The 128,091-nt window shown below is 30.5% G+C and overlaps 19 protein-coding genes and 1 pseudogene across 25 annotated transcripts; 10 read left to right on the forward strand and 10 right to left on the reverse strand.

Annotated features, from left to right (window-relative positions):
- Window positions 1-6,418: 6,418 nt before the first annotated feature.
- On the reverse strand, window positions 6,419-9,210 carry LOC121230864 (gibberellin 2-beta-dioxygenase). The gene is made up of 3 exons (XM_041116370.1): window positions 8,719-9,210; window positions 7,592-7,940; window positions 6,419-6,969 (listed from the first exon to the last, which is right to left on the reverse strand). Exons 1-3 carry the CDS (start codon window positions 9,120-9,122, stop codon window positions 6,703-6,705), a joined length of 1,020 nt encoding a protein of 339 aa, XP_040972304.1. The 5' UTR covers window positions 9,123-9,210; the 3' UTR covers window positions 6,419-6,702.
- Window positions 9,211-16,549: 7,339 nt separating this feature from the next.
- LOC121230580 (uncharacterized) lies at window positions 16,550-19,068 on the forward strand. The gene is made up of 4 exons (XM_041115495.1): window positions 16,550-16,693; window positions 17,664-17,816; window positions 18,703-18,772; window positions 19,007-19,068. Exons 1-4 carry the CDS (start codon window positions 16,550-16,552, stop codon window positions 19,066-19,068), a joined length of 429 nt encoding a protein of 142 aa, XP_040971429.1.
- Window positions 19,069-20,684: 1,616 nt separating this feature from the next.
- LOC121230865 (mannosyl-oligosaccharide 1,2-alpha-mannosidase MNS3) lies at window positions 20,685-26,634 on the forward strand. Its single transcript, XM_041116371.1, has 7 exons — window positions 20,685-20,890; window positions 21,436-22,394; window positions 23,368-23,629; window positions 24,863-25,060; window positions 25,182-25,330; window positions 25,432-26,273; window positions 26,355-26,634. Exons 1-6 carry the CDS (start codon window positions 20,813-20,815, stop codon window positions 25,718-25,720), a joined length of 1,935 nt encoding a protein of 644 aa, XP_040972305.1. The 5' UTR covers window positions 20,685-20,812; the 3' UTR covers window positions 25,721-26,273; window positions 26,355-26,634.
- Window positions 26,635-28,959: 2,325 nt separating this feature from the next.
- On the forward strand, window positions 28,960-33,144 carry LOC121230866 (la-related protein 6A). Its single transcript, XM_041116372.1, has 11 exons — window positions 28,960-29,361; window positions 29,474-29,555; window positions 30,518-30,612; window positions 30,801-30,872; window positions 30,952-31,031; window positions 31,134-31,218; window positions 31,909-31,956; window positions 32,051-32,116; window positions 32,191-32,328; window positions 32,621-32,714; window positions 32,802-33,144. The coding sequence occupies exons 1-11, from the start codon at window positions 29,104-29,106 to the stop codon at window positions 32,927-32,929; spliced, it is 1,146 nt and encodes a 381-aa protein (XP_040972306.1). The 5' UTR covers window positions 28,960-29,103; the 3' UTR covers window positions 32,930-33,144.
- A 1,708-nt stretch (window positions 33,145-34,852) lies between these two features.
- LOC121203651 (60S ribosomal protein L18a-like protein) lies at window positions 34,853-37,504 on the forward strand. 2 transcript variants are annotated; one of them, XM_041116374.1, is made up of 4 exons: window positions 34,853-35,210; window positions 35,354-35,429; window positions 35,935-36,049; window positions 37,200-37,504. In XM_041116374.1, the coding sequence occupies exons 1-4, from the start codon at window positions 34,997-34,999 to the stop codon at window positions 37,269-37,271; spliced, it is 477 nt and encodes a 158-aa protein (XP_040972308.1). In that variant the 5' UTR covers window positions 34,853-34,996; the 3' UTR covers window positions 37,272-37,504. The 2 variants fall into 2 exon arrangements, with proteins under 2 accessions (XP_040972308.1, XP_040972309.1); XM_041116375.1 differs by having other exon boundaries at window positions 34,886-35,210; window positions 37,209-37,504.
- Window positions 37,505-38,109: 605 nt separating this feature from the next.
- Window positions 38,110-43,456, reverse strand: LOC121230867 (uncharacterized protein ycf23). Its single transcript, XM_041116373.1, has 9 exons — window positions 42,617-43,456; window positions 42,455-42,520; window positions 41,432-41,506; window positions 40,728-40,790; window positions 40,593-40,652; window positions 39,666-39,755; window positions 39,461-39,568; window positions 38,532-38,654; window positions 38,110-38,426 (listed from the first exon to the last, which is right to left on the reverse strand). Exons 1-9 carry the CDS (start codon window positions 42,827-42,829, stop codon window positions 38,292-38,294), a joined length of 933 nt encoding a protein of 310 aa, XP_040972307.1. The 5' UTR covers window positions 42,830-43,456; the 3' UTR covers window positions 38,110-38,291.
- A 2,165-nt stretch (window positions 43,457-45,621) lies between these two features.
- Window positions 45,622-47,064, forward strand: LOC107961077 (cation/H(+) antiporter 15-like). The gene is made up of 2 exons (XM_041115497.1): window positions 45,622-45,946; window positions 46,033-47,064. The coding sequence occupies exons 1-2, from the start codon at window positions 45,737-45,739 to the stop codon at window positions 47,062-47,064; spliced, it is 1,242 nt and encodes a 413-aa protein (XP_040971431.1). The 5' UTR covers window positions 45,622-45,736.
- Window positions 47,065-47,947: 883 nt separating this feature from the next.
- Window positions 47,948-49,234, forward strand: LOC121230581 (cation/H(+) antiporter 15-like). The gene has a single exon (XM_041115498.1). The coding sequence runs from the start codon at window positions 47,948-47,950 to the stop codon at window positions 49,232-49,234; it is 1,287 nt and encodes a 428-aa protein (XP_040971432.1).
- A 1,375-nt stretch (window positions 49,235-50,609) lies between these two features.
- LOC121230868 (uncharacterized) lies at window positions 50,610-51,125 on the reverse strand. Its single transcript, XM_041116376.1, has one exon. The coding sequence runs from the start codon at window positions 51,030-51,032 to the stop codon at window positions 50,811-50,813; it is 222 nt and encodes a 73-aa protein (XP_040972310.1). The 5' UTR covers window positions 51,033-51,125; the 3' UTR covers window positions 50,610-50,810.
- Window positions 51,126-53,989: 2,864 nt separating this feature from the next.
- LOC107960254 (major pollen allergen Ole e 10) lies at window positions 53,990-60,940 on the reverse strand. Of its 3 annotated transcripts, none has more exons than XM_041116379.1 (7): window positions 60,763-60,940; window positions 59,265-59,293; window positions 57,583-57,835; window positions 57,459-57,485; window positions 56,297-56,325; window positions 54,938-55,004; window positions 53,990-54,215 (listed from the first exon to the last, which is right to left on the reverse strand). In XM_041116379.1, exons 1-7 carry the CDS (start codon window positions 60,827-60,829, stop codon window positions 54,175-54,177), a joined length of 513 nt encoding a protein of 170 aa, XP_040972313.1. In that variant the 5' UTR covers window positions 60,830-60,940; the 3' UTR covers window positions 53,990-54,174. The 3 variants fall into 3 exon arrangements, with proteins under 3 accessions (XP_040972313.1, XP_040972311.1, XP_040972312.1); XM_041116377.1 differs by having other exon boundaries at window positions 54,938-55,172; window positions 60,763-60,932; XM_041116378.1 differs by having other exon boundaries at window positions 54,938-55,172; window positions 57,583-57,817; window positions 60,763-60,927.
- A 1,752-nt stretch (window positions 60,941-62,692) lies between these two features.
- LOC107961076 (chlorophyll a-b binding protein 21, chloroplastic-like) lies at window positions 62,693-64,125 on the forward strand (annotated as a pseudogene).
- A 568-nt stretch (window positions 64,126-64,693) lies between these two features.
- Window positions 64,694-73,497, reverse strand: LOC107960253 (probable starch synthase 4, chloroplastic/amyloplastic). Its single transcript, XM_016896558.2, has 16 exons — window positions 73,017-73,497; window positions 72,179-72,488; window positions 71,570-71,651; window positions 70,354-71,446; window positions 70,223-70,274; window positions 68,690-68,812; window positions 68,542-68,617; window positions 68,281-68,465; window positions 68,006-68,200; window positions 67,866-67,937; window positions 67,043-67,252; window positions 66,433-66,558; window positions 65,622-65,771; window positions 65,431-65,492; window positions 65,278-65,353; window positions 64,694-65,169 (listed from the first exon to the last, which is right to left on the reverse strand). The coding sequence occupies exons 1-16, from the start codon at window positions 73,181-73,183 to the stop codon at window positions 64,990-64,992; spliced, it is 3,159 nt and encodes a 1,052-aa protein (XP_016752047.2). The 5' UTR covers window positions 73,184-73,497; the 3' UTR covers window positions 64,694-64,989.
- A 2,192-nt stretch (window positions 73,498-75,689) lies between these two features.
- LOC121230869 (protein REDUCED WALL ACETYLATION 3) lies at window positions 75,690-81,733 on the reverse strand. 2 transcript variants are annotated; one of them, XM_041116380.1, is made up of 17 exons: window positions 81,394-81,733; window positions 81,237-81,303; window positions 79,937-80,028; window positions 79,680-79,817; window positions 79,531-79,587; window positions 79,381-79,453; window positions 78,523-78,681; window positions 78,179-78,328; window positions 77,811-78,066; window positions 77,400-77,515; window positions 77,227-77,313; window positions 77,044-77,132; window positions 76,866-76,928; window positions 76,672-76,728; window positions 76,439-76,535; window positions 76,208-76,366; window positions 75,690-76,103 (listed from the first exon to the last, which is right to left on the reverse strand). In XM_041116380.1, the coding sequence occupies exons 2-17, from the start codon at window positions 81,267-81,269 to the stop codon at window positions 76,098-76,100; spliced, it is 1,632 nt and encodes a 543-aa protein (XP_040972314.1). In that variant the 5' UTR covers window positions 81,270-81,303; window positions 81,394-81,733; the 3' UTR covers window positions 75,690-76,097. The 2 variants fall into 2 exon arrangements, with proteins under 2 accessions (XP_040972314.1, XP_040972315.1); XM_041116381.1 differs by lacking the exon at window positions 79,937-80,028 and having other exon boundaries at window positions 81,394-81,713.
- Window positions 81,734-86,380: 4,647 nt separating this feature from the next.
- On the reverse strand, window positions 86,381-88,353 carry LOC121203652 (two-pore potassium channel 3). Its single transcript, XM_041116382.1, has 3 exons — window positions 87,158-88,353; window positions 86,661-86,890; window positions 86,381-86,540 (listed from the first exon to the last, which is right to left on the reverse strand). The coding sequence occupies exons 1-2, from the start codon at window positions 88,189-88,191 to the stop codon at window positions 86,743-86,745; spliced, it is 1,182 nt and encodes a 393-aa protein (XP_040972316.1). The 5' UTR covers window positions 88,192-88,353; the 3' UTR covers window positions 86,381-86,540; window positions 86,661-86,742.
- A 3,053-nt stretch (window positions 88,354-91,406) lies between these two features.
- On the forward strand, window positions 91,407-92,252 carry LOC107960251 (protein TIC 20-II, chloroplastic). The gene has a single exon (XM_016896555.2). The coding sequence runs from the start codon at window positions 91,514-91,516 to the stop codon at window positions 92,132-92,134; it is 621 nt and encodes a 206-aa protein (XP_016752044.2). The 5' UTR covers window positions 91,407-91,513; the 3' UTR covers window positions 92,135-92,252.
- An 834-nt stretch (window positions 92,253-93,086) lies between these two features.
- On the forward strand, window positions 93,087-93,893 carry LOC121230582 (uncharacterized). The gene has a single exon (XM_041115499.1). It carries the CDS (start codon window positions 93,087-93,089, stop codon window positions 93,891-93,893), a length of 807 nt encoding a protein of 268 aa, XP_040971433.1.
- Window positions 93,894-97,003: 3,110 nt separating this feature from the next.
- Window positions 97,004-99,816, forward strand: LOC121230873 (coatomer subunit zeta-1). The gene is made up of 6 exons (XM_041116387.1): window positions 97,004-97,154; window positions 97,860-98,018; window positions 98,665-98,812; window positions 98,905-98,982; window positions 99,404-99,488; window positions 99,573-99,816. Exons 1-6 carry the CDS (start codon window positions 97,151-97,153, stop codon window positions 99,630-99,632), a joined length of 534 nt encoding a protein of 177 aa, XP_040972321.1. The 5' UTR covers window positions 97,004-97,150; the 3' UTR covers window positions 99,633-99,816.
- Window positions 99,817-99,870: 54 nt separating this feature from the next.
- LOC121230870 (uncharacterized) lies at window positions 99,871-106,969 on the reverse strand. Of its 3 annotated transcripts, none has more exons than XM_041116384.1 (9): window positions 106,530-106,967; window positions 106,042-106,124; window positions 104,946-105,623; window positions 103,755-103,943; window positions 103,561-103,652; window positions 102,209-102,268; window positions 102,037-102,106; window positions 100,503-100,706; window positions 99,871-100,402 (listed from the first exon to the last, which is right to left on the reverse strand). In XM_041116384.1, exons 3-9 carry the CDS (start codon window positions 105,612-105,614, stop codon window positions 100,016-100,018), a joined length of 1,671 nt encoding a protein of 556 aa, XP_040972318.1. In that variant the 5' UTR covers window positions 105,615-105,623; window positions 106,042-106,124; window positions 106,530-106,967; the 3' UTR covers window positions 99,871-100,015. The 3 variants fall into 3 exon arrangements, with proteins under 3 accessions (XP_040972318.1, XP_040972317.1, XP_040972319.1); XM_041116383.1 differs by having other exon boundaries at window positions 106,042-106,190; XM_041116385.1 differs by lacking the exon at window positions 106,042-106,124 and having other exon boundaries at window positions 106,530-106,969.
- A 2,347-nt stretch (window positions 106,970-109,316) lies between these two features.
- On the reverse strand, window positions 109,317-112,072 carry LOC121230872 (eukaryotic translation initiation factor 4E-1). Its single transcript, XM_041116386.1, has 5 exons — window positions 111,690-112,072; window positions 110,474-110,639; window positions 110,250-110,375; window positions 109,726-109,791; window positions 109,317-109,633 (listed from the first exon to the last, which is right to left on the reverse strand). The coding sequence occupies exons 1-5, from the start codon at window positions 111,980-111,982 to the stop codon at window positions 109,583-109,585; spliced, it is 702 nt and encodes a 233-aa protein (XP_040972320.1). The 5' UTR covers window positions 111,983-112,072; the 3' UTR covers window positions 109,317-109,582.
- Window positions 112,073-119,900: 7,828 nt separating this feature from the next.
- On the reverse strand, window positions 119,901-120,543 carry LOC121230874 (uncharacterized). The gene has a single exon (XM_041116388.1). The coding sequence runs from the start codon at window positions 120,375-120,377 to the stop codon at window positions 120,021-120,023; it is 357 nt and encodes a 118-aa protein (XP_040972322.1). The 5' UTR covers window positions 120,378-120,543; the 3' UTR covers window positions 119,901-120,020.
- Between the last annotated feature and the right edge of the window lie 7,548 nt (window positions 120,544-128,091).

Raw genomic sequence — 128,091 nt, forward strand, 5'->3', positions numbered from 1 at the left:
GTTTTATATTTATCTATCGTACTTTAGTACGTCAAAATAAGCCTTCCATTACACTGGAGGAGCTTATTGTCAAGTAATTTAAATGTTTTTTCTTTACTTTAGTTTATTTTTAACTTCTTTTTTGTTAATAAATGGTTTTGTTAGTTTTATGCTCTTTTGAGACCCAAATTGGCCAAATGGCGCCATGGGGGCCTAACGATATGATTGAGTTGGTGTAAGAAGTTGACAATGGCCCAAACTTGAAGAAATCATCATTTAGAGGGGGGTATCATGACACTGAAGCATGGAAGTCATGATACCCCTAACAGTGCTGAAGTGAAGAAAATTGAAGCCAACTCCAATGATATCACGATATCAAGAATAAGTATCGCGACATTGAGACCCCCAAGACTCCCAATTTTAATACTGTATTGAGTATCACGATACTGCTACCTGACAATGAGAAAATTGACTATAGGGGTATTTTTTTGTCCAACACCAATCAAAATACAACGTACATGGGCATTTTGGTCCAAAATTTTGGGTTGTAATAAGATATTAAAAGCCATTTTCTGCTGAAAACTAAGGAGGCTGTTCACTTTTACTTTTCTTTCATCTTTTTAGCTTTCTAGTTGTCTTCTTTTTCATATTTTTAGGATTTAGTTTTAGACTTTTCTGGTTTTTAGTTATGTTAGTTGGTAGTTAGTTTTTACTATAGTTTTGTCCTAATTGTTGTTTAGCACTCAAACCTTCTTTTTATTTTCATTTTAATCCATAACATTTAATATAGCTCAGCTCTATTTCTTTTTCTTAGTTAAAAAATCTGATCTTTGATAGTATTTGTGACCTTTATTGTTGCCAACATTCTCCCCTCCAAATAACCATCAAGAAATCATTAAGCTTTCTTAAACCATACTTTTGTGCTTAATCTAATGTATGCTTTGATTGTTTATCTAACTGTTGTTTGTATGGGAATGATGTTAGGTAACTAAGTTTATGGTGATTGGTTGATGGAAATGTTGTTTGGTTAGTTTTTGGTATAGGGACTAAATTGTAAAAATTTGACTAAATTGAATAACTTTCAAAATTTAGAATGACGCCTCTAAGGGAACATATAGATAAGTGAGAATGATAGGAGATCCTATTGAGCATCAATTCACTTAGCTTGAGTTATTTTGGTGAGGTCGAGAGATAAATCAGACTAAATCGTCCAATTTGGTAAAATGGTAATCGAAGGGTAAAATTGAGCCAATTAGAAGTTTAAACCTTTTAGATCCCTAATCCAAAGACTAATCAACAACATGGAATTCAACCGACCACTTCTGTTTCCTGAATTGTTAATTGTGCAATTTTGCTTGTTTTACAATTTGGTCCTCATTAGTGTTAAGTAGTTACTTAGCTTAATTAACCCTAATCATGACTTGTCGTAATATAGAACTTAATGAGTAGTTAGATAGGCTTATTTGTTGCATACTTTTCAATTAGGAATCACTTTGTTCTCAAACTCTATTGGGTTTGATCCTAGAAATACTGGAGTGTTCCACTATAAAACTAAAAATATTACAACTCGACCTATCACACTTGCAGTATACTGCTCTACTATTGATTGTTATTATGTTGATTCTTAACCTCGGTGCACGCACTTCCGAGCATAGTCATATATAAAAACTTTCAGCTGTTAAATATATATTAATATATACAATATTTTAGATCGATATGATAGAGATATCGAATCGATTCAAAAATTTACATGCATGATAAGTACAAATATTTTAATAAATTCAATAGTTGGATTTGAAAGAAGTAAATTAATATTTACAAGCATAATCAAGCAATGTCAAAAGTAGTGCTAAAAGTAGCAACAACTTTTTTAGTCACTGGTGATGAACAAGGTAGAAAAATAATGAGCACACAATATGTTTACGCAGTTTGATTTCCCTACGTCTGTGGGGCCTTACCTAGAGAAGTAATCTCTTATCTAAGTAACTCGTACACCAAGTAATTACAACCTTTAACACTTACCACATTAGAAACCTCACTTATTCACTTAAGAGCTAAATCACTTTCCTTTAGGAGAAAACTTAGGACAAAAATCAGGTAACACACTTGATTTTTCACACCATGAACTCATAAGAGACGTTCCTCAATGAACAAGAATAAGTGCTCTCAAATCAGTACATCACATATACAAGTCTCCTCAATTTATAAGGAATCAAGAATTGCTAATTTAATAGATTAGTCACAATCAATCTTCCCAAATAAAAAACAGGATAATATGCAAAGAAAGTATCTTCAATGAGTCCAAGATAAGTCTGCAAAATTTCAGGATATGCTTCCAAGTTTACCCGATCAGATCCAATCTCTTCACAACAGGGAAGTCGATGTCATTGATCTGATCTAAACCAATCTTTAGGATATGTTGCTATAAACGATTTAGATACCATAGATGGGCTTGTACACATCCAAATTATTAGCAAAGATCAAAGCCAAATGATTCTATTACCAAAATTTGCCAACACAAAACATGGCAATTTTCTGAGCTGAGCAGTGCCAGACACCAGTAGACATGCTCAAAGATTACTTTAAGAAGATTGTTAAAATATTAACTGAACAAAAAATTATTAAAGTGTGTAAACTACTCTAATTTTACACCAGTGTAAGTGGATTCCTCTCCTTATATTATTCATGACACTCAAACGCATAATATGCCTAAAGACGACTTTTTAAATTTATTCTAAGCTAAATTAAATAGATTATAAAATGAATGCCTAAAAATATATTGTTTAAGATTATCTTAATGAATTTAAACTCACATTATTGTTTTAAAACAAGAATTTATTGAATTGCATTGTCATCTTTAGTACTAGAAAGAAGCATCACATGTATTAAGGCACTAAAAAGGTTACTAAAGAATGGGGTTGAAAATTGAATGCCTTTTGTTTCCAAAAGTCCAAGGAAAAAAAAATCCATGATATATACAACCATGATGGGAAAACAATGTCAAGCACTCATTTTTTTATAGTAAATTCTTATTCTTAATTATTAAAAAATAATCATACAACATGCTAGGGTTGTGTTTTGAAAATAAAAAATATTTTTAATAAAAAATAATTATCTAAATTTAACAGTAAAATTTTTAGATTCCATGAGTAAGAACAGATGATTGAAAAGTGTCCTATAGAAGTATAGTAAAATACTAAAAAAATAAATATAAAAAAACACGTGTTAATTTTTTAATTTTGCTTGTGGAATAAACAAAGTAAACTGCCAATATACCAAATAGTCACCTATTTGTTTTAAAAGATATTTGATACAGTGTCAATGGAGTTTTTAGACTCCACAAGTAAAGCTAGAGAGTTGATAAGTGTCCTATAAATATATAATAAAATATTTTTAATTTTTTTTAAAAGAGACACGTGGTAATTTTTTAGTAGGTTGGCAGATATTATTATTTTTAGAAAATAAAATATTTACCTTTAATTTTACATATATTATTATTATTATTACTTAATTAATTAATATCACTTAATTCTATTTACTAACAACAAGTGGAATAAAAGATTATGTATTAAAAATTTTCTCATAATTTAACACATAAATGTAATTTTCTTAGAAAATATTAATCTAAAAATACATTCTAAAATTTATATGAAATAATTAATAAAAAATATTTTATATGTTTATTATTATTATTTATTAAGTAACAAAATAGATTTATATTTGATACATTAATAGTGTATAAGTGCATATATTATTAATATTATTAATAACTCATAAAATAACACGTATTGAAAAATAATTAAGTATTATATTTATTTTTAATAATTTTTAAAATCATTAATTAATTTATTTATATCGTGTTTTCTACAATATATGAACTTTATAGTACCCTAATAAATATCACATTTTTCTATAAAAAAACCTATTAAAATATTTTATATTTCAAAAAAAAAATTGGGTCTATATTTTTATAAAACTATTCGTATCTAACTTTTCTTTTTGACTCTTTAAAGAAAATCTTTTTAATATTTTCTCCATTCACACTAGAATTTTGAGTTAGGTTGAATATCAGTTTTAGTTGATCAGTTCCCCTTTTCTAGATTCTAGAAGAAAAGGGTCTTTTTTTTTTTAAAGAAGGAGATGAAAAGTATAGAATTTTTTGAGAGAGACCCTTATATACATTTCTAAAGACCCTCCCGAAGGAGAGGGGCTCTCTTAAAAAACTCTGTACTTTCTATCTCCTTTTTCGAAAAACCTTTTTCCTCTAGATTCTAGAGAGAGGAAATTGACCAGCTAAAATCGATATTCATTAAATTAATTAATAAAAAAAGAGAAAAAAATGGATTTAGCATAAAATCAAAGGGCTCTCTAATTTTTCATTACCATAAATTAGAAAAATAAATATTATAAAATTAATTTTCTAGAATGGTTAGTTTAATAATTAATTTATAATATCTAAGATTCTTAAACTATTTTATTTTGCCCTAACTATTCTATGCCATAATTAATTGATTAATTAATTTCTTTTAGCAAATTAAAAGGCTTACAAGGATGGCAGTTGTTTAACTAATGTTTGAAAAGAACAATGTCCCAAAGAAAATGGTAAAATAAATTAATATTTAATAAAAACTGTCTCTATCTAGAATAATATTATAAATTGGGACCAATATTCTTACCTAAACCTTGAGAATTTGAGGATATTAAACTAATATTCCTTGGAATTTAATAAAAATGGGATTGTTCCATTAAATATGCCCATTGAAAAAACTGGTAGAATTTTTTTTTTAAAATTATTCAAAAAAAAATATTTAAGCCACTGAGTTATTAAGTTCTTTTTTTTAAAGAAAAGAGTTCGGTTAGCGAGCTCCAAGCGACGATTGATACGGTGGATTAATACCCATCGATGAGTAAAAGAACATACTTTAGATTCAAGTCGATCTGGCAGTCAGTGTCGGAGATCGGATAAGAAAGTTGTTTAGATTTTAATTCATAGATTCATAACCCGATGACTTGAATAACAACTTTCAAATGGTTCAATGATCATTTTGTAATTTTTTGAAGTTAAGTGACTAAAATGTAAAATGTACTCATAATTTAATAACCTTAGATGCAGTTTAATTCAAATTTTAATTTTAAAATTTAAACTTGATTCGAGATAAAAATCGACTGGATTTGATTGTGATTGAATAAAACTTGCTTAGATGGTCAAAACAAACTCTTGATGAAAGTGATTTTGCTTCATCTTTTTGGCTACACTATTTCCTTTTCAGAATCCTCTCTCACATATTTGTAAAATTTGTTTGAAAGAAACATTTGTATTTTGACATTTCAATGTTGGGTACAATGTGTGTGTGTATATATATAATATATATATTGATGAATGACTTTTCAAAAAGAAACAACTAGTTTTAACATTGTTTTTGGACAATCTTTGTAATAAAAGAGGTTTGAAACTACAAGTACTTTACCTAACACCATTAATATGATCCTTTATGAACTCAAAATTTATCCATGTTAATTTAGACAATTATTTTTTTAATTGAAATTTATAAGGGAAGGGGTTGTTCATCAGGTTGTGGAACGTCATAAGAGTCAGAGGAGGTTTCGGTCTCATAAAAAATTTCATTATGCTCGTCAAAAATTTTAAAATTTTAATTAGGTCCCTCAAAGTTTTTAGAGATTCTAATTAGGCTCTTTAAAAGTTTTAAAATTTTAATTAAACCCTTTAAAATTTTTAGAAATTCTCATTAATTAAGCTCTTTTTTTTTTTAAGATTTTAGTTCGACCTCCCAAATCTTATCGCATGTTTTGTCATAGGGTTTGAACTTGGGATTTGATATCAACAAATATTTAAACAACACAAGTCATTTGTCACTACGTTGGTAGCTAGTTGACTACCATACAATTTTTTTAAAATATTAGTACAAATAAATCTAAATTTCGCATTTCAACATATGTTAAAAATATAATCTTGAAATATGCGATAAATCTCTGTATTTTTTTGTAAATTTAGAATTTAGTTTCTTTTCTTTTTAGATTTTAAAATTCAGGTCCGATTGTTAACACTGTAAAATTCTTTTGTTAAATTTAAGTTCAATACAACGCCAATTTTTTAGTTACATTGCTAGATACCAAGTGATTTTTTTAAAAATTTCAAAATTTCAAATCAATCAATTTAACAAAAAAAACATTGTTAACAATTGGATTTGAAGTTTGAAATCTGAAAAATGAAGAGATTAAATTCCTGGAAATAAAGGTATAATGATAAAATTCCAAATTTGTGTTAAATTTGGATTACAACGTTCTGTTAGTTATTTTGCTACTAATTGAGTACTTTTTTTTATTTCAAAATGTCACACTAATTAATTCAACAAAAAAAACACTAATTATGTTAACAATTGGATTTAGGGTTTGAAATCCGAAAAGTGGAGAGACTGAATTCCTAAAAATAAAAGTACAATGACTAAATTTTAAATTTATAAAGATTACAAGGACTTACATTATATTTGAACCAAAATATAATTAATAAAGTTTGCATTGATAGTAGAGAAGGGTAGAGATTTGTCACATTTAATATAGAAAAAGAAAACCAAAAGACCTATTTGCTTATCACCTAAGGCAAGTAGAGTCAAACCTTTTGACGACTTTTTTTTCTTTTAAACTTTGACAAAATTTAAAAAAAAAACCCTAAGTTTTTAAAGCTAAGAAAAAGGGGGGGGGGGTTCATTCAATGGCTTGCACTTGGTGTGTTTTTTTCTCAAACAACCCAAGCCTATAGTCAGCCAACCTTGACTTATATGCTGAAGTCTTGTATTCCCACCATGTGAACTCTTTGTATAAGCTTTCTTCTTGTTTTCCCATTAGTGAAGTTAAAGGTACTATCTTTTCACTTAAAGGTGGTCCTCCAAAATATATCATTGAAACCCTTGATTTGTGTGAATTTGCCAATACTCTATGCCTCACACTTTTGAACCTCCCATTTGTCATCACCTGGAAAAAAAAATCCATAAATTATTAATCAAGTGGATTACAATTGATAAGGTTTGAAACCCCAAAATTTATATGTACAAGATTAGGGTATTATTTAAAAGTCTAAAAAAAGATTAATCATTAGTAAGATTTGAACCTTGACTCTATTCCAAGTCGAGTCCGATTATATCTTAAACAGGATGAAACAAATACTTAGCTTAAAAGGTACCAAGTTCCTTACCATTCTATCCAACAAGTATTGGTATAGTAAAAAAAAAAGATTAACAATAGTACTTAAATATCACCTACTAAATGGATTATTAGTAAGACTCGAACTTTAGTTCTATTTCATATATTAAACAGGATGAAATCTCTCTCAATATTTTTTTCTTCGTTTACAAAACTCAAAACAAGACTTTACTTGGTCCAATGGTGTCAATAAAATTTCCATGTCAAACTTTGATTCTATTCTAAGATAAGTCATAGGATGAGATCTCTCTCAACACTTATTTTCTCCATTCGCATGACTCAAAACCAATACTTCATTTAAAAGGTATCGAGTTTCACACCGCTCTCGGCCCAACAAGCACCGATAAAAAAAATGAAATTTCAAAAAGAATGACATCATTAATATTATGTGTACCTGCAAAGCATCACCAACGTTGATGAAAAAGGAAGTTTCATCAGGTGGGACAGAAACCCAAACCCCATCTTTCAGACAAATTTGCAAACCAGATGTGCTGTTGGATCTTAAGACAGAGATTATTTGAGGGTCAGTGTGTTCCCCAAACCCAACCAAATCTCTGCCACTCAATGCCTGTAATTCAGGGCATGGTGGATAATGGTTTAGCCTAAAGCATGAATCACTATTCTCATCCTTTAACAGCTTGCTCAATGTATCCCTTGGTTCAATTTTCAGACCATCTGCTATTAGTTCCAATACTTCACATGCCATTAGCTTCACTGCTTCAATATACTCCTTTACAGCTGACCTGAGTCATCAATCAAAATAGTAAAAAGAATTACTCATATTTTAAAAAAGGTAAAATTTCAGTTTTGATCCCTCTACTATGCTCAAATTAAAAAAATAGTCTTTTAATTTAATAGCCTATTGTTATGATATTACTGGTCATCGAAATAGTTGACAGTGTCAACTCTTTGGACTAATAAAAAAGCTAAATTATATCAAGTATAAAGATAAATCTCAAACTTAAGTATAGTAGAGGGACCAAAATCAAAATTTGACCAAAACTTTTGCTTTTTATATTTATTTTATAATATTAGAAGAGAAAAGAAATCTACATTAGCAATTTAATAGTAGCAACTATTTGGACTAAATAATGGTATTATAGAAATAGAAAGACTAGGTTATACCAAGTATAAAGATAAAACTCAAATTTAAGTATGGTCTAGGGACCAGAATCAAAATTTTACCAAAACATTTGCATTTGTAGAAGTATTTTATAATATTATAAGGGGGAAAATCTATGTTAGCAATTTAATTGAAATTGAAATAGTTAACCGTATGAATTATTTCGATGGATATTATAAAAATAGAAAAAATAAATTAAATTTAAATATAATAAAGGGACTAAATTTAAATTTTGACTAAAACTTTTCCTTATAAAGGGAAAATTCTAAAAAATAGTTAAATGTGTAGACTATTTCAACTAATTAATGACATTATAAGAAAAGTTAAATTATACCAATAGACGGACCGAAATTGAAATTTGACCAAAAACTTTTGCTTCTATAAAAAAAATATTTTACCAGAAAATTTCTGGGGTTTCCCGGAAAACAGTGAGGGTTTTAAGAGAAGTGACTTGAGGATTGGTATTGAGAAGAAGATATTCAATCCAACCAACATCACCATTGCTTCCAATCCTTTTGCTACCATAACCAAAAGGATCTGGTGGACCAGCTTTATCTTTTTCGGATTGAGGAAGATTAAAAAACTCCAAAGCTTGAGCTTCCAATTTAGCTATAAACTCCATTGGAACACTGTGATTCACCACCTTGAAGAACCCATATTCTTCACAAGCTTTCATTATGTGAGTTTTCGATTCGAGGTCTTTCAAGTTTATCGACGGTATGGAGTCGAGAACGGTGGCGGGTTTACGTGTTTCGATCGATGAACAATGGTTCAACGTCGAAAGATTGGATTGAACCACCATGGTGGTGTTTGAAAAGAAAGCACAAGAAATAACACAAGAAAAAGTTGTGGATGGAGTGTGTTTTGGGAGGGCATTTGGAAGGGGTATTTAAAATGGAAAAAGAGATGGTGGTGACGGTTTTGGTAATGCACAAACAGGGAAAAAGAGAGGGCTAAAGGCGTTACTAACTATAGTGTGTAGCAATTTGGCGTTATGTGGGGTTTTTTATTATTAAATATTTTTCAATGTATTTGTCGGAACGAGTTCAACAATTAATTTTTCGTATTCTGTAGACCCATTAAAGAGGTAGATGCTAGTCACGAGTTTTAAAGCTACTCCATACCCAGGATTAAGATCAAACCCTCGACCACTGATTAATGTAAGAGTGACTCTTGTTATCTTATTTAACTCCTGTGATTCTTTGTGAAAATTTTTGGTAACTATGATAATTGAAATTGTGAATTTTGAATATTTAATTGAAATTAAATAAAAAAGTTAAATTTTGTTATCAGTCCTTATACTATGCATTAATTATAGATTTAATCTTTGTATATTTCGAATTGATCAACTTAAGTCTAAATTTTAAAATATCAATCATGACCCAAATGGTAGCTTTTAAATTCGTTTGATTAAAATCTAATATTAGTAATGTACTATGTGTAAAGTTGTAGATTTAGTCTATGCTCTCTAATTCGATCATATTCTTATATTTTATGCTTTTCAAATTTCATTTTTTATGCAAATGACAATCGTTATTCCATTATCTGGCTTTTTGTAAGTAATATGTGAAAATAACAAACTATCATGACATTACAAGTGTGATAATATATTTTTTGCATAAGATCTTGGTAATAACATAACTTAATGAATTAATAGCTACTATTTGGTTAGAACTGTAATTTCAAATTTTTAAAAGTACAAGGATAGAAAGTGACCAAATCAAAGTATAATGATTAAATCCATAACGTAAGTATAATATATATACTATTAGAACAATTTAGCCAAAAAGAAACTGTCGTTATAAGGAAAAAGTAACATTTTAGTCCCTGAATTTGTTAACATTTTTTTCATTTTTGTCCCAAACCTTTTTTCGTCTACATTAATCCCAAAACTTAGCAGCTTTTCTCAACTTGATCTCTAAACATAGATTTCGTTAAATATGATGACGTGACATCTGAATATTTCTTTAGATTATATTTTTTAATTTTTAGGTGATGACGTAGCACAATCTAAGAATGTCATATCATCACAACTTAATGAAATCCTAACTCAGGGACCAAATTAGGAAAAGTTATCAAGTTTTAGGACTAATGTAGATAAAAAATTATAGGACCAAATTGAAAAAGTCACAAATTCCAGAGACTAAATATTGTTTTATCCCAAATAGCAATGACAATATATATTTATACAAATGAAAAATATATATTAAACATTGTTAAGTGATTATGATTAACTACTAAGTATTGGGAATACCAGTAAGGCACGCTGCACTCTGAATGAGAGAATGCAAGTTTGAACCCAGAAGATGGCATTGTTGGAAGAATAGTCATAAACCCCAAACATATATCGACACCAATTGTATCTATGCCTAAGCTTGCAAAAGTCGACATCAATTGTTTATTTCGTCGATATTAAAAAGGGTTGCTTTTTCCTAAAACTGCACCCAACAATTGGTGGAATAACTAAAGCATATCAATTACATTATCTCTTGTTACTAGTTTTTCATCGATTGGAAAGTCCCTTACTAGTTATCTCTGGTCTCCATCTTTCAACTAAGGTGGCAAGCAAGTCCAAACACGATTTTGAAGCGGGCATTCTAGATATTGTTATGAAATCAATCCTCCGTAAGTGGTTTTCAATATATGAATATGATTTTTCAAATTTAAGATCCTGTTGGGATTGAACTGTTCAATTTTTTTTCCCATTAAAAATAATAAAAGAATAATATTTATTTACTATAGTCTACATAGAATTTCATAGCTAATAACAACAAAATTAAATAGCAGAGGTGGTAATTTTTCTTTGTTCATGGCTCGAGGAGCTATGTGTTCAAGCTGAAACTAAATGCGACCATTTTACCTACAAGTTGAAGTTGGAATGGAATAGTAGATAATTTAGAGTTTTTATAGGGAATGGTGTCGACTGTCAACGCATCAAAGGCTTGATCATAGATTGGGCTGTTGAAGGCTTGCTTAAAAAGTGAAAGGGTTTGGATAAAAAATGAGGCTCATTTATGGGCCGTGCTCGAGTAAGCTTTTTTAGCTCAGGTCCAGCTCGAATTTGCAAAAAAAAAATGTTGCTTTTTGTTGTTGTTTTATCATTGTTCGGTATCGTTTCGCTATTATATTGCTACTATTTTGTTGTTGTTGTTTAGATATTGTATAATTCTTGTTTTATTGTTAATTTTACTACTATTTTAGATGCATTTGCTTGTTAAATTGCATTTATCTTAGTGTTATTTAAGTATAAATAATTTTTAAATTTATTTTAAATTTATTGGGAAATTTTTATTTTAATGTTTTTATTGTATTTGATATGTTATATTTTTTAAATTTGTTTTACATTTTTATTCGGACTGGATTTGGACAAAGTTTTAGACTCATTTTTAGGCTTGGGTCAAACCCAAATCTTGAAAACTAGCATAAAATTCTATTGAGGCTTGACCCAAACTCGACCTAGCCATGACGACCTCTAAATTGGGGGGACTAGCATGGACAATAAATTCTCAAATCAATGTCATTGTTGATCTTTGAAACCTAAGTTGAATACAATGAGACCTCGACACGATATATTTACTTTTCAGTGTTTCAAAGATCAAGAAGCATGAATCTATGAAGAATTAGAACCAATCAGATCTTGACACTCATGAATATCGAAACGTTCCTTAAAAAATATATATTTTAAAAAATAATCTCAAAACACACTTATTTTAAGAATTAATTTTAAAAAACATAATGTTCTAATAAATAAAACCCTAATATGTTCAATAAAGAAATAAAACCATAATAATTCAAAGGTTAAAATATGTCATAAGTTCTTGTATTCTTTATTAATTTAAAATTTAGTCCTTATATTTTTATTTCTGGGAATTTAGTCTTTTTACTTTTCATTTTTCCAGTTACATTATTACCAAGTGAGATTTTTTTTTATTTCAAAATGTTACACCTACAAATTTAATAAAAAAAATTAACATTGTTATTAATTGGGCTTGAACTTTGAAATTTGAAAAGTAAATGGACAAAATTCCTGAAAATAAAAGTATAAGGATTAAATTTCAAATTTATAAAGAGTACACGAAGATATATGAAATATTTTAACTTAATTCCGAATTATATAACTTTTGATTATTCAAACTGAATTTATTATCATTTAGCAAATGAAATGAAATCAATAATATTTTTAAAATTGCTAATTTAGTCCTCCAACTTTTTTTTAATCACTTGATTATGAAGAATCACAATTTAACCAATAATATTTTTTAAAAAATTTCTCACTTAATTATTGAAGGATAACGATGGATGACTTAGTAATTGATGTATCATATTTCATAATCATATGATTTTGATAGATCATTCAATATGCACGTGTAAAATTGATAATCGAAATATATTTGGACCAAAATCAAAATAAATCTAAATTAGGCCCACACATTACGGAATTCAAATTAGAATGAAATTTGGATTTGGAATCCCCACATTTTATTTATCATGGTGTGACTCGAATATGAACACTTAAGATTTCAACACCTCAACTATTGTCAACATTGTTAATACATCGTTGACCTTAAAAGAAAGGCATAATGATATATTTAGCCATCAACGCTTCTATCTTCTGTCAGTTTGGCCCTTATTTTTATTAAATTTGACCACTAACCTTTTGAAAACTGTCAAATCATTTTTTTTATGAAAATGATGACTAAAACATTAATTATTTTAATGATATTGGCGTGACGGTCCACATGTACTTTATGCTAACATAATCCTATTTGTCATATATGCCACGTCGAAAAATAATTTTAAAAATATTAATATATATATAATATTCATAAAAATTTTAAAAATTAGTATGAAGTACATGCGGATTGCCTGGGGGACTGCTATGTTTAAAAAATTTAACGTTTTAATTATTATTTCCATTTAAAAAACAACAATTCGATATTTTTTAAAAGTTGATCAAATTTGACTCTTTTTAAAAAATTGAGGGCCAAATTTAACTCAAATAAAGAATAAAAACCAGATTAACAAAATTGTAAACATTTAGTCCTAAACTGAAATTTGCGCCATCATTTACATAAACAATGTGAAAATTATTTTTCTAATAAAATAAAAAATAGAAATTAAATATTTAAAAATGATTTTTTTTATTTGGAAAATTATGGGACATAGTGACATATTCCAAACAACTTAGAAATAAACATATTTGTGGTCAAACAAAGGTAAAGACAGGTATTTCTTGGAATATCGTTACTAATTATTGAAAGAGGTGAGATTAATGATCATTAGCGACGAAATAATAAGGCCGACGTTTCTAAGAAATTATAACTTTGAAAGATATGGTTCATTATTTGTCACATTAATAAAGACAAAGTGGTGGCATTGGGGATTAAAAAAGGATTTAAGCCTTAAAAAGTATGAAAATGGAGGAATGTTGAAGGGGTCCACTTTTTTCGGAGAAGTTTTCGAAGTGTTGTTCGTCGGGTACATGATTGGTCCATTAATAATTGAAAGTATTGTCCATATGTTGGGGTTTTGTCTATTGTAGCCCAAGTGATATCATGGTTGTAGGTAAGGGCCTTATAAGGTTCTGGTTGGTGGTTTGAGTCCCTCTTAACTCAGGTAGCTCTATTATTATTCACACGTCATATACTGATAAATCTCGTGTTTTACAGGTACTACCAACCGAGGCACGCCAGGCTATGTGAACCAGGCATGAGAATAATACCATTGGTTGTTAAGGGATCAATCGATTGCCCAACGGACAACATTTTGAGTCTAATTTTGAATTCCATCCCCTCTATCTATTTTTAAACTGCTAGAACTTGATCCTTATACTTTAGAAAAACTGGAAAAGTAGTCCAATTAGGTAACATGGTTGAACATTGTCATTAAATTGATGACATAGGAATCAATAGTTCAATAATTTAAGCTCAACAATTTAATGCAATGAATTAGCAATTGGATTAAATTCTTATTTTGTAAATTAGTAAGGGGATCAGGTTATAAAAAGTTAAAGTACATGGACTAACTTCTTAGTTTTCTTATATTAGAAGGATGAAATTCAAAGTTAAACCAAAAATAAAAGGTATAATGATAAATTGATTATGATGATCCATTTTTATTTTGATTATTATTATCCCATTACTATTCTTAGCCTTGTATTAGATGACCCTTTTAATTTCTTTTTATAATTAAAATATCATTTATATTTATTTTACGATTCATGAAAACTCGAGATTCGTGCTCACTCCTCCTAATAATATCATATCCTAAGTTATAAACCCTATTTTAATTTGATGCACTAATAATAAATTTTCCTTTTTGTCATAAAAAAAAGGGAAAAAAAAGACAAATGCAAGAACTATAAACTTAGGGGTGCAATTGATAAACTCGAAAAAAAGGCTATATTTTTGTATTTTTAACTTCTAATAGGGGTCAAAAATATAATTTTTTATTTAATAAAGAAATTAAAAAGGATTAAAAGGCTGGGATTTGAGCTCAATTCAAAATTTAAGACTTAGTTCGAGCTTAATCTAAGTTTCATTTTTTACGTATGAGATCACTTTATATAAAAATTGAACTAATTGAGCTTGCTGAATTAAACTCGTTTATTTAATAAATAATAATAATTTAAAATTGGCATGAATGGAACATGTTACTCGATCCACAAGTGATGATGACACGTTGCTAATCCAAATGTTACGGAGCTAGACCTTTCGTCTCGCTAATCGAAAGGCGTTAGGCGATTTTTTTGCTCCGAATTTGCCTAAGTTAGCCTAACTCTCGCAAAAGTGTGAATTTTCGTAGAAATTCTATAAGGCGCCAAAAATATAGCGGGATCACATGAAGTTAAATTATTAAAATATTTTTATTTATATTTACTATTTTAAATGTATTTAAAATTTTTGAATTAATTAAATTTAAAAATTTAGAAATTCTCATTAAACTTTATAATCTTTTTCATGTACTAGAAATTACAAGAATATTAAAAATAAATAAATAAATTATAAATATAGTTATTTGGTAAGAAATCTTGTATCATAAAGTTTCAAAAAAGGGCTAATCTCATGAGAAGGGTAAGGAATATTTTAGGTTTTCCCTTGAGCTTAAGTTGATTCCAAGAATGTATATTAGTTTTTCATTGCTTGGGATTCTCTAAATCAATAATTTGTTTATTTTAAAAATATATACGTCTATGATAAAGTCTTCATCCGAGTCTAATCTTGTTCGAGTTGGAGATGTATTCAGATGGTATTCAATTAAAACCCTCTAACAAGAATGACTCATATTTGAACTCAGTCCAAACGCCTTGGAAAAATGTCCACTATTGTTTCTCCAACCATTTATTGATATACACAGTCGATATTTAATACACTACTAGTGAAAATAAATTAATAAAAATTTATTTCATACACCAGAAATGAAATTTAAAAACACCACAAACAAGGTTAAATGGGTGACACTTACCACTTTGGTGCGGTAAAATAATAAAATATATATTTTTTAAAAAGACATATAACAATATTTAAACCTTGTTTATCTATATAAGAAGTCAAATATATTGTAAGTAAAAGTACTATAGATGCCCTTGTATTAGGAGTCGAATTGCATTTTGTCTTGTCTATTAAAAAAATAGGCCAATTAATCCCTATATATTAGATCAAAGAGTAAAGTGATCATTCTATTAAAACTTTCAGCCATTTTTACTGTAAAAAACTGGTTTCTTTATGTCAGCATGAGATACACGTGGCACGCCATGTATCACTATTTGGTTATTCTGTTAGTCATGTCTTTAGTTTTTGATATAATGTACAATAACTAATTTGTCCATCTTTTAAGTAGAGAAGACAAAATACAATACCATAGTACACAATACATCTCTCTAGATATGTATGCATATTGTGTTTCCCCTTCATGCAAGCTAGAAATCAAGATAATTTGACCACCTTATATGGCCACTTAATTTTCATAATCCTCTTCAACATTTCATTAAGCTTTGACATTAGAGGGAAAAAAAAAACCCATTATTTTCCCTAGTTAAGGTCTGGTATGGCGAACTCGGTTAAGAACATGAACATGGAAGAGAGCAACTATAGAACAATAGCTATTGTAGCAACGACACCTTTCATCGTCATCGGAGGAATTTGCATTGGGTGGAAATATGTGAGCCGTGCATGGAACAATTAAAAAACCGATCATCGGCGGCAGCAAAAGATACCGAGATCCATTTCCATGGCGGCCATCCATGGCGGAAAGCTAGCTTTGGACAGATTGGTTAATTATGGCAAGCAGCAACCAACAACACAAAGTGGTGATGATGTAGAACAGCTAAAGACTCTTCTTGAAAATGAACAACCCAATTACAACGAACTTCAGGTTCTTCTTCTTCTTTTTTCTGTTTTTTTTAAATGATACAATTAAAAATATTATATATTTGAGATTGCCATATGATTTAGGATGGTTGATTTTGATATCAACTTGAAAGCTAACTCGATTTGATCATAAAAAATTCAGGGGAAAGTTAAAATATTGTTTAGAAGGGTAAGAATGAATAATAAATTGGGGGTAAACTATAAATTTATAATTATATTAATTTGTAATTGTATGAATTTTATAAGGACTAAAAAGATAATTTTACTATGTTGGGGGCAATGATTAGAATCCAGGAGCACCTGAATCTAGAATGACTTATAGTCAAAATGAATCAAACTAGTAACCCCAAGTAGGGATGAAGTTGTAAAAATTTTTTTAGAGGGCGAAATTGGTATAATAAAGTTTAATGCAATTTTATAGCTGTGTTACTGTAAATTTTACAATTTTTCTAGGGTTTAGTCTACAAGATTTTCATTTTCAAAGGGTTAGAATCGAATTTTAAATATTTATGGGAGCCAAAATATGATTTTATCAATGGATTAACTTAAAATTTTGTTATTTTAAAAGGACTAAAGAAAAAAAATTTCATTTTACTAGGCCAAACCCTTTACTTGCTCCTATTGATACCGCCCCTAACCCAAATAACTTACACTCGAGTGTCAAACTTAAAATGACTTGATTCGAAAAACTAAAAATGAACCAAACAAATAACCTCAAATAACTCAAACTCAAATGTCAACCTTGCTCTTTTTTTCTTTTTCTTTTTTTTTTTTACATAATGTCTAAAACTATCTATAGCCCTTTCCAACCTACAAATAGAAGGATAATGCGCTTCAGTGCACTCGAACTCACGTATTCCTGTATTGAGAATAATACTCGTGTCAATCAAATTAAGACTCGATCCACATTTAAATGTAAAGTTTTATGAAAGATATGAGTTTAAATATATTTTTTCTTGTTTGAGTTTCAAAAGCAAGTTATTGGAAGACTAGAGATGAACAGAAGAGAAGATGAAGCAATAAAAATATTGAAAAAAGCAATGAAGAAGAAAAAGGCACAAATGAAGCCCAATTCAAATGAAGCTAATGAGATTGGATTATTGCTTGCTGAAATGTACATCTACAAGGTTTGTTCCTTATAATTCTTTAGCTTTAATTAGACTTATTTATGAGCCGAGCCAGATGATATCTTGAACAAAAATTTTTAGTTTAAGCTCGATTTTAACTCAATTCATCTATAAAATTTATTTTACTGTTTAAAAATCAATAAAATATTTAAAATATATTTTAGATTAATATTATATATTTATAATTAAATTTATTTTTAAAATTTTTTATTATTTAAATTAAATTTGAGTCGGGCTAAGATAGAAACCCTTGTCCAAGCTGGGCCCAAATAGGGTTGGACCTGTAGGGCATCAATCTGTTTTACTCATGGACAAGTCTAGTTTTAATTCTAATTTATAATTATTGCAAGTTTAGATAGATACGAATATTCAATTTATTTATTTTTTACAAATTCAAATGTTACTTATTTGAATATTTTAATTATTGTCCTTAGTAGTGTTATTGGAATCGGACAGGACTGATTAGTCAAACCGATTGGACTTAGAATCGATGACATATTGGTTCAGACAAAAGGGTTGAATCGATTTCTAAACGAATAGTTTGGAAATAGAAAAAAAAAATCGAGACAAAAAACCGATGGTTGAACCGGTTTCATATGTTTGTATTTTATTATTTTAAAATTATTTATTTATTATTGTTGGATAAAAAGTCAAACTAATTGAATTGAAAATCAACTAGTTTAACCATCAATTCGATTTTTAAAACATTAATCCGTAGTAGATTTAAAGCATACACAAATTTTAATCATTGGATATCCATTATCTAAATCTACTTTATATTTGTCGATAATAAGTTCGGATATTCATTATCTAAATTTATTTTTTGTGTGTGTGAATATATTCGGATTCGGATATTTAAATCCATTTTTTGGTTTATCTTTTGCAGGGAGATGTTAAAAAGGCTTCGAAATGCTTAGCAAAAGTAGGGGCTTCTGATGCAAAACTTTCTCTTATAGGTAACATTGCAAATCAATTTATTTATTATTTTTTTCGAGTGTTAGTATTATATGGAAATATTTATATTTTGGTCCCTTTATTATACTTAATTTTAAAATTTAGTCTTTATACTTTGATATGTTATAATTCAATCATCTACTTTTATAATGTCATAACTCATAAGTTAATCTAAATAGACGGACCAAAACTGAAATTTGACCAAAAAACTTAGTTGCAAAACATATTATTTTCAGGCTATTATTTCCATGATGGATCAAAAGGAACAAGATGCCATTCAACATTGGGAAACCTTTAAAGAAATTCAAAACCAAACAATCCCACCAAGTTTCAATGAAGAAGAATTCACTGAGTTTAAGAATGCAGTCTATCTACTCAAACAAGACATTGATGCTGCTGCAACACAACTCAAAAAACAATAAATCTACCAAAGCTTCATTGATGTATGTATGTATGTATGCATGTAGTTTGTTTATTCTTATAAAGAAAATATTGCTTTGTATTCCTTAATTATTTCTTTGAATGCATAAGAAAATAATGTTTTGATGCTTCGTAACGAGGGGTCAGCTACTTCAAGAGAAGTTTTTGAAGTGTTTTTCGTCAGAATGTCAATCGGTCTCACAATAATCAAAAGTATTATTCTTTTGTTGGAGTTTTGTCCCTGGCATTTGTGGAGAGCCATGTATGATTCACGTGAACTCTTACAGGTCGTATCTCTACCAACTGAAGTACCATTGTGAATCGTACACGACTCTTCGTGGAGGTCGAGGACAAAACACCAACAAAGAGATAATACTTTCTATTGTTGAGGAACTAATTAACTACACATCAAATGACTCTTCAAAGACTTCTGCCAAAGGAGCCAACCCCCTTCAACTATACAAACATGTTCTTTTTATCGATATTGTAAGAACTGGTGGTTAAACCGATCAAACCATTAAATTTTTGTTCAACTAATAGAATGGTCACTTTAATTTGTACAAAGTAAAAAATAAGGAAAAATATTTAACAAACCCCCCAAAAAAACCATAAATATCCATTTTATAAATTATAATAAACAAATTTAATAGTATTGATTGAATCAGTAGGACCACCAATTCCATATTTAACCGATTCAACCTATTCGATTATTCTAACAACAATGCCTTTTATTTTTAATTTGAAGAACTTATCCCTATGTTTATTTTATTTAAAAATTAAAATTCAATTAATAATGTATTAACTCACTTCTATTAAATTTAAATGTATTGTCAATATTTAAAATACCAAAAATTTCATTATAGAAATTAAATTGGCATAATGTTAAATTAGCCCTCAATATTTATATCTTTTATCAATTTGATATTTATTATTATTTTTTTAGTTAAATTTAGTCTTGAACTTTTTAAAAAGAGTCAAATTAGACCATCAATATTTAAAAGGAACCAAATTGTTGTGTTTTTTAACAAAATAATTGACTAAAACGTTAAAAATTTAAACATTGCAGCCCGTATGGCAATCCAAAAGGACTTCATGCTATTTTTAAAATTTTTATGAATTATATATATTTTTATTTTTTATAAATTTTAAATTATTTGTTAACATGACATATAAGAAAAATAATGTCATATTAGCATGAGGTATAGATGGACTCTCATGCGGGTTGCTAGGCAAACATCATTAAAAAATTAATATTTTAATCATCATTTTCATTTTGACTTTTTATGGAAAGTTGATGGTCAAATTTAGCAAAAAAAAAAAACCAAATTGACAAAAGATATAAACATTGAGGGTTAAATTGGCATTATGCCAATTAAATTTATAGAAACAAAATCAGAAAGATTAAATTTAAAGAATACAAGGAGTTAACTAAAATTAAACCAAATATAAACGTTTTAACACTTTCTAGCGCGAACCTAGTCCCCCGCCAAAAATAAAATTTTCCATTGCTTTCTCACAATTTCCGTTTATTTCTTTATTTTAAATTTTGCCCGTTAAAATTCCTGATTTAAAACTGATAAATTTAGAAAAAAAGGACAAAATTAGATCAGAGTTTTTCGATCATGTCGAAATCGCTTCCTTATTCTGTGAAAGATGTTCACTATGATAATGCCAAGTTCCGTCACCGATCTTTCTTTAAGGTATTATGATCTCTCTTTCCCTCCATTTTTTTTTATTTGGATTTGTTTCTTAATTTCTCGTTTTCCTTATTGCTTTTCATTTTCCTGAATTGTATTTTTTTTTTCATTTGATGAACTGGAAATTTGTTTCGTTTTAAGTTAGAAATTGCTTTAAGAGGAAGTTAATGACTAAATTATTAGGTTATTGTCGACGATCTGCATATTGATGTGATTTTCATGTGACGTGATTATATTTATGGAAGCGATCAGTGTGAAAGAGATGAAATTAAAAAAAAAAAAGGGATTAGTAAGGACTTTAGCTCGCTGAAAATGAAGAGATGACAATGGATAGTAAAAAGAATTTGAATATCTGATACTATCAATCAAATTTTTTATCGAGATATCTGAATCTGTTTTGGTTTTGGTTCGAACGGTGTCGGATATTTGAATTTGCTTATTATTATTATTATATGGATAATGGATTTGGATATTTGAATCCTACATGAATTTACATACTTACGTGTTTAATTTGAATTTATTATCTATTCTTCTATGTTGTATTCCAGGTGATCACTCAAACATTGTTTACTAGTGATATGAAGCGTGAATGTGTAAGTTATAGTACAGGGAAGTTTTTAGGATTATTTATGATATTTGGCTTAGCATGTCTAATATTGACTCATGCAAGTAAAACACCTTCTGCTACTGATGGACTATCAAAAGGTCTTGAGACAAATGAAGAACACAAGGTAGTTACTGATGTTGGTGTAAGGTTTAAAAAGCTTTTGAGAAGAGCTCCAAGGCTTCCTCCTCGGTTATCAGGGAATGAAAAAGTTAGTTCCGGTATATTTACTGGTAAACCGAATGAGCATGATGAAGAAAAATGGAAAGCTAGACAACGAAATGTAAAGGAGGCTTTTATCCATGCATGGTCTGGCTATAAAAAGTCTGCGATGGGTTACGATGAGCTTTTGCCACTGAGCATGCAGGGATTTGATGGGCTAGGAGGTCTAGGTGCTACTGTTGTAGATTCTCTTGATACTGCCATGATAATGGGTCTTGAGGAAGTTGTTTCTGAAGCGGGATCATGGATTGAGTCAAATCTTTTAGAGAGGATTAGCCAGAAAGGGGATGTTAATTTATTTGAAACCACAATACGGGTCTTAGGTGGTCTGTTGAGTGCTTATCATTTGAGTGGGGGAGATCAAGATATGAACTTAGCAAATACGGGACCAAAACCTACCATTTATCTAGAGATTGCAAAAAATTTGGCTGATCGTCTGCTATCTGCTTTTACTTCTAGTCCAACTCCCATTCCTTACAGTGATGTTCTGCTAAAAAATTCCTCAGCTCATCCAGCCCATAATCTACTGAGTAGTACATCAGAAGTTTCCACTTTACAGCTTGAGTTCAATTACCTCAGTGCAATTTCTGGTGATCCGAAGTATAAAACAGAAGGGATGAAGGTTTTTGCGCATTTCAAAACTCTTCCAAAGGTGGAAGGACTAGTTCCTATCTACATCAGGTATGTTTCTTTTGCATCAAATATTTCGTAATTCCCAAGTCATTGTTACTTAAAACAGCAATGTCATTCTTTATGTCTTACTAGATTTGTAGCCTGCCAAGTTTAGGTTGACAGAAATTTTCTTTTGCTAAGATAACTATTTTTGTCATTTAAACACAGAGGAAAAGAATGTGATAACCTGGTTTTTCATTATGTCATTGCTGTTACCTTTTTTGGATGCTCTAAACATGCAGGATTGCTCTGACATCTGGCTGTCACATCTTTTTGTTTTTAATTAATGTACTTAACTATGCGAAAACAAATTGGCTTAAGTGATGAAATGAGATGTGATTAAATGGACAAAGGAAAACAATGAAGACAGCGAATTACTTAGAGACATTCCATACCATCAACCCCCCCCCCCAAATTGTTATTATTATTTTTGAGTTTGTGCTAAAATTGATTGTCTTATGTAGTCGTCAATTCGATGAAAATTTTATTACGGTCTCTTTCTAGAAGTTCTTGTGAATTGACCTTATGTATTCACAATCAACTTCATGATAAAGGTGAAACAGTTTTTCAGGCTAAATGTGTTCAATTTATCATTTCACATGTAGAATAATTCTTTCTTAGTTGTGAATGATTTACGAGAATGTGTAGGAAAAGGCTGGCTTGATATTTTCCCTTGTTATAGTTGCCTTATCCCTTTATGACTTCCACAAATGTGAACAACGAAAATCTTTAATGGTTGTTCAAATATAAATCTGACTTATTCTTGTATGTAAAGGTGTACCATTCTCTTCGGACTAAATGATTCGAGGTTAATTCCATTTATCATCCATTTATATCATTTTTATACTTATCATCATTGTCTTCTGTCATCATAATATTTATTTAAAGTTATCTAGGCCTGATATTGTCTTAATATGGAATGCAGATCATTCTAGTGAGCATTTATTTATATTCTCTTTGATAATCTTGTTATGAAATGCAGTCCTCATTCTGGTGAATTTATTGGACAAGAAATTAGACTCGGATCTCGAGGTGATAGCTATTATGAGTACCTAATCAAAGTGTGGCTTCAGCTAAGATCTATTCAAGACGGTAATTTCACATATCTGTATGATATGTATGAGGAGGCAATGAGGGGTGTTAGGCACTTGCTTGTTCAAAAAACGGTACCAAATGAATTAGTTTTTGTGGGGGAATTGCCTGGGGGATCCAAAGGTTCTTTCAGTCCAAAAATGGATCACCTGGTATGTAGTGCTTTCTCCACCCTTGAGTTTCTAGGAATACCTTGATAATTGGAAATATTTGGCGTCTGTTTTTTTTTTTTTTTAAAAAGGTGAAAGATATCAAATTTAGTCTCATACTGCCATCCTACTGAAGCATTAGAACATTTTCAAGAATAAGCTTCTGCATTATGTGCTTCTAGGACATATGTCTATTGGCTTGTACAGTTGAGAATGTGAGTACACTTTCCTTTTTTTTAATTTGAAGAATCGTTATAGTTGTGTTCGGAAAATTAGGACTTTGGTCTCTACATATCCAATATTGTGAAATTCGTATTTGATGTTCTTTTTATTTCTTTTCTCTATTCCTCTTATCTGTTCCCAGAACAGCCCAATGTCCTCTAATATTTATTTCTGAGAATTTTTCTTTCAGATACTTTAATGTGCCTTCTAAGTTCTGCTTCAACGAAGTTTCCTTTTGATAACATTTTCATATACCACTCGATAATATTCAGCAGAATCGAGTAGAAATTTAATTGCTGTGGGCTCCCTGATACCCTCTTTCAATTTTCTTTTGGGCAATTTAAATGAGCTAGAGGAAACAGAAATGCAGGCTGAAAAAACCGATGTTCTTTATCCGAACTTTATTAGGTGGTTATAATCCTTGTGACAATTTTTTTCTCTTCCTCGAAAATAAATTTGCCAGTTGCTTACTTAAACAAGCTTAGCTGGTATCTTAGATGCATAAAAGTGAAGCCCGTTCTTTGATCTATCCTATGGGATCAACAAGAGGTCTCCTTGGTCCATTCCATAACCTTTATTTACCAGTGAGGTCAAACTTTGATCCTGTTTCCTTGGCACAAAAACGTGTTGGCTTTACCATCAAAACTAGGCTATTAGCTCACTCTGCCAAAGCAGTAGTTTTCTGTATATCAGAGTTTATTTCTTTTCAAAAAAAAAATAATGCTGAATAATGACAGGAAGTAGGCTATTGGCCCATACCTTCGAAGGAGTATTCTGTAGAATAACAGTTTGGTTCCATTTAGACCAAACATGCTGAATAGTGCAAAGGAGTTAGTGATTGGAAGAGTTCCTCCCACCACGGTGTTTCTAATCATTATAGCTCTAGTTATTCACTTGCGTGAATTTATAAGTTATATTTTCGTGTTAATCATTGACTCCAATGAAAGCCTCTCTGTTGTCGGATCCTGAAGAACACCCCTCATTGATGTGAAGTATTTTTACTGCACTTGCCAGGTGTGTTTTTTGCCTGGTACCCTCGCACTTGGTGCCACTAAAGGCATCACAAAGGAGAAAGCCATGAAGGACAACCTTCTTACGATTGAAGACTTTGAAAACTTGAAACTCGCAGAAGATTTAGCCAAGACATGTTTCGAGATGTATTCAGTAACTTCCACTGGTCTGGCTCCTGAAATTGCATACTTTCATACTAAGGTTAGATGATTTTGGTTAACCTGTTTGTGAAAATCAGTATAGGATCAAATTAATTTGCATGTGCACCGAAATGGTTCATATTTGCTTATTCATCTACCTATGGCTGCTCCGGTTTCAACAGGACTTTTATGAAGATGGTCTTGGTGGCGGAAATCAGAGTTCAGAATATGTAAATGACATAATAATTAAGTTCAATGATCGTCACAATTTGTTGCGTCCTGAAACTGTTGAATCCTTGTTTGTACTGTATCGTATCACTCAAGATCCAAAGTATGCTCTTTTAGTTCTTTCGTTTCTAGTCTCTCTTTCCCAGTCCAAGAGCGTGTAAACTCTTCTTTTCTTTTTTTTTTACTTAATATCATGCACTGCAGATATCGGGAATGGGGTTGGCAGATCTTTCAGTCATTCGAGAAATACACAAAGGTGGATTCCGGTGGATACACTTCTTTAAACGATGTCACCACACTTCCTCCTCAAAGAAGAGATAAGATGGAGACCTTTTTCCTCGGTGAAACTCTGAAGTATTTGTACTTACTCTTTGGGGATAGCTCTGTTATACCACTCGATAAATTTGTTTTTAACACGGAAGCTCACCCTTTCCCGATTAAAGATGCTATCTATTTAGAGGGAGGCAGTTTCATGATGAAGGGAACCATGTAAGAGCTTTAATGTCTCTTGACATGGCCACTGAATACACTGGCCTTTGACATGGTTTAGTATAGTTTTTTCTTGTTCCAAAAGCAGTCCATGCCTACTTGACCAGGTTCCCGGTTTATCTAGGCTGTGGTTTAACTTACATGTTGTTGATCTACACTTAGACCGGCATTTACGAGACCCACCTAATCATGACCTGATTTTAACGCTTATATCTTCTGATTGACATTTTTTGAGGTTATATGTGGCTGGGGCCACCAATATATCGAGTGAACTATGATCATAGGTAATTGACTTAGTGTAATTGTAATTTCGAGCCCCAAATCAATTGATTCTTTTATTTGTTCATTATCATTGGCATTGCCTGCATCTTTTCACGACTGTCCTTTTTATTATAAGAAAGGTCACGTTGAAACAGATTACGACCATCTCAAACGACATGTACATCATCTATTTCTGTATTCTCAGCTTTAACAACTTCTGTAAATGCGTAGACTCCCAACTTTTCCCCTGCAGTTTCATGTGGTCGTGGATTAAGGAATGGATAAAGCAAAAGCAGGTAATTGTAGTAAAAGTGGTTTTCTGGTATTTTTTTCGGGTATTCGAAGTCCTTTTATAATTGTTTTTCCCATATGTTCAGGTATATTTTCAAGTGCACATTTCTGGTCGGATGTACTAGCCACTCTGAGCCAGCTCTTGTATTCAATCAGTCCGAAGCAACTCTAACCGTCTCCCTCTTTTGCACCAAAAAAGGAGTTGATTGTGACCGGGTAAGTCTTTTGACCTCTGTAGGACTTATCATATATCGAAAAAGACTGGTATGAAATTAGGATGTCACGTCATTTGTATTATTTTTTAATAGTTTAATATCACATCAATTTCTTTTCTACTGAACTCCGGCATTTTCAGTTGGATCATATTGAAATTGAAGAAAAAGAAACTAATGTGACATTAAATTATTAAAATAGAATAAAAGTGACATGACATCCTAATTTCATACGATCCCTCCTCATCATATATTACATATATATATGTTTAATATAACAAGGTATATAGGTTATATTTGCACCAAGTAGCGCTCTCCTAAATTCTTGTTTTATTTAATATTTTTGAATGCACTAGAGAATTTATAAAAATATAAATAATAATATTTTAAACATTGTTGATTAAATATTTATTAAATTATTATGATTACTATCTGAACATGTTTAATTTGAAATCGATATGATTTAAACTCGGAACAATTTTATCTTAAAATGAATAGAACTAGAAGTGACCAAAACTTGAAAAATTTGAACATTAATTTTGAATGATTTGAACTTAAAATCAAGGCTTTTAGAACCGCATTGATAGTCGAATTGGTTAGGCCACCAATTTGTCGGTTTAAATGGTTCAAACTAGTCTAGTTGGTCCAACTGGTTCAGTTGATCTTTTTATTTGATTCGATTAAATAAATCATTAAAAATTCATAAAAGAAAATAAAAAATTTGGGTCAACCGGTTTTTAGCCTAGTCTAGTTGGTCCATATCAGTTCACGATTCAATTGGTTTAACACCTTTCTTTGGATCAATACCTTGGCCAATTCGATCCAATTCAAAAAACTATGCCTAAAATGGTCTGAACTTAAAACAATCTAATTTTAACATAATGTGAATCTAAAAATAATTTAAACCCAAAATTAATTCAATAAAAAACCCCTAAAATTTTAAAATTTAAATTAATTCAATACAAAACCAATTCAATATACCTAATTAATACTAAACTCCAGAGATAAGTAACCAATTTCTCAAATGATTTGGCAATAATTTTTATGGAGATGAGACAAGAAGGTTCGTTTCTTTTGATATAATTTTATTTAATTTTTATGAATGTCACGATTGGATGAAACTGTCAGATTCACTGAATTTAGGGATTCGATTCATTAAATAAGTGATAGATAAGAATGAAATGAAAGTTGTCATTTTATATTTGATTGGATAAGTCTTTACTTTTGGGTACACATTTAAAATATTTTGTAATATTAGGAGACAACAATTATTTACATTAAAATTTAAATCGATTTCTTTAAAAATTATTGATGTTATATCATTTAGACCCTTTCGTTATTAAAACGGTTAAACAATACCATAAATTTAAAATGAATAGAATGATGCATATAACATTTAAAGTAAAAATTAAAAATAAAATAAAATTGAATAAGAGTAAATGATAAATTTTTTGTAAAAAGTTTAAAAACCTTGAAATAAATATCTTTAAGATATTTATTTTTATAATATTCGTTGTAAATTATGTCACGTGAGACCTAATGTTTTGCTTAACAAGGAAATTAATGATTTTAGTATGAAAATCTTGATAGTTTAAGAATGTAATTAAAACCAATTCGAAATGAAAATAATAATTTGAAGATATTTAGTGCAATTAACTGTTAGTATATATTAAATATGTAAATGAGTTGCTATTACATGTTAACTTGATATTTATTCAATTGGATAATGACTAAAATATCATTACTTTAAAAAATTATTTTAATTTGAGAATACTTTTATTATTTATTTATTTGATATAGAAAATAGATAATTATATATATATATAATAGCTTCTGAAATCAACGCTATAATTTTTAACATCTTTAATTTATTTTAATTTTAATTTTTCATTTCGGATAGCAAGTTTGGCATAATTTTATTATAATTTAAAATATTATTTTACTGAAAATTATAAAATCCAAAGGAATAGGGTAAATTTCATGTAAGGTCACTAAACTATTAAAAACTTTACGTTTTGGTTACTCAACTTTAAAAAGTTACAAAATGGTCTTTAGACTATTCAAAAGTTTTCATTTAAATTATTGTGTTGTTAAAATTGTTGTTGTATAGCCTCTTCTTCTTTTCTATAATTTAGTTTTTTTTTTCATAAAATAGCTTTAGATATCGCCAATCTGTGAAATTAAAATCCAAATAGCTTTCTTCTCAAACTTTGATCGTCAGATCGATTTGAATTTAAAATATGTTTTTTTACTCATTGATGGGTATTGATCCATTATACCAATCTTACTTGGAGCTCACTAGGCTTTAAATAAAAAACTTAATAGTCCAATGACTTAAAATAAAAACTTTTGAATAGTTCACGACTAAAATGAAAATTTTTGAATAATTATGTGATCATTTTGTAACATTTTGAAGTTAAGTGACAAAAATGTAAAGTTACAAATAGTTTAGTAACTTTAGATGTAATTTACCAAAAAATTTGACGGAAAATACACTTTCGTTTATAAAAGGGTCACTGAACAGAAGAAACCAGAGAGGTAGAAGGGCGGGAGGGTTTTGATTTTTCCTTTCGTTTAATCAAAACTTTTTTTTTTACCTCTTCCCCCCCTTTCTCTCTCCAAGATGGACTGCCACGTGGAACCTACGTCCGCCACCGCCGACTCCATCCCGCCTTCTCCGCCGCACGATCCTCTCGATTCCGTTCCCATCGGGTCACCTGACGACGAGATTCTGTATCCGCTGTCTGATGATGATATTGACCACGATCACGGTCACGAAAATGAAGATGATCACGGCCAGGAGGATCAGGTTCAGAATTATGAGATCTCGTCGGCGGTTGATGTACTTACTGATAATCTCAAAAAGAAGATCATTAAGCAGGCAAGCGCGCCTAAAAAAAATATTTTTTCTCTATCTCTCGTGTTGTCTGACATTTTAAGCCCTAGAAACTGTTCTGATTGATCTTTATTTATGTTTATGTTGGATTTCGTAGGCGGAATATTATTTTAGCGATGAAAATCTGCCTACTGATAAGTACATGATGGGACTAATTAAGAAGAACAAAGAAGGGTTTGGTAAGTGATTAGAACTCTGCTTGGTATTTGGTTTTTTTTTTTTTAATGTAGCTTGCTTGTACTTTTTAAGTATTATGTTTTAACTTATCACTTTGATTAGTTTAGTTTTGTGGAAACAAGTAGTTACCTATTGAATCATCAGGCAAATGGAATTTTTTGGCCAAAATGATAAAAAGAGTTTAAATCAGATTCAGCAATTGGGTAGAAGATTTCAGAAAACGTATTTGGACTTGGATTGGGAGGATGAATTTGAGAAATAAAAACTACGCATAGGTATATTGAATCCACTGATTACTTAATATTGGTCATGTTTATTGTTGTGTTTGAAACATGAGAACCTTATCTTTTGAGTTTTTTTTCCTCAAACAATGAAACGGGTAGTTGGTAATAGAATTGCTGTACATGCGACATGGAAGGGGCTGGCTTGCTAGCTGTGTCCACTTTTCCCTTCCTTTTATTAATCTTAGCATTATTTGAACCAGAAGAAGCCGTGTCTTTTCATTGGCTTATATCTTTCTCTCTTGTTTTCCCTTCCATTTTTTTTTTGAATTCTAGTATATATTTATATTTATATATATGCACTTTGAAATTTCATTGAAGAAAGCAAAACTGAGCAGAAGAGTATTTCATTGGGTGGAATAAGTTGCATGGCATGATGGCAACCAGTGAATTAGTTAGATTGGTGTCTATTGCATAGATGGATCTATGACACTCTTTTCCTTATCATGTGATATATGCAAAAGGGAGTGTTTATATTCTTGCTGTCTTTTTCATAAAGATAAGAATAAAGATTTTAAGCTTTCATTGTGTTCTTGTTTTGTTATACTTGTCTAAATCGAGACCTTCTTAATTGATTAATTATTATTAGAAGGTACCCATCACTTTTTCAGATAAAAATATCTATTCTTATTATCTTGATATCTTGTTATTGACTTGCGTATGGCTTTTTGTCTTCCTTGCAGTTCCTATGTCAGTTATTTCTTCATTTAGGAAAATGAAAAGACTCACCAGAAATTATCCATCAATAGTTGCCGCTCTCAAAGAGTCATCTTTACTTGTATGTTTCTAGATGCTCGGTCCTTAGAAATATTGCCCTTTGTTGTACAGATCAACTGCTATATTGCCCTAAATTGTATATGTTATAAGGATTTGATACGCTACAATAAAATAATTTAGAATTTTTTGTTTCGGCCTTCTCTCTGGTATGCCATTTCTAGTTTCATGGAAAGTTTGAAACCCTCTCAGGTTGTGAGTTCTGATGGGAAGAAGGTGAAGCGTCGGAATCCTCTTCCGTTCATTGAAGTTAGGGATCCAAAGGTATTTCTCTTATGGAACATAATGGCTTCGGTCGCATATTTTACTCTTAATTTCGTGGCATCTAATTTGTGGACTGTAGTTATTTACCGTTTTGGTAGAAAATCTTCCAGAGGATCATTCGGTAGAGAATATTAAGAGGATATTTGGTGAAGTGGGAAGGTATATTTTCTCTTTTAAATAAAGAAAATATTCTCATTCTTTCTTCTTTCCGTTGTTTGAGGATTATCCTTGTCTAAATTAGTGTTTCTTCTGAATTTTCAGCATAAAGAAAATATCAGTTCGCGATCCACATGCTGTTGAAGAGACAAAGAAAACTGGTAGGGCCGATATATTGATCAGTAGTAAGGTATGGAACTGGTTTCTAATTTGGCTGATACTATTTAGTTAGTTAGGAATTTTGTGTCCTTTCTCCATCATTCTCTTCTCTCTTTCTCGTTTTAATAACCTAACCACTTATATATGATCAATGAACATTTTAAGTTTTTTTTTTTTGAGTTGCTTCTTATAAATCAGTTGGCATTTTACAATGCATTGTTATCGTGGGTATTGATTAGGTTTTATCTTTAAATTTTATCTATATTAATAATAAAATGCTGACTAGAGTTCGGTATCATGAGTCAAGCGACACTAACTCAGTAATATAGGAAGGCTATTTATGCGCATTAATTTTATAATTCTTTTATTTGAAATTTACTTATTTTTATTAAAATTCTACCCAGTTTTGTCAATGACTCCTTTTTTTCAAGATAACTACTATTTATATTACTTTTTGAAAAAAAAAATCACCCACATGGTGGGTGTATATATGTATCTAGTGGCATTTAAGACTTAAATTTTGATAAATAATTACCATAAAATAACCATTTACTTTAAAACTACTACTTTTTTTTAATTATAATTAAGTTTAAAAAGTATTATGATTTAAAAAACTTGTCTTTTTTATGGCAAGATATGGTTTTATTAGTAAGAGCTATTTACATTTATACGTGTATAACCTTGTTTATGGTCCGTTTAATTTGCCGGTTTCTGGATCTAGTTACACGCACTGGTGGAGTATGAGACTATTGAGGCTGCTGAAAAAGCTGTAAGTGTCAAAGAAGTCTTCAGTCTTTGTAACTGATGTCTTGCTTGATTATTCGATTAATTGATTTGGAGCACTTCTCCGGTGGTTTCATAAGGTGGCTACTTTGAACGATGAACATGACTGGAGAAATGGCATGCATGTTAAGCTTCTTGAGCGAAAGGTAATGGTCCATATTTCTTGAACAGCTTCTCTACCAAGGAATAAGCTGGAATTGATATTATTTCTGTGTTTTAGGGTAAGCATGGACAGCGAAAGCAAGCTTGGAGGGGACCTGCTCATGAAAAAAACATCAATGCTCAGGTATCTGATCAAACAGGAACCGAGGAGAAAAATGCTTCAAGTGAGTATCATGAAGATATACCTGATGATGAGGTACGCACGCTACATGTTCTTTCTTTTTCATGCTCAGTACTATTTAATCTACTTGATTGCAAGAAATAGTCTCGTGTAAAACATGCGCTCATGCGAATTCCGATATACTTGCACTAAACATAACTCTTTATCCTACTATTCCTTACAAGGAAAAAAAAATTCGAATTAAATGAAGGTAGATTTCGTTTTTTTTTCCTTCCTTGTTCTTGGATGTGCCATAATCGAATATTCATACAACTCTTCAAGAAGAGAGTGTAGTAATCAAAGGTGCAACTTTGCTTTTACATTTTAGGATGGGGAGCATTTGTCCAAAGAGAAAAACGGGTTTCAACCTAGAAACAGACGACGAGGGAGGAGACAGAAAAATCGTGGTACCAACGGACACGGTATTACAAAACCGGCACTATCTTTTTCGTATTTCCTTTCTTCTTTCCCTATTCGATTCTGTTTTGTAATATGCTTACGTCATACAGGCCATGGAACTACATCCTCATGCCATGCCGTAGAACCATCGAAGCCACCACCAGGACCTAGAATGCCTGATGGAACACGGGGATTTACAATGGGACGTGGACGGCCTCTCGTTTCTAAACCAAGTTAATGATGTATTTTGCTTATCATGCATATGGTTTCAAAGGCCAAGTATGAAAAACAAAAACCTAAATGGATTTATCTGTGTTTTATAAATGGTGATGGTGTTAGCTTTTCTTCTGAACACAGTATTTAGAACAATGATGAAAATACGATCCTAAAAATTGGTCTGTTGGTATATTTACATGTTTATAACAAAGAATGATTTAGATTTGGTGGTGAAAATATGATTTGTGAGGGAAATTGGATGACAAAGTTTCAGTTCCCACCCCCCATTTTGTTTGCTTGTTTCATTATTAATTCTAAGTTGCACAAACATTTAATCATTTTGGTAATTTTTTTGTAATTCTTTTAACGTCAATTTTAGTATTTTCTTTAAGATAATACTATTAATTAATAAGAACCATGAACAATATTATGTCAAAACAAGTCACCTAATAATATAAATAATAAATAAATTATAACAAATTAATATGCAAATGTCATGTTTCAATAATAATTTCAAGAAAAAAATAAATTAATAGTAACTGCAGCATTGGAATAGAGATGTATCAATTTTATTAAATTGTTGAAATTTATATCTTAGTCCTGTCATGTCTAAACTAATCTAGATCAATCAATAAAAAATTATCAAAAATTTTAAGAGATTCGCCGTATCAATGATGCACGAAAAGTTAAGTCTAAGATAGTTTATTTTCTTTCTCAACATAGTTTATTTTCCTTCTCAATAACTCAGATTTATCACTCTTACTATAATTTATTATGATAACATTTTTTGAGAACGGTTCCTAATAAATTTAATGGTATTCTTATATTGATAAATGTAAGAGATGACTAAAAACTAAAAATAAAATCATAATATATAGTTAATATAACAAAAACTATAAAAGATACAGATAAAAAGAAGTAACAAAATTGTGGATAAAATTATGATAATATAGGTTGAAATAAAAAAAAATTCACAAACATAATGTTGAACAAGGACATTACTATCAACAAAACAAAATTTTAATTTGAAAAGTAGAGTGATTAAAGTTTTCTACAGAGTCCGATTGCTAATTGGGCCCTCGAATTTAGTAATTTCGATCCCAAAACTTAAATAAAAATTTAATTATTTTATTATTAAATTAAAATAAGAAAATCTATTAATTAAAGAAATTCTTTTTCGCCAAAATCCCATTATATCCAACACGTTGTTCAAGTCAAAAAGGAAATTGGGTTAATATAGTACTTGGTATATGAATTTCGCTTCAATATTAATTTGGTATTTGAGATTTTTTTTAACTTAATTTGATACTTGAGTTTCGCTTTAATTTTCAATGTGGTGCTTGAGGTTTTCTGATTTGATACTTCAGTGTTTTTTTTTTGTCTCAATTAAGTAGATTAATTTGACATTAATATTCAATTTGGTATTTAAAATTTTTTCCAATTAAGTATATATGTTTTTTGGGTTAATATAATATTTGGTACTTGAGTTTAATGCTAAATTTAGTACTTGAGTTTTTTGTCCCAAACCAGTACCTAAGTTTATCTTCGAGGTTTAGCTTGGTACATGAGTTCTTTCAAATTGGTATCTAAGTTTTTTTTTTGTCTCAAGTTGGTATAAGAGTGTGGCTTCGATGTTCAATTTAGTACCTAAGTTTTTTTCCAAGTAACTATCGTTGTTTTTTACTATAGTATACATGTTAAATATTCATAATATCGTTTGGTCTAGGTAACAAATTAAATATTAAAGCCAAATACGAGTACCAAGTGCTATATTAATCCTTTTTTACTAAAGCACGTATGTGAAATATTTATTGGGTACTATTGAAGCCAAACTCAGGTACCAAATTGAATATTAAAGACAAACACAGGTATCAAATTGAACACTAAAACTAAATTCAGTTACCAAATGTTATATTAACCCTAAACAAATTCTAACTACCAGTTTTGATAACAACGATCTATAATATTTATTTTCATTTTCAAATATATATTTGACCAGCGCTTTGCCAGCCGCTTCGGATTATCACCGCCGGCGGTAACAACTCAAAACCCTTGCCGCCGAAAAGAAGCAAAAAAAAAAAAAGAAAAAATGAGCGAAGATGGGAAAAATAGAGGAGGCGTCACCTCCAGTTTCAACCCTCAAAGCCAATATCAATACGGCACGTTTCAAGGCGTAGCCAATTACTACCACCCTCATTTCCCTCAACAACCGCCTCCACAGCCCTTTGTCGGCTTACCTCATGCCATCCCTCCGCCGGGCTGCCCCGCCAACCCCTATGTCCATGGCTACCAGACCGTTACAGGTATATTTATTTTGGTATTGCTTGCTTTTTTTTTCCTTATTTATAATCTGTCTTTGAACCCTAACCGTCTGAAATTGAGTTTATTGATTGTTAAAATTGAATTGGGTTTTTGAATCTTTGTTTGAATTTGATGTTATTTGAAGGTTTTCCAGTTGAAGAACCCGTGCCCTTGAGGCAACCTCGCCTACCTGTTTGTGGACTTGGAATGGGATGGTTATTGTAAGTTATTGGATTGATTTGTTTTTTTCTTGGTGTTTTTTTGAATCTGTTAGTGTTTTAACAATAATGTTCAACTAGGTTTTGAGCATAAATTCTTTTGGACATTTAAATTTATCTTTTCCTTGTGCATAATTCGTACGGCATCTGGTAGATGAACAGGTTGATGCAGCTATGTCTGTTGATACAAATTTTAGGTTGAGAGTTTAGATATGGGGGGAGAGTAGTAAAGCCGAGCAGTCTTAGAAGTATGGTGAAAAAAAGGGGAGAAGCTTCTAGTAATAGAAATGATTAGTTTGCTCTTTGATCTAACGTCCAGAGACTAATTTGTCCATTTTTTTAGTAGAGAGGGAAAAATGCAATCTAACACCTAATACAAGGGCCTCTATGGTATTTTTATTGAAAGAAGAGCAAAAATTCAGCATTTTCTTTTTTCGTATGCCTAAATTTATTCCGTCTTTCTGTGTCTAACATCAAAGGTTTTCTTGCCATAACTATTTTTGGATAGGTTTTTTCTTGGCTTCTTCTTTGGCGGTATTCCCTGGTATGTTGGAACTTTTATTCTACTGTGTGTCAAAGTGGATTATAGAGAAAAAGCAGGATACCTTGCATGTGCTATTGCTGTAAGTTTTTCATTTTCTTTCTTATTTGCATATGGTTTCTTTGAATGCCTTTCTTGTCTTGCTCTGTTATCTATTGTACTGGATATTGATACCAATCCATCTGCATTTTGCAAAAAAAAAAGAAGAAAAAAACATTCAGAAACTCGTAAGGAAGTAAATGACCTCTTATTATTCAGTTCGAGTAAACCACCTACGTAATACTTATTACTTTGAAGTTACACATTTTAGTGTTCTATTGAATTTATCCTGAAACAACCAATTGTTATGTTGCTTTAGACTCGGGGCTGAGTGACTGATACAATACCAGTATCTGTATGAGCCAAATTATTAGTAAGTTTATGTTTTGGTCACTCAACTTCAAAAAGTTACATAATGGTTATTAAATTATTCGAAAATTTTCATTTAAATAACGGGCTGTTAAAATCATTGTTGTATGGGTTTTTTTGTTTGTACCACTTGCATCAACCGATTGCTTTCCTTCTCTTTTTCTTCTATAGTTTAGTTTTTTTTTTTTTAAATAACTTTGAATATCATGAATCTGCAAATCAAAATCCAAACAAATTTATTCTCCGATCTCTAACATTGACGGTCAAATTGGCTTGGATCTAAGGTATGTTTTTTTACTCGTCGATGGGTACTGAGCTATCGTACTTATTGTCGAATCGTTATTTGGAACTCACTGGCTGAACTTTAAAAAAAAAAAACTTAAGAGCCCAGTGATTTAGATAAAAACTTTTGAATAAGTCAGTAAATTAAATGAAAACTTTTGAAAAGTTCAATAATCATATTATAACTTTTTGAAGTTGAATTATCAAAATGTAGATTTACTAATAGTTTAGTGATCTTAGGGGTAGTTTAGTATTAAATTTTTTACATACATTTGGATGATCATACCCCGTGCATATGTATGAAATGTGTCGAACACATATTTCAAAGAAAATGAAGAGGGAATAACATAGACCAAATGCATGGTTGATATGCTTACTACCCTTTGAAACTGATTACCATTTTGTGCCTGCATCACAAATCTGGATTGCGCATTCTTGCTTTGCACCTCAATATGTTTCTTTAATCTTTGTTAAGAAACAAGGATCGATGTCTCAATTTTTTTTTGCTAAATTCTTTTCCTTTTTGGTGCTGTCCCTTTCAGATTCTACAGTCCGTTGTCGCTATGATCGCCATTACCTTTGGTTTGACAAAGGGAGGAACTCGTGCCTGGTGAGGTATGGGCTATGAAATTAAGAAGTTGGCTGTACATTATTTTTTTCAGAATCACAGAAGCATTGGTGCTTGTAATTTGGTAAAAAAAGAATTGTTCAGACCTCTTGTTCTTACATTAAAGAGAACCCCCCATAATCATTTATTGGGTATATATGTATGTATATGCATATAGTTGTATTTTCTTCTGAATTGCTGAAAGTATAATGAATGGCTGTAGTTTCTTCTGCCTAATAACTTAAAGTCCCGGATTCTATCATTGCTTGAATTAAATTCTTTTTTTTGAATATATATTTTATGTCAGATTCATGATTCATGAAGATTAAACCTTTCGGGCTTCATGATTATCCCTTTTAATAATTTTTTTAAAATTATCCCTTTTAATAATTTTTTTTAAAAAATGCAATCCAAGTATATGATAAATTTACCAAGTATATGATAAATTTACGATTTAACATTTTTTTTCTACCAATGAGACATCTGTTGGCAGTTTTAGTAAATATTGAGACCTTGAAACCATAAGTGTTCAAGTTTGAGTTCTGGTATATGAAAATTATATTTCAAACTACGCCCTTTATTCTATATTATATCAATAAAGTGTTGTTACTAAAATCATTAATTTAACCTATAAATACAAATTTTGAAGGAAAATGAATATTGTAAAAATGGATATAAATATTTTAGTTTTGAGGTTTTCAAAGCTTTTATAAAAATTATCATTTTTTTTTCTTTTGGTTTCACATGTCAATAATTGAAGGACTTGATTGATATAGTATCAATAGTTTGAGGATCTAAGTACAATATTTAAAAGTCTGGGGATCAAATTAGAATATGGGTCATGGTTTAGGGAAGTTTGGTGCAATTAACTCTTTGAGTGTAGTGCCTGCATAGAAAATCTGCAGATATGGTTATCTGGTACCACAGTTTCAACAGCTTGATCCCTAGAATCATTTCATTTTTACCCAAAATCCAGGTACAACTCATTTTTTATTTATGGCTAAAATGAAGATAAAAAAGCTGAAACCTACATCATGAAGCTCCTGTCAGTGTGTGTAATCTGTTGATCAGCAGCTGCCATTTTCAATGATTCCGCAATGCTTCTCACTTCTGCAACCATTGCTATGACATCATTAAGCTTGTTCACTGCTGATCCCACACCCTGCATTCCCCCCAAAACAAATTTTTACCCATTATTTCTCTACTTTTTATTTTATTTTATCAGATTAATAATGTCTCACTACAAATCTTAAAAAGAATTACATACCACACCAGCTGCCCCTGCTGTAATTGCCATTGGAGCAGTAACTGCACTAAGTCCAGATGAACACATTACTGGTATCTTCACTGCCCTAGATATTGAATATGCTGCTGCTAATGTTGGTGTTGCCTAATTGTTCCAAAACAATGAAATCAATATGACCTCCTACAAATCTTTTTATTATTATCCCAGTTCGAATCAATTAAGGGGTTAGTATTCACAGTTTCACACGCTTGCACAACATTACGTCCAAAGAAAGCTAGATCAAATAAAGGTCTACCTATTGCTTTCTCGAAAGCTTGAACTCGAATGAACAGTCTTTAACCCCTATACTAATCATGGGAGTCCATAGTTCACATTTGTCGAAAGTGCTTATACTCTAGTTAAGTGTGTGCTCCTATCTGGATTTAGTACAATGTTATCTAACCCGGGCCGGCTAGACCAGAAACCAATTGGTGTATTGGTCTAAACAAAGGGATTAGATCAGTTTTAGAACAAGGGTTGAACCACAAACCATGAATCAGTTGAACAGGGTTCTTCTAGGTTTTTATCTCAATTTTGTTTCCTTCCCCATTTTTATTCATTCTTTTCGAATTTTTCTTTTTAAGATTTTTGGACCGGTTGAACCGATTGGACCAAGAGCCACTGATCTGAACAGCTCAACCACAAGTCCAGTTCCAAAAACGTTAACAAAAAATAGATTTGGATACCTAAATCCGTTATTTGCTTTGTAAAACAGATTCGGATATTTGCAATATCCAAATCCTGTATTATCCATTACCATCCTTTCAATAGGATTGCATCCAATATCCACGTCGGACATACTCTCATATATAAATACGAGAATATAATCCTCTAAAGAGCCCATGTCGAACACATACCTAAATCCGGATCCTTACACCTAAACCCGAGTAACACACTTAAAAACCATTTACCTTCTCAATCAAACCAAGGACACCAGATTTTGAGGGAGCGGAACATTTTCCTCCTTCAGTTTGGATAACATCAACACCTTCTTTTTCCAGCATCTCTGCAAGCTTGACCTGTTTGGGGAGATGGAAAATGTTAAAAGCTCAAAGATCCATTCAAAAATGTCTCGTAACAGCTAAAGCTTTTTATGGATGCTTTAGGGTTTAAAACCTGGTCAGGGAGGCTAAGTGTGTGAGGCACTGTAACTGATAGTGTTATAGAAGGAAGATTGCTCCTTGTTTCCTTTGTTAGCTTTAGTATCTGCAGAAACATGATCAAACACAAATTGGAATCTGATATTGCTCCACTAGTAAAAACATTTCCAAGTATGTATTTAATAGGGATATACTTTTTTCTTAATGTTCTTTATATATATATATATTAACAGGGGCAAAGCCAGAAAAAATTATTTTTGGGGTCAAAATTAAGTTATAAATTTTGATAAGAGCTTAAATGCAATTTCATCATTGTATTAGCTAATACATTTATAATTGTTTTAAAAAAACTAAATTTAAATCTTATCATTTTTTGGAGAGCCAAATTGCAAATTTACCATTATTAATTTATAATTTTATAAAGTTTAAAGGGTAAAAATGACACTCTGAACACGATGGAATTTGAACTTAAGATGAACCCCTCAACGGAATGGAATTGTCCCTGGTCAAGGTTGTCTCCCAACTATGTGGAGAGCCTGAATGCCTAAGGCTGCTTAAAGAGGCAGTAGGTCCAATAGAGTGCAAGCTTGATGCCTTTTCAGGCAGCCTTTGGCACTCGAGCACTCCATAGAGTTGAGAAGACAAAACCTTGATCATAAACAATGCCGCGGATGTGTTGAGAGATCAACCGACCCTAAATGAACGACACTTCAAAGATTTTTCTCAAAAGAGGCGGAAATCCTTCAACAAAGACCTTAAAATTCCAAAGCTTTTTTCTCACCAACCACCCAAGGCTATGTTCACATAAGTTTGCTTAAATTATTCATTTTGATTCGTATTTTATTCGATGTTCATGTCCGACATATTTAAACATAAATATACACTCAAACCCGAGTTCAATTAACATACAGTAACTTCGAGTTACTAACATATTTTGATATACCTGCTCTGGGGAGAAAATAACACCAGCCTCGTAGAAGGAATCATAATTTCCAATCTCCACCTGCAATATTCATAAACTTAATTAACATAATTACAAGACTGGACCTTATTATTAGTTATTGTTTTCAGATCAAACCATCAAAGCTCCAGCTTCAACTGCTGCAGAAAATGCTGCTGGATCAACTGATGAAACACAAACCTGTAATAGCAATAGTTTAGTATTAGTTTAGAAAAGTGTTAAGAAGTTTGGTTAAAGATTGCATGTGCTTAGTATTGCTGTAAAAAAAAATAATGTGAAAAATAAAAATTAATTTAAAAATATTCAAACTCATTAATTTTATGATATATGAAATATTAATTTTTAATCTCAATTTCGAAATTGAGCAAATCGATCCCTCAAAAAAAAAAAAACAGACCAATTTAATCTCTGTCAAATTTTAAAAGGAGCAACTAAGGATAATTAATCACGACAATACCTTCTACCGTACATGATTTTGATTGGTATAATAATAAATTTAGCCCTCAATGTTTACATATTTTATCAATTTAATCTTAATTCTAAAAAAATTCAACAAATTTAACCTCAATACTTACACATTTACACATAATAATAATAAATACATGAGAAGATAAAGATATCAATTCGGTCCTTGGATTTATAATTTATGATTATTTTATTTAAAAATAATATGAAAATATGAAAAGACGAAAGTGTAATCATAATAATATTAATTATAATTTAAAATAAATGATATTTTTGTAATTTCATAACTAAATTGATAACCTGTGCTTAAAATGTGTGTGTGTGAGAGAGAGAAAGAAAGGTTAAGAAAATCATACAGGAAGAGAAGTTAAGCCAATGGCAAGCCTCACTAAATCTGGGTCACAAGCTATGTCCACATGAGTTGCTCCACCCTGAATTAAAAATCACACTTTTACATTATTAATTTCAAATAATAATAAATGAAATAAATAAAGGGTAAAGTAATATTTTAGTCTTTAAATTTAATAACTTTTTTTCGTCTTGATCCATTATTTTTTGTCCACATTAATTCCGAAACTTCACAGCTTTCTCATCTCTAAATTTGGATTTTATTATCACTTACAACATTTTTCTAAAAATAATTAAACTAAAAAATTATATAAAATTTTGGTTAAGTAACAGTCTTGACCCCAAAATGGTAAATACCCATTTAATCTCTTCAAAATTTGTAAAGTTATAAGTTAATATAATGATAAAATTGTACTTTGATCCCTTAAAATTTATAATTCATTGTTGACTCCTTAAAAACAACTTTTTAACTTCGAATCGGCTTTTTTTAAACTTTACGAATTTTTTTTATGAATATATTTAAGTAATTTAAATAAAAATTTTATATATTTTATAAATTTATTATTTTTAAAAAAATAAAAAAAATCATTTTTGTTATTTTATATTTTTAAGTACTATTTACGGAACAATTTTAACATACAAATAAACCAAAAGTTCAAAAGCATTTAATTAAGTGCCGCTGTTTTTTTCATCCAAATAGAAAAGGTAATTACTTCTTCATCAGTTATTTAAACATTTTATATTTCGGTGTTACCCATTATAACTGTGACACCCAAATTTCCTTTTTTAAAATCAGGCATGAAGGGTGGTGCTCACATGACAATGGGGGCACAAAAGTTCAAAACATGTGATTTTCGTACATAATTTTATTAGTAATCATTTTTATAAATAATTAATTTATTTAGGTTATTTCTAAAAAACCGACATAATCCTTAAGAATCCAAATTCAGAGATAAAATTTAGAAAATTTACCAAATTCCGAGAGTAATGTGATTAAGAAAAAAGAGTCAAAAACCAAGTTAAAAACTAACCTTATCTGCAGCAGTAACAACAGAAGCCACATTCTCTCTATCAAAATTCTGCAAACCTGAGATAATCTACACGCACAAAACGTTAAAAATCAAAACAACAAAGCAGAATCGAAAATCCACAAAGAAAAATGGGTTTTTCTTTTTTTTGAAATAAAAAAAAACCTTGAGAGCTCTTCTTTCATTGAAATCATTCAACACAGCTTGTTTTGAAGATGATAAAAGAGCTTTGGTATTAGCTCTTACACAAGCTGTTCTTCTGAGATTTTGATTGGGTTTTGAAGGGAAAAGTTTACCCAAAAATGGGTTTAAGCATTGATTCAAAGAAGTGTTGGAAGATGAAGCTGAAATCGCCATGCAAATTGAAGAAGAATTCATGTTTTTTCTTTTTCAAAGCTTTGGGTTTAAAGTTTTTCGAAAAGGTGAACGAGAATGGGATAAGAAATGGTGGCAGAGATACTTTTAGTTCCTTGCTCTAGAGATTTTTTGGGTTTTACTCCCCTTGGCCCTCAATTATATAATTGGGGGATTGGATTAATTTGAGTAAATTTATATATTGATACTTAAATTATATTCGATCTTATTTTAGGATAAATTATATTAGTACTTATTCAACTGTTAGTTTTTTTATTTAATTATAAAAAATTATAAAATAATTATTAAATTATTTAAATTTTTCTTTTTTAGTCGTCAATAGTTAAATTATTAACAAAAAAATAATTTAATAACATTTAAAATTGACATAATAATAATTTTATCTCTTAATATTTATATATTTTAACATTTATATATATTACGTAATTTGATTATTTTTTCTTTTTGCAGATTTACTATTGAAAATTAATTTTAAAATATGACTGTGAGATATCCTTGACAAGGTAGAAAAAAATGTCGGCGGGGGAGAGGGAGAGAATCAGATTAGATTTTAGGGATGATAGGGAAGAGAGAGAATGATAGAAAAGTGATGGTAGGAAGAGAAATGTGAGATAAAGTTGAGTAATTGATAGTGTACTTTACCTTTAAAAAATAAATATAATTTAAAGTAAATTATATCAAAAATTACCCTAAAATAATGTCGTTTTTATTTTAATCATTTTAACTTTTTTGTTAATATTTTAATCACTTTACCTTGCGTATCAATATTTTTATATTCTATTATAAAAATTATAAAATGAAAATTTGTTCTTTTACTCCCTTTAAAAATTACAAAATTTTTAACTTAGCACCCTCCTGTTATCAAACAACTGACCGTCCATTTCTCATCGGCATCAACATCACCGGCCGGCGTCTAGGTCATCGTCTAATTGGCTAACTTAGGAAAACTAAGACCGACTGTAATTAATTTGCATGAATCTCGCAAACAAATTACTACAGTTGATGCAACTGTTGAAGTTAAAATTCGATAAAGAAACATAAAAAAACTGACCGTTGATTGAGAACTTGGGGCTGATCCTGGTCACAAATGTTTGAATTTGGATCATCAATTTCCATCGCCGCTGCTTCGTTAACTTCGCCATAACACCTTCAACAACAAAAAAAAAACACAATAAGATTGCACGTGACAACGAAAATGACAAAGGTTTTTGGCAGATTTGTGACAGAAAAAATTCAACCAAAAACTATGATGGCATTTTACCGGCGAGCAAACAAAGTGTAGAGATCTAAAAATTTTGATAGTACCTAACGGTGTTACCTTTGGAATAATCTAATGGTAATGAAGAATGGCGTGCTACCGTAGACAGCCATCTGAGCCTTGAAGCACCACCAGTTTCGATTTCGTAGGCCTAGGCTATTTATTGCTGGGCCTTTAATTTGTTGCCGGAAGATTCCGTCAACGGAGTATTTGAATCTCGTCGATGTTGCGGTTCGTGAAGATGGTGGTGGTATGGGGGAGGTGAGGTTGGGGAATGGAGTCAAAGTTGTTTAGATGAAACGGAGGCGGGGAAGACCGTTGAAGAATCCGGCCAGAATCATGCCTTCGTCGGCGCCGGTGCTGGTACCTCGGAGGAAGAAGGATGAAGAATATGTTTGCTTTATATGCTTCGATGGCGGGAATTTTGTGCTTTGTGACCAGTGAGTTTTGTATTTTTTTTTTCATTTTTTTCTTTTATAGGAAAATGTAGTAAAATGAAAGGAAAATTTTAGTTAATAGGCCAGTTCAGATTAGACTAGATAATGGCCGGGCCGGGTTGGTGATAAATTTTTAATTCGTTTTTTTCGAGTTAACTCGAAAAAGAAAATTCGGTTAAAATTTTAGTTAAGTTTAACTTAGATAAAAAATGTTAAATCCGAGTCAAATCCAGTTCACTCGTATTAAATTTTTTTATAATATTATTTTTATATAAAAATAAATTTAAAAAATATAATACATAAAATACATTAAAGTTATTAAAATAAATATTTTTTAATAAATTAAAAAAGGTTTTATAAATAATATTAAGATAGTTGCAACTTAACAAATAAATTTCTCTAAAATAGTATCAAAATTAAAAATAAAATAAGAATTATACAATATCCAAATAATAACAATAGTAAAAAAATAATTAGGCAGATTCAAATCGAACCCTAGCCAAAAAGTTTTATTCAAAGCTTGACCTGTTTAGAAAACGAGTTTTTTTTTATCCAAGTCTATTTGTCATGCCTATATTTTAATTACTGTCACTTTTAGGTATATTTTCAGACGTGGGTGAGTGGCCAAATTTTGCTAATATTTTAGAGATTTTTTTTGTTAAGTTACATTTATCTTAATATTATTTAAATATAAATATTTTTTTAATTTATTAAAAAATATTTATTTTAATATTTTTAGTATATTTGATATATTATATTTTAAAATTTATTTTTATATGAAAATAATAATAATATAAAAAATATAATACGAGCGGACTAAATCATGCTTGAGTTTTAATATTTTTAATCGGATTATGCTTAAATAAAATTTTAAACTTATTTTTTAGTCCAGACCTAAAAACAGATCTAAAATTCTATTGAGGCTCAATCGGATCAATGATTAGGTATATATAAGATTTATGAATAATTTAAGTGGAGTATAAAAAAATAAAATAAAGTAAAAAACCCAGACCAAACGTACCATCAAAATAAAACCACAGAAAGTGGAACCAAATTGAACGGATAACCTTATATTTTTACACTTTACCCCGTTAGCCGTACCGTCTCACAAAAGAAGAAAAAGTTCATTTCTTCACTTTGACCCATTTCCTCGTTCCCCACAAAAAGCCACCACTTGACACCCCCACACCGGCGGAGAGGATCGATGGTAGCGCGATGGAGCAACCACAAAAGTTGGGCGGCAATGAGAATCGGTGTTTCATTTTGAACATCACCAATTACAATGGAATTTGGCAAGGACAAAACCCTTTCGTCGAAGCTCTCCCTATCTTCATCACTCAACTCGCCGCCATCTTAATCGTCACTCGCTTCTTTCACCACCTTTTCAAACCCTTGCATCAACCTCGTATCGTTTCTGATATTCTTGTAAGCCCCCTTGTTTCCATATATTTCAAAATTCATGTATATATATATTTCTCAAAATTTCAAACCATATTTCGATGTTTTTGCAGGGTGGAATATTGTTAGGTCCATCTGCATTGGGGAAGATAGTGTACTTCTCAGATTTGTTTCCGAAAAGAAATGTTATTACAGTGGAAACCTTGGCATACATGGCCCTTTTTCTTCACATGTTCTTAGTAGGCTTAGAGCTCGATTTAACTGCTGTCAGTCGGATAAGCAAAAAGGCCATAATCCTCACTATATCTGGTCTTCTCTTTCCCTTCATCGTTGGGGTTGCCTTTTTTTATTCATTGCTTGAATCCTTCGATCAATATCGGATTCAAGTTCACAATATTGGATGTGGCTTTCTATGGGCTGCCTCGTTAACCGTCACGAGTTTCCCGGCGATTGGTCGGATTCTATGTGACCTCAAGCTACTCAACTCCGAAATCGGTCGACTGACGATGCCAATCGCCCTCATCAGCGACTTGGGTTCGTGGATTCTTGTCGTTATTTTGATTCCATTTTGTGACAACCCCGCTAATGCACTATATGTTATCCTTGTGACAATAGTCTACGTAGTGGCCTCTTTTTACCTCATTCGTCCATTCCTTGGATGGATGGTTCATTTCACATCCGATGGCAACAACAACTATACTGATTGCTACTTGTGTTTCGCCCTCGTCGGAGTTGTCTTAAGCGCGTTCACGACCGACGTTACCGGCACTCACCCCATCGTCGGATCGTTCGTCTTTGGGCTCATCATGCCCAGTGATATCGCGCTCGTCTTGTTGGACCGGTTTAGTTACTTCATCTCGGGGCTTCTAATGCCCGTTTTTTTCACCGTCGCCGGGCTCCGAGTCGACATCTTCAAGATAACAAAGTGGAACCTCGTGTTTGTAGTTGTACCATTGCTTTTTGCCGTTAAGATCCTTAGTTTCCTACCGATTTCACTTTTCACCAACATTCACTCTAAAGATAGCTTTGCTCTTGGCTTACTTATGACCACCAAAGGGATATGGGCCATTCTTGTTTGTATCACTGCTTTGGACAAAGGGGTAATTTCATTTCTCTCTTTTTCTCTTTTTCTCTTTTTACCCTAATCAAATTTCGGGTCTTATCAAAATTATTAATAAATTTACATTTTTTTGTCAAAAACTTATAATACGGTTATTAAACTTATAATCGATTCATTATACCGATCATTAAATCGTTATTGGAAGATTACTAGTCAAGCTTTTAAAGAAAAAAAAAACTTAACAGCCTAGTAATTTAAATAAAAACTTTTGAATAGGATTAGTGATTTAAATGAAAATTTTTAAATAATTTAGTAATCATTTTTTAACTTTTTGAATTTAAGTAACCAAAACATAAATTACTAACAGTTTATTGATTTTGGATGTAATTTACCATATTTTACTTTATAATGTCATTAGATAGTCCAAATTGGTAACATTCTAGTTTAATCATAAATTATTAACCGTTACTGTTAAAATGTAAATTGAGTTTTAGCTCGATTGGCATTGCATTATTGCTAATTCAGGAGGATGTGGGTTTGAGTGTACTAAAACTTATTATCTTTCTATTTATGTGTTATACGAAATGTTGTAAAATTCTCAGTAAGCCCTTCATTTTTTTTAAATGTCAATTAAACATCCAAAAGTTTTAAAATTTTAATTAAATCCTTCAAAAATTTTGGAAATTCTTGTTGATCCTCTCAATTTTTTGAAATTTAAATTAGAACCCTAAAAAATTTGGAAATTCTAATTAGGCCTACCAAAATTTTAAAAAATTATTTAGGTCCCTCCAAAACTTGATGCCACGTTCCATTACCTGATCAAATTATGACAAATTAAACTATATGATTAAATCCCAAATTTGAAGATGGATAACCTTAAAAATATGCATATAATTTGTTTTTTTTTCTTATTTATTTAGGTTTTGCATGCTGGTGACTATGCTGTGACTGTTATTTCAATTTTGTTAATGAACAGCATTATTGCTCCCACCATTGCTACCCTTTACAAGAGGACCAATCTGTTCATAAAATACAATAGCAGGACCATTCAAGAAGCTAGGAACAAAACCGAACTTCGAATCCTCGTATGCATCCATTCATATTGCAACGTACCAGGTATCTTAAAGCTCCTCGAAATATCGCACGGTTCCGGTCACAATCAAATGACAGTGTTCGCGCTTCACTTCGTCGATCTCCCCGACCAGCCATCATCCGTGCTCATAGTGCACGACTCGCACAGCCCCCGGTTTGAAGAAACGAAAGCAAATGGTGGCCACCATGACTACGACAGCTCTGAGACGGACCAAATCGTCACCGCATTCAATGAATTCGAGAAAACGAACGACAATGTACGTGTCCAATCGTTAACCACGCTGTCGCCTATCACGGCAATGCATGGGGATATTTGTAGCTTAGCTGAAGACAAGTTCGTGGCACTCTTGATATTGCCGTTTCATAAGCATGCTACGAAAGAACAGTGCCTCGAAGAGATTATCTCTTCATTTCCTAACATAAACCAAGATGTGCTTGACAATGCCCCATGTTCGGTCGGAATCTTCATTGACCGTGGGTTCGAAGTGACCAACGGTTCGGATCCTGACTACGGGGTACATGAAATAGCAATGGTGTTCATCGGCGGAGCCGACGATTGTGAAGCTTTATCTTATGCATGGAGGATGGCGAGGAAGCCCGGTGTTCTCTTAACTGTTATACGATTATTAGAAACCGATTCCCGGGATCAAAGGAAATCAAATGAACTCGACGACGATTGCATAAATGATTTCCGAATACAAACATCGAACGACGAATTCATTGTGTACGAAGAAAAGATTTTAAATGATGGGGAAGAACTTATTGAGGCACTAAAAGAAATGGAGAATAAATTTGAGCTATTCATTGTAGGGAGACGAGACGGGGTAGACTCGCCGATAACATCCGAGTTACTTGACAGGATCGACTATCTGGAGCTCGGTATCATCGGCGACTTGTTGGCGGCATCGGATTCCGCTACGAGCTCCATCCTAGTGGTGAAACAGTTCGTTAATTTGATCGATAACAAAGTGATTGAAGATTTGATCGGGACACAATGGTTGTCAATGGACCGGTCTGCAATGAACTTCGGGAGCCGGCGATTGTTGATGGCGACTAGCAATACGTTATGGATGTACTCGGAACAGAAACTGAAAGAGATGCATGGTGTTGATGAAGGTGATGTTGACGACGGCGACGGCGACGGCAACGGCGTCAATCCCTAGTATAGTAGAAAATTAGCATAGTTTTAGCTATTCAAAACAGTGAGATTATGTCTTTAGTTCTTTTTTTTTTCTTCTTCCATTTTTTTTTGTTTACATTTTATTTAATATAATTCAAAAGCATTTTTTTATATGAAATATTATTTTTAAAATGCAAAATTTATATATAAAATATCATTTTACACCTAGAAGTGTATGAAAAATTACCCAATTCGAGTCCCACTATATACAAGTTATGTGTGGAATTATATAAAAAAATATAGTTGAAATTATATCGAAATAAAATATTCAATTAATAAAATATAAGAGGAAACTAAATTTTTATATAATCTTTGTATTATATTTATATATTATTATTATTATTATTATCTGAATTAAATAATTATTATATTTTCTTAAATATCAGTAAGAATTTCTAAATTATAAATTAAAGAGATCTTATGGAATTAACCATAAATTAAGGAGATCTTATGCAATTAATCAGTAACCTCGATCAAGAATTTCTAAATTATAAAATGAAGCAACATCAGTCCCTCAAAATATTTTTAAATTATTATTAAGCTTTTTTTTTTGTAAATGCTCATAAGCTTCCAATTTTTATTTAAAAAAATTAAACTTACCAAAATTAAAAAAAAATTCTAATTAAATTCTTCAAAAACTTTTAAAAATTTTATTTAAACCCCAGAACTTAATATCAAAATTCGTTGCAATATGTACTCTCTTTTTTTTAAGACGAAGTGGAAAATTTAAATTATATATTTTTATAAGAATTAAAATGTAATTTTACCATTATATTTATTGATATTTTTGTAATATTTTATTAAAATTAAATTACAATTTTACTATATATTATCTTATAAATTTATATATCTTAGAGAATGCAATTTTCCCTTTTTGTCGGCAAGGCACATGCCAACTCTTTTTTTTGGGGGGGTGGGGGGAGGGAAATTAATAAGGAAAGAATACGTCAAGAAACTCATGTATTAACTTTAAATAAAAGGTAGAATATGCTCCAGCCTCTGGATTTTTTATATATTTAAAATATAGTCCTTTTACATTTATTTTTTAAATCTTACTCCTTTATTTATGCATGTAAAATGTAAGTTGAATTGATTTTTTTTAAAAGAACAAATTCTAATTGTTGTTATCAATGAAATTATTGTACTAAATTCATAAATTCAGCTTTTAAAAAAATATATTTTTAAAATTCTTCCATTAAATCCGGGTTTATTACAATATTTTTTTATTTTAAAATATTTTTAACATCCAACTTCTCAACAACAAAAAGAAAAGGATTAAATTACAAAACTACAAAGAGTAAAAGAACTTAAAACAAAATTCAACCTAAATAAAACTTCCCCAAATAAAGACTGAAAAATTACCAAATAAGTTATCTTTCTTCCCTATATTTCCAGTTTCCCACCACCTTTCAAACAAGTTCTAAAACAAGCTTTAACAATGGCTACAAAACCCTAATTTCGTCTCCATGAAATCACTTTTCTCTCAAAACCCAGATCTGAACCCAAAAGAAAATGCCAAAAAAGAACCCAGATATAGATACATGTACATACAGAATCTATCAAATTTGACATCCACAACAAAGATAGAAGAAACAGAGAGTAGAAACCAAGAAAATCGCTTCGAAGATGGAAGCAATTTTGAAAAGCAAATCGTCAAGGAAAGAAAAGTGATGAATGTTTAGTCTCTTCCACTTGAAAGCTGACCCTAAAACGTACTTCCACCTCCATGATTCTTTCTTGAGTAGCCTTTTGAATATTGCCCATATCTTTGTTCTTCCCATTATGGTTTTTCTTTTTTTTCAAAATATTTTGTGGGATTTTTAGAAAAAAAAAAAACTTTGGTTGAAGAAGAAGAGGGATTAAGAGGCGGTTTATATATATATATATATGCAGATGGCGTTGTAGCTTTATAAATTCTAGACGAACAACTAAACCGCGTTTAGATGAATAAGAATTTAATAAAAAAAAGTATAATTTTAAATTTAGCCCCTAATATTTACCTTTTTATTATTTTAGCTTTAATTCTACCTTCAAAGTTTAATCAAATTACTTTTGACTGAAATATTAAAATTTTAATGGCTTTGATACTCTAGCCTACGTGGCAATTAGTGTATATATTCATAAAAATTTAAAAATAATTATACACTTCAGTATTAAAATACATATAAATTGTCATACAAGCTAACACGTCAATGCAACTAAAATTTTTACAGTTTGGTAATTTTTCTGTCCAAAAAATGTAAACATTAAAGACAAAATTAATCAGATTATTTCATACTCACGACGTGAGTGAAAAAAAATATTTATAATAATCAATTAAAGTATAGATGGAATGGTAAAGGTTTAATATAACCTATTAGATATTTTATTTAATTTTTATTTTTTTAAATATTTTATATAAAAAACTATAATATTATTCATTGTTGTGTACTAAATTTTAACTTTTATAAAAATAGAAATTTTAATGGCATATTTTTAACCTAAAATGAATGGACACCATTTTTCCACCTTAAACAAAGGGATCACTTTTATTAAAAGTGGAGATTAACTATTTAAATTAGGTTTATGTCAATTAACTTTGATGGTAATTGATGTTAATCAATTAATAAACAAATCAATCACTTGTTTTGTGAATTGTGATTGGGGCTAAATTGTAAAAGCTTAGGGACTTATTAATTATTATCCCATGGGAATAAAGCCCTTTTTTTTTAAACCTAATTTTCTAGATTCCCCATTACTTGGTGGGTTTAAATATATATATAATTTGCAAAGATTTGGGAATAATCTTTTTCTTTCTTTCTTTCTTTTTTTACCTTTTTTCCTCTCTTTTTTTACCATAAATATTCTCCAATTTATTTATTTTTTATATAGAAGAAATTCACATTGGCCTAAAATATATATAAAAAAATAGGTATCAAAATATTTATGTAAAAAAAATTAATGTGAACACGATATAAATATATGAATTTTTTATTTGAATATAACAAAAAAATCATCGAAATATGTATATGGAGAAATGAGTTTTAATAATAAGTTTTTTTTAGGGTACTTCAATACCCATGAATATCAAATTCTCTAACGGATATTACATATTAACATGTACAGTCTGTTGTTTAATCATTTTTTGATAAAATGACATCACCTTGACACCAATAGATATCGAGGTTATTTTAAATACTTTTCAAGATTCCCTTAAAGAAACCTTTACTTTATTGTTATCATACAGATAGATTTGACTTAATATAGTAAGATCACGATTTTGTGGGTGTCAAGTTCAGGCCTTTTTGTTATACAAAGAACTCGATATTTATAGATGTCAAGGTCATGCTATCTTTATAGGCCATTTTAGCATGTGTGTGTGTGTGTGTTTTACCATAAGTAGTGTTATGAAATTTGTCATTAGTTTTTTTTTTTACCGATATTATGTTATTAATGTATTTACCAATTACTGATACTAAATTTGTATATGTTTCTATAGCGATGTTATTATTGTTGTTACAATTGTTGAATATATTAGATGTGTATTATAAGAAAGTTGTGTTGTTCTTTTTGCTTGCCGTTGTAATAAATTAATATTAATTTTGTTGAATTCTTTGTTATTAAGATCTGTTGAAATCGTTAACATTTTTGTAATGTTCGAAATTTAATAGCTCCAATTGAGAAGATGAGGATTACATTGAATATGTTACCATTAAACATTTATTAAAGAACTCGACGAATATGGATATCGAGGTATCTCTAAAAAAAATTTCTCATATACAACTTTTTTTCTATATTCAAAATGAAAAAAAATTTAAATATACGAATGTATTAAAATATATATAATGCGAATTATTAATAATTTCTGGTTGACTCATGATACTAGTATATATATATTATTTAAGCCCTTATCTATGTTGGAGTTCTGAGTCAACCAAGCGTCGACTCGGTTAGGAAAAATATGAAAATGTCTTTCCGTAATTAAAATATATTATATTATTCAATGGTATTTTAGTCATTTAAAAAACCAACAAGAATGCATTTGATTGGATTTGAACATGTGTTATTCACATCAATAAAGTGTCAACTTCATCACTGAATCAAAGTTTAATTTCAATACAATATGTACATTTTAATTATATTTTGCATATTTTATTATCTACATCAATTGTATATATCGATAATGTTGTTGGTTGAGTCGGTGCCACAAGTCAACTCGATACTAACTCAAAATTAATGACAACATCACGATAAATAATTGTAGTGCATTTAATATTTTTAATATGATGTGTTTACGTGTTTAAATTTCATTTTACTCACAATTTAATCATTTTTTTATTTTAATATCGTACATATTTTATGTATTATTATTAATTAATTAGTTCCAAATCACACATTTTATTATTTACTGTATGTTATTTTTAAATTAACTTCTGTGTTCTAAATACATAACTTCCACACAAATACGTGCATAATGAAATTTATAATATATATGATATGTCATCGTCTAGTCTATTATTTTTGTGAGCCTATCCTTCATGGAGATCAATTTTTTCATTTATGAGACATTGTCCCTGGATGTGACGTATTTTATTCTAAGGTCAACAAGCCCTTTTAAGTATAAGTTCACTTGCATGATGATGCGAACTCATTAGAGCAAATTGTACCATTTGGGTACTAAAGTAAAGAGGATCGAGTCGACCCTGATTGGGTAACGGATCGTTAATAACAAACACCATAACAATATCAAAATGGAAAATAGAAAGAAAATTTGTAAGTCCATTAAACCATTAGATAAGTTATAGAAACTGGAGAGTGAAAAGGAAACAACACCAGATTATGAAATTAAAACCCAAATTTGCTTTGGGAAATTCAGACAGATAACCGAAAGAACATGAAATCTTGCGACAAACATTAAGAAACTCCATTGTAGTGTTTTTTTTTTCACTGCACTGTGAAACAAGGGTAGGAACAGTTCCCATAACCTGCAAAAAAAAAAACCCTCAAAAATCCAATCTCAAAACGAGGTTATATATGGATCAACTTCTTTTGAAAAAGTCTTTGAAATATCGTCCGTTTGGAATTGACATACCCGTTAACAGGTTGATATTACTAAATCAAGTGGTACCGTTTTTCCTTAAAGATTACTTATACATTTTATGTTTGGGGTTCAAACCCTACCAAATAGTCACCATTTTCTGGATAGATGTCTATGTGTTATATATAGTTCATTTTGATTAGGTGTTCTCGTTTTGTGAACACGTGCTTTAAGTGGCCTCTTCAGGCACTCAAGCTATTCATAAAGTCGGGAGAGAAAATCCAAACTCGACTTAGGACAATACGAACCTGTTGAGCAGAGGGGAGCAAGAAATGACCTTGGTCTCCCTCTGTCAAATGGTAGAATTGCTATATAAGATCCTCCAATAAGTAAAATAATAATTTTAAGCATTTTAAGCCTTTAGTTAAAGGGAAAAATTCAAAATTTGCCCCCTCCAATATAAGTATTTATAGCTTTGACCCTTAAAATTTTATAATTTTATTTTAACTCTCCTAAACAAAAATTCCTAACTTCTCCCCTATGGTTCATTGACTCCAAACAGACAACATGAAGACTTCTCCGAAAAAATCTACCTTCTCTAAAAAAGTAAGTATATATATGTATATATATATTCAAATAAAGCAGCTAAAACAGGGTAATATAATTTACTTGGATCACTTGAGACAATCAGGCTGGTTTCCCTGAAATTACAGTTCGATTTCTTCCGCCCGGTGATCTGGTAATAAAGATTCATGGCGTACGATGCATGGTTAATGAGTGTTGCGGGATAATAGCAAACGCCGCCGGAATGAGTGGCGTTGCAATCGACCAGGTTACAGGCAAAGTTTATGTTCAGCTGTAGTAGCTCATCACTTGTTCCTGGCTTTGCCACACACCAAGTTTCCTACACCCCCTCCCCCATTAGCACACCATTAGATCCCGAGTTTATATGACCCATCCACCTACCGAGTACTCTCATTTTCCCCGCACAAATCACGTAAAATTGCGCTAATGATTTTGTATTGTCTTTTTTGGATACCCAATTATTGATTCTTCTCGAGCCTCAATGTATTGGAGATATCCAAAAAAAATAATACCGGATTGTGAACTCGACATGGTTCGAGAAATGAGAGTACTTTGTGGGATGGGGACATAATTGTAAATTTAACCTTTAATGTTTACATATTTTTTGTTAATTTGGACTTTATTTATTTTTTTAATTAAATTTAACCCTTAACCTTTTTAAAAAGAGTCAAATGTGAAAATTAACCTTTCAAAAAGGGTTGAATTATTTTTTTAATGAAAATATTGGCTAAGACATTATATTTTTAAACATGGTAATTCGCATAACAATTCATGTGTATTTTATGCTATTTTTAAAAATTTTATATATTACTTATATTTTTATGAAATTTGTATTTTTTATTTTTTTGAATATTTTATAATTTTTAAATTATTTATTGACGTGACATATAAAACAAATAGTGTTATGTCAACATGAAATACATGTAGATACCACATGGGTTGCCACGCCTTAAAAAATTAATGTTTTAGTCAGTAATTTTTAATAAAAAAATATGATTTGACTTTTTTTAAAAGATTAAGGGGCAAATTTAACTCTAAATTGACAAAAGATGTAAATATTAAGGGCTAAATTTATTATTATGCCTATAACTTTTAGTCCACTTTGGTACTTGTATTTTTTTTTTCTCTTTGATACTTGAACTTAGTAATTAAGTTTATTTTGTTCTTCGAACTTGATAAATATAAAAGTCTAATAACGTGATACTCTAATATTATGCCACGTCACTATCTAAAACTTTTAAAAATATATATTTAAAAATTTCAGGCAATGATGTGATAATTTGAGATTATACCATGTCATTAAATAGGGACAGAATTCAAGTTCACGATCTAAATAAACTAAATTACCAAATTTAGATATTATATTTATTAAAATGGACCTAATTATTATATTCAAAAACTAAAAGTTATATTAACCCTTGAAACTTTCTTTTATAACATTACCGATGGTTCTTCGTCTGCTAGACCTCCACCTGTAAAAGGGTTTACCAACACAATCTTAGATTAAGCAGATTAATTGTAGTAAATAAAATTGGGGATTAGTGTCGTGTATGAGTATGTTTGATTCGAAAAAAATTTCATGTATTAAAAAGATGGGTAAATTACACTTTTCGTTAGTAAATTATTGGTAAGTTTTCATTTTGGTAACTTAATTTCATTTAAGTTATTGGACTATTAAAATCGATGTTATATGGTTTTCCCTGTTTCCATTGCATGCACCAATCGAAAACTCTCTTTTCCCTTCTTAGTTCAATTTTGTTTTCATGAAATAACTTTAGATGTTATAGATATGCAAACCAAAATTCAAACAGTTTTTTTCTCTAATCTCCTACACTGGCCATCAAATTGACTTGAATTTAAAGTATGTTTTTCTACTCAAACATGGATACTAATCCACAGTACTAATCGTCGCTTGGAGCTCACTAGCAGAACTTTTTTTCCAAAAAACTTAATGGCCCAATGACTTAAATAAAAACTTTTAAATGGTTTAGTGACTTAAATGAAATCTTTTAAATAGTTCAATGATCAAAATGAAAATTTACCTATAGTTTAGTGACTAATGATGTAATTAACCCTAAAAAGATTATACTCTTGTACCCTTATTCAAATTTACATTGGACTAGATTTGTCAAATGGGTGGGAGGATTAGTTTTGGATCGGGTTTGCCCTTCAACCCACCTTTGGTCTAAGTCATGCCGAGTTTGAATCATTTTTGGATTTAGGTTAGGTGGGTTCAATTATTGACCTTTTACGGGTAATCAAATTAGTAGGGGTTCAAATTTGAATTAGTCAGATTAGATTTTTGAAATTGAGATAGAACTAACATGTCAATGTTTAGCAAAGGTAAATTGTGATGGGAGTCAAGGAGGGCCTTGATCCCAAAATTTTTAAAAGTTCTCATTAAGCCCCTAATTTTAAAAAATAATAATAATTAACCTCCTAATTTTTTGAAAACTCTCATTAAATCTCTAAATTTTTTTAAAATTTTAATTAGATCCCTAATTTGTCACCAAGATTCGCCACTAATCAGATATAAGTGTTAAACGCAATACCAAATAGGATCACAAAAATTAGTAAAAATGGAAGCTAATAATAAGTAACATACCACTATGAAAACTGCAGTTACCGTAACCTGCAAAAACATAAAACAAAGAACCATAAATTCACTTAGGCATTTAAACAAACAGGTAACAGACACTCTAATTAAGTACTGGGAATGGCACACTTACTTGGATCAATCAACGAAACCAAACCCGAGTTTATAAAATTACAATCAGCAAGGTGCCTGCCATTGGCTTGATAATACAAATTCATAGCAAACGAAGCATGGTGCATTCGAGAATTTGGTTCAAAGCAAGGACCCTTAGGGTTTATAGAGCCACAATCTAATTGACTGCAAATGTATTCAATGTTGGCAGCCAGTGCCGAATTGCTAGCTAATGGATTTGCAATGCACCAAGTTTTCTGCAAATAATCATGGGACTGTGATAAATAAAAAAAAAAAGAAGTTTTTAAGTAGGTTAATATAGGGGTGAAAGTATTTGATAGGTCCCTTTATTATAGGGATCAGATCAAATTAGTCCCTTTATTATAGAACTGTTCATGAGTTGAGCTATCTGTCCCAAATTTGAGAGGTTTAGGTGAAAATATTAAGCCTGAAAAATTGAGTTTGAGCGAAAAAATTAGGCCCGTTTAAAGTATGGGTCGGGCTTAGACTCAAACATTTAAAGCCTAAGCTCGACCCTACCCGTTTTCTAATTTTATAATATATTATATTATGTTTTATATATTATATAATTTATAACACATAAAAACTAAATCTATGATAATATAAAATACTATAATGTAAACTTTAAAAAATATTAAAATACCTATATATAAAATTTTAATAAATGAAAAGAATTATATAAAACTATTAAATATTAAATTTAAAATAATATAGATATTTAAAAAAAATCTAAAATTAATATGGGCGGGGCTAAAATTGGCTTGGGTTAGCCGTCTTTGTTCTGTTAAAAATAATCAAATAAGCCTTAATGTCAACAGAGTTAATCTTTATTGTTTAAAAAGAATTTTATTTCGTGATTTATAGAGTTAATATTTTGAAAGCTTTTATGATTTTACAAAATGAAATATTTTGTTTAGAGTCAAAAACAAATTGAAAAAAAAAACCGATTGTCATGTAGTTTTTTAAATAAATAGTAAAGGCTAACTCTGTTGAATTTTGACATTGTTGGATTCTTTTTAACAGTACATTGACTAAATTGATCTATTTAATTGTATGAGGACTAATTTGATTCAGTCCTAATAATAGAGAGACTTAGCGAATATTTTCACCTTAAAATATGTAATCAGTTCTTGTACTTTGGTAATTTTTTGACATTTGGGGTCCCTTTAGATGGGCACTTACATATAGTGTAGTGCGTTTAGCTCTTTTTTTATCTTACACTATAATATCTAATCTAACCACCACCGCTATTTTTATCCTAACCGGAGGTAAACGCACTGCCCATCTAAACTAAGTCTTAGACTCGTACTTAAAAAGTTAAACATTAAGTCTTTTGACTTTTTCGATTTAAAAAATCATAATCCAACCATTAGTATTGTTATTATTTTTTGTGTCAAAATTTATCAACTTGATAAGTTGATTTGACTATTCTCATATGACTTGAAGCATGATTGATAAAGAATATACATGCGAAATTGGTAAATTTTGACGGTAAATTTTAATAATATAATAACTAGATTTGAATTTTTAAATAAAAAAAAAGTAAGAGGATTTTAACCTTTTTTTTAAGTGTAAAAATACAGTGATTAAATCTCGCATTTTATTAAAATACAAGAACTAATGATGTTTTAAGTAAAATCTAACTAAAATGTTGAAGTAAATGTATTAGGTTGAATTAGTTACCCGTTCATTAGGTATCGTTTGAGAACTTCCTGCATAAATAAAAGTGTACATGGATCAGATCGAACTGAAGTTTAATTTAAAAAAAATTTGGGTCACAAGTGAAATATATAAAAACTATACCGAACTTGCAATGTATATACACGTGTCACGTATCATGTCAGTCGTATAAATATAAGCACAACATAAATTATTAAATGTGTTAACATTTTAAATATAAATATTGTTATATCATATAGGGTTAACATTTTAAATGTGTTAATCCTAAAAAAACCCTACCTCTTGAACATGGTGGTCATACCTTCAAGGACAGAACTAGAATATTTTTTGAAAGGTACAAAATATAATTTTATCATTATATTAGCTTATAACTCTACGATTTTGGGAGAGATTAAATTACAATTTTATCATTTCTTTTAGCTACAAGGTACGAGGTAAGCCTAAAATCGTTAAATTTTCTTATATCTTCTTTCTTACTATATTATTATAGTTATAATTGTTTATTTGGCCTTCCAATTTTACAAAAAAAATATTGTAGTCCTTCAATTAAATTTTCACCTTTTTAGTTCTTAAACTTGTTTTTTTTTGTTAAATCACTCAAAAATGGATAGAAAAACTAATGTTTTTTCACTTTGTTGATGTGACATACACGTGAATTGCCACGTAGATGACACGTAAGCATTTAATTAATTTTTAAAAAATTTAAAATTTAAAATATATAAAAATTGTTTTTAAAAATTAAAAATTATTAAAATTATAAAAAAATATTTTAAAATTTTTAAAAATTAATTAAATGTTAACATGTCATCCACATGTAAGCCACGTTAGCAAAGTTACTAGACGTTAAATTTTCCATCAATTTTGGGATGATTTGACAAAAAAAATGCAAGTTTAAGGGCTAAATGAAACAAAAAATTAAACGAAGGATTAAAATAACTTTTTTTATAAAGTTGGAGGGCAAAAAAGTTCGCTTTTCCATTATTATATGCTTAACATTCTTTATTGGTTTAAGCATCGAAACACAAGTTATGACACCCTTTGTTATGTATCAGGTTCGTGTTTTTTGTTTAATTGTGTTCGAAATTATCGAGAATAATAAAAGCATATAAACAAAAATAGAAATACTAAATGTTCAAATATGTCATAAATCCTTATACTCTTTGTAAATTTAAAATTTAGTCCATGTACTTTTATTTTTAGGAATTTAGTCCCTCCACTTTTCAAATTTTAAAATTTAGGTCCAATTGCTAAGATTATTTTATTAAATTCAGGTTTATTACAAAGTCATTTTTTTAGTTACATTGCTATCAAGTAAGTATTTTTTTTATTTCAAATTTAACAGTGTTAATAATTGGATATAAATTATGAAATCTAAAAAATAGAGAGACTAAATTTTTGAAAATAAAAGTACTAAAACTAAATTTAAAATTTATGAAGAATACAGGGACTTACGGCATATTTTAACCAATATTAAAATGTAAAAAGAATCAGCAAAACTTACCTGAGTACAACAAAGAAAACATAACAAAGAGGGAGAAAATGGGAGTGGAACCAACTGGTTTAGCCATTTTGGTGCAAAGTGGAATAATATTTGTAAGAGAAAACAAAGTTTTGATTTTTATAACAGAGCTTTTGAATGTTTATAGTTTTTTTTAGTCCCCAAAGTTGGTTTTTAAAGCATTTTAATCCTCTTAATAGCATTAAATAAATAAATAAATAAATAAAATTGTGTAACTATACAAAATCATTTGCCAACAAATTGAATGGGTTAGGTAATATGTTCAATGTTCGTGTTTATGTACCCACTTAAAATGCATGCATTATTTTTTGTCTTAAAAAAATCGAATTTCAAGGTGAGGTGATTCAATTTTTTAATTAAAAGTTTCGAGGTCAAGTCGGGTCGAGATTAAGAAAATCTATTTGATCCCATTTTGCAAAAATACCCCTTTTTTTTAATTTTATAATGGATCCATTTTACAAAAAAAAAACTTATAACTATGTTTTATGTTTTTTAAATTATAATTTCATTATTTTATAAGAGTTTGTACCATATATTTAAATTATAATTTTATATATTTTGTTGTAATTTCGTAATTTTATAATATATATTTGGTTTAATTTTTTAAAAAAATTAATATTTTGTAAAATATTATCTAAAATTTTGAGGTAGAATGGGGTGGGATCGAGAAAGTTATTGTTGGGTTGGGTCAAGGTCGAGGATGATTTTTAAAAATCAAATCAAATCGAGTTTAGAGCAAGATTAAGGCAAACAAAAAACTACCCCTCCTCGTTGCCATATGTAATCGAAATAAGTTAAAGGCTTATTTAGATTCAATCATTGTTATATATATTAGAATTTGTCACGGGCAATGTGATAATATGTTCATTATATATGGTTTTAAAAAAAATAGTGTAATTAAATTTAATTAATATAATAATTACCTTTTGTGGATTATAATTGAAATTTTAAATCCAAGAAGTACGATGACCAAAATTAACTAAATTAGATTAGAAAATTAAATCCGTAACTTTCATAGAGTGAAAAAATTAATAGCAAAATTTGACTAAATTCTCTTTCAAAATATATTTTTTAAAAGGGATAATAATAAATTTTTCCTTAACATTTATATTTGTTGTCAATTTGGTCATATTCAATTTTTTTCAGTTAAATATGACCTTTCAAAAAGAGTCAAATCGCTTTCTTTAACGAAAATGTTGGTTAAAATATTAATTCTTTCAACGATGTTCGGGTTGCAATCTGTGTGGTAGTCCACGTGCACTTTATGATGATATATCATCTTTGTCTTATCTATCATGTTAATAAATAATTTAAAATTTTCAAAAATATTAAAAAAAATACAATCCATATGAATTGCTATGCAGATAATCATGTTTTGAAATTTTAACATTTTAATTAGTATTTCCATTAAAAAATTATCAATTAGAATTTTTTTTAAAGATTAATAGTTAAATTCGACTCCTTTTTATAGGTTTAGAGATAAATTTAGATAAAATAAGAATAATGGTGAAATTGAAACAAATGTAAGCATGAATGGCTAAATTTGGCATTATGCCAAAGAGAAAGAAAAGGTTATCTGTTATAAGTGGATATTGATTGGGCTACCAAATACTCACACGTGGCATAATTTCATTGGTATAATAAACAACATTTAAAATAAGCTTGAGATTTTTCATTTTTTAATTATCAAGAAATTTCCCCCAGAAAAATACCAAAAGTATAATGCATAAATGGTCTCTAAGGATGCCACGTGGGCATTGAAAATAGAATTTCTAAAATGATAACCAACCAATAAGATTTCACCTATCGATATTTGTAAGATAAAAAGTACCATTTTCACAAAAATCTATATAAACACCACAATCGAACATTCAATTTTATATAAATATATATAACAATAACAACAACAACCATGGCCACCATGGCACTTTCTTCCCTGTCCTTAGCCAGAAAAGCCATGAAGTTCTCTCCGTCCACTCTCGGGATCAATGTCAGTGGTTGTGTCTCCATGAGAAAAACCACTAAGCCAGTTGCCTCTTGCAACTCGTGGTATGAATTGGACAGGGTTTAGTACTTAGATTCACTCTAGATTTAATCTAATCATAGGTTAGGTTGATCCGAATTGATATTAAATTTTAGGTCTGTTTTTTAAGTTTGGGCTTGGTCTAAATAAAAAATTATTAAACTCGAGCTCGATTTGACTTGTTTGTATTAAATTTTTTATATTTTTTATAAAAAATAAATTTAAAAAATATAGTGCATCAAACACATTAAAAATATTAAAATAAATGTTTGTTAACAAATTGAAAATACATTAAACAAAAATCTTTATACTTAAATAACACTAAGATAGTTGTAACTTATCGAGCAAATATCTCTAAAATTGTAGCAAAATTAACAATAAAATAAAAATCATACAATATCCAAACAATAACAATAAAATAGTAACAATATGCTAATAAAATGACAACAAAACAATAAAAAAAATTTCAAACAGAATTAGGCTAGGTCCGAGCCAAAAAAATCGTATTCAGTGCCAACCCATTTAAAAAACAAGCTTTATTTTTTATCCAAATCTCTTTTTCGAGTAAATTTTAAAATATAAACGAATAACTTGACCCATGATCAGATCTAGTCCACTCTCTAGTAAACTACTGTTTTACTTGACAGGAGCGTTCCCTGGAGATTACGGTTGGGACACAATTGGGCGGATGACCCAGAGACCTTTGCTAGAAACCGTGAGCTGGAAATCATCCATTCACAATGGGCGATGTTACGAGCTTTGGGGTGCATTTTCCCCGAGCTCCTAGCACGAAACGGAAGCCGTGTGGCTCAAAATTGGTTCCCAAATCTTAAGCGAAGGTGGCTTTGACTATTTGGGTAACCCAAACTTGATCCACGCTCAAAGCATCTTAGCCATTGGGGCTTGCCAAGTTATCTAAATGGGTACTGTCAAGGGTTACCGCATTGTTGGTGGACCGCTCGATGAAGTAACTGACCCGTTGTACCCTGGTAGTAATTTTGACCCATTAGTTCTTGCAAATGACTCGGAGGCATTCGCTGAACTTAAGGTGAAAGAGATTAAGAACGGGAGATTGGCTATGTTTGCGATGTTCAGATTCTTCGTTTAAGCAATCCTGACCGGAAGGAACCGATTGTTAGGGAACTTGGCTGACCCTGCAGACAACAATGCTTGGGCCTATGTCACCAACTTTTTTCCCGGAAAGTGAGGTTAAAGAAAACAAAGAGGTGGTTTTATATCTTCTTATGTATTCTTTGTTGGTTAGTGATGTAAAATATGATACAAATCAATGGAAAATTTAAAATATGAAATTGAAGGATCAATTACTTTTTAAGTCTTAATTGACATAAATTTTACAATCCAAAATATAACAATCCCTTCCATCACTTGATCAGTTTACACGATCTATTCAGTTAAAATCGGATTGATTAATCAAGCCTATATTTTAACTAATTAGCCAACTTATGTCTTAACAACCTAACCAAATAGACTTAATAAGTTGATATTGATTGATTAAATTAACTTTCGAATTTTTTTTCCTTCCAACTTTGATTCAACAAATATTAAAAATTTATAAAAAATATTAAAAATTAGTTTAACAAGCTTTACTTCCAAGTATAATAAATAAAACACAAATAGGAGATAGTTTGAGTTTTGATTAAAATTCTATATATCATAGACATAATCTATTTTAACCAAATTAATAATTGATAACCAATAAACATAATCTATTTTAACCACCTATAAAACCAAATTAATCATTATAATCAACTTGACTAAAAATTATCAATCAAATCGAACTAAACGATTTTTGCTATATACGAATTAAATCCCAAATTTAAACATAAAAATTACAACAAAAAATTGACCAAAATAAACTGATAAAAAGAATAATTAACTGAAAATTTTAATTAAAGGGGTTAGATTCCCCTAATATATTTTCTCAACCATCTATAATGTATATAGTATTAGAGAATTAACACAAAATGTTACACTGATTATATTATATAAATTACCTAAAGGCTTTTTTTTCTTATCAACAACATGAATGGTGTGAATTGATATTACAATGTAAAAAAAATCAACTGTTAGCAGTAAAAGTATATATATGGATGAACTCACTTGTTATCGGGATCTATGGATATTTGGCTTTGCTCGAACAAAAAGAAAGAGTTTGGGACTGAACCTTACGTGCGACTTGTGGCTGCCCTTGCTCTGGCGACGGATTTCGCATAAAGCTCCTCGTATTGTGATGCTGAAGAATGCCAGCTGAAATCTATGTTCATGTCCTTTCGGACAAGTTGTTGCCAAGTCTCGCTGTCATTGTTGTAGAGATTAAATGCACGATCTAATGCACCGTTTAGTCCCTGTCAGGTTTGTGCCGGAGTATGAGAGAAAAATTAGTGATATTGGAAAATGAAACAAACTTGGAATTGTGGTTAATTATATTTCAACAATTCTGTAACTAAAATTACCTGTTCATCAGGAGTTGTAAACGTAAAACCGTTTCGATATTGGTAAGGTATTGTGTCGTCGTCAACATCGAAAACGCTACAGAAGAAAATTATAAAAGAATAAGGGCACAACTTTTTAGACAAGTACCATACGTGTTAAGAAATGCAGTTCACCTGTCATTTAGACCACCAGTTTTTCTTACAATTGGAACGGAACCATATCTCATTGCTATCATCTGGTATGAGAACAAAAAAATGGGAAACTTTAAACAGAGGCTCTGATGTTTTATATGAATTTCCATTTAACGGTTCGGTTTAGTTTCTCATTCAAACAAAGATTACTAAAGCTGAAGGTTGGATCATACCTGTGTAAGGCCACAAGGCTCGAAAATAGATGGAATTATGAACATGTCAGATGCTGCATAAATGTAACGAGAAAGAGACTCGTCATATTTTAATATTAACCGGATGTGTTCATGATCTTGAAATTGGTTTGCGATACCTTCGAACTCCCTCTGCAAAAGAATCAAATATAAAATACATAAAGGATCTCACTCTACTAACGGTTTCAAACATAGAAATATGGAACGGGAAAAGAAATGAACTTAAAATGAAAGAACTGCTTCGGAGGTCAACCATTGTTGTTCGATGCATAAAATGAAGCCTAAATGGAGGTTTTACTGCTCTTAGTGCTTTCTCTATGCAGTATTCATATGATTAACAGATTTCGTTCCAGTTTCGATATAACGGTAATGGAGTTGCATGAATTGTTTGCTGGTTTTTCTTTTCAAGGACTCATTTAGCTTCTAAAAAAATTTAAAAGATGGAAAGAAAGTATTTTCCTTCCCTGTTGGTCAATGATAACAAAAGTACAACCTATATTGCTCGGACTCTTCATTTTTCATGAAGTACCCATGTCTGACACACGGATATGGAGATATGACTTCTGAGGATCACACCCGAGTCCCAAATAACAAAGAGTACAACCAACAAATGCACTAAGAAACTCTTTTTCGAAAACTGTTTAAAGGAAATTTAATAGAGCAGAAGGATAAGATGGCAGCCTTAACCTTCAGAAGGGTAAAAAAAAACGAAACTAATTTGTTCGATTTGAAATCGAAAACCTTATTTACTTTCCAGTCATTACATTTACATAGAACAGCAGTAGAGATTTACCTGAATGTGGGGAACTGGACTTGAACCAAGAAGCACAAACTGACCACCCATCTCCAACGTTCGATAAATGGCATGTCTAATTAGATGCACACCCTTTTGTGGCACCAATCTTGTTATGCAGCCCACCTATTCAATAATAAATAAAAGACCATAGTTAGAATTCACACAGTACATTGTCTAATAAAGTCGAATTGGTTGAGAGGGAAAAAAAGAACTTGATGATGCCATGTTATCAAAACCAAAGGTGACAACCGGTTCGTAGAATACTCTCAAAAGCTCGTGTAGAGAAGATATAAAAAACATATCAGTATGTTAATAAAACTCAATAAACTCCTAATAGGCAGTCGGAGTACAGTGTTCTTATTGGATGAGGATATAAAGGCCATTTCATACTACAGTTTCATTCTCAAAATTGATTAATCTATTTTTCAGTCGTTCTCGAAATTAATTAAATTCTTAAAAAGTTGTCAGCGGAAAGCCTGACCATATAATCTTATTCGAGTTACTGCAAAAAAATGGTATTCCACAAATCAACTTAACATAACTATAGAAGGTTCTAATTAGGATATCATTGAAATCTTACAAAAAAGGATTTTAGAAATAAAATTACCAGAGGCTGAGAATCATCAGCAGAAGAAAGTCTTAGATGCCTTCTCATGGCAGCTTTATTTTCTGCTTTTCCTTGCAGATCGTTAGCAGTATACTGCACTTTGAGAAAAATATCGGTGGCAGGATCCCAAGCATCAGTATCGATCCCGTTTAAGATCCCCATGAACTTTTTTGAGTGAAAATTAAGTGTAGAATGGAGGCCTTTTCCTCCCTTTAAAAAAATAGAAAGAAAAAGAGCATAATTTTTAGTTAAACCTCGCAACTAAGAAAACAAACCAACTTGTTGAAAGAAGGGTAAACTACACTCAAGATCATTAAACTATTCAAAAGTTTTCATTTAAGTCACTGAATTATCCGAAAGTTTTTATTTAAATCAACTTGGTATTAAGGTTTTTTTTTTTAAAGTCAGATAGCGAGCTCCAAACAGTGATTCAATGATCGGTATGGTGGATCAATACCCATTGACGAATAGCAAAACATACCTTAGATTCAATTCAATATGATGATTAATTTTGGAGATTGAAGAAGAAAGCTATTTGGATCTTAGTTCACAGATTCGTAACATTCCAGGTTGTTTCATGAAAAAAATTGAACTATATAAAAGAGAAGGGGAAAGAGAGCTATCGATTGGTGCAGGTGGTGCAAACAAAGAAGGCCATACAGCAGCGATTTTATAAGCCAGTGACTTAAATGAAAACTTTCAAATAGTTTAGTGACCAATTTGTAACTTTTTGAAGTATAGTAGCCAAAACGTAAAGTTACTAACAGTTAAATAACCTTGAATGTCGTTTACCCTTGAAAGAAAGCTACAAAAATATCCATACCTCAGCAGTTCGGACCTCTTGTGCATAAGTCGGTGACACTGTTGTTACCATGTTAGAGAACACAATTGCACCCTGAAAAGAAGGGAAATTAGAAAAAGAATAGAAAGAAACTTTACATTAAAAAAAAAAATTTGCAGCACCTTAATAGGATTGACCCTATCATATGCCGAGTTATCCTGCATTCTATCAGGTCTGTTTAGCTGCTGGACATCCAAACCGCATGATGCCAATTCTGAAGCAGGTGCTGCCCCTTGGTACTCGAAATTGTGGCAAGTAAAACATATTCGAGCTGAATTCAAACCTTTTGGAAAATACAAGTCCCAGTAAAGTGGTGCCTGAGATAGTAAGAAAAAAGCTTCAGTGATATGGAAAAATGAATCAGGTGACAAAAGAAACAAGAGTTTAAATGTCATACAACAAAAGCTGTCTGCCAATCATGGCAATGAATTATGTCAGGTTTCTTGCCAGCTTGAAGAAGCAACTCAAGTGCTGCACGACTGAAAAATGAAAAACGTTTGAAATCATCTTGCTCTCCATAATATTGTCCCCTCCAAAAGAACTTGCTGGGATGATGTGGCTCGATAAAATAAACAGGAAGACCTGTGAATTAAATTCCACGTTCAGAACGCAAAGATAATAACATGCAAGTGGAAGGGAAAGGAAAAAAAATTCTCACCTTCAACAGTACCAGTCCAAACTTTATTTTGAAATAGTTTGCCATCGAAATACGAGTATACTGTCGCATCTAAGACCTGTTCAAAAAATTAAAATCATCATAAACACAGATATTTAGTGCTTCTCAAATCTCCAATATGCTAACATACCCTTAAGTCACGAACACGATCATATTGCATACAATCATATTTTGGAAGAACAATCTCCACAAGGTGTCCTTTCTTCTGTAATGCTTTACCAAGACCAGTCACAACATCTCCCAAGCCACCAACCTGATAAAAAATAATTGAATTAAATATACATACATATATATATAAAAACAAAAAAGAAAAGAACAATTAATCCTCCAAACAAACATGTAAAAATACACAAGAAGAATAATACTAGAAAATTTAAAAACAAAAATAACAAACCAATTATTGCATATCCATTTTTCAATATAAGAATTTTGGTGATTACTGTGAAAAATAGATTTTAATATTCACTAATCAAAAGGGTGGATTGGAAAAAAAATGGAAAAGATAATGCAGAGATAAAATAAAATCACCATCGAGACATTCCTGATTACATAAAACAGCAAGCTATCCAGCCATGCAGGTCCAAACACGACCACAAAAATATATTCCCAAGCACCAAAGTATCAACATTCCTTACAGCGGAAGGTACATGGACATTGATGGTTAACACTATCAGCTACTTTCAAGCAAATTGAAGCCATATATAGTATATATGCAAAATTCCAGCATACTTCCCAATAAGCTTGTTTGCTTGGTAATAAGGGCAAAAGGTGGAAGCTACAAAATTACTGTGCTTGAAATCCTTGTGGTTGAACTTCTCAGCTAGCTATGGCACATTAAATTGAAACTTTAAGCTTGTTTAATCTAGGTAAACAATAGGCCAAGGAGATCAAATAGAACTGCTAAAGAGGACTGATCTGTAGTAGGGAAAGTCGTAAACTTGTTTCATATGAAATAAGCAGATTAACCTGTAAATGAAAGATGTCAGCTTCTTTGAATTTTAAAAGGTCTCACTTGTTTTCATTCTTTCCACAAGAACCCAAGCCATAAAGAACAGCTTTAAATGAACCTAGACATTAATTTAGTGCTTTCTACTTGGGCTCCAAAAGGAAAGAACAATAGTACTCTTTGTGAGCTTTATAAAGTGCAATCTTTAGTGAAGATAGTGCAATTCTGTCTGTTATGATTAAATAAGAAACCACTAGAATAATAACTAGGAATGCACACCAATCATTACAGCAGCAAGTATAACCATAGGAAAAAGCACTGGTGAACATGGAAAAACCACACAGGACAGGATAAGAACATTAGCCAGCAAACCTAACAAGACAAAGATTACAGAGAACATGAAATGAAAAATGTTAAGATGTTCCTCTAACTTATATGTTCTTATACTAAAAGAGAAAAAATGCAAGGCATCAGAACCGCAAAAATATCAAATGGTTGCACAACACCTTGAAAGAAATTAACAATCTAATAAACTACATCTGTGGTTTTCCTTTCTACATGGTCAATCAAAGAAGAAGAACACAATTTTCAAAGGGAATATGACATCAGGGATAGAGCACCAACTTGAAAAAAAGACTAAAAAGGATAGACCTCTTATAATGTTCATTCATTAAAAATTAGCCAAGAGAGCAGCAAATATAAAGGGCTAACACATACCTTAGCAACTGGTGCCATCTCAGCAGCAATATGAATGACATGCAACCCTGGACTAAAGATCAACAAAATGGAAAAGTTTAAAAGGGGAAAAATGGCAGTAATGTAGTAAAATTGACTGGTTAAATAAGCACCTAGCTTGTGATGATATCAGCTGGAGAAATGTAGATATAACTTCATCCTCTGTCTTTTCTTTGCACATCACATATGCATCACAAATGCGTCGATCCCTCTTCCACACCATTTCTCTCAACGGCACTGCCTCACTGTTCAATATTTTATTCTCAAGCACCCAACCATCAATAGTAAGCAATAAACAGCTCCAAAATTCCCAAGGCATATCATCAACTGGTTCGTCCAATGCCCTTTTCTTGCTTTCTTCTTTCAAACTATTAAGGGTGTCCCGAAATTCCTTTATAGATTCTTGATATAATTGAACATACGAATATATCTCTTGATCAGACTTTTGAAGACGCTCCTCTAGTAGTTTTATCTTTTGCTGCATAAGTTCATTATATTGTTGGGTTTTCTCAGATGAGGCTTTAAAGACGGTAGCCGCTTCAAGAGATTCTTCCAATTTATCAACCTTCTTCCGAAGATCCTGGTTTTGCTGTAACACTAAAATGGCTTTGTCGGCCTGTTTAGTTGCCTTATCCAGCAAGAGTTGTAAATTTTCTACCTTTGCCCATAGGTCCTTGCATTCAGTTTTTAGGGTAGAAATATTTGAAGACTCTTGCTGAGAAACTGACAGTTTAGATTCCAACTCCTTCATGGAGGACTCTAGAAAAGAGCTTTCATTTTCCAGTGTTACTATGCGTTTATCAGTGTTCTTCAAATTGCTAAGCATTGACTTAAGCGCTTGGATATCATATTTTAGGGCAAGATTTTCTGTCCTCAATGAATCAACTTCCTTGCTAAGAGACTGAACATGACCATCATGTGCCAAAAGTGCCCCTTCATTGGAAATTTTGCTTCGATTCTCATACAATTCAAGCTCACTTTTTCCAGAACCACCCCTATTAATCAATTCATTTTGCAAATTCTCTAACTGATCTTCTAATAGTTCTGCATGCACCTTTTCTTGAGAAGCAAATTTAATCTGTGCATCAGCTTCAGCCAATCTTTTTTCCAAATTGTTAATTTCACCTTTCAATGTCTCCTTCTCACTGAGAATTTTATGAAGATCTTCTAGTGCATGAACCCGAGCTTGATTGAGAAGAAGGATATCTACATATTTAGAAACATTAGTATACAAACATTTGATATACCTCTCTTAACAGAAACTAGCATTCCAATAAGAGTACTATATAAAAATATCTACAAGAATTCTCTAATAGCAATGTATCCTACTTCTCTCCGCATTTTTTATCATGCCTATCAGGTTGTCTGGTTGAACACTTGAGAGCAGCTCTGTACCAACTCCATTTATGGCCTGCAAAAAGCAAAGAAGGATTATCAGTATTTAAAATTTAAGCCTTCAGTAAAAGTGCATGAGCATGTTTATCTAATAGTTCAATAAATAATTGTTTCTCCCAAGCCTTGATATGTCCATAAATCTAGCCTAAAAGAAAATTATTATTTATCAAAACAACATGATAATCAAACAAAGAATTCAAACCACTTCTTGAACAGTAAGATTAAACGATGCATCTTAAAAGCCAAAAGAAACATCCATAATGCCAATTTTCTATTCAAAAAGCTTACAAAAATACTAATTAACAAACTTCAACAAAGATATAATTATTCCATATAGTAACTTGATTCTACCGTTTACAACTGAGGACTCATAATTACGAGAATATCAGACACACAAAAAGTAAGCAGTGAAAACGTATTTCTACTCTTCCCACTTCACCATCATCCGGTAAATATTCACAAAGATATACAAATCAAATTGAAATATCTATATGGCATATAGGGAAGAAAGGGGGAAAACCAGAACTTGGTAAATGAATGTACCGAAGCTTTTGCTACAGCAGACTGTGCGGAGCTGTCCGTTATCTGCTCATCGGCATGCTTTACATCTCTGTTAGTCTCAATGGCAGAGGCAGATTGAGTACCCGAATTCTTTTCATCAGTATGCTCTGCATCTCCCCTAGTGTCAACATCGTCTTCAAAAGTTTTTTCACAATTAACACTAGGCTCCATATCTCCATTATTTGGGACAGAATGTTCAGGATCAAATTCATCATCGCTATTTGGCTGCAACTTTGCACTTGGTCGAATCCGTTCAAAAGGAGGCTTCTTCTCTTGTCTTCTATTATATGAACTGCACATATATCAATAGAAGCATCAAAACAACTAGATCATATATCAGTAGGAACACAAAATATAAAAATTCTTCTTTCAAGTTATTGATAATATATTTATATGATGTAAAATCGACATTGAGTTATTCATGAAATATCAAATTATCACAGTCAATTATTACAAGCTCATTTACTAACATAATTACAAAAAAACTTTTCTTTCTTTCCTTCTTTCGACATTCTCATAAATATTAAGCACTGATCCGCCATTAATATGCATTGCAAAATCAAAATTTTAGCTAAGAATGTCTAGGTTTGAGTGAATTAAGGCCAAAAAAGCTTCTTCTAAGACAAAAAAATATTGCGACATTCACATAAATATTAAAAGAGTACTAATCCGCCATTAATATGCATTGCGAAATCAAATTCTAACAAAGAAATATCTAAATTTAACTAAATTAAAGCCAAAAAAAAAAAGCGTCTCCCCAATAAAAAAAACAAATAAAATCGATCATTTTCGAAAGCTATGAAGAAAAAGAAAAGAGCACCTGAGATTCCGTCGCTGTATTTTACAACAAACAGGAAGTAAACGACGACGAGAAGGCAAAAACAATGATACGTTCTTCTTCCAACTATCAACATCATTTCCATAATTACCTTCACTCAAACCGTTAAATCCATAGCTGAAAAAACAAATCGAACACTTCGCAGCCATTGTTTTTTCATCAATTTTTTTTTTGGCTCGTTTGAAACGCAAGAAAAACCGCCAGAAAACGCGAGAAAATGCTAAGAAAAAAAAAACGCTTTCGAAGGAATTCAAAAAGAACTTTTAAAGCATGGATTCAAAAAAAGAGAGTAAAATATAGTAAAAGAATCACCGTTTACTTTGGATCAACGTCAAGTTAGATTTCTCGAACTGTAAGCTTAGCATAATTCATAATTATAAAAAAAAATTGAAAATAAAAAAGAAGAAGAAGAAATGAATAAATATTTATAGATTACGAGTGGACTGTGGAGTCTTCTCGTTGAAATCTGAGATTTAATGATAAAATTAAATTAAATGAACTAAGAATTTTTTTTTTTGGTGTGTGTTTGTTTTAGACACTAATCCGAATCCGACGGACGAGGATTGAGGATATCCACAATTAGTTTTCCGATTTTTGATGAGATGAAGTGGATGTATTAGGACGGTAAATTTTAGCGTGAGCAAATTAAAATTAATTATTGGGTAAATTCAGAACAAGTCACTTATATATATGAAAAGTTATAAAATAATCGTTTAATTATTTAATTTTATCCTTTTTAGTCACCATTTCGTAGTAGACCTATTCATGAGCCGGGCTATTCGCCTGAATTTTGAGAGGATTTTGGTAAAAATATTAGGTTCAAAAAATGGACTTGGACAAAAAAATTAAGCTTGTTTAAAATATGGGGTGAGCTCGAACTTGAACGTTCAAGGCCCGAGTCCGACCCGTTTTTAAATTTATAATATTTTAGATTATGTTAATTTTATATATTATATAATTTAGAACACATTAAGAAATAAATATATACTAATATATAATATTACTCTAATATAAACATTAAAATAATGTAAAGATGACTATATAAAAATGTATAAAATTATTAAATATTAAAATAATACGATATAAATATATATTTTTAGATTTAAAAAAATAATATGGGTGTGCCTAAAATGGGCTTGGGTTAATCTTTTGCAAATATGCGTAAGTTTGGGCAAAATTTTAAACCCGTATTTTGAGTCGGGCTTGGACAATCATAAAGTAGGTTAATATCTTGCGTAAGCGCAATCTGTCTCGGCCTATGAACACCTCTACTAGTTGGCTAACATAAAAATGAAAACACCCTATTGAAGTTTTATTTTGCCTCCGCTAAGAGCGATCATTCCTTATTTATAAGACATGGTTCTCTTTATGTGATATCCTAAGAAGCTAGGTAGATGTCATGCATATAACTCAGGACGACACATTCCCCCTTCTGGTTCGATGCATATCCTATACGTGTCTTTCTGACAGGGCTCACATCTAAGTATTATCAGAAGTGGTCACCTGTCCCACCTTGCAAGGCGTGCTCTCAAGTTCTCCTATAACATGTAAGTAGTCGCATATCACACCTCATAAGACCAAGAGCACGCCTTGCACAAGTTGCGAGGGATCCCCTATCGATAACACCGCGCAAGATTGTGGAGCATTCCATATTAATCTCGTGAGATAGTAAGGGTGTTTGTTACGGGTCGAGTTCTGGATTGCAATGTTGGATTGTGATTGGACTATGAGGTGTTCTATAATACAACCAAAAAATCTAAGATTATTAAGTAATACAAAAGATAAAATTGAATATTTGAGAGATTATTTTGTAATTTTTTAAAATAACTAAAAAATAAAAAATATAACAAGGGACTATTAATGTAATTTACCCTTAATTATTTAAAAAAACTTGCGTGGCATATAAGAAGCTTAAGAACTTTTAGGAGAAAATGTCGGGATTTAAATAATTACTTAAACATTAATTTAATATTGGGTTTTGAGGAAACCAAGGAATAGATGTTTAAAAATAAATTTGACAAAGATTGAAGTGTTGAGACTTTCACTTCCCTTAATCTTGATTGTTTTGACGTAGACACGTGGATAAGTTCAAGTTTTTTTATTCGTTTAAATTTTTTTAATGAATTTTAAGTTTTTAGATATTTCGTGTTTAAATCATTTTTTAGATCGAGTTTTTTTAAAGTTTGGATTCTAGTCACTCGAATTTAAGTTTGAGTTTTCAAGTCAAGTTATTATATGTTCATATTAATTTTAGATTATTTGTTTAAATCATTTTGATTTTAGATTATTTTTAGTTTAGATCTCATAAAACTCAAATCAGTTTAGACTCAAGACAGTTAAATATAATTTATATTTAAGTCAATTCAAATTCATATTGAATGGATTTAAATCATTGACTTTTATATTCAAACCAAGTTGGATCAAAGTCAAGTTTTTAAATCGAACATTTTTATATTTTAATAATTAAATATGAATTAATATAAAATAAATATTAAATATAATTTATAAACAATAATTTTTTTTTTGTTTAAGCTTGAATTATACCATTTTGGTCGGGTTTTTATTTTCTCATTTTTATAATTAAACTATTATTTTTAATCAATTATTAACCCTAATTCCTAATTTCTCACTTGATTTATTTTTCTTGTTTCTAAGTTTCAGAAAAAAAGAACAATTGCATTTAGTATTGGATTTCAAATTATGTCACATAGAATCTACATTTTCTTCAATGAATGGCTCGAAAAAAATACAAAAAGAAAACACAATATATGCAAAATTTTGCAATGTTACAGCAGAAATGTAAAAAAGAAAAAGAAAGATTTACTCCCTGTACGCCTGTTCCGATCATCGGTGACCCAAGCCGGAGCCAAGACTTCTAGTTTTGGCTCGACAGATGAAAAAAAACGACATATTTTACTCGCAATCGTCGGAAACATCTAGTTCAAAAGGGAGATTCTATAGATACATTCCAAGTTCCTTTTTCTTTATTTTTGCACCAAGTATACGTTTTGTTTTTCGTATGTCCCGTGTTAAAGCTCGTTCTAATTCATGAATCGTGTTTTCTCAGGCCTGTAATGGTGGAACCGTTATTTACGGGATGGAAAAGAAATGGAGCTGATGCATCGTTTAGAATTCGGAAAATTAGTTAATGTTTCATGGGATTAGGAGCTTACCGTTGAACGAGGAATCTGAAGAAGAATAAGTGAGGTGCAGTACAAACAGAGGGAAATGGCTACTCCGGCTACAACATTATATAGTAGTCGCCGGTTTTCTTTTGTGGGAATGAAAGCGGATTTGAGCGTATTTGTTAATTCGAAAAGCCGATGAGATACCTGTAGAAGGGCGAAGACAGCAAGCAAATGAACAAAACGAACTGTTGGAAAAGGTACGGAAAATTTTCTTACCAAGACATAAATGGCAGTTGTAAGCATGAAGTTGAGTAGTGGATATTCCGGGATAAATGAAAGTAGCCATTTTGGTTGTCCATTAGGTATGTCTGATCTGCACGTATGAAATGCAATTATGAGAATCTTATAGACCCGTAAACTTGTTATTCTTTCGCCGCTTCAGTGCTATTTCGTAGATATCGATTTTGAGGGACAAATTAAAAAGAGAAAACTTTGATCTGTTAACAAACCTTAACCAGATATGAAATTGAGAAATATAAGTCTCCAGAGTTATCTTGCCAAGCCACCTGAGAAGCACAAAAACGTAGCATAATTAGGTTAAGAGCAACATAACAACTGACGCTCCTCAAAACGCAAATAAATAATCGACAATGTTGTAACGAGGCACGGATTGAATGAAATTAGTTATAGTCTGGAAACATACGCGAACAGAGTCAAAGAGTAATTCCTAAGCTGCTGGGTGGAATTCCGCAAGCAAATGTAGACACTAGAATCATAAGAAAGCCGAGAAGAAGAGAGTCAGATCCCGGAATTCATCTAAAGTAATATAAACTTCCTCAAATAATCCGAGTAAATTATGAAAAGAAGTCAATAATACGCACGTGATGGGAATCCAAGATGTGTAGGGATGGAATTTGTTGTACGTAACTTTGTCCAGCTTATAGATATATTCATACCACAGATACCCGACCTGAAGAATTTAAGAAAATACACAAACAAAGCTTACATAAGAAAACCGATAGGCATAATCGAAACTATAGTAATCAAAAGATCAGGAAACTTACGAATAGAGAAACCGAAATAACGCTTGCTTTGATTGAGAATTTTCTCTTGGGTTCACATTCCTCCAACTTTTCCATCCATTTCTCGACCTACGATTTAAAACAATATAAAGAGATTGTACTTGTGCACCAAGAAAACATGACTTTCATGTAACCAAAAGATTTTAAAAGCTTACATTGGGATGATAATAAGCATATATCATTCCGATTATCCATATATAGCGGTCAAGACCGGATCTAAATTGCCATTCATGCAACCGAGGCAGATCAGGTTTTGCAGGATCCGTGTACCCTGCCATTTGAAGGGAGAAAAAGAAATGATATTACCAAACAGCTATAACATATGGAAGCCAAGAACAATGAACGAACTTTGAAATAAAATTGAAAACTAATTCAATGGGGCTCATTTGCATGTACACACGTGAGGTTCATATCGGAAAGCACAACATTCCGATTGAAAATGCAATAAAAAATATATATTATTTAGAAGCATATCAAAAGGACATGAACTATCTAAACTGTAAACTACTCAGCTAAGTCGATAAATCAAATGAAAAGTAGAAGAAAGAAGTAGGTAGGTCGCTGACCTAAAAGGAAAGCCAATGGACTCCAGAATATTTCAAAAACTCCAGGAATTTCCCAAATAAATATAACTACGAGAAAGCATGCAAGAAATTTCACAGCCATCACCGATGGCTTTTCATTATACTTGTTGAAAATCCCAAGAGCTCCATACACCATCAGGGTGAAAAGCGTGTGCATCGGGCAGATGTAGTAAAGCATATAATCATTGTTGAGAACAATGCAGCAAAATGCCACGAAAAAGTTTAGTCGCCACATCATCTGCATCAAATCAAAGTTATACAAGGATCTTTGATTCACCGATAAGCATAAATATATAAACTACACAGCTGGAGTGCTGATATGGCATAATAACCCAAAGAGAGAATATTACCTGGGTAAAACGTGCTAAACTAAAATCCTTTCTAATATAATAGTACGAGAAGTTTCCAAATCCAGTCATCCAAACATACGCGGCAATAAAGACACGTATTGCATTATATATCTCCGTTGCAGCAAAATAATGGTACATTAGAAATAGGACCTGTAAAGGCAAAAAAGACACGTAAGTGCAGCTGACAGAGCTCTGAAAAATTATTAGAAGAAGAAAAGGTCAGTGGATATCATGGATTCCCATGGAACTGCATACACAAGCAATCTCATAACGTGATAGAGATAGAAAATGTCTCGTGTGAGCATCAGTGCAGATCTAGAGATCGTCTAGCAATAAACACTTACCTGCATCCATCCTTTCCACTCTTCAGTCTGATGCCTACTGAGGTATTGCATGGTCTTTCCAGAGAATGCCGATTTATCATTATGTTTCGTCAAGGAAGTCATTGCTGAAACTATGATGAGAATAGCGTAGAGGAAGAGGAAAAGGTCACGGTTGTATTTCTGTCCAAGGAAACACACATAAGAAATAATTTAAAATAGATAAATAATTCTCTATAGTGTTCTTCAATGAGTTAAAACAAAGCACTAAACCTCAATATATCATCAATTGCTAATATATATAGCCACTTTAACCAATAACAAGGGAAAATCTTAGCCATCAAACATTTCCAACCATAAGAGAAGAAAATAATTTCAGCCTTTCAGGCAATTTAAGGAATTTATGTATATTGAACTATTAGTGAAAGGACATGGTGTTCACAAACTGCTTATTACAGATTAGTATTTTCCCAAATTTGAGGACAAAAGGAAGGATGCAAGTACAAAGGGAAAAAATAAAAGGTTGTTTACACAAATAACATTCACCTAGAAGGGAAAATAAGAAAAACAATGAGTTCAAAGGGTTCGGGACCACAAAAATTACTTGAAGAGCTTTTACAGAACTAGAGAACCAGATTAAGTCTTCTTTTTTTTCATAGTGAAGGGGAAAGGAATTTGGACTGACAAGAAAGCAAGATGAAATCATGACCAGAAAGCACTAAAAAAAATCTGAAACATATAAAAATGAAAACCAAGACCCTATCAGTATGAAGATGCAACAATATACTTGAGAAGCATTTCAAAAAATTGAAAAAAAAAGAAGAAGAGGAAATCATGAAAACAAATTATAATTAATATCACAAACAAGAAGTATTAAAACACCTTGGTAGATTCTCCTAGTAAATTTGTGCGGTCACATATATAAAAGTACACTAGGATAGCACCAAATTCAGCCCTGCATTAGATTACATTGTTAAACATAAGATGGAAAAGAAAGCTGACAAAAAAAGTGTATTTCTGCAAATGACCAACATTGCTCTCAAAATTGCTCGATTTTCCAACAGAAAAGAGTCTTCCATAGTCAAAAACCTGGAAAATCAAAAGAAGCAAATGGTAAGATGGGTGTAAAGAGTAAAATCATGGAGAACTCAATAACAACACTGAAACTCAAAGGAAGTAACCTAATCAAGTTTGTTTTGATGGTTAAACTATGGACTTTAGCAGATGTTGATCTAGTGAGACCTCCTTCAAGCAAAAGAGCCCGGTCATCTTCTTTAATTTTCTCATCTCCTGATTCAACCAGATTATTGTCTGCATGGCTGTAAATTGAAACTCGGACATTAGGATCAGCAAATATTGAAGTCAATAAATCCAATGAATATAAACCCCTATCAAATTTGTACAGCCATTTTAACTCCTAAGAGAGGCATTTTCTTACACTTTAGAATGAGATGCAGATCTTTTGTATTCTAGAAACTCTGAATATATCCATGCAATGAAAACAGGAAGAATTCCTAAAAGAAAAGACACCTGAAACATAATAGAAAAGGTTTCATCAAGTATTTCATGCAAAGCTAGTGTCTGCGAGAGAATGAAATAAGTGAAAAAGGGCAAAGAAAGATAAAACAATACTTACATAAGAACAGGCAACATAGTTAAATTTAGTATAGGGGAGTGAAATATACACATACAAGCATGGTCGAAAACAATTAAAAGAAGAAAAATGAAACATCAATTGCAGTAGATGAATGAAAATGTGATTCCCGCATTATAACAAATACAAATAAGTTATTTTCATCAAATATCAAGTAAATTTGCATCCCAAACAATTCACATAGACTCAATACATTATGAAGACTAGTATTATCATAATTAAACAATAGTCAATTAGAACATTCCCTAGACTGTCACTAAGCTACAAGTCAAATATCTTCACACATTCAAACCAAGCACACAGTTGCGTGATACAATTATTATAAAAATTCTTAAGTTCTTCTAAGAAAAAAATGCTGTAATTTAAAAAAGCGAAAACGAAGACTAACATTAGAAGTACTACCATCATATTAATTAGCATGATAATTAAAAATATATATTCTGCAAATATTTACTAGAATTGATAATCCTTCAAATAATATAGTAAAAAAGAAGTACAAAATCACAATAACCAAATACCAGAATCCAAAATTAGTACATAGAAATCACAAAGTCAATTCCAGCATTAAAAAAAAAACTACAAAAAAGAAAGAAAGAAAGAAAGCTCAAAAATCACATTGTTCAACTCAAAAACCTAAATCTAAACTTAACCAGCAACACTGAATCAATAAAAATTCAAATTAGTACATAGAAATCTCAAAGTCAATGCTAGCAAAAACGACAAAAAAAGCTCAAAAATCACATTGTTCATCTCGAAAAAAATAAATCTAAACTTAACCAGCAACACAGAATCAATAAAAATTCAAATTAGTGCATAGAAATCTCAAAGTCAATGCTAACAAAAACGACAAAAGAAGGCTCAAAAATCACATTGTTCGACTCAAAAAAACTAAATCTAAACTTAAACCAACAACACTGAATAAATAAAAATTCAAAAATAGTACATAGAAATCACAGACTCAATACTAGCAAAAACTAAAAAAAAAAAAAAGCTCAAAAATCATATTGTTCGTCTCAAAAACTAAATCTAAACTAAACCTGCAACCCTGAATCAATAAAAATTCAAATCAATTCAAAAACCGTACCTTTCCAGGCGTAATTGGCCCAGAAACCACCATTTCTTCTCTAGATCAAACAGTAACCTCCTCAAAACTGTAAAAATAAAAATAAAAAAAATAAATCCAACAAAATCCTAAAATTAACAGCAAAAACGACGACGACGACGACGAAGGAAACGGTTACCGAGTTAAACAGAAGAACAATGGCGTGGAATAGAGAGCTACGACGTGATCATAAATACGATCACCTTAAAACCAATAATTTGAAATTCTTTTTTTGGTGTGTTTAATAATGAAACCAAAAAAAGAGAGAAAGGGATGAATGAGCAGCAGCTTGGTTGAAGAGTAAAGAAAAGGTTTCAGATGCAGCGTCGTTCTCACTCCTCTGAAAAAAAAAACGGTTGGTGGTAATCGTGGTGGTAGTTGGGTTTTTTTTTTCTGGTTAGTATTTTGCTTTCAGCTTCGGGCTTTGAGCGTTGTGGATGTGAAGTTGGAGACAGTGAGATCTCAAAGGAAAAATGAGAAAGTTATAATTTTTTTTTAATTCAAGAAAAAATAAATAAATAAGAAAGGGATAATATAATTTCCCCCCTAAACTTAGTTTTTTTCACTTTAGTACCTTAATTTGACAACCATATTTATTTTGGTCCACTTACTGATCGCGATGAACTCAAATTTGAAATGTCAAGTACCATTGACCAAAAGCCTATTTGACTTTGTCGGGTCATAATTTTTTTTAGAGTTTACAAATACAAATACAATGCAATAGTAAAACAATCATAAATTTATGTTCGAGCAATTACATGTTAGAATTAAATCAAATATAAAGTATACTTGAACTAAGAATCAAAATAACTCAGGATTAAAACCGGCCCACCAGACTAAAAATGCTCACATGACATCAACATGTAACGAGATTAAAGACTTATAGATGACAATTGCGTATGATAAAACTTGATACCGAACAATAATGCCTTATAAAAATATATTATTTTATTAACTTGTCACATCATATTTTTATTTTGTTTGATTATTGTTTATATTTAATATTAACTTTGGTGTTTAAGTATAAAAATTATAGAGTATATAGAATCGAACCGATTTAATTAAATATCAAAGATTTAATTAATTTAATCAAATATCGAACCAGTTCATTGATTTTTATGTTGTTGGTTAAAGTGGAGGCTTTCAATCTTTATTATCTAAATTCGAGTCTTTTCATTTACAATTGTAGTGTACGAATCTTTAGTTCCCGCATGTGTATGATAAGGATTTCATTGAATTCTTTTCGATTCTTCATCCATTATACTTTATACTGATTTGATTAAATCATACTATAATTGCTTTGGCTATGTATTTATATTTGTAAGAGTCAAAAAATATATATAAAAAAAAGGTAAATTACGCTAGTAGTCACTGAATCATTGGTAAATTTTATTTTTGTCATTGAATTATGAAAAGTTACAAAATAATCACCCAATTATTTGATTTTTTTCTTTTTTAATCACTATTCGTTAAATGACTAGCAGAGAGATGTGATAGCTTTTAAAATTGGCATAATAACAAATTTAACCCTCAACATTTACACATTGTATCAATTTAGTCTTGATTTTAAGAAATTTAACTATCAACATTTACGTATTGTGTAATTTGATATTGCTTTTCTTTGTGACCCTTTTACTTAAAAACTAAAAGAAAAAATTAACAGATTTGTCAACTAAATATGATAAATATATATATAGATATATATAATGGAAACAGCCAAATATCTAATATAATAATTTTTATCTTTTCTCCTTTTTTTTAAATATTAACCCTCGATATCACAAAGAAAATCAAAACACCAATAAAAGACCAAATTTTATAATGAGTAAATGTTGAGGGTTAAAGTTATCATCATGTCTATTTTAAAAGCTGTTAAGTTATCTTTTCGTTAGTAATTTAACAGCTAGGAATAAAAAAAAAATTGGAGAGTTAGATGACCATTTTGTAATTTTTTATAATTAAATAATCAAAAATAGTTCGATGACTACCAATATAATTTTTTTTAACAATCTCATTATAAGTTCTAATTATATCTGCTCTTCTTAACACAATACCGAAATCTACCCATAGTCCCGCCCTAACCCATAATTAGGAGAATAATACGTTTTAACGCACTCGAACTCACGTACTCTTGTATTAACAATAATATCCATTTTAATCGAGCTAAAACTCAATCCACAACTACCAATATAATTTACTTAAAAAGATCTTATTGTAAAGAATATTAAAAGAATCTAACCACTATTTTTTTTATAATTTACATTTTTTTTAAGTATTGGAACTATGCAAAAGTACAAACTAAGGAACCTTACCTAATTATTAATGTTATTATTTTGGGTTGGTTTAAACTAAATGATAAAAAAAATAAGTTTTTTCTTTTTTCTATTCTAAACAACTTTATATTGTTTTATTAATGGTTTAGGCAAATTAATAAAGGTATGATTTTCTAACCTTATAATTGACAACCTAACAAAAAACAAGCTCTTGTAAATGAAGGTTTTCATAGCCGGATCAAATGTTGAATCAGTCGGATTATTAGTTTTTTATCTGATTAATTTAATCAATTAAATTAAATAAATTGTTTTTGAAAAATAGAGAAAATTAGTTCAATTGGCTTGAGTGTCGATTCAACCGGTTCAATCGGTTAGTGGGTTAACTTTTCCAACCCTTTATTCCATACCAGTACCTCGGTTGATTCTCAATCCAGTCCGGTTCTGAAAACAGTGCTTGCAATATGTATTTTGAAGGGAGACTAACTCTTTTAAGAGAAGTTTTCAAAGTGTTATCTGTCGAAAACCAACAAACCCTTCAACAAATCAGTATTGTCCTTGACTAGAGCTTTGTCTCTCAATTGCCTAAGATTGTCGAAAGAAAGTGAAAGCGTGTCATTATGTTGGACCATACGTGATAATCGATCTTGCGTCACACACAACCTGATCCAATGAGATACTTTCACTCAATTGAACTCTGCACTCAAAACTTTTTTCATAATCAAAAGACAAAATTCCGATCAAAGACAATATCAACCCGAGAATATCGAAATTTTTCCTCATTTAAATACCATTAATTAACATAAATCGTGTATTTGCACACAGTTTTATTTAACTTAAATTTTTAATACATTTAATGTTTATATATAATATAACAGAAATTATAAGATCAGGTCAAGTGGATAATAATTATATTCTTTGAATTTCTATTTTGTCTTTTTTTCAATCATGCTATTCTATTTATTGAAATGTTTTTCTTTTTTAAAAGGGATAATTTAATTTTGATCCAATTAAGTCCGATTTTCTGTTTTGGTCATTCAACTTTAAAAATTTTTAATTTTAGGCACTAACGTTTTAATTCGTTTCTGTTTTGATTATCCACGGTGAAATTGATAACGGTAAACCTTTTTTTAACTGATGTAATAATACATTTAGCCCTCAATACTTACATATTCTATCAATTTATCTAAACCCTCTCGTTTTTTAAGAAAACTTTCAAACTTACCATGTCCATTATGTTGTAGAGCACAAATTCAAAGTATAAAATTTGTGTTGTCTCGCAGCATACCGACAATTATGCTTTTCAAAATAAAAAACATAACTGAAAAAAAATATTAAGAGTGCGTAAAACACGATTCAATTTAAAAAAAAAATTTGAATTTTAAGTTAATCGAATTGAGTTATTCGAGTCAACTGAAAAAATAATTCGAGTTCGAGTCGGGTTGAATTAAATTGAATTTTACTATTCGAATAATTTGAAAATAGATTGGTGTCAATACTCTTTTAATCCCTGTCAATTTTAAAAACAAGTAAATTGGTCTCTCTCTCAATAAAAATTACAAAAAAAAATAAAATATTTATAAAAATTCCAAAATTTATATTTTTTAACAATTTTAAAAAATTCTGAAGAATATATAAAGTAAGTTAAAAATTTTAAAATTTACTAAAATAATAATTTTGGAGCTGAATAAGTTAATTAATTATTTAATTTTATCGTACTAAAATATCTTCTTCTTTTTTTCTTTGAAAATTTTTTAAAATATATATATAGTTTCAAATTTATATGTTCTAATATGAAATTAATTATACTGTAACAGATATTTTGACATGTTTAATTTTTTTAATTTAACTTAAACAATTTCACTAGATTCGACTTGATTCAATTAAAAAAAATTTAAATTAAATTAAGATGAAAAAATAGGGCTCGTTAATTCGTCTCGATTCAAATCGAGTGGCCCGATCCATGGACAAGTCTAGTTGAAACACATTATCCTTCATTTATGGGTTGGGGAGGGATTACGGGTAGTTCTAGGAATTGTGTCAAAAAGAACAGATATAATTAGAACTTATAATGAAATTGTTTCAAATTTCTTTAAAATATTTTTTATTAAAGTAATTAATATCGTATTGGTGAATATACCGTTTTCTTATTGATATTGATACGTACTAGTATCATTATGTTTCGATATGTCATTTCGTACTTATTATTATTTTTATATATTATTAATTTAATTTTATATGTATTAACATTTTTAAGTATTAGCAATATATATATTTTTGAAAAATATAAAATAATTCTTTTTTAAATTAGATTTTAGATTAAATTAATATTATTTTATTGTTTTTAATAATTTAATAATTCAACTGTTATATCTCATGTCCTACATCTTTCATGTAGAATTTGACATAAATTATAGATATAATGTCAAATTTAGTCCTTAATATTTATATTTTTTCAATTTAATTTTTTAAGTTAAATTTGACCTTCAACATTTTAAAAATAGTCAAATTTGACCATCAATCTTTAAAAAAGAATTGACTTGTTATTTTTAACGAAAATATTGACTAAATGTTAAGGGGCAGATTTGACATTATGCCTAAATTAAAAAAAAAATTTACATAATGCTTAGAACTACTCATAGCCCCTCCCTAACTCAGGAGGATAATAAGCTTTAGCACACTTGAACCCACGTCATTCTACATTGACAATAATGCCAATGCCAATCGAGATAAGACTCAATCGGCAATTTAAAAAATTTCTAACTATTCATTTTATATAAAAAATTAAAGCATTAAATATATATAAATATAAATAATATTTTAGATCGATAAGATAGATATAATTTAATGATTGAATTGTTAAAATATTAATATTATAAAAAGTTTTAGATCGATGGTAATATGTCTCTCACATTTATATATATACACATACATATACTACCAATTAGTAGACTTGTCGCCTTCAAAGCATCTTGAATTAAGTTGTTGAATGATGCATTGGCCAAACTTTTTCAACCTAAAATAAAAAGAAACAAACCATTAAATTAGAATAACATATAGTTTCTATCAGCACGGATCATACGGAAACTCGAACTGAACATGAACAAAAGCTCGTATAAACACCGATAATGCTTACGTTTGAATACAAAAACATGAACCCACTATTTTTCTCTACTTGTTGGTATTCCTATTGCACCTTCAAAAATCATAGTTGTATACTAATGATGACCATCCTTAAGATCGGCGAGGCATATCCTTCCGCAGTTACCGGAATCGAGCCTGTCAAATTTTTGGGAGATTTGCATTATGTCTTTTTCCGATACCTTTCCCAGTTCCTTGAGTTTGTATATCACGAACTCAGATTTGCTGCATATGTAAACCGACATCAAACTTAATCATACATCACAAACACCTAAATGAACATAAAGATGGGTGAAGCTAAAAAGTTACTTTAAAGGGGTCATAGATAAATCATAAAGGTCGTAATAACGAAGAGCAAATGTCGGAACCGTGTTGTGCAGGGGCAAAGAGAGGAAGCTAATACAAGGATAAGATTACATTTTAACTTTCATAAAAATATATAACTTAATCTTAAAGCTTGGCACTTAATATTGTGCTCATGGAGATCCATACCTTACGTAACCGTTGTTGTCTATATCGGCAGCGAGAAATTGCGAGACAGTCATGTCTTGACCAAGCACCCATTTAGCCATCCTCCGATGCCTCTTATCAACTCTAGCCTCAGCCAGATACAAAAAAGCTCGAGCAACGGCAACCGTCGATACAAGCAACCAAATCGCAGCGAAAAGCCGACCAGGCATCGTTTTAAATGCCCGATCACCGTATCCGACTGTCGTAACCGACATAACCGAAAGATAAAAGGAATCCAACCATTCAAGATGTTCAACATAATGCATAACACCAACACCAATACCAATACAAAGTACCACAACACCTAATGCTAAACCAACTTTCAATCTAATCCTCATCCTCCCTTTCTTAACATCAATGATATAACTAGTTGCTAAATCTCTTTTGTCACCATCATGTTGAACCGTTTTCAACAAATAATTCTCTTGTAAATCGAGTACATAACTAACCATACCGCTAAGCAAAATATCGATAAATCCGAAACCGACCAACACGAATAAGATCGAAAATAACTTAGTAGCGTTACTATTAGGGGTAATATCACCAAACCCAATAGTGCACATTGTGACGATACAAAAATACAATGCATCGACAACAGGATTCGTTTTTGGACCGACGAAATGATGACGATTAAACCAATATATGGCAACACCCAATGATAAATACAATATTAAAAGTATACAAGCTTGTCTTACAATTGATTCGGATCCGAATTTAGGTTTAGGGATTGATGGGTTGATTGCATCCATTAAAACCGCCATTGCTGGAGCCGTTTTGCATCGGTGGAGATTGATTTTTCCCCATGCGAGATTTGGGTCTGATCGTGCTGCTGGTGAATTTTGTTGATTTTGAAGTAAAAGCGATTCTTGAAGGTTTAAAATGGTATCTGAAGATGATGATGGTGGTAGCGGCGGCTTTGGTGAATTTAGTGATTCGAATATTGATGGGAGAAAAACTGGGGGTGGCCTTAAATTTTTCCTAGGGCTTAAATATGATAGTAATTGCTCATTTTCCATTTTGAAAAAGAAAATTAGGGGAAAATTTTTAAAAGAAAATGCAGATTCAATGAAGAACAATAGAAGAAATGGGAATTTTGAGAAATGGAAAATAAAAATAAAAATTTGAATGAAAAAAAAAGTGAAATTATTAGCACCAGAGGATATCGTAGATGGATGTATTGTTTTGGAACAGTTTTAATTTAGTCCATTCATGCGAATGCCATGAAGATGGAGTACGTAAAGAGATGTATGAAAAAAGGATAAAATTTATTTAATTCCTTGTACTTTTCATATATTTTCAATTTAGTCTTTATACTTTTATTTACACCAATTGAATCCCTTTGCTTTACTGTTATAAATAATTAAAGTATAGAAATTATTTATATTTTATAATTAAATTTAAATGAAAATAATTTTATATTGTTTTTTATTATATATTTTATAATCAAATTAAATCGCTTATATTTTATTATTAATAAATTAAATCACTTACTGTTTTCGCACCTGCGGCTGTTCCAGCTTGTGGCCCTTGGGGCTACCGACGCTGGACCCGCTGTCGTAGGAGGGAAAACGAAATCCGATATGGTGATCGAGGAGGTTCCTAGCAATGCCCAGATTGCGGTAATTAAAGCAGTTAAGGCTCTAATAAGTTTGGCTTTGAAAGAAGCGAAAGTTTCGAGGAAACAAATGATGCCAAGAAACAACTTGAAGAAGCTAGAGCTAAAGTTTCATTGCTTAGAACCTTGTAGAAACAACCCAGGGAGAGGAGATTAGCTCTCCAGCCTTGGAGTTTATTACTAATTTTGTCAAGAATATGAAACTATCATCAGCAAATAACAGGTGGGAGAGAGCAATACCTCTTCTGCTTGGCTTAATGTCATAAATGAGGCCCTCATCTTGTTCTTTGATCAAGGTTGAGGAAAGGACATTATGGCAGAGAATGAAAATATAAGGAGATAAGGGATTTCCTTGTCGAATTCCTCCGTTTATCGAAGATATGCACGAAAGGTTTCGGTGCATCCACCATTGAGGAAATCCCATAACAGACAGACCAGTTTATCACAAAGTCCCAATGCATTTGAAAGAAGATAGCAGGCTTACACCATCAGGTCCAAGAGAAAAAGCTGTGTTGGTGATATCGTCATTAGTAATTGGAGAACAGAGATGATTTAGACTTTCTTGAGATAGCTTATCTGCCATTGTTGTTACTAATTGACCAAATTCTAAAGTTAACTCTTCTCCTTTTTACTAATGCTCAAAAGTATCTTGTGTTTCATTCTCCTGCAACAAACCAATCCACCCTAGACTTTTGGAACCAGTGAATTTGCTCCAGATTAAAAGCTACTATATTATAGTGTGCAAAAAAATTACTGGAGAATAAATCTTGAAGATACAATGAAACCTAATAACTATCTACGTTTTACACTAATGGAAACAGTCTATCGAATACCGAGCGGAGCATAGCATAGACATTAATTTCTATAAAGAATTGCTGTAATATATAGAAAGAAAATTTGTTTCTATATTTTTTTTGGGGTGTAATGCAAATGAAATTTCACACCTATTTATAGGAGATCTCATGTCTTTTTTATAAGAATATTACTACTCAAATGGATAGACATATCTTTAGAAATAAACATAATTATTCAATATACGTCTACTCAGGGGCGAAGCTAGAAAAATTTTTTAGGGGGAGTAGGATGGAATTTTAATTTTTTATAGTTTATATATTTATAATTTGTAAAGGATTAAATCAAATTTTAATAATTTTAGGGGGCCAAAGTATAATTTTACCTTTACTAATTAAAAATTTTTAAAAAAATTAAGGGCATAAAATATAATTTTACATTTTAGGGGGGCCGAGGCCCATGCCAGCCCCCTAGCTTCGCCTCTGTGTCTACTTGAATAACATGACTATTTTTTAATAATCAAGTGACAGAATTTTTGGTTAATTATAGCTTTTCATTTGCAACTATTGAAACACTATATATATATTGAAAATGTTCCAACACTTTATTTTATCCTGTAGCTGCCTATAGTTCACTCAGACCATGGTGCACTCATCTTTGATTCAAATGTCAAATGTTTCGAGGGAAAACGTCCGTATAGATTTGAAGCAACATCTGTATAGGTTTAATTCACTGGCATGATATTTTGAAAAAAATAATATTCAATTAGTAGTCATATAATAATAAAAATGATGTTTTTTTAATTGACCTGAATTTAACAAAAATATTTAATAGTGTTAACAGTTAGACTTAAACATTTAAGGATCGAACTCAGCTCAGTTTGTTTTCTAAATTCGTAATAAATTTTATTATGCTATAAATTGTTTATAATTCATAAGGATTATATTTATAATAATATATAATATTATAATATAAATATTAAAAAGTGTTAAAGTTGTTTATACATAAAATTTTAATAAATAAAAAAATAAAATTATTAAATTTAAAATTTAAAAAGGGATTAAAAAATGTGGCCATGAATCACGTGTTTGAGAGTTTGATTTAGGACCTTTTCTCCTTAAAGGTAGGAAAAGCACTATCGAGATAGTGAGCCCAAAGTCATAAAACTTGGGCATTGATATTTTGGCAAAATGGAGTGGACTTTTATTTATTATTATTTTTTTATATTCTTTATACAATATTCATGACCAAACCAAAATAAAATAAGTATTTTTTTTACGCCTTTTAAGGCCGTAACTCTTCCTTAGCTCGGTTTGGAATAGAATAATCATTTACAAATATAAGTGAGTTTGGGTAAAATTTTAAATATATTCTTCAAGTCGAGTCGGGCTCGAATAAGTATGAAATATGTTATTTAAACTCGACCCAAATTTGATTTAGGCCCATGATCTAAACAATGTGTTTTCCTTAGTAAAGAAACCATGGAGACCCATGTACTAAGAGTCGGATTGCATTTTGCCTCTTTTACTCAACAAATGAGTAAATTAGTCATTATACATTAAATCAAAGAGCAAAATAGTCCTATTGTTAAAAATTCTATTTATTTTTACTGTTAAAAATTGGTCACTGCAAGTTTGCATAAGGTTACACGTGGAAGTGTAAATACTTAGTTATTTTGTCAGCCACTTTAATTTTTATCAGTAGAAATAAATAAAAATTTTAATATAAAGGACCAATTTGATATTTTATCTAATATAAAAGGACTGAGAAACAAAATATAATCTAAACCTCTCCACGGTGGATTTACTGTTTATTCTCTAACGAAACCCTAAAATTCACCGGTCCGGCACAAGGCATAAAAGTCGAATTTCCAAAGGCAAAAATTAGAACCAATCCCATAAGCCTTTCAATTCACACAAAGAAAACCAAAAATGGCTGCTCTCTGTTACTCTCTACCCTCTTTAACCCTAAAACCTTCCCCTTTAAACCCCAAACCCTACCCCAATATCCCCTTCCTCAGCCACCCAAAACCCAGTCTCCGCCTTCCAAAGAAACCCACCACCACCATCACCCGCATGTCACGTAACCCTACTCCAGCCACAGATCGGTTAATCTCCGTCGCAGCTTACAGTCTCCCCTTCTTCAACTCCCTTCAATACGGTCGCTACCTATTCATCCAATACCCTCAATTGGGTATCCTATTTGACCCCATTTTACCCTTCTTATCCCTCTACAAATCCCTCCCTTACGCCAGCTTCGTCGCTTTCTTTGCTTTGTACCTTGGTGTGGTTCGTAACCCGAGTTTCAGTCATTACGTTAGGTTCAATTCGATGCAGGCTGTGACATTGGATGTGTTGCTGGTGGTGCCTTTGTTGCTAACGAGGATATTGAATCCGGGTCGGGTCGGGTTAGGGTTTAAGGTCATGGTATGGGGACATACGGGGGTTTTTGTGTTTAGTTGTTTGTGTTTTGTTTATGGGGTGGTTTCTAGTATTTTGGGTCGGACTCCATATTTACCTTTCGTTGCTGATGCTGCTGGTAGGCAAATTTAAGCAGCCTTTGTATAATTTAGTAATAGTATTGTTCTTCTATTTCTTTAATTGTTTTGTATTTTAATCTGCAATACCCAGAAACTGTTGTTATAACTTCATAATTATTAAGTTTGATTTAGATGGTGGGTAGCTTTGATTTTTCTTGTATGAAATGAATTATATTTAGCTTAATCAATGGATGATAGAATATTTTTGTATATTGTTTTTGTTCATAGATTGTATGGGGCAGCTTGATTTGATTGTTAAAAACAAGCTGTTGGTATCTAAATCTAATTCAACAGTTTGTATTATCAGCTTTGACCATATTTCAGATTACTTTAAAGCACTCATTGTAGTTTGTTTGTGGGTACTTCATGAGTAGTAACGAGGATGGACCGGTGTCTCAAAAAGAAAATGCTCGAGAGACATGAGCATGTCCCGAGTAGAGATGTTATGCCTGCGACTGATCTTTGGACGGATGGGCAAGAAAGCGATGAACTCCAGATATGGTTATAGGGTCCAAGGCAAACGATTTGTGCTTTCTAGTTTATTCGAGGTCATAAGAAACCGAGCCTTCTTCTCCGGGACTGGATGGACAGAAATTAACAGAGTCCTCTTTCGGTTTGGAGCCAAGGGATGGTGTGGTTGCTTCATTCGATGAATACAATAATGGTCATAACCTTGAACCAGGCCAATTACATGCTGGTTCCATGCCTGAGAGACTTATTTCTCCTATTCTTTAACCCAATTTAAATTAACTTACAATTGATTAATTTCAGTGAAATAACAACACGAAAATAAAAAAAGTATGTAATTTAAGGAATATTTTAATAAGGAATAGCAAATAACTATTATAGAAACTTAATTTAAATAAACTTACAATTGATTTCTACTTCCAACTTCTAAAAGTGGAAGACTATTAACATCCTAATTTAAGGGATCAAGTTGCTATTGGTTTTCTGAAGGAACAAGTATGGGGAATTCTGTGTCAGATTGGGAATATCTACCAGAACTCTGTCTTCTTACTGTTCTTGAGAAAATAGATGAACCCATCAGTCAGGTTCAATTTGGTGCTGTTAGCAAATATTGGCATTCACTGTTCAATACTTTTCTCGACATCAAGAGGCAGTTGTCCACAAATCTAGTTCCAATGCTGATGATTCCATCCAAAAAGAGAACCACAAAGCGAAAACTATACAGCCTACAAGCCAAATCAAAAATCGCTGAGATTGAATTTCTCAAGCCTTATACATGGAGATACTGTGGTTCTTGTTATGGTTGGTTAGTCACAGTGGATGAGAGCTTCAATATAACTCTTTCAAATCGTTTTAAAAATCTTAGCATTCATCTTCCTCAGTTTGACAGCAAGGCATATGATAGTGGGCACTACACATATAAAATTTTAAAGGTTGTGTTATCAGACGATCCCTTGTTGCATCCGAATAATTTTGTAGTTGTCGTAATTTATAGTGTTTATGGCAGATTAGCCTTCTACAGACCTTGCCAAGAAAATTGGATATACATAGATGTCAATGAAGATCAATCTCTTTTCCTTGATATTCTTTTCCATAAAGGTTTAGTTTATGCTATAGGGCACTACAACAATCTTGTATGGTTCGATGTTAATGGTGTAAAAGATGATGAAAGTTCAAAGCCACCAAAATTGAACACACTCGTGCCAAAAATTCGAAGGCTTGAGAATTATTCATTTAGAGTATATCTTGTTAAGTCATCTATGGGAAATTTATACTCCATCCATAAACATTTAGGTTTTGAATAGGTTGGTGAAAGAAATGTTCATTAGACAAAAAAAATTCACAGTTTTCAAGTTGATTTTAGATAATGAAAATGGTAAATTGTTAGAAAAGAAAGAGGTAGAGAGTATAGATGGAGATAAAGTTTTTGTGGGTGATAATAAGACCTTAGTAGTTTCAGCTTTGAATTTTCCCGAAGGTCAGCCTAATTCTATATATTTCACGGATGATTTTATTGATAGGGATGCATATGAGATATTGGGTCCTCGAGATATTGGTATTTTTCATTTGAAAGATGGAAGCTTGGAAAAATATTATCAATTCAAAAACTCGCATAAAGATCTTTCTCCTTACATTTGGATCTCGCCCTCGAAAGAGTATAATTAAAGTTTAGGATTGATGTTTTACTTAATTATTATCACCGTAATTATTATCACCGTCTTTGGAGATACCAAAATGTCTATGTTATGTTTTGACATTCTTAAATTTTATTCAATACAATTGTCTTATTTATTTGCTAATATTAAGTTTACTCAATTATTATTAAATTTATTTTATTTATAGAAATATTTAACAACTATTAAAACGAGAATTAACCGTTACAAATCAAAATTTTCCTCTTGGAAAAAAATTGAAATCCAACTAAGAAAGTTGAAACTTTTTATTTATCATTCCCCTATTAGAAAGGGATAAGGATGACATGGAATTACAGTTTCATACAGTCTTTTTTCAATTTTTCAAAATTTAAGTTTTCGATATTTAAATAGCAACTGTTGACTAATATCAATCTAATAATAACTTTCTATAAGATTTTTCAATTAATATATTGAAAAGCTATTAAAATAATTGGTCTAAATATATATATAATTCTTTCCTTGTGACGTATTTAAATTTGCTATGCAATGAAAATAACCTTCCCATCTAAATTTAAAATCTAACAATTTAATACAAAAAATTTCAAGTAATTAACAATGACAACTTTTAAAAATTTTAATGGTTTTGAAAAATAACACATAAATCAACTAGATTAAACTGTTGAGTTTTCAAAAACATAAAAGTTAGAAGAAAATAATCATGTAGTTATTTGAATTTTAAGGTTAAAGCTTCCAAAATCCCTAAATAGAGTTAAGCTTCTTTTCTTTCTATTTGCTTTGGGTGAGTGGGGAAGAAGATGATATCATTCTTCCCCCACTAACTTCATAATAATAATATAAATTTTCATGGTTTTTTTTTCCTTTTACTTAATTTAAATTATATTTTATATTAATCAATTTAATGACATAATAATTTGGTTCATTTCTTAATTAAAAGTAGATGGCAACTGAACTTTTACTATTTTTATAATTTAATCTTTGTATCTTAGTTAATCATTAATTCGATAGAATTGTCAATTCAAAATTCAATTCAATTAGAACATAATTTCATAAATATCTAATAAAAATATTTATGATCTTGGTTTAAGGAATCGGAGTCCTGAAACTGAATTTTTTCAACACCACCGATTTTCAGGTTATTATACAAATTAGATTTGTCCATGGGTAAAATCACTCTGGAAAGTGGAATGGTTTGAGTAAAATTATAGACTCAAAAAATGAACTTGAACAAAAAAAATAAGGCTCATTTTCTAAATGGGTTAGGCCTCAGGTAAGCTTTTCTGGCCCGGGCCTAACTTGGATAGCCTTAACAAAGTATAGATATCCTCCCCTAAGTATTGATACCTCATAGCAAGTAATGATACATTACCTATTGTATCGATACTATAGACTTTAATATAGGTCGGTCAGGTCTAATCCGGTCCCAGGTTTAGCATCTTCTATATAAGATAATAGTCCTCGGCATTCTGTAGGTAAAATTTATTGCATCGGTTAAGAAGCTGAGGCTAGCCCTCGTAAACATCACCATCACCAATAGCACCCAGATCCACCACAACTCTAGCGAAAGTGGTAACCTCTCATTAGCGGAGAAAAGAAAACCCACATTGAGCCCAAAGAGGCCCCCATTGTGAGAGGCGGGACAACAAACTGGAATAAAAAATGAAGAGAAGAACTAGAGCTGAAGTAAGATGAGTAGCCGACTTAGCGGTAGATCTTAGGGTTGAAGCAGAAAAGTTTTTGGGACTCTATTTACATATTTTTATAAGGGTTAAAAAGTAAATTTATCATTTTATCAGTTTATAATTTTATAATTTTTAAAAGATTAGATTAAAAATTTATCAGTTTTGGGTGAGCTAAAATGCGATTTAACCATATATTAACTTAAAATAGAAAATTGCATGTTTGCTCCTTTAGATTCTATAAAAAAATTAAGTTAATACATGGTTGATTTAGCTCACAACGTCGTCGTGATCCCCTTCAAATAGAAAATTGCATTTTTGCTCCTTTAAATTCTATAAAAATTTAAGGGGATCAAGACGACGTTGTCACTAGATAGATCACATGTGTTCTCAACTATTTTATAATATGAGTCTAATCGTTTTTGGGTGACACGTATTCAAAGTCAGCTCAAATGCTCGAAGAAATCCACCCTTCTTACAACTACATACTATTTCTATCATTATTTTTAATGTTCGTATTTGGTACATTAATAATGAAATAAAAATAAAGAGAAAAAATGCAATTAAGTAAATAATTTTAATTGGGTGGTAATAATAATAAGAGTTAATTGTACTAAACATCAAAGTACATCCCTCGTTCTAAATCTGTTCCTAACTTTAAATCATTCTAATACATCTTAAAACTATCAATGTTATATCAATCAAGTCATTTCATTATTAAAATCGTTAATTTAACCCTTAAATGACATATAGAATCTTATCTAACATAGTTTTAATTGAAAATTTCGAAGAATAGTTTTTGAAATTAAAAACTAAAAGTAAAATAAAATCGAAAAAAAAGGTGATATTTCTGCAAAAACTCCAAAAACCCTTAAAACCAAGATTTTTATAAATTTTTCTTTGAGTTTTTCATTTTAAATAATGTCATATAAAATTCGATATTTTACTTGATTTTAGTAACAAAAAGATTTTATTTATATAACATTGATAATTTAAGAATGCAATAAAAATATTTTACGATTTAAGGACTAATTTAGAATAAAAGTCATAATTTGGGGATGTTGTTATAATTAACTCTAATAATAAAATTACATGTATTAATGCCAGTTCCAATCTTCCATCGTCCCGTTATTTCTCGTCGCAGTCACACAGTTCATAAAGAGCATTTGTCAAAAGAAAATCCCGATATTTTCCCGAGAAATCTTGCCAAACAAAGAAAAAAAAGGAAAAATGGTTAGCTTTCTTTCTCTCATTCAGTTATGCAGTCTTTCAATTTCGCATCATACGAACTTTCAATAATTCTTTTGTTTCTTTCCAATTTTTGTGTATTAAAGATCTGCTTTGGCTATGTTCAGTTATCTCTAGGTCAGATCTGAATTTATTAACCTCGCATTTGAATTTAATTTCCTTCATATGCGAAATTGTTAATTTTTTCCGAAGAGTTAGACTCAGATCCAAGCTTTTTTTAATTTTGAAGGATTAAAAATTTTAAATTGGAATTAAATTGGATTTAGAATTTTAGGGTTTAACTTGAACTAGAGTGCTAGAAAAGTATTTTAAATCGAAACTATATTTGAAGGTTTTTTTTTTCTATTTGAAGATTTGGATTACCTTGGTTAGTTGAATCTTTATTTTTATGAAAAATTCTTTGATTTTCTTGTTTGTAGGATTTGAATTTATTTTCCTTCAAATGTATTTTAGTTTTTTCTAACTGTTAGACTCAGATCCGAGCTTTTTAGTTTTGAAGGATTAAATTTTAAAATTGAAATTAAATTGGATTTAGAATTTTAGGATTTAACTTGAACTGGAGTGCTAGAAAAGCATTTTAAAATTGAAACTATATTTGAAGGATTTTTTTTATCCTTTTTAAGATTTGAATTAGCTTGGTTAGTTGAATCTTTATTTATGTGGAAGTTTCATTGATTTTCTTGTTTGTAGGAGTTATGCCCTACAATTAAGAACATCCTTCTTTTGGATTCCGAAGGGAAACGTATAGCTGTTAAGTATTACTCAGATGACTGGCCAACGAATGCTGCTAAGGAAGCTTTTGAGAAAGCTGTGTTTACCAAAACCCAGAAGACTAATGCTCGAACTGAAGGTAGATCAGTTTTTGCACCATTTTTTCCTTCGTTAATGCTTCCTTACATTTCATTTGATTTGATTTTTGTATGTATAGATCCTATAGATATGTTAGGAAGGTTGATCAATGGTTCTCACAATTTATTGGAATTGAGAAATAAAAAAAAAAAGGCTCTTTTCTTGTGCATATAGGGTTTACCTTGGATATATTGTTTTGGACATTGTTTGCCTTTTACCATTTTCTTGTGTTACTCGGACTCGGCTGTGAGTGTTGGATACAGATATGTATCTCACACGGGTATGGTTAGTCTTTTCTAAGTTTTTCTATGTATTGGGAGATCCTTGGATGTCATATTCTCATATCCGTGTGTCAGGCAGAGTGTCATACAAGAGTGCTTAAGCAACATAGCCATTTTCTTGGGTCAATTAGAACCATTTCACTCTGGCTCTTCACTTTTCTTGAATAATCCATGTTCGAATCACCCATATTCGAGACATAATCAGATACGAGTATATAGGTGCAATCCTCCAAATATGTGAATTTTTGTTGTTTATAAAATTGACATATTTGCATCTCACATTTACTCCCGAATCCGTGTAACATGGAACAAGAAACATTATGGGTTGGCTCATATTGCTATTTTAACATGGTGCGTTTTTTGCAGCTGAGATAACAATGTTTGACAACTATATTGTTGTATACAAGTTCGTTCAAGACCTTCACTTTTTCGTTACTGGAGGTGAAAATGAAAACGAGATCATCTTGGCCACAGTGCTCCAGGGATTTTTTGATGCTGTTGGACTCCTCCTTAGGTTTTTTCATCGTACTTTGTACTATAACTGTCTTCTGATACGTTTATGTTCGATATCATTATCCTAACTTTAGAATATTCCCCTTGTTCCAGAGGCACTGAGGACAAAAAGGAAGCATTGGAGAACTTGGATCTTATTTTGTTATGCCTCGATGAGATTGTTGATGGCGGGTATGAATTATCATTCATTGTACTATCGTAGTTTACGTAATTTTGTTTCATGAATCTCCGAGTAGATAAATTTTCTTTGCTTGTTCGATTATTTAAAGTGTCTCTGGTAAAATTCTTCGCCAGAAACGTCTCTTAATTCTTCTCCTCAAAATACTCTAGGTTAAACATCTGGCTGGTTCTGTTCTAACCACACATTTTATCCTCTAATGATTATGCCAGAATACAGGCCGAAAAAGAAAGGAAGCGATTAGTTTTTACGGTTTCCATTCATGTATTTGGATTTATTGGATAGGGAATGAAAAAGGATAGAAATTAGGATATAGAACCAAGGGGAGTCACTAGAAGCAACTGTCCCCATAGGAGGCTTCTCCAATCATTGTATTTAACTTTATTTTTTTCCCTTTCTTTAATCTATGGACAGTATCATTCTTGAAACTGATGCAAATGTCATTGCCGGAAAAGTTGATAGTCATAGTATGGATGCCGGAGCTCCTTTGTCCGAGCAGGTAAGCTTACCTCTTTTTCATTCTTCTGATTATCCCTTAGCCAAATCCATTGCCACCATATTAACATATTTGGTGTTCCAACAGACAATAACTCAAGCATTGGCTACCGCTCGTGAACATCTTACAAGATCTCTCCTCAAGTAAAATGTGTTTACATTGAACCAAACGAGATAAGCTCGACGGTATTATCTTTCCGTAATGATACTGTACTTGATATGTTTTAGGATAATTTTTGTGCCTTGTTTTGAATGCGATAGAACTGAATATATACTTGCGGCAGATGTTGTTTACATTGATGTTATTGCAATGTTGTGCTTTCTTGATACTACTTGTCGTGCCATCTCATTGCATCCAATAAAAGCATTCGGTTTTGAATCCGGGATAGAAATGGTCGTAATTGTATTCATCAGTGTTATGATTGTTATGATTACGAGTACAAAATTTATCAGTCTTTCAACCGAACTTCTTTTAGCCATCAATAGCTAGCAAATGGTACATATTATAGTACTTGAACAGTTGTATATCTGTTATTGGATGAGAACATAATCAGCATCGTCAAGGAATCCATCTCCGCTAGTTGGGGTCAAGTTATTCCGATAAGTACTTTTACGAACCTGGGCATGAGCTTCCGCTTCGTGTTGGAACATTTTAACCAGCTCTTGTAACTCTAGCTTCCTAACTTGCACTAGCTCTTCATTTATAGGCTCTCTTAACCCGAGATAAAGCATGCCGATAACGATTAGCACAATTCCGATGACAATGAGGATGGCCGTAAACAAACCAAACGCATATGGTGTACCCTCTGCCCCGGGGATCCCATCAACATTGATTCCAAACAGCCCAGTAATAATGGTTAGAACAAGGCCACAACCACCAAAAACACCTAAGTTATGAGTTACCCTAAGGCTTCGGTCCTGCAATAATGTAATCGGTAATAGGCAAATGAAGTCACCGGATCACTCAGAACGAGGTAAAAGAATGAAACGGGCTTCAAATCGATGAAATTATACGAACCTGTAACCACGCACGAACGGTGCTTTGCATAACATCTTGAATCGTAAACAAACGGCCACGAACTGCTTCTTGCTCTTCAATCATCTCTCTCGTGTTCTTTCGTATTCCTTCCAGCAACATTCTAGCCGCATTCCCCCGCAAATGTTGCAGAAGCTCGAAAACAATCTCTTCTCTCGCATGGAGTGACCATTTCACTCTGATAACCTAACACGGAAAAACACAAAATTCATGAACGTGCGACGCATAAACTACACAAGACTTCTAGTTGCTCGTGTTTACCGTATGGTTTCTGAGTTGCAGAAAAGGACACAGATTTACGAGGTTTGCATTTTCGAGCAGATATAATTTTTTACAAACAATATAGTAGCGAGTTAATTACACTTGACATCCCCAAACTATGACCCTCTTATTCTAAATTGGTCCCCAAAGTTCAAAATTTTATAATTGCATCCTTAAACTATCGATATTATATTGATCAGGTCCTTTCTAAAACCGTTAATTTAACCATTAAATGACATGTAAAATCTTATGTGACATAATTTAAAATGAAAATTTAAGAAACAATGTTGCCACATAACTTTTAAAATTAAAAAACAAAATAAAAAGAAATAAAAAATAAAGAGGGTGAATGATAGTTTCTATAAAAGTTTGAAAACCTCAAACCAAAATCCTTATAATATTCATTTCTCTTTAAATATTTCATTTTAAATTATGTCACATAAGATATGACGTTTCATTTAATGGTTAAATTAACAATTTTAGTAACAAAATGACCTTATAGATATAACATAAATAGTGTAATTAGAATGTTTTGAAGCTTGAATACCAATTTAAAATGAGGGTCATAATTTAGGGATTTTTGGTGCAATTAACTATATAGTTTACCAGAGCAAGGGAGATGAAAACTCAGATAATATTTAGAAAGTGCAACTTCCATATCAGAACAAGTTCGAGCAACTAAGCTTTATCCTGAGAGTAGTTGCGAGCTCTCGTATTAGTGCTCCATATTGCTCAAACTCCTCATTCATATTGCTCAAACTCCTCATTTTTCTTGAAGTACCCGTGTCCAATACATAATCAGACATATTTACACAGCCATATCAAACGCATACTCTAATGCGAACACAACCAATTAGAAATACCTCTAATAGCAATGCAATTTGAGGTAAAAGTACCATAAAGGTCTCAAATTGTATTTTACCCCCTCTACTTAAAAAATGAACAAATTGATCATTTCTATTAAAAATTTCTTTCATTTGTAATGTTAAAAACTGAGGTGGATGATGAAATGACTAGATAGTCATACAAAGACTAATTTTTTACAGGGGAAATGGATAAAAAATTTTACATAATGACCAATTTGCTCTTTGACCTAAGGTATAAAGACTAATTTGCATTTTTTTTAGTAGGGGACAAAATGCATTCTGACTCTTAACTACAATTTGGAATATTAATAAGTCATCAAAGTTCCCCACATATAACTGTTTTCCAATTCCAATGACAGATTTTGATCGAGTGAAGGAACGTAATGTACCTGCGTTGACAATCTTCGGATTTCTTGGTTCATAATAACGGCGAAAAGATTCATGTCCTCGTGGTTTCTCCTACACAATAAAACTAATTTTCACTCGCATTTCCTATGCGTGAAAATATCAAAAACTCCATGCTAAAGAGAAAATTTTATATGATCTTTTTAAGTAAAGAACCTGTTCATAAACTTCAATTCGATCTCATCTGCTGCCCCGAAAATGGATTTACGAAACAACCTTACAAATTGAAATTGTTAAAGAGAAACTATGAATTAGTTTAAGAACCACAAAATGATGCATATATATATATACACCAAATATAAATAAACTACTTTCACACAGAAATGGGTAAAAGTACCATGAAGTCCATTAAACTAAGAGTTAGATTGTATTTTGCCATTTCTACTAAAAAAATAGACATATTAATCCCTGTACGTTAGCTCAAAGAGCAAATTGATCTTTTCTATTAAAAATTTCACCCAATTGTACTGTTAAAAACTGGCATGGCTGGCAGAATAATCAGACAATAACACATCGCGCGCCATGTGTACCTCATGTTAACGTACAAGAACCAACTTTTAATAGTAAAAATTGATAGAATTTTTAGCGAAAGGATTAATTGGCTCTTTGGTCTAACATTCAGGGATCAATTTGCCCATTTCTTAAATAGATGGGGCAAAATGCAATCCGACTTCTAATACAAGGGTCTCCATGATACTTTTACCTATAGAATTGCAACCATTACAGTTTTCTTCCAATGACGTTCAAGTTGATGAAACTGCAGTGTTTCTTCAGGTAATATTCAATTTACTGAAATTTTCAATAAATATAATAATATGTATTGATAAACATTGTTTCAAACATCAATGCACATATATGACTATGATATACAAATACAAAAAGGGTATGGCTTCAATGGAGAAAAACATTTAGGAATGGTCATCTGATACTTTGCAATGCTAAGAACTCGACACTGAGGTGAAAAAGGGCATCGGTATGTGCCTGATCCATGTTTTCGAACAAACAATAGGTAGGTCACAAAAACAAAAACTTCACTTAAAATAAAATAAAAAAGAGTAAATTGCACCAAACATCTCCAAACTATGACCCTCATACTAAATTGATCTTCAAACTTTAAAACGTTAGTTACATCCTCAAACTATCGATGTTATATAAATCAAATCCTTATATTATTGAAACCATTAATTTAACAATTAAATGACACGTAAGATCCTATATCACATAAAATCTCACATCTCATTTAACGGTTAAATTAACGATTTAGTAACGAAAGGGCCTTATTGATATAATATCGATAGTTTGAGGATGTAACTAGAATGCTTTGAAGTTTAATGACCAATTTAGAATGAAGGTCATAGTTTGGGGATCTCTGATGCAATTAATTCAATAAAAAAAGTGACAGACAAGTGATTGATATGTCTGCCTTGGATAACTGATGAGATCACAAACACATAAAGGAGGAAAGACTTGATAGCAGAGTTAACATGAATATTAATATGTTAAACTACCTGTCATCCCACCGTGTAAGGCGGCAAGCTAGATGTGCTATGACTTCATGAACTGTTCTAGGCACGTTGTGACCTCCAGCAGCAAGAAGCTCCTGAAAAAAATGGTATGCAACGATAATCACATGGAACTGTAAGCTTGTATGGGATAATATATGAAAGCAACTTTGTGACAGAGGTTGTAAAAAATGAACAACCTGAACTTCCGTTATTCCAAGAACATTTACACCAGATACGGTCCCTTTTACGTGCAGAACAGTTAAGAGGAAGTTTTGCGCTTGCCAAGAACGGAGCACGATAGGGATGTCATCTTCCTCGACAAGTGGATCTCCAACTGATTGTCCCAATAGCTCAAATAACAGCCCTCCTGCCACTCTAACCGGGACCTTTTATAAATGATAAAATTCGCAATCAATTATCTAACAAAACCAAATACCACTAAGGAGGTTTCATATGATATCCTGTATACGAATTATTACATCGAATAGATATCAAGTGGGATACTGGTAAGAAACAGCCCGTAAACTACACTGGTAGTCACCTAATTATTGGGAAGCTACTTTTTTGGTAACCCAACTATTTGATTTTGTCTTTTTTGGTCACCAGCCGTTAAATGGCCAAGGGGAAGATGACTAGAGCTTTTAAATTTGGCATAATGGTAGCTTTGACCCTCAACATTTATACATGGTGTCAATTTAGTTTTGATTCTAAAAAAATTTAACCCTCAATATTTGAGCATTGTGTGATTTGGTCTTTTTTGTAGTTTTGCTTTTCTTTGTGATCTTTTCACTAAAAAACGAAAAAAACATCTTTTCTCATTCTTTTAAAATTAGTGTCACAAAGAAAAGCAAAACTACAAAAAAAGACCAAATCATATAATGTGTAAGTGTTGAGGGTAAAAATTATTTAGAATTAAGACTAAATGGATAAAATGTATAAATGTTGAGGGTTAAAGTTGCTATTAAACCAATTTTAAAAGCTACCAATTTATTTTTCCATTAGTAATGTAACGGCTGGTGGCCAAAAAAGAAAAAATAAATAGTTGGGTGACAATTTTGTAATTTCTAATAGTTGGGTGACCAAAGAAGAAATTTAGTAATAGTTGAGTGACTACCAGTGTAGTTTACCCTAAAAGAAATTAGCAAAGATGCAGGCTACTATAAATTCTCTTCATACTTTTCTTGAAATGCGTATAATACTATATCACCATTTAGTTGAGACGTTAGACAGAATCAAACAGCACATAACTCAAGTTGATATTCTACAACCACTTAGTTGAGACTCGAGAGATTCGAATAGTACATAACTTGATTTAACTCGAAACTCGTTAAAATGATATTTAACTGATGCAAAATAAACTTTACCTACAGAATGTCGGGGACTATTACCTCGTATAGAAGGTGCTTCATCCGCTCACTTATCAGTTTGCTTTCATCTCTCAAAGCTAAGCTAACAGCAGGATGTAACCATTGAGCATTGTTGAGCCAAGACACAACGGTGGGGTTACCGGCAGCTAAATGGCACCACCATATGGGCCCTGCCGGTCGTTCCCAATACGGAGCTGCTAAATCTGCAACAGTTAAATCATCTTCATTATCTATCCATTCAAACTGTTGTGAATCCCAGCTTCCATTGACTTGCACATTTTTGACAAGGTCCGAAATTCTTTCCCACCCGATAGGTGCCCAATAACTTCCATCAAATCTTTCGGTAGTATGAAACCGGCTTGGTTGAAGGCTATGTCCATTATTGTATTCATCTAAAGAAACAGCCACACGATCCCTTGACTCTAAACCGAAAGAGGATTCCATTACTTTCTGTTCATCAAGTCCTCGAGAAGATGCCTCGGTTAGTTTATTGGCAGGCACTTGCACCCTATAACCATATCTTGTGTTCATTGGTTTCTTATGGCCTCGAATAAACTCAAAAGCACAAATCAATCCATCTGTCCAAAGATCGGTCCCGGGCAAAACATCTCTACTCGGAACATGTTTATGTTTCTCAGGCAGTTTTGTTTTATTCTTTTGAGAAACCGATCGATCCTCGTTATCACTCATGATCCTTTTCTATATACAAAACATTCCCAAACAAAGAAGCAACATCAGCTAACACATTCATACCCTTAAGGATAAGCACGGTAAAGGTATCATGGAGGCCGTTGTTCTAGGAGTCAAATAGCATTTTTTACTCAAAAAATGGGCAAATTAGCCCTCATAGTTAGACTAAAGAGCAAACCGATCCTTTTTATTAATAGTTTCATCCATTTCTACTGTTAAAAACTGACTTAGCTGACAGAATAACCAAAACACGGGTAGCTCAATTTAACATTCAATGACCAGTTTTTATGTAAGGTACAAATACTAATTTGCCCATTTTTCGAGTAGAGAGGGGAAAAATACAATCTAACTCCTAGTACAATGGCCACCATGGTACTTTTACCTCATAAGCACTCGTTGAATTGACACTAACCCGAAACATACTAACCTGTAAGCTATCTCCTTTAACACCATCAAATACCCAAAAAACAAACTACAATGTGTGCTTTAAGTAACCTGAAAAATTCAAAGCTGATAATACAAACTGTTGAATTAGATACCAACAGCTAACAATCAAATCAAGCTGCCCCATACAATCTGTGAACAAAAACAATATACAAAAGTATTCAATCATCCATCGATTAAGCTAAATATAATTCATTTTAACAATCACAAAACAAGCACAAAAAAAAATCAAAGCTACCCATCATTTAAATCAACCATATCTCACTTGATATATATATGGCTTATATAAATTTTCCCGAAATTATCATTAACTTTTAGTAACAATTTCATGCTCAACTTTTTACATTAATTTATGTCTTTTTTTTTCAATCAACCATTCAAAAATTCCAACCTTCGAAAAGAAATTCTGGGTATTGCAGATTAAATTACTAAATAATAAAATAATTAAAGGCAAATAAAAAAGAATATTACCTCAAGATCAGAAGCTGCTTCAGCTTTAATTTTTAAAAGAAAAAGAAAAAAAAATTGTAAGGAAAATGCTAGGAAAGAAAGAGTTGATTTTGAGAGGTAATTATTAACTGAGTGACAAGTGAAATGGAAAAAGCTTGAAGATTGAAGATAAAAAGGAATATGGAAAGGAAAGAATATTAATTATTACAAATTAAATATCTATACGAAAATAAATAATTGAGTTGAGCTAAATTCTCAATTGGAAAATAAAAGCCCACTCAACTGCAATTTTTGTAAACTAAATGGACATTTAACCCAAATATAAGCTGATGGAGTCTTAACTCGATTAGCATGTGCTTTGTTATCAATACAGGAATATGTAGATTCGAGTGCGTTGAAGCGTATTATCCTCCTATTTATGGGTTGGGGATAAATCTGTTCATGGGTCAAGTTACCCGCTCAGGCCTGAAAGCTTGCTCGAAATTTGGGAAGGTCTGAGAAAAAAAATTAGGTCTGCTTAAAATATGGTTTGGCTTGAATATTCAGGCTCGAAGCCGGCCTGATCCATTTTAAGTTTATAATATTTTATATTATATTATTTTTATATATTATGTGATTTAGAACACAATAAAAAAATAAACCTATACTAAATATATAATATTACTTTAATGTAAATATTAAAATAATGTTAAGACGACTATATAAAAAATTTCAATAAATAAAAAATTATATAAAATTATTAAATATTAAAATAAAATAAAATAAATATTTAAAAATTTTAAAAATAATATGGACGGGTCAAAAATAGGCTTAAGTTAGTCTTTGCAAATACAGGCGGTTTTGAATAAAATTTTAGACCTATATGACAAGCTAGGCCAGGTTTGGACAAACATAAAGTATGTTAAATCTTGCTTAAACTCAACTCGAACTCAGATAAATCATTTCAATCTGAAGCTTCAACATTTTTTAAATCATGTAATTTCATGTTTGAATAAATTCAAATTCAGAGGCTTCCAAATTCAAAATATTTACTTTTAAAATCACATTTGACTAAAACAAGATTTTCTTTATATATATATATATATATATTCATGCTTAAGACTTGTTTTGGGAAAGATTGTTTGTACTTAGATATCTTTTCCAGTTTCTTCATTTTACAATTAAAATGTTTTATTTTATATAATGTCTAATTTAGCATTTATTTTCTGTCAATTTAACATTTTTTTTTAATTTAGCACTTATCAAACTTTTAAAAAAATTAATTCGACTACTAAAATGTTAAAATTTTAAACATTTCAACCTCCGTAACACTTCATGTTTCTTTATGCTAATTTTTTATGAACCTTTTTGTAAGTTTTTATTTTTTTTATAATTTTAAAATTATTTGTTAACATAACACATAAGACACAGTACCATATTAACAATAAGTGTATATTGACTGCCACACAAATTGCCTCGCCAACAATGTTTAAAAATTAATATTTTAATCAATATTCAAAAAATTAATGACTAAATTTAACTAAAAAAAATAAGAACCAAATTAACAAAGAAAAAAACACATAAATTTTAAGGACTAAATTTATCATTATATATTTTTACCACATTAAAATAGTTATCTTAACCTCTCAATTTCTCCGTATCCGTTTAATTCAAACCCAAAACTAATCCGAAACATTCCAAATTCCAAATGTCAAATATTTGAATAACCCAAGCTAGGGGTGAGTATTCGATCGAGTCAAGTCGAATCGAGTCAAAAATTTTCTAGTTAATCGAATTGACAACTCCTATTTTAGCAACAGAACTCAATTTAAAATTTTTCGAATCGAGTCAAAAAATTTCGAGTCAAATCGAGTTGAGTTAACGAATCCTATTATTTATACTTAATGTTGCATTTAGATGGACCGATTATTTAACTAGTTGACAAAGTACAAGATTATTTAACTACATAAATAATATAATGATTTAGTCTTTTAATTTAATGAATAAATATTTATCAAAACGACGTAAGTTTACCTTTTAACTTAATTATTTTGAATTTTAACTTTTAATAAAGTAAACATTTATCAAAACTACGTAGTTTTGTCTTTTCTTACTCGGATTTTCGAATAACTTGAATTATGTAATTCATATTCAAGTTAAACCGAAAAACTTAATTTTTTATTCGAGTTGACCCGAATAATTTGATTATCTCAAATAACTCAAACTATTTAATTCAAAATTTAAATTTTTTATCTAATTTTTCGAATCGAATCGAATTTTGCTCACCCCTAACTCAAGTAAGTAACTTGAAATGTCCATAACTCAAAATCATCCTATTCGGAAAACCTCGAAACTCAAAACAACACAAACTCAAAATAATTTGAACCAAATACAATTCAAACCCAAAATTAGCCCAAACCTAAACATACCCAATCTTGAAATTGACCCAAAGCAAAAAAAAAAATCCAATTTTTTTCAAAAACAACCCAAAGCCAACTAGACTGACCTGCCCGATTAACGGACGGAACCATTTTTAACAAAATTCCACAGGCTCGCTTACAATTGCTTGGCATCAGCCCAAATAATCCAAAATCGACTTTTTAAGATGAAATCAGATTGGGTCAAGTTCATATTCAAGTTACCCGGATTGAGCTTTCGTGTTCTTAGTAGAATTGACAGGTCTAATCTCTCGTGTCTAAAACCAGTGATTACTCATTATGATACAACCTTGCAAACAATACTTGCCTAGCTTAACGTCAAAAAAAAACCCAGGACACGAAAAGCCGAAACAAATTAAACCAAATCAACCCAGATCGATATGGTTCGAGCTTAAAAAAAGGCAACCCTGTAATTCCTTTAAGCAAGAACCTTATAACAAAATGTAGTGATTGAAAAAGCATTTCATAAATGGTCATAAAATTGAAACTTAAGCTAGTACTAATATTCGCTTTATATAGCTAAAAATCTTTGTAAAAAACAGCAATAGCTTGAAACTAGAATCCGAAAGGAGGCAACAAAGATAAGCCGTAGGAAGCATACAGAGAGTCCTGATTGTGCCACGCATGCTGTCCAGTAGAGAAGAACTCTACAGAAAGTCATACTGTGTAGCGATTCTTGGCAGATCTCTCGTGCGTCTTTGCATCATCCTGAAAAGGGCAAATAGGAAGTGTTTGTTTATAAAGCAAGAAACTCAAGACATAAACCCGAAAGATCACTGCAAACTAAAAGAAGCCATTACATGAAATATGAAGCCGATAGTGTCGTTGTAATCAAGTAACTCTTTCCACTGTTTCCCGATGCTCATCTGCATCCAAGCCAAGAAAAACCCATGAGAACGGTTAAGGAAATTGCGGTAAAAGTACCATAGAGGCCCCTGTACTAGGAGTTTGATAGCATTTTGCCACATTTACTCAAAAAATAGGTAAATTAGTCCATATACTTTAGATTAAAGAGTAAATTGGTCTTTATGTTAAAAATCTCATCCATTTGTATAGTTAAAAATTAGCGTTGCTGACAAATTAATTAGACAGAGACACTTGACATGCCACATGTACCTTGTACTGAGGTACAAAGACCGGTTTTTAAAAGCAAAAATGGATGAACTTTTTAACAAAATGATCAGTTTGCTCTTTGATCTAATGTATAAAGACAGATTTGCCCATTTTCCGAGTAGAGGAGGCAAAATTCAATCCAACTCTTAGCACACGAGCCTCTATGATACTTTTACTGTCATTTTTTGTAATGAAGTAACTCTTAAGTCACCTGCGCAGTTTCATTGGCAGCATTCTTGGTCCACAATGCTATTCTGTCCTGCTTGCCTCTCACATTGACAACTGCTCCGCATATTTCATCACCGTACTCAAACTGTTCCCCTATCAAAGCCAGCAACTAGTACAGAAAAAATATACAACAGATCAGGCCTCGTTTTTCACTTAAGCATCGAATTTTCAGGAAAAAGTACACCATTATATCATCTGAAACAATACCGTGTACAACCAAGACGTATCTGATTTCCCCTTCTGGAAAACTACAGTCCACTTGCCTCCGTTAGCACAGACAGGGTCTTCCCACTTGGGCTCGATTTTATCTTTGAAACAATGGAAGTCCGCTCCCACAGCCAATTTGCTTGGATGATGTATGTTATTGTATAGACTGTAATCAGAAAAGTTCGAAAGTTAAATCCATAGCTGACATTCACTTGAGAAACAAATAAAAACTACCAAAATAAATGACACATAAAATCCGCAATCAATGGCAGCGACATATATGAAGATGGTCCAAATAGCTGTTTTCTGATTATCACGTAACTTATTCGACTGGAGGCACCAAGCAACAATCCCAAATTTTAATAAACAAAGATTAAATTACTTTATGTCAGATAAAACCACTTTCCACAAGGTTGATTACAATGAAATTTAAAGAACAGACCAACTTAACATCATCCATTAAGATCCAAGATCCTTACAGTAAACATTCTTTGATGATAACAGTTAAAGCAATCCCATTTACACTCATCATATATATAAACAAACAGGTGCAAGCTCACACACACATATATATGAAAAATTTTCCACAATAACAGTTAAAGCGATCCCATTTACACTCATCATATATATAAACAAACATGCGTGCACACACACACACACATGTGAAAAATAATCCACAATAACAGTTAATGCAACCCCGTAATTCCCATTTACACTCATTACATATATCAACACACGTATATATATGTATGTCTACATATATTTATGAACACTCTTCCACAATAACAGTCAAAGCAAATCCCATTTACACTCATCATATATATATGCATATTGGTATATGTATATATAATCACAAGATTATAAACAGCAATAGTTAACTTCATTGTAATGAGTCGACTAAATTACAAAAAAAAAAAAAATTGGAGTACCAAACAGAAAAATAACTATAGATTATTCAAGGATTTGGTACTACAAATTCATTATGAAGCCCTATTTTGAATAAACCCTATACATTCATTAAATGATCAATAGCAGAAGTAAAACAAAAGCCCTAAATCAAATTTCCAAATTTCAAGAAACCCAAACATCTCCAAAACCCCCAAAAAGTAACCCAAAAACTAATCCAACATCTAACATATCATCAAAAACCCAAAATAAATCATAAAATTCACACCCTTATAATAAAAAAATCAAAAAAGAAGAGAAAAATAATAACCTCCAGAATTGTTCGATGGTGGAGAAAGTGTAAATAGCGCGCATAGAACTACCCCAAGGAGCTTGTTTTGATTTAGCAGAAGCGTTATCAAACCAAAAGGTCCATGAATGCTCCAACTGGTGAGGCTGTTCGACGACACCTTTCTTTAACGAAGACGACGTCGTATCATCTTCTTCACCTGCGATCTCCCCTTCTTCAAGTTCACCATCTTCTTCATCTTTAGTGTTAGGGTTAGGGTTCTTGTTCTCTTCTTCGTTGATGTTCATTGATTTGAGATTTTCTTCAAGCCCCATTTTTTTTCTCTCGATTTTCTTTCACTTTCCTCTGTTTCTTTGATTTTTATTTGTTCTTTAAATTTCCCAAAGGTTAAAAGAAGCCCCATGGATCCTTATAAATTGACCCACAAACCGACTTTATTTCATTGGTCAATAAATAAAGGGATATTATAAATTTTGGCCCCTAAAGTTGGCAACTAGGTTCAGTTTGGTACCTACACTTTTTTTTGTTCTTGAACTTGGTAACTAGATATATTTTGGCCCTTGAACTTCGATTCTGTTAAGTTTTGATGATGCAATCAATGTTATTGGAACAAGACAGAATTGGATAGATCGAGGACTGACTGATCTAATAATCCTAATAAAAATCGACAGTTAAACTAGATTAACAATTTTTTTATATTTTTATGAATTTTTAATTATTTATTTAATTATTATTGGTTTGGTGATCGAATCAGTCGAAGTGGCTGAATCTGAAATCGGTGGTCAGACCTATTCAACCAATGGTTCGGTTATTAAAACATTGACTGTGGCACTCTGATATGGTACAACGTCATCACCTAAGAATTTATATAATTTTTAAAATTTTCAAGTGATGACATGGCATAATTTCAAAGTGCAACATAATCAAATTTTTATTTTTTTCAATTTAAGGGACCAAAATGAACTATAAATCTAGTTGCCAAGTTTAGGGGTAAAATTTTATATTATCCCCTAAATAAATATATGTATATTGAAATATAAGTTATAAAATAGGAAATAAATTAGTTATTTTGCATATTTGGTCCATGTTTAGAGTTTGTGATTATCTTTCTTAACAATGTTGTCTCCAATGTTTGAATATGTGTTCTCTCATATATTTATAAATATCCTTATTCAACGGTTGAGTTACCTATATGAACAAAGTCAGAGCTAGGGGCCCCAAAATGAGAAATTATCCCTTTAGTCCTTGTAAAATTTAAAAAGTTTTAAGTTAGTTCAATAGTAAAATTGTATTTTGACTGATTCTAAAATTTAAAAATCATTTGCGGCCTCTCTAAGAACTAAAATTTTATAGTTCATTCCCCTGAAAAATTGTAAGATTTTATGTTAATACAAAGACGAAATTACATTTTTAACCCTCTAAAATATTTATACTTCAAATTCGAACCCTTAAGAAAAATCATTACTTCAATTTCATACGAGAGATGTTTTTAAATTTAAGCAATTAATTTATAAAAAAATTGAACTATTCGTTCAAATTTAAATGTTTTATCCGATATATATAAGTGTTTGTTAAAAATAAATAAATAAAATAGGCTTGAGTAAAAATTAGACCTCTTATTTAATCTAATTAGGCTAAATGATCAGATTACAGCAAATACTTGGTTACTCACATGAGGACCAGATATTTCAAAATGGTCAAATAAATACTAAACCTTTTTGAAAGTATTCAAGTAAGGGTTTTTCAAATATCGTATTTTAAGTTATAAATTATGGTTATTTTTTCAAGTAATATCTGTCTCAACTATTAACAGATCGTCATTCACCTAATTTCATACTACAAATAGGAGAGAAATGTGTGAAAACCGCTTTATTTAAGTATATTCAAACATGTTTAGCCATTATTTGATTATTTTGAAAAGTTTGGTTCTTGCGTGAGTAACCTTTAAAAGGTTTGATCTAAATCTAGGCATTTAGCCAAATTTTTAGGTCTAGCACTAAATCAACTAAATTATATATATATTATATGAAATTTTAAATAGAATTGATGTAATTTTTGACCCATGAACTTGATAATCAGGTCTATTTTGATATCTAATTTTTTTATTCTTCACATTAGACCCAAATTTTGACAGCTTTTCTCAGTTTGATCCCCTAACATAGATTTCATTAAAGCGTGATAACGTGACATTTAGACATTACGCCACCTCATCACCCATTTTTTAAAAAGATATACATATAGTATAAAAATTAAGAATTATATATATTTAAAAATTTTTAAATAATGACATGGCACACATATTAACAAAAATCAAGTTTAGGGATTAAACTAAAAGAAATTAAAAAAATTGAGACTAAAATGAACTAAAAAAATTAATTGACCCTTTTTAATATAATTAACTACATTTACATATTATAAATAGAAAACCCAATTCTCTTATATTAAAATCCAGCCCAAATATTCAAAAAAAATATAACCCAATAGCCCAAACCCAAATGATAATTCTTAAAAACTTAAACCCACTCCTTCTTTTACTACAACTAAAATATCAAACATAGGTCCTTGTACTCTTCACAAATTTAAAATTTAGTCTTTTTACTTTTATTTTTATGAATTTAGTCCATTTACTTTTCATATTTCAAAATTCAAGTCCAATCGTTAACACTTTTAAATTTTTTTTATTAAATTAATTAGTGTGACGTTTTAAATTAAAAAAAAAACCTCAGCAGCAATATAACTAAAAAGTAACATTGTAATAAACTTAAATTTAATAAAATAATTTTAATAATAATAATTGAACCTGAATTTTCAAATTTTAAAAATAAAAGGACTAAATTTCAATTTTATGAAAATTTACAAAAAATTATACCATATTTTAACCTAAAACAAGATTGCTTCATATCCCCCTTTAATGCTTGCAATTCTGTTAAGAAACACCAAAAGATATAAACCCTTCTAATCAATGATGTTCCTTCTTAAATGGGGCAAGTGCAATGATAGTGGGTATGGATGAAAAAAAGTTGTTAGAGTTTCTATCTTAATTTGATAATTTTTGTTATTAAATCGGATTTTGGAACTGGTCTAATTTTATAATTGATTAGGCGAGTCGGGTTGAGTTTAGGAAAGATTTGTTCTATCTTATTTTGGGATAATTATCAATAAACTAATATATATATATAGGGTCGGTTTGGATAGAACCTAATAATTGTATGAGAGTGTAATTGTAATTTTAAAAAAATATATAATTCCATAGATGTGTGTGGCTAACAGAATGTAATTACATTATAATTCCCTATGTCATGTTCGGTAGTATAAATTATAATTAAACAGTTACATAATTTGTATTTTTAAAAATATTAATTACTATAAAAAATTATTAGCATGATAAAAAAAATTCTAAACAAGTAACAAAAATTAAAATCAAATCAATTTATCATATGTATTATGTTAGTTCAAAAAAGTAATCGATAATACGATTACTAATAAAAATAACAAGAAAAATAAACGTCATATGCAATTTTACCTAGTTGTTCCGTATTTGTTGGGTTATTTCCTCTTTCGTATTTAACATGAGCTCATTTTCATTGAATGTTGATCATTGATCGAGTTCATTATTGTCGTCTGAATCTATATCATTAATATTATCAAGATTAAGTTTGGAGAAAAACCATCTTGCCCTGTTGCCATCTCTAGTAGTGGGGAAAGCTCCAATTGGCAACCCTCAATTGTAGCAAGCCAAGCTCAAATTAATTCGACCTGATTGAACATCAAATATTTGAATATGACTTGGTTTCGATCTAGATAAAATGATATGCCCAGGTTTTGAATCAGGATCAGGCCAAAACCTAAGTTGAAATAATAAGTAATATCATCATATTTAGACTCACCTTATCCGTGAACAAGTCTAATAAAAAAAACAAGCTAGAGTGAAACTCTCCATGTTATCCATAAAAAAGATACGTTTCTAACCATTATATTAGTTTCATGTCGAATGACAAATACATGTATCCAATGTGGTAAACTACATCCAAAGTCATTAAACTATTAGTAAATTTATGTTTCGATCATTTAACTTCAAAAAGTTACAAAATGGTCATTGAACTATTCGAAAGTTTTCATTTAAGTCATTAGGCTATTAAAATCATTGTTATATGGCCTTCTCTGTTCGCACTGCCTACACCAATCGAAAGTTCTCATTCTCTTTCTTTTTTACAATTTAGTTTCTTTTGTGAAACAAATTTGAACGCCAAAAATCTGTGAATCAAAATCTAAACAACTTTTTTCTTTAATCTCTGACACTAACCGTCAAATCGACTTGGATCTAAGGTATGTTATTTACTCATCAATGGGTACTGATCCACTGTACTTATCATCAAATCGTCGATTGAAGCTCACTAGTTCGACTTTTTAAAAAAAAAACTTAACAACCCAATGTCTTAAATAAAAACTTTCAAATAGTCTAATAACTTAAATGAAAACTTTCGAATAATTCAATGGCCATCTTGTAACTTTTTAGAATTAAATAACTAAAACATAAACTTACTAATAATTTACTGACCTTGAGTGCAATTTACCCATTTAATATTTTCAATTAACATAACTCGTTTACACTAACGAGACCTTAAAAAAAGGGGAAATTGCAAAGCCTTCACGTAAAAGTATATAATAAAAGCTTCCTAGAGTGTACTCCAATCATATTGAGTAGCCCAAGCAACAAGACAGTATTTGCAACACGTTTCTCTTTCTCTTTGTTTTCTTTTTCCTATAGAAAATTGTCTTTACCTTAATTTAGTTATACATAACCATATAAATCATTTGGGTATTTGTTTTCTTTTCCATTTTAAGTAATCATAATTTCCGACACGTTTGAACTCGTATTTTTCAAGACAATTGAGCTAAGACTCGATTCATAAAATATATAAACTTTTAAATAGTGAGATAATGAATAAGGTAAATTACATTAGTAGTTATCTAACTATTTTTTTTTTCTTTTTTAGTCACTCAATTATGAAAAATTATAAAATGGTCATTTAACTATCCAAATTTGTCCTTTTTTGTCACCCAACTATCTTGGATTTTTGGGTGTTTCCATTTTTACGTTAGCCAGCTGGTGATAAAAAAAATTTGAATAGTTTGATGACCATTTTGTAACTTTTCATAGTTGGGTGACCAAAAAGAAAAAAAACCACAGTTGGGTGACCATTTTGTAAATTTTCATCGTTAGTTGACCAAAAAAGAAAAAAATCATAGTTGGGTGACCTTTACTAAAAAAATATAAGTGAGGTGTCATGCGTACCTCATGATGACATACAAATATAAGCTTTTAACAATAGAAATAAATGAAAATTTAACAAAAAACTCAATTTGCTCTTTGGTCTAACATATAATGACTAATTTGTCCTTTTTTTGAGTAAAAAGGACAAAATGCAATTCAACTTCAAATATAGAAACCTCTATGATACTTTTACTCTTTTTTCTCACTTTTTATTTTCTCACTTTGACTCTCAACCTTCAAATTTTAGTCAATTTTTTAGGGAGGAAAAACTAACCAAATTGTTCAAATTTTAACAACAATGATATGATAGCCATGTGACAGTTTATGTATACTTTATAAGAAAAAATCAACATAAGCAATGAAATACATGTAAACCATTACATGAGCTGTCACATCTAAGAGTGCAGTCAAGAAATTGCTTTAAATGGGCTAAAGATGAATAATAATTTTTTACGGTCAAAGTACAGCTTCACCGTTATACTATAATAAAATTTCATAAAATTTGTAATTATAAAATTATAAAAATAAAACATCTTAACCATTTTTATTAAATAAAATAAAATAAATAATCATAAAATATAAATATAAAACTAATAAAATATAAAATTTTTTCTAAAAAATATTAAAATGAAAAGTAAAAGGTGAAAGCGGTACCGCCCCTTTGTTGGGACACCCTTTTACAATAAAATATTATTTTTTATTTTTTAAATAATATTTTTTGTAGATAATATCATCTAACATATTGAGGATATAGTATTATTCGAAATTATTTATTCTTGTAAATAATTTACTTTTAGCGCACTTAAACTCATATATTTTTATTGCTGTAATGTGTTTTATGTATTTGAATCTACATCTTTTTGCATTGATAATGCGCTTCAGTATGCTCGAACCCACATCCTTTTTCATTAGTAACAATATATGTACCAATCGAGTTAAGACTTAATCAATATAATATAAAAAGAATAAAAAATAATTTAAAATTAACGTAGGGTTGTAAAGTGATACACGTCGTTGATTGGAAAATCTCACAATACATTATTTGGCAATTTCCTTCCCGACAACTCATCTATTCATTGTCTGCCACGTTTGCAAGTTTGCAATGATTTATTATAAAAGCCCATGCACTGCACGTGGCTTCGTTGTCAATCCTCTCCATATCTTACTCTCTCTTTTTTTAAATATGTGAATATCAAATAAAATATTATTCAATTCATATTTCTATTAAAAATTGTATATTATTATGTTTTATGCATATTTCATATTTCCATTTCATAATTATAGTTATTTTATATAAATAATATATTAATATTTAATATTTTTATTATTTTTATTATTTATTCAATTCATTTCTATCACATCATTCATGGTTCTGTCTAATTAAAAGATGACACATTATCTTTGATCTGAAAGTTTAGTTTAAATGTACATATGATATGAAAAAAAGAAGATAATATGTCTTTTTTTAATTGGATCAGACCATAAATAATGCAATAAAAATGATTCATAAAATAATTTCTCTAAACCGAGGGAAATATATATATATAAGAATGGATAATGCATATTTGCATCCAAAATTCTGATTAATATTTAAAATTATAAATAAAATAACTTTGATTGAAGATCTTTTATGTCCAACGAAACAGAAAATAATATCTAATTATTTTTTTTCATTTTAAAGGATAGTTACATTTTTTTTTGGTAGAAAATAACACTATAAACTGAAACATCATCAACTAGTTAAATTTTAATTCAATATCGATTGAACTAGATTAGTTAATAGTAAATTTTTCACCAAATCTGAGGATCATCGTATACTTGCAAACTTAAAACTAAAAGAAATATAACATCTAACCATATGATCAAAATACTTATAGTTACTTTTCTCTTAATTTGTGTATTTTTTTTAAATTTCTTATAGTTATATTCATTTCCTTAAAATATTCATATTCTAAAATACTTATATCGATCAAAATTAAAAGTTCTATATAAATTATAGAAAAATCTCAAAATTGCACGTGAACATTGATCAGATGTGCAAATTAGTACATGAACTTTGATTTAGAACAAATATACATTATTTAAATTTTTTTGAACATTAATCTCATTATAGGTTCTTATCATAACTACTATTTTTAATATAATGCCTAGAACAACCTATAAAACCTCCCCAAAATAGGAGGATAATACGCTTCAGCGCACTCGAACCCATATCATCATGCACTGGTAACAATGTCGATGGCAATTGAGTTAAGACTCAATCGATACATATTTAAATATATATAATTTAATTTTGAGACAAATCTCAAAACTATGCATAGCAAACTTTGGTTTAATATGCAATTCAATACATGAATTTTTATTTTGTGCAATTTTATATACAAAATTTTGATTTGATTTAATTTTCACGAATTATTAACACTAATGATATAGCACAATTTTATGATTATATATTGCGTACACAAATAATTACATTTATCCAATATAAAAACAAACGATATATATATTTAAATCTGTATGATTGAATCAAAATTAAAATTATTCATGTATATATTTGATCCGCGATCAAATTTCATGTATAATTTTGAGATTTATCTTTATAAATTACGATCAATTAAATATATGCAAAATTTAGAATTCATAAATTGACCCTTAATATTATACTTTAATTTTCAAATTAATCCTTAATTATTTTAAAAAAAAATCATATCTAAATTATTAATTTTGTCTAAAAAAATTAAGGACCAAACTAAAATTTAGAGTATAATTTTAAGTCTAATTTACTAAAAATAAAATACACTCATAATAAGAATATTCCACTGAATTATAAGTGAAAAATATAATCAAATTCTTAAAAACAAAATCAAATTAAGAAATTAAATCATTACAAGAAAACTAGAAATTAAACCAAAAAGAAAAGAAAATCATAAGCAAATAGAAAGATATAGAAATTACAATTGAAACTCATCAATAATTTATATATATAACATATAAAATCAAATTCTTTTCTCCCAATCCATTTCTGAATTTTGAAATGATGAAAAAAAAAGAAATGAAAAAAATTAAACATATATATATTATACTTCCAAAAATCCAGTCAACCTCAGAATCGAATTCCGAACTTGACTCAAATCCCTTCCTTTAAGCGTTCTTCCATTACCTGTACAAACCGAAAACGCCGTTTTCGCAGCGATTCTCCGTTCTAATATCACATGCGGCGGCACAATTTCCCGATCTTCATCTAAATCACCACCGTAATCGAAAACGATAGTACTACGTTGATGAAGCGGGATATTAACGGGAACAGAACGGACGGTTTTGGATAAGAATCGCCGGCGATCTATTAATTCATCGGAGGGAAGAGGAGCTCCGCCATTAAGTGTGGCGTCGGTGAATATAACATCTGATTCTTGGAATTCTTCTTCGGCTGCCATTGAAGAAGAAGGGGGAAATGGAATCAGATTTTCAGAGATTATTTTGAAAAACAAAAATTTGAGGGAAAATTTGAAGGGAAAATGAGAAGCGAAAATTGCACTGGTTTCAGTTTATTATTATAATGTTGGTGATTGAGACGAAGATGACGTCATTCAAACAATCACAAAGCGTTAGAGTACAGTCCCCGCTTCCTTTATAATAATCACATTATCAGATTTTCTAATAATATTATTATTAAAAATATATATTTTAAATTTGTTTTTGGTAAAAATTTCTTTCCAGTCCCTCTCAATTTTAACATTGAGTAAATTGGTCCATTTCAAAAAAATGGAGCAATTTAAACCCTGTCAATCACGGTGTTAATGTCTTTCATTAATTATACATAATTTTGATTGGTATAGTAACAAATTTAGCCTTTGTATTTACATATTTTTGTCATTTTGGCATTAATTCTAAAAAAAATAAACAATTTCAGCGTAATCATTTATACATTTACACAAATGTTACGAAATAAATTTGTTAAATTGGGACCAAGTTGACTGAATGTGTAAACTTTGAGGGTTAAATTTACTATTTTACCAATCAAAATCATGTACAATTGGTGGAAAACATTAACGTTGCCATTACTTGTCCGGTTTCTCACTTTTGAAATTAGCAGGGATTAAATTGCTTTGAGTTTTTCAAGAGGGACTGATTTGCTCAATTTTGAAATTGAAAGGGACTGGAGAGTTCTTTTTACCTTTGTTTTTTAATTTATTGATAATATGTTTTAAGGTAAACTACACCCAAGGTCACTAAACTATTACTGTGTTTACGTTTTAGTCACTCAACTTCAAAAAGTTACAAAATGGTCATTGAACTATTCGAAAGTTTTGATTTAATTCACTGGGTTGTTAAAATCGTTATTGTTTAGCCTTCTTCATTTGCATCACCTGCACTAATTGATAGCTCTTTTTCTCCTATTCTTTTTATAATTTGATTTTTTTTTTTTGCATGAAACGACTTTGAATGTCATGAATTTTCAAACCAAAATCCAAACAACTTTCTTCTTTGATATCTGACATTGACCATCATATCGACTTAGATCTAAGGTAAGCTCTTTTATCATCAATGGGTATTGATTTACTATTTTGATCATCGAATCATCACTTAGAGCTCGCTAACTGAACTTAAAAAAAAAACATAATAGCCTAGTGACTTAAACAAAAACTTTCAAATATTTTAGTGATCATTTTGTAACTTTTTTAAGTTGAGTAATACGTAAACTTTTTAATAGTTTAATGACCTTGAATGTAGTTTATCGTTGTTTTAAAGATGAATTGTGAGCTAGCTACGATGAGGGAGTTTGGTATACCATGGGGCGTGCTCTTTGTTACTATTATTTAAGGGCTATGGAATGCTTGTAACGTGATAGTTTTTCAGGATAAAACTTTGTCAACTTTACATTTTGGAGTATGCAAAGAAGTTAGCCAAAGACATTGATCAAGACATGAAATAAGCTTTTCCAATTATTGCTAGAGGACCTCGTTAGATTCAATGGAATCGACCACTAATGGGGATGTGTTTGCCTAGCACTAATGGGGCTATAACAACTAGTACTTGGATTGCGTTTAGGGGTGAGTATTTGATCGAATCGAGTAAAAAAATTTCGAGTTAGTCGAGTTAACAAATCCTATTTTAGCAATCGAACTCAATTTGATTTTTTTCAAATCGAATCGAAACGAGTTAAAAAATTTCGAGTCAAATCGAGTCGAGTTAACGAATCCTATTATTTATATTTAATGTTGCGTTTAGATGGACCGATTATTTAACTAGTAGATGAAGTACAAGATTATTTAACTGCATGAACAATATAATGATTTTGCCTTTTAACTTAATGGTTTACTTTATTTTGGAAATCAATGGCATGTATAAGCTAATAAAGTAAATGTTAATGTGAAATGATTGTAAGGTCACCCATTGGTATGGCTAACAAATCTTGGTTTTGGTATGTGATGAGGTTATCTTATAAATATGCATAAATCTATTTTGAAAATTGGATTGATTGATGTGGATTGGTCTCGGTTTAAAATTGCAGGGAAGTTTAGATATCTATAAAGGGGTTATATTGAGTTAAAAAAAATTAATTCGTAAACTCTGGTAATGCCTCGTACCCTATTCCAGCAACGAATACAGATAGGGGGTGTTACAGTAAACATTTATTAAAACGACGTAGTTTGGCCTTTTAACTTAATTATTTTGAATTTTAACTTTTAAAAAAGTAAATATTTATCAAAATAACTTAGTTTTGTCTTTTCTTGTTCGGATTTTCGAATAACTCAAATTGTGTAATTCATATTCTAGTTAAACCGAAAAACTTAATTTTTTTATTCGAGTTGATCCGAATAACTTGATTAATTCAAATAACTCGACCTATTTAATTCAAAGTTTAAATTTTTTATCGAGTTTTTCGAATCAAATCGGATTTTACTCACCGCTAGTTACATTAGCAGGAGGACTGATATGGGATGAGTTTGGTAATTGGTTACGAGGTTTCACTATGAAGATTGATCTATCAGATAGTGTACAAGCTGAGTTATGGGGCGTTCGCAAAGGCTTGCGGTTTGCAAAGTTGATGGGCATCCAATGGTGGATAGTCAAGGTCGAGGTCAATGCTTTGTTGAGGAGAGCCATCCATTTGGATCTCTTGTTGATGACTGTTGGACCATATTACATGAACGATGATGAGTGGTTGATATTCTACATATCCTTACAGGAAGGTAATATATGTGTGGATCATTTGGCCAAATTGGCTCAAAGTTCTGATTGGGTTCGTCTTGACTCGTTTCTCCTTCGACGAGTCTTTAACCTCTTCTACAAGCTAATGATGGTGTATAATATTTTGTTAGTCATAAAATACAAACCCTTAATATTAGTTTTAGATTTTATTCGATAAAGTTTCAAAGTTATTTTCATAAAATTTTAACTAAATAAATAAAACCATTAACTCATATACAATGTTTTTTTTTTGAAAATTAATTATCATACTATATTTTTAAATTATTTTTATTATTTTAAATACAAAATATTTTTTTACATCATGAAAATAAAATTGATTACAAATTAAATAAAAAAATTCAACTAGGTTCAAGTAATCATAATTTTTTAACTTATGAACCAAAACAATCTAAACATCATCGAATTATATCAATTTTCAATTTCTCATTTTTTTTAAGGGCTCAATCTTAGTTTGATGTAAAGCTATCCATGGGTCGATCGGGATCGAATCATGACCTGAATCCAAACAAAAAACTCAAGTCTAGGCCCATCGGCCCATTTCACTATTTAAAATTTAATAGAATATTAAAAATATATTCTATATTAATATTAATACTTTATAATTAATTTAAAATTTAAAAACAATATATTATTAAAATTCAATTCAGGCCAATTTAAATCAGCTCGAAACATAAAAATTTTATTTAAACTTAACTCAAATCTATCGAACTAGACGAACTGCTCGACTTATAGATAAGTTTAGTTCCTAAACTTGGATTAATATTAAAATTAGCTCTAAAAGACATCAAGATTATTATCCAAAACTTTTAAAATTAATTTTATAAGTAATCTATAATTCTAATTTGAAACCCTAAATTCCAATCGTATATATTATATGAACTAACAAATCCTTTGTGTAATAGTGTCAACATAATCTCGAACCACTAAAAACAAGTTTTTATAATTTTGAATTTAGGGATAGTCTATATATTTTATAATATTTAAAGTATTAAATTAAATTTTTATTATTTTTAGGGATTAAAGTATAATTTTATCATTATTAATTTAAAATTTTATAAACTATAAAGAGGTCTAAATGAAAATTTTTATATTTTAGAGGCCTAAACTGAGTGCTTAAAGTTGTTGAAAAGATAGTATGTTAAATAGAGTGGTAGCGTTTAGTCAAGACGAAACATGCTTAATAAGGTTTGTGCCCATGTCTTACAACATATAAGACAAATGCCCACATTTTCTTAATAGGTAATCATGTGCCAAGCACAGTTCATCTCGACTAGATGCTCCCATTATGTTTAACTCAATTCATTCACCTCTTGATTTTGCATATTTTTTTTAGGTCCTTAAATTTTGATGAATTTTTAGTTAATAAATAATAAAAAATTAACACTAAATTATCTCCTTTTACACTCTACCCACCAATGATTAAGGGTGACGTGAAACGACGTAAGTGTAAAGCTACACATCCTCACAGCTCAGCGTATCCCACGGCTCATGCGCCGCATAAGCCACGGTGAGAGCGGAGGCCCCACTCGGCTTGGGTGTGGTCCACTATATGTATTGCCTCACTATGATTTTGAGTAGTTCAAGCCAATTATTTATTGACACGTGTAAGAAGGAAAAAAATTATATAAAAGGTTTTGTTTTAAATTTTTAATTACTTTTTGTTATAAAAATGCAAATAATTGGTGCATGTAAAGGGTTTCTTTTTATTCTTAATGCTAGTCACAATCTTCGATTAATTGCAACTTATATTACGATTATAATGCAGATTGAGTCTTAGTTTAATTGCAATCATATTGTTGTTAGTATAGGTAGATATAGATTCAAGTGTGTTAAAATTAGAGGTGCTTATGAGTCGGGTTTGGGCCGAGTCTAAGCATGATATTAACATAATTTATGCTTGCCCAAGACCGACTCAACTCAAAATCTAAGCTTAAAATTTTACCCAAACCTATCTATATTTACAAAAGACTAACCCAAGCCCATTTTAGGCCTGTCCATATTATTTTTTTAAATTTTACATTATATTATTTTAATAATTAATAATTTTATGTATTTTTTATTTATTAAAATTTTTATATAGTCATCTTAATATTATTTTAATATTTACATTAAAGTAGTATTATATATTTAGTATAGGCTTATTTTTTTAATGTATTTTAAATTACATAATATAAATTATTTTAAACTTGAAACGAGCCGGGTCGGGCCTTGAATGTTTAAACTCGAGCTCAACCCATATTTTAAACGGGCTTAGTTTTTTTGCCTAAGTCCATTTTTTAGGCCTAATATTTTTGCCCAAACCCTCCCAAGTTTTGGGTGGGTTGCTCAACCTATAAACAGATCTAGTTGAAGCTCATTATTCTCCTATTTAAGGGTTGGGGAGAGACTATGGGTAGTTTTAAATATTGTATTAAAAAAAAATATGATAAGAAGATATAATGTAATAATATTTTAATAGTTAAAATATGTTATAGGTCCCTGTATTTTTTTTATAAATTTAAAATTTGATCATTGTTTTTTTATTTTCAGAAATTTAATTCTTTTACTTTTCAAATTTTAAAACTTAGATCCAACAGTTAATATTGTTAAACTTTTAGTGTGACATTTTAAAATTAAAAAAAAACTCACTTGATAGTCATATAACTAAAAAAAAACATTGTAATGTACATGAATTTAACAAAATAAATTTAACATTATTAAAATTTGAACCCGAATTTTAAAATCTAAAAAACTAAAAAAAAACTAAATTTATAAAAATAAAAGCATAAAGACTAAATTTCAAATTTTTAAGAGTTCTGTTTTGATTTTTAAATCCCTTTTTTGTTATTAAAATATGCAAATATTTGGTGCATGTAAAGGGTTTTTTTTTTCCTCTTGATGTTAGTCACAATCTCGATTAATTTTTTTGATATAATATTTAAAATTATTCATAGTTTCTCCCTAACTCTTAAATAGGAGTATAATATGTTTCAACGCACTTAAATTCATGTCTTCCTGACAACAATGCCGATACCAATGGAACTAAAACTCAATCGACATAATCTCGATTAATTAAAACTTAATTAACATACTTATAATTTATGATTATAAAGTTGTCAATATGACATTATTTTAAAATTAAGAGATAACGAACGATTGAGTCTTAACTCAATTCGCATGAGTATTGTTAACAATGCAAGAGGACATGAGTTCGAGTGTGCTAAAGCGTAGTATCCTCTTATTTATGAATTGTGGAGGGGTTATGAGTAGTTCTAGATATTAAATAAAAAATAGTAAATATGATCAGAATTTATAGTAAAATTGTTAAAAAAAAATTAAGTTACATTTATACACTATATATAAAAATAGTGTCTAAACCATTTTTTCCGTCGACATCTGTCTAAGTGTAGTTTTAGTCTGTAAAATATGCTCAAAATCTATATATTTATATGCTGGCACGTGGCTTAACACTATACTTTTTTTTTCATTTTATAAAAATGGTTAATTTTCAGTTTTGGTCATTCTAAAATGTTTAAATTTGAGATTTAATCCTTATACTTTAATTTTTAACTGTCTTTATATTTTTATAATATTAATAATTAGTATAAATAGTTAATATCGTTAAATTTTCAATTAAAATGTTTAAATTTTCAATTAAAATGTTGCATGATTATATATAATTTAAAAGGAGATTTTTAAACCAAAAAGTAGAGGGATTAAATTCATGAAAATAAAAGTAGGAGGACTAAATTCAAAATGTAAGAAGTGTAGAGACTTAGAGCCATGGTTGGTTGAATCAGATTGCCCAGACGGACCGGGAACCAATTAGGGTATCGATCTGCGAACCAGTACAAACCGATTGAACCAAGCTAAAAGACTGATTGAACTAATTTTTTTAATTTTATGGTTTTTAATGATGTCATTAATCCAACCATATGAACTAGTGATATGACCAGTTCAACTATCGGTCCAATTTTAAAAAAATTACTTAGAGTTTATTTTAATCTTTATTTTTTTACTCTATAATTTGACATAAACAAATAATCAACCCATCGCATAGCATGAGTGGAGGATACTAAGTAATATTTATTTGTTTGAATCAATTAATTTTTACGTGAAATATAATACTCAATTATAAACAATTAAAAAATTTATGTAATATGTGTAAGTTGTGAATTTTTTTTTGTATGCTAATCTGATCAATTATAGTCATTATACTTTTTAAATTTGAAATTTCAATCCTAACCCAAATATTAGCAGTTAAATCCATTAGCTCCAATTTTACCATTAGTCCCGTACTACAAGTAATTTACGGATTTGGTCTTTGCCCTTCAATTTGATCATTTATACTCTATTTACTTTTTCAAAATTTTAAATTTTTGTTTTGAACTAAATGGTAGCTGTTAAATTCGATAGTAAAAAATGACTTATCATTTTTGTGAGTATTATGTCAAATGCCAAGCTGACATAATTTACTACTAGAGGTGAAGCCATGAAATTTTTTTGAGGGCTGGAATTAAATTGTACATTTGAAGGGGAGTGAAAATCTACCAATAGTTTAGTAACAATGGTGCAATTTGCTCTAAAATTTAAAGGACCAAAAATTTAATTTTCCATTTTAATAGGGTCAAGGCCCTTACCAGTCTCTTAGCCATGTCTCCTGTTTTACAACCTGGCATAAAGTATAACTCGACATCAATCACAATTTGACACAATACATTTTGATAAGTTAAGACAAAATTGATAGTTTATATATCACTTTTGAAGAAAAAAATCAAAGTGAAAATTGAGGTATAATTTAAGAACTAATTTACTAACAGAACTTTTTTATATACAAATATAAAATTTCCAATTTTCACTAGCAAAATTAAAATAGAGTTAATATATGCTTATTTAGACTTGTTCATGGGTTGGGTTACCCACCTAAGCCCGAAGGTCTGCCCCAGAATTGAGAGG

This window comes from Gossypium hirsutum, chromosome A06 (assembly GCF_007990345.1).
Source record: "Gossypium hirsutum isolate 1008001.06 chromosome A06, Gossypium_hirsutum_v2.1, whole genome shotgun sequence".
In the NCBI taxonomy this organism is placed as follows: Eukaryota; Viridiplantae; Streptophyta; class Magnoliopsida; order Malvales; family Malvaceae; genus Gossypium; species Gossypium hirsutum.

Excerpts from the sequence above, each read along its gene's own strand:
- LOC107960254 (XM_041116377.1), bottom strand. The coding sequence starts at position 60,829 with ATGGCTAAACCAGTTGGTTCCACTCCCATTTTCTCCCTCTTTGTTATG. Across the intron at positions 59,294-60,762 it reads GTTTTCTTTGTTGTACTCAG|GAAGTTCTCAAACGATACCT; the intron begins GTAAGTTTTGCT and ends TTATTTATGCAG. Across the intron at positions 57,486-57,582 it reads GGTTTCGTTGATTGATCCAA|GTTACGGTAACTGCAGTTTT; the intron begins GTAAGTGTGCCA and ends ATGTTTTTGCAG.
- LOC121230872 (XM_041116386.1), bottom strand. The coding sequence starts at position 111,982 with ATGGGGCTTGAAGAAAATCTCAAATCAATGAACATCAACGAAGAAGAG. Across the intron at positions 109,792-110,249 it reads CTGCCAATGAAACTGCGCAG|ATGAGCATCGGGAAACAGTG; the intron begins GTGACTTAAGAG and ends GCTTGGATGCAG. Across the intron at positions 109,634-109,725 it reads CTATCGGCTTCATATTTCAT|GATGATGCAAAGACGCACGA; the intron begins GTAATGGCTTCT and ends TGCCCTTTTCAG.
- LOC107960251 (XM_016896555.2), top strand. The coding sequence starts at position 91,514 with ATGGCTGCTCTCTGTTACTCTCTACCCTCTTTAACCCTAAAACCTTCC.
- LOC121230868 (XM_041116376.1), bottom strand. The coding sequence starts at position 51,032 with ATGGGAAGAACAAAGATATGGGCAATATTCAAAAGGCTACTCAAGAAA.
- LOC121230874 (XM_041116388.1), bottom strand. The coding sequence starts at position 120,377 with ATGGCAGCCGAAGAAGAATTCCAAGAATCAGATGTTATATTCACCGAC.
- LOC121203652 (XM_041116382.1), bottom strand. The coding sequence starts at position 88,191 with ATGGAAAATGAGCAATTACTATCATATTTAAGCCCTAGGAAAAATTTA. Across the intron at positions 86,891-87,157 it reads GACAACAACGGTTACGTAAG|CAAATCTGAGTTCGTGATAT; the intron begins GTATGGATCTCC and ends TTACATATGCAG.
- LOC107960253 (XM_016896558.2), bottom strand. The coding sequence starts at position 73,183 with ATGGCTGCGAAGTGTTCGATTTGTTTTTTCAGCTATGGATTTAACGGT. Across the intron at positions 68,813-70,222 it reads AGATGGCACCAGTTGCTAAG|GTTGGTGGCTTGGGAGATGT; the intron begins GTATGTGTTAGC and ends ATTTTTTATCAG. Across the intron at positions 68,201-68,280 it reads ATTGGCAGACAGCTTTTGTT|GCACCACTTTACTGGGACTT; the intron begins GTATGACATTTA and ends TTACTATCTCAG.
- LOC121230582 (XM_041115499.1), top strand. The coding sequence starts at position 93,087 with ATGGGGAATTCTGTGTCAGATTGGGAATATCTACCAGAACTCTGTCTT.
- LOC121230581 (XM_041115498.1), top strand. The coding sequence starts at position 47,948 with ATGAACAGCATTATTGCTCCCACCATTGCTACCCTTTACAAGAGGACC.
- LOC121230867 (XM_041116373.1), bottom strand. The coding sequence starts at position 42,829 with ATGAATTCTTCTTCAATTTGCATGGCGATTTCAGCTTCATCTTCCAAC. Across the intron at positions 42,521-42,616 it reads ATGAAAGAAGAGCTCTCAAG|ATTATCTCAGGTTTGCAGAA; the intron begins GTTTTTTTTTAT and ends TTGTGCGTGTAG. Across the intron at positions 40,791-41,431 it reads TTGGCTTAACTTCTCTTCCT|GTTTGTGTTTCATCAGTTGA; the intron begins GTATGATTTTCT and ends TTGCTATTACAG.
- LOC121230865 (XM_041116371.1), top strand. The coding sequence starts at position 20,813 with ATGTCGAAATCGCTTCCTTATTCTGTGAAAGATGTTCACTATGATAAT. Across the intron at positions 20,891-21,435 it reads GTCACCGATCTTTCTTTAAG|GTGATCACTCAAACATTGTT; the intron begins GTATTATGATCT and ends GTTGTATTCCAG. Across the intron at positions 23,630-24,862 it reads GTCCAAAAATGGATCACCTG|GTGTGTTTTTTGCCTGGTAC; the intron begins GTATGTAGTGCT and ends TGCACTTGCCAG.
- LOC121230864 (XM_041116370.1), bottom strand. The coding sequence starts at position 9,122 with ATGGTGGTTCAATCCAATCTTTCGACGTTGAACCATTGTTCATCGATC. Across the intron at positions 7,941-8,718 it reads GAAACCCCAGAAATTTTCTG|GTCAGCTGTAAAGGAGTATA; the intron begins GTAAAATATTTT and ends TTGATGACTCAG. Across the intron at positions 6,970-7,591 it reads ACGTTGGTGATGCTTTGCAG|GTGATGACAAATGGGAGGTT; the intron begins GTACACATAATA and ends TTTTTTTTCCAG.
- LOC121230870 (XM_041116385.1), bottom strand. The coding sequence starts at position 105,614 with ATGAGTGATAACGAGGATCGATCGGTTTCTCAAAAGAATAAAACAAAA. Across the intron at positions 103,653-103,754 it reads TTGGAATAACGGAAGTTCAG|GAGCTTCTTGCTGCTGGAGG; the intron begins GTTGTTCATTTT and ends CATTTTTTTCAG. Across the intron at positions 102,269-103,560 it reads CTTACACGGTGGGATGACAG|GTTGTTTCGTAAATCCATTT; the intron begins GTAGTTTAACAT and ends TCAATTTGTAAG.
- LOC107961077 (XM_041115497.1), top strand. The coding sequence starts at position 45,737 with ATGGAGCAACCACAAAAGTTGGGCGGCAATGAGAATCGGTGTTTCATT. Across the intron at positions 45,947-46,032 it reads GTATCGTTTCTGATATTCTT|GGTGGAATATTGTTAGGTCC; the intron begins GTAAGCCCCCTT and ends ATGTTTTTGCAG.
- LOC121230869 (XM_041116380.1), bottom strand. The coding sequence starts at position 81,269 with ATGGTGGTTTCTGGGCCAATTACGCCTGGAAAG. Across the intron at positions 79,818-79,936 it reads TCTGCATCTCATTCTAAAGT|CCATGCAGACAATAATCTGG; the intron begins GTAAGAAAATGC and ends TTCAATTTACAG. Across the intron at positions 78,329-78,522 it reads AGTGGAAAGGATGGATGCAG|GTCCTATTTCTAATGTACCA; the intron begins GTAAGTGTTTAT and ends TTGCCTTTACAG.
- LOC121230580 (XM_041115495.1), top strand. The coding sequence starts at position 16,550 with ATGGCGGCCATCCATGGCGGAAAGCTAGCTTTGGACAGATTGGTTAAT. Across the intron at positions 17,817-18,702 it reads CTGAAATGTACATCTACAAG|GGAGATGTTAAAAAGGCTTC; the intron begins GTTTGTTCCTTA and ends TATCTTTTGCAG. Across the intron at positions 18,773-19,006 it reads TGCAAAACTTTCTCTTATAG|GCTATTATTTCCATGATGGA; the intron begins GTAACATTGCAA and ends TATTATTTTCAG.
- LOC121203651 (XM_041116374.1), top strand. The coding sequence starts at position 34,997 with ATGAGCGAAGATGGGAAAAATAGAGGAGGCGTCACCTCCAGTTTCAAC. Across the intron at positions 35,430-35,934 it reads CTTGGAATGGGATGGTTATT|GTTTTTTCTTGGCTTCTTCT; the intron begins GTAAGTTATTGG and ends ATTTTTGGATAG. Across the intron at positions 36,050-37,199 it reads ACCTTGCATGTGCTATTGCT|ATTCTACAGTCCGTTGTCGC; the intron begins GTAAGTTTTTCA and ends TGTCCCTTTCAG.
- LOC121230866 (XM_041116372.1), top strand. The coding sequence starts at position 29,104 with ATGGACTGCCACGTGGAACCTACGTCCGCCACCGCCGACTCCATCCCG. Across the intron at positions 30,613-30,800 it reads TCAAAGAGTCATCTTTACTT|GTTGTGAGTTCTGATGGGAA; the intron begins GTATGTTTCTAG and ends AAACCCTCTCAG. Across the intron at positions 32,715-32,801 it reads TCGTGGTACCAACGGACACG|GCCATGGAACTACATCCTCA; the intron begins GTATTACAAAAC and ends TACGTCATACAG.
- LOC121230873 (XM_041116387.1), top strand. Across the intron at positions 98,813-98,904 it reads GCTGTTGGACTCCTCCTTAG|AGGCACTGAGGACAAAAAGG; the intron begins GTTTTTTCATCG and ends CCCTTGTTCCAG. Across the intron at positions 99,489-99,572 it reads GAGCTCCTTTGTCCGAGCAG|ACAATAACTCAAGCATTGGC; the intron begins GTAAGCTTACCT and ends GTGTTCCAACAG.